The sequence below is a fragment of the Chaetodon trifascialis genome, chromosome 16 (assembly GCF_039877785.1).
Source record: "Chaetodon trifascialis isolate fChaTrf1 chromosome 16, fChaTrf1.hap1, whole genome shotgun sequence".
In the NCBI taxonomy this organism is placed as follows: domain Eukaryota; kingdom Metazoa; phylum Chordata; class Actinopteri; order Chaetodontiformes; family Chaetodontidae; genus Chaetodon; species Chaetodon trifascialis.
This window is the reverse complement of record NC_092071.1, coordinates 5985466-6129229: the sequence shown is the minus strand read 5'-3', so window position 1 is coordinate 6129229 and position 143764 is coordinate 5985466. Positions and strand designations below refer to the sequence as shown.

Sequence of the window (143764 nt, the reverse complement as noted above, 5' to 3'; positions counted from 1 at the left end):
TCGGTCACCAAATATCAGCTCTTTCTCTCCTTTCTTTTCACCTTCAGTCGAGAGCTGCAGCTAACGATTATTTTCATTAACGATTAATCTATTTTCTCCAATAAACAATGAATCACACAAGCTCCCAGAGGCTGATATGACATTTAAACTCAAAGATATTCAGTTTGAAATGACAGAAGCAAAGAAAACCAGAAAAGGTTTTTTATTCTAATTATTTCAGGAGCTTATAAAATGACTTCATCTGTTATCAAAACAATTAATTTTCTGCTTATAAAGTTATCAACCAATAGCTTGAGCTCTACATCAGTCATATCTTAATTATGTTTATATCAGTAAAGTGTCGTTATCTTCACTAACGTCACAGATCTGACAAATCTGGCCCCTCAGAGGCAAATGAAGTCATCAGCAGGTGATTCTCCTGAAAGCTTTTAGCTCGTAGGCCAGTTGACACTTCCTCTCATCCTGCGCTCCACGCCTGGTTGACACAAGCAGTCGCTGACAGTGGTGCGTTTCCTCCACGTTAACATGCAGATCAGATAAGGACAACATTCCCGCCCTCGCTAAGACTCTGGAAAACAGTAACTCACAAATCCATCCACTCAGACAGTGACAGCAGCGGGAAGCCGCTGCGTTGCACAATGTCAACCAGCTCGTCTTCGCCTCGTCATGCTTCGCTGCGACACTGCAGCCGAAAAGGCTTCTTTAAGCGCAGATGAGGCCAGACATTTTGTTTCATGAAAGTTAAGAAAATTAGCTTTTAATGACCATTAAATTCTATTTTTAGAAGCCTAACTGACTTTAGGGATTGACTCCTGCAGTGTGAATAACCATCTTTCGCTCTGATCCACTTTAATCTCACAGAGTAGCTGGTTGATAATCTGAAACTTGGTGTGTGCTGTCACTCTCTTAACACTAAGATAGTTTAATTTATTCAAAGGGTGGCTTTAGCATCCCGTTATCCTACATGCTAACAAACAGCAGTGGAGGAAAAACTTGTGCAAAACTTAAAAATACCAGAAATTTCAACACAACAGTTAATAATTAGCAAAGCATCTCTGTGTGTAAGTCTAAAAATATGACCTGAAAAAATCCATTGTCAGTGTCTCAGGGTAAATTTTGCGCCTCTAGCTTGAAATGACATGAGAAAACACACCTCACAGTGACATTATCTCTGAGACAGTGAAAGGAACATCTCACAGATCATTAAACACACAGATCTCAGATCAGATCTTCAAGCCTGACACAGTGGCTTCAGGGCGGTAAATACTCATTAAACAATGCTAACATTTTTCTGCACAGTATGGACACACTCACACACACACACACACACACACACACACACACACACACACACACACCACACACACACACACACACACACACACACACATTACAACACCCCGCCTGTCATGGCAGAACAATAAGACACAACTCCAGCTCCTGTCTGGAGGGTTTGAGACGGTGCAGCAGCCGGACGCCCCGGAGCGGTGTCTCCCCCTGACGCCACGCATGTCATACTAACATGTCACCCGTGTCAGCTCCATTTTAACACCTCGGGGTGGATGCGGACAGAAAAGCTGCAGCCCAGCTGACAGACAGCCTCCTCTGACCCGACCTTCACCGCTAACCTTCCCGTAAAGGCTGTGATGCACCAGCAAAATATTGAGACAACGCCGCCCTCAGAGATTTGTTAACATGACGTACGCACAGTAGCTGCAGGCAGTGATGCTGAATATTAAGAGTCAATTCATTGATTAGTTAAGACAGCAAATAGAGAACATGACCTTTGTGACATTTGATTCCGATTAATCGATTAAATAAATCAGCAGATGAATCAACAGCAAAACTTTCAGGAGGTGCAGCAAATATTTGAGTGAGTTGACAATTTGGTTATTCAGATTTAACTCTGCTGTATAAACGACCACATTTGATATGACCCTTTCTCCTAGAAATAGATTTTAAATTCCCCTCATTTGCACCAGAGATCCAGAGTATTCACAGCCCAAGTTTGCATTCAAACAGTGGAGTAGACCTGCCGGCCTACCGTGTCATTGTCATGTTTTACCTGTGGTGTGAAAAAACACCTCGATCTGCGTAATATTAAATATGCAACATCCGGTTAGACTTTCAAAATAAAGCTTGCTAAGAAACATTTAAGGTTACGGTCAGTTTGGTTAATGTTAGGCATGAAAACAACTTGGTTAGGTTTCAGAAAAGATCACGGCTTGGGTTAAAATAAACCTGTTAGTTCAGTAATTTGGATATGTTACGTACATACGGGACATTACGTGACCTACGTTACGTAAGTTAACGTACGTTTAAAAACAGTCAGAGTTGGTTTCTCAAATCCTGGTCTCCAGTGTTTGATCCGTCCATCCGTCCCGACCTCCTCCAATCGTGGACTGTGTCACTGTTTATACTACGCTTATCGTCTGCTCCATCATTATAACCCCCTGCTGGTACTGCAAAACATGAAACCGACATGCTTTCCTGTAGTGGGTCAGTGGGCATGATTCTGGGCTGATGGTCGAGACAAAAAGAGCACTTTGGTTCAGGTTGGGGAAACACTGCGGTTTTCATTAAATGTTAATCCACCACAACAACCACAACCAGGCCACAACCTGTGAACGCCTGAGCAAAACCGTGGAAACGTGACTGGATGTGAAACGAGCGGACACTGTAGGAAAACACACACAGCGCGTTGTCAGTGAATATTTTTAGTTTATCAGAAATGTCTCCATTTTTAGCAGAGAGCCGCCGAGCCTCCGTCCTCTCTGCAGGAAGAGTGCGGGATTGTTGGTTTAGAAAATGCAGGGTTTGTTGTATCTTTCATGACAAGAAAACACACTGAATTTCATCACCGTCCAAACACGAGAGCGGGCTCCACGCTGCACTGTGATGAGAGAAAACATCATCATCTGCCAACAGGGATCCACACACACACACACACACACCCACACGTTCATTTCTGCTCTCACAAATATAGTACAAACATCTCCAAACAGAAACACCTTTTTCATGAGGGATTAATGATTAAAGACCTCCGTCTTTGACTTGAAGGTCATTAAATTGATCAATAACCAGCACTTGTAACCTCTAGTCGCAGCTCGTCAGTAATGATCCCCCCGAATCGACAGCTGAGGTGTTTGTGGTGATGCTTTTCTCTCTGATAAGCGCTCAGCTTCGGGATCGGGCCATCGCAGTTCCTGTCGCAACACAACGCCGGCAGGTAACCATTCACCAAGAGTCAACAACACCCGAGACCCCTCGACAAACACAACACGCACAGGTATGCATGTAACACTACATGCTGGAATGTCCTCAGCGAGCAGGTGAGTGCAGGTCGACAGATGAGGCAACGGAGAGGAGGGTTTCAAGACAAGCCAGACACCAAATGTGCAAAAAGGAACAGCAACACTTCATTAATAATGTTTTAACGAACCCTGACTGAACTCCACTTAGGTTAGTGCTTATGGCATGTGTGTAAAAAAGAGTTTATAGTCCTAATTAATGGCTTCATCAGCGGTTTAAAAACTATGTATTCATGCTCTGGATTCAATAATAAGCAGGTGGATTTCCAGGAAAACAAATAGTGTGTAAACTTTAATTAATTGAAAAATTGTCTGATTCATTACCGCAGACTAGATGACTAATTATACAGTATGTGCAATTTAAATTTTTCTTTTTTGGGGGGGATTTTTCAAATGAAGGCAGGGATTATATTAAACTGGAGGAGATGTGGTTTTCACCCAGTGTGGCATCAAGTGCTTTCACTATTTAAATCTGTCCTTTCCCTTATGTCAATTGTACTGTATTTGAAATTAAATTTTCCTCCTTTTTCCTCTTGAGAATTTGCATTTGAAGTGATAGATGTTGAGTTTTGTGATCAAGCAATGTTACTAAATGTGTATCTGTCAAATCTGTTTTAAAAAAAAGAAATAAGATTAAAGGAAGGAGGTGGATAATTAATCAAAGGTGATGCATTTCTCTGCATAATAAACCATCAGCTCTGCAGCCATAAATGTTATTAAGTTGTTAATAGATGGATTTTCCTCAAAAGGAGGTCAAACCGTGCATTAAAAGCTCCTTCCTGATGAATAAAAGAGTAACTTCACTTGTGAAAAGCAGTGTTTCACTGCCCTCTGGTTGAAAGCTTCAGGTCTGTTTCACATGTGTGGCCCTGTAACCACACCCAGCAGTGATGCTGCATGTGCCGACACACCCTGCACTACAGTGATTTTTACAGCCTGGCAGCCCAAAAGTCATTAGATTAGACGTAGAAGTAGGTCATTAGATAATACAGCATTAATATGTGATTTTAGCTTTTTGTGTTTATTTAGGTTTGGTTTTTTTGGCAGCTAATGAGGAAAGTGTCATTATCTGGTGATCTCATCAAAAGACACGCTGGACTCTGTAAGGGAAAATCTTATCTTGTCTATTTTAATATGGAAAATAATGTTTTTGAACCAGCTGCCACTGAAAGGAGGAACGAGGAGACGGTTTCCATTTGAATGAAATAAGATGCCTAACTAGTTATGATGGAAATTCAGATTTTTCTTAACCGTAATAAATCCTATGGTGGGCGATATGGATGCATTCCTCCATCACTGCATCATTTCTTCTCACAAAATCAACCCGTTCTCACTCCCAGCTTCTCGGGCGGACGCTGAGCCTGGCCTCAATCCCAGGGCGTCAAACACAGACGCTTTGTCTCGCCTCTCTGCGTCTCATCCAGACGCACAAGGGTCCCTTCAACTCCACTGTAAACTCAACTGCAGCTATATTAGATGCTCAGGACAGGGTGTTGTAGTATATAAATAAGAAAGTCCACAAATGGAGCAAGGTGGGGCTGGTTGGATGGGTCAAACCTAAAACCTTCACCCAGACGAGTGGAGTCGAGGTTCGTGCCTCCAGAGGGTTAGGGTCTGTACATACCTTAATATATGCAAGTAATGCACATAATCAGCACATTTATTTTTTAGCCAAAATATCTTTTTCTAAATTTAAACAAGTAGTGTTGGTGCACAAGTGAACCAAAGTGCGACTAGATGTGACATATTTATTATTGCTATGCTGAAAAAAAAGCTATATGTGACGAGCTGATATGTGTTGACCATCAAAACAAGTATCAGGATGGAAATGCAAAACATTACAGCTACTTTACTGGCTGACAAATATATAACATCTCACGCTGTGTTTATAAGATGTGTGGTTTAGTTTATATTCAGTTATCTTCAGCACATTTGTGACAGTACATGCAAGCTGTTGGTGTGCAGCGCAAATGGACGAACAATATCGATCAGTTTGAGGGTGGACAAAGCCTTCACCACCTCCACACATCATTCAGCCATTGCTAACCAAATATCGCACACTCACTCTCTCTCACACACTCACACTCACACACACACACACACACACACACACACACACACACACACACACACACACACACACACACACAGAAACACAGACTCCATCAGTGCACTTCATGGTTGTGGCAGAAAATTAGCGCTCAGACATCATTTTCTCTCCTCAAACGCCATGTGTTGTCAATAAAGTTAATACACACTCAGATGAATACATCTGCAGATGGATTCCTCGGATTCTTTCCTCCTGTGTGTGTGTGTGTGTGTGTGTGTGTGTGTGTGTGTGTGTGTGTGTGTGTGTGTGTGTGTGTGTGTGTGTGTGTGTGTGTGTGTGTGTGTGTGTGTGTGTGTGTGTGTGTGTGTGTGTGTGTGTGTGTGAGCGTGCTTACAAACGGTCAGTGATTACCTCAGTGTAATCAAATGGTGAAGTGACCACAGTTTGTCTTTAAAGCTTCCCACTCCTCCCTTTCTCTCTCTCTCTCTCTCTCTCTCTCTCTCTCTCTCTCTCTCTCTCTCTCTCTCTTTCTCTCTGTCCCCCCCCCCCCCAACCTCTCTCCCTCTGTGGGTCTGTCAGAGGGATGAAACAAATCTTATAAATACTATCATTGAGGAAGGGGATGTACCTTAACAAGGTAACTCTAGAGGCCGCCTCAGCCCAGCCAATGTGGACCAGCTGTGCAGACTAATCTGTTACCTTACAGGGGATTTGGGGCGACCATGTCAAATTTAATTGAGCATTAATTACAAACAATTTCCCAACGAGATGGGTCTGGTGCATGATTAGGGGGACCCTGATTTGGATTCACTGAGTCAGAGGCTCGTCTAGTTTTCTCTCTTTGGTCCCTCACACTCTTTCTTCCTGTTGGTCTTCTGCTGGTCTCCGGTTACGTTGAGTATGCCTATGTCTCATCATTTTGCAGTTTTTATTTCAAAATCTGTGTAAAAAATGGATTAAAAAAAGCATTAAAATACTTTTTTCAGCCGTGCCAGCAGCTTGGCTCTGGAGCTGGCCATCTTTGGTCCAGACTGAAATATAATGTCAAATTTCCATGAAATTATGCATTCATGGTCCCCAGAGGATGAGTCCCACTGACTTAACTGATCCTCTGACATTTCTTCTAATGCAAGCAGAATGTTAAACCATGAATTTTGGTCCACACATTGTGGTGATCCCTCAACTTTTCATCTACCTCCATCATTACGTCAAACTCCAGTGTTACAATCAGCAGCTTTCCTTGCATTTGCTACATTGATCGGCATCGTGATCGGGGGGGTGGAGGGGGGGGGGGGGGTCCTTATAAATGGGGGCGTCATCCATTCAATCCACTATTCAACATTTATGAAACAAACGGTGGTCTGTGTTGTGTTATGACAACACTGCTGCAGAGCTATCAAATATCTACTCAATAATACATACAGCAGCCAGCAGACACACACACACACACACACACACACACACACACACACACACACACACACACACACACACACACACACTCTGATAGTCTGACTGAGCTTCATTCAGTCTTATCAGTCTGTTCTTCTCAGCTGAAGTGTTTGTTTCAAATACTGCACTTGACCCAGACCTCTGCTGTATATTGTGTGTGAGTGTGTGTGTGTGTGTGTGTGTGTGTGTGTGTGTGTGTGTGTGTGTGTGTGTGTGTGTGTGTGTGTGTGTGTGTGTGTGTGTGTGTGTGTGAGTGAGTGTGTGCACTCTTTTTCCACACATGAGTCTTAAGCATAGTGTGTGTGCACAGTATGCACATACAGGAACAGGGTGTGTGTATTGTTCGTGTCTGTATGCAGTATAGTGAGTGTGTGCATACTGTAAGTATTTCCACCTGATTGCAAGTGTGTGTGTGTGTGCGTGTGCGTGCGTGCGTGCGTGCGTGCGCGCGCGTGCGCGCGCGTGTGTGTGTGTGTGGGCCCGGCTCACTTGAGCTGTAGTAAGTCATGGACAGAGGAAGCTGTGTGTGTGCCTGTCAGCTGTAGAGAGATTCATGAGCTCTCACAGTTATTTGTATATGAGCGACAGACTGTCGTGACGTCCTCCGTGAATCCGTTAGAGTGCGTTCCTGCAGCAGCTGCGAGGCGATCTCCGTCAGGACTTTCCTCGGCAGCAGCTGCTCTTCTGTCCGCCGCCGCTTCCTGCGTAACCTGCAGATGATCCAGAACACCTTCAGACATGAGCAGCTGATCTCTGACACCTGCTGGAAGGACTTAACAAACTCTCTCTCGCTCAAACACTAGATTAAGGTTTTGTCTACACCTATACGCATATGTTTGAAAATGGATACCCTCCCACCACCACCACTGTCCACGCGGCCTTTGTTTAACAAAATATCTCTGTATGCACGAGAGCACAGAACAGTTTACAACGCTCAAACAAGCGACTGCAGATGTTGCTTCATGTCATTTGGATGAGATACTTTTAGCCTTTTTGGCAGGTACTCTATCCCTCTCATGTTTGTCCATCTTCCTCTTCTTCCTCTTGGTTTATTGGTGCTGTTTGAGGGAATGACTCTTCATCAATAGATCTTACAGCTAACATTCTGCCTACTGCCACCTGCTGTACCGGAGGGGAATTTAGCAAACACGTCACCACTTGGTGATGCCTCCTGTCCACGTTACAGCCAAGCTTTTTTCCCCTTTCAGCTGCTAAAAAAGTTGACAAAACAGGGACACTCTCGTCAAAATGTTGCCTTTAGGTGTGTCCTGATGTTACCTGAGTCTGACACAGTTGGTGCCATGAACAGAATATGGAAACAAGAAGTCTTGTTTCCACCTCAACCTTTATGATATCGGAGTTTGAGACCTATTGTTAGCTGCTTTTTCATGAGCTTCACCCCAGTGTTTCTAACCCATTTATGATATTGCATGTCATATGTTGTTAAAAAAAAAAGCTTGGGTTAAGAACAGCAATGTTCTCCCAGCATGCAACAGGAAATGTACCCACTCTTAAATTGTCTGCAAGGCATAGTGACCATAAAGGAATATAAAGACTGAATTTGAAGGTAGTTTGAAAATCCCCCTTTTTTTTTTTACTGCTTGTTTTCATTCTTCATTGTATTTGATGAGATGATTGATGATTTGAATGAGAGGAGGCTGAATGTATGGATGGAGGGCTGGAGGAAGCAGTGCGGGGAGGGCAGGGGGAGGAAGGCAGTGTTGTTTTATCTTGACCGGCTCTGAGTGGTCGCCCCCTCAGTCAAATATACACGTCTGACCCTGACGCTTTCATCTGGGCTCAGAGAAAAAGATGGAGCCGTGCTGCTGGCGGAGGATACAGAGTGAAAAACAAGCTGTCCTCAGCTAAAACAGGCGCGGATGGCCGGCTGACACGAGATGGGGGAAATGGGAGGGTGTCATAGTGTAAACACAGCTCAATCCTCTGAGGCCGTGATGTGTTCTTTGTGAAGAGGGATGTCAGATTGTGTGTAGCGTGTTAGGCTTTTCTCTGCTCTCAGCTAGGTGGGAGCTGCAGAGTGAGCTGGACGTGGCCGTCTTTGGCTCGGCGGACAGAGCGCAGCTCAAAAACTAGCGGCGCGTTCTTCGTCGCTGATTCTTGTAAACAAGCAAAAGTTATGTTTACGTTCAGTGTTACTCACCAAAATGAATTGTGTGTAGACAAGCTTGATGGATGATTTTCCTTCCTCATAAAACATTTTAATAGTCGCTTTTTCAGCATTTTAAATCCCATATTGTTTATATCCATGTTTACTCGCTTGTCATCTTCTTCATTGTTGCACCTCTTGGTGTATTTCTATATTCGGGGCCTGAAAACCAACTAGCCAAACTCAAACCTTGCTTATCTTATCCTTACTGATACTGTTGAACTGGTATCACTGGTCTCAATGGACAGCTCTCCACTCTCTCTCCTCTCTGCTGCCCTCAGCCTCACGACGCTCAGGGTTGACCAGTGATGCTGCCAAATGAATAATTTGTTTTTTTAACCATTTGGCTGTATCAGCCAAAAGGGACTTCAACCTTTGTTTGTCTATCTTGCTCACTCAAGTATTCATCCAAATGTCATCACCTGATGGGGATGGGAAAGGGCCGGACCCAGGACTGGAGGTAAAGTTGGCTGAACAAGTGAATATTGTGTTGCAAGATCAAATATTGTGGTGGAAACCAGATCAAGTACATTGTCAGTGAATATTTTCCTGGAATGATTAGTATCAACAGCTTGCCAAATATGGCCCTGATTTCCCAAAAAACACTGGCACGCTGTCTAAGACGTAAATAAAAACAGAATGCAAGCGATCCGTGTTTACCGACAATGCTTTTCCAAAGTGTCCCTGAGCCCATGCAGTAATCTCCTTTATCCAGTCATGTGTTCATAAAGTGGTGAACCTCGCTCCATCCTCGCTTGTGAGCGACTGAGCCTTTCCAGGATGCCCCTTTCATACCCAATCATCATGCTATCACCTGTTATCAATGAACCTGTTCACCTGTGGAGTGATCCAAACAGGTGTTTTTTTGGAGCGTTCCACAGTTTCCTAGTTTGAAACGTGTTGCTGCATCAAATTCAGAATAAGCAGATATTTACAAAAAGCAGTGAAGCTGATGAAGTGAAACATTAAATATACTGTCTGTGCTGTTTTCACCGTTATTGGACACCATTATTTGGAGGCAGGTTTGCACTATTACTGAACCGTAACTAAATGAACTTTTCACCTACAGTGTTTCTGTGCAGCAAAATATTGTTTAGATTAAGTGAATGAAGCAAGAGCACAATCTGTCAACATAAAGTATACATGCAGTATTGAACAAGTGGCTTTCTAAGACATGCAGACTTCAATCTGACTCACAGCAGAGAGACTGATTGCAGAGTGTCATGCAACAGCTGGAGCGTCACAGAACAGCGCTCCCATTCCTCAAACCATCAAAATAACGTCCCCAAAATGACTGCATGGAGCAGATTTTCCGTTCCTGCCGGATAGATATGAAATGATAACACTGATGAGTTAGAATAAAAAGCTGATAATATGGAAATAATGTTGAAAATGACAAGAAAACTGTCAAATCCTTAAACCTGCTGTTGTCTTCACATGTGTGACTGCAGACCTCCTGGGGTCAACAGAGGAACTAAAGCAGAATAAAATGAAAAAAAAAAAAAAAAGCAAAAAAGCATGAATAACTGCTTGAATAATTTTATTCTTAATGAATAAAAAAAAGCATGAACCGACAAGTTATTCATGCTTGTTGTTAGCTCAGAAACGTACCTGTGACACTTGAAATGTGTGCGCAGTGCGAATGAGAGAACATGTGAATCAAGCGTTGAACACTTACTCGACAGTGTACTCAGAAGTGATCCGGACAAGACCAAAATAAACAAATTCAGACAGAAACCTTCATTGTGAAACGTGAGCAGTCAAAGCTAATTAACCAGTTTACAACGAACAGAGCGTCTATTCATCAACGTATGAAAACCAAAAACTGTTTGTTTGCTTGTTTTCCATTTGTTAAAGCTTCGGGGTTAGAATGTAAATTCTTTGCTCAGTGTTTCAGAGTTGGAGTGGATCTCTGTGTATGATCTGTGATTTAGTCTCCAGACAGGCCTGCTTTGTCACAACACAAAAACATCCTCCGTCTGTCCACAGCCATCGTTTACGTTACGCCCGCTAACAAATAAACAAATCACGAACGCAAATGAGCGAGGGTCTGGATCTCATCGCGGGTGCAGTGGTGAACCATGAGGCCTGATCCTGATCAATCTGTCTTCTGGCTGATCCAGGAGATTATAGTTCCAGCTGTAGACTGATTTACTGTGTTTATTTTCTGCCCGTCTTCATGAGCGCAGACAGGTGGCCGTGTGGAAACTGCAAATTGAACGGTCGCGAGACAAATCTGAGGGCTCATAAGATGATTAATATGATGGGAAAACCTTTGCTTTTTATTGTGAAATACTGGACAGTTTTACCTCTGAAAGTGATTCAAACAACACAACGTGAGAGGGGAACGTCTCTTGCATTTTTAAGATTGGTGAATCTTGTGATAAGGGGTCTCTGGCAGGCTGTCAGGGCCTTTGATAGGTCAACAAAATGTCACTTCCCGTTTCCCACCAACAGTCAACAGTGGTTTCTTGTAACCATGACTGTGATTGTTCGACCAAGAATTATAATGCAAACCACAACATTTTCCCAACCGAGTCATTTTGTGCTGAAACCGAACCAAACCGTAACCATAGCGGAGCATGATTAGAAAAGTGTTTTATTTCCGCAGCGGCGATGTGTCACAGTCCTGGAAGGCCCTGACGGATGATGCTGTCCTGCTGATAGTGGCGTCAGATCAGTTTATATTTGCAGGACTTGTTGACATTGCTTTAGTGATTTGATTTAAATGGTCCCAAACAAAGTCCTCAGATTTTTTTAAAAGCTTTGATTTCACTCTTGCGTTGTTTACATCCATGTTTGCTAGCAGGCAGTCTTTTTCCTCTGAATTTGTTGGGGCATTTTTATGTGTCTTTGCACATTAACACCGGCAAATGTAGGTCGGTGGAAGAGCGTGAAATTGGTAGCAGGTATGTGTACTGAATGCAAGTTCAGACTTCACAAGAGCGAACTCAAAGGTCAGTTCACACAGATTAAAATGAACTTCTTTGCATTCATAGTTCACAACCTTGAATTTTAATCTGAGCTCGCAGTCCCAAAAAATTAACGAGCTCTCGTCCATTTCTTCCATTTTCTTAAAGAGCTGCAAAGGCTGCAGACTTCCTCCAGTGTGTCTGTGTATTGTTGTTGGCCCTTTACAAAATGAAATGGTTTTTGGAAACTTTGAGATTGAGCCTGTGGTTCACTGATGAAAGTATTACAAAATTTAGATATTTGCTGTTTTATAAACAGGATGTCTGTAGTGACATTCTCTGAAAAAACACCGTCTTAAGTTTCTGCTCACGCAAACTGAACATTTCCTGCTGCTGCTGCTTCAAATTAAAAGCATTTAACTGGTGAAACACGATTAGACGTTTATTAAGAAGAAGTTCCAGTAAACGTAATGTCTTTGTTAGATTGACACGGCCGTTATCGTTCTTCAAAAATGCATTCAGAAAATAAGACAGTGGACATTTGGGCATTTCTACCTAGCTAATCTACTCCTCAGCTAAGTCATAGACGAATGATGGAAAAAGGCCAATTATTGCCTGATTGATTGATTTATTTGCCTCTATTAATGTGAATTCTGCATTTGCTGTCACCATCAGGTGTCGCCAAATCAACCAGGACTGAAATATTCAAAATTTCCATTTTAGACTTTCATCCAACATTTGGGACATTTTTAAATACTTTAAAATACACACCGACATTTTTTAATTTTTTAATCTTCACCTTTAATCTCTTTTTTCTAGGACAGAAACATGCCTTGTTTCCGTACAGTAGCTTTTCCCTCTGTTGGGCAGCAGGTCTGCGGCCCGGCGGCTTTGGTTACAGACTAATGACCTTCCTCAGTCACAGATTCACCTTTAGACAGACTCAGAGCCGCAGCCCGCCAGAGAGGAAAACCCCAAGACAAATGACACACATGTTTCATGGCTGCGACGGAGGGTGATTTCTCCATGTCTGACCGTCATACCATCCGCTCCATTCCTGCCCTCCTCTCCTCCCATCATCCCTCAGTGTCACGTCGGAGAATGAGCCAGAACATGGACGTAAAGATGATCTGAGGTCTGTCAGACTCGCAGAAAGAAAAGCTTCACGAGGTCTCGACGTCGCTCACATTCCCTCCTCACCATATGTTTCTGCTCATCAACATTTTTAGCCTTCGATCAATTAGATTTTTTTTTTCCTCTGGACGACACATTCCAGTGCACTGATTGCGTTTCATGACTGTGTGCAAAGTGGCTGCTGCTTTGAAGCAGCACAATCAATTGTAATAAGTCGCTGACATGAGACCATCTGCTCCACACTCAGTCCTCCACCGGTAGGACATACTTTTCCCAGTGACACATTCCTCTGCCCTGTTTCAGAGGGACGCTCATGTGGACGCTGGCAGCAACGTCGAAGCTGAGATTTTAAAAAAAGGGCAACGTGGCTGTCAAGTGGTTTCATCCAAGCCACAAACCAGCTGTTAAAGTTTCTCCCAGTTTCATTGACAAATGAACTAATCAGTGTGAATTTACTGATTTTTAATTCCATAAAAGCTGCGCAAAACATCAATAAAAGAGAATGTGATAATCTGCCAATCCTTTCTGATACGGACTCCATTGAAAACAGCACAAAGACAGTATATTTAATGTTGGGATCAAAGGCTGGGAAAGATGTGCAGCGCTCCAAAAACAGGTTCATTGGTAACAGGTGATAGTGTCATGATTGGGTATGAATGAGGCGTCCTGGAAAGGCTCATAGGAGGGAACACATGACTGTTTAAAGGATGTTACTACATGAGCTCAGGAACATTTTGTCAAAACGTCGGTAAACGCAGTTTGTTTGCAAATGATTCCTTCAGGCTTCATTTACGTTTTAGACAGCGTCCCACATTTTGGGGAAATCAGGGATGTAACTTTCCAGACTTTTCATCTAGCGCCATCATCAGGTCAAAAATTCTATTTGCCAAATATTTAAATTCATGTGTAAAATCTTCCCAAAGCTCTCTTGAGTCAGTTGTGGTTTGTGTTTTCTGCTAATTAGCAAATGTTAGCATGCTAACACACTAAACTGCAACTTTTTGATGAATTGTCATAAAATATGCTGCCAACCTTCATGTTCCATCAAGATGATGTGTAATTACTTTTCATCGAGCGCCATCATCCAGTCCAATACTTTGGTTTCTGACAGAATCCCTGCAAAATGTCTGTTGAGCGCTAATTCACAAGGGTTTGCACCCTAACATGCTAAGCTAAGATGGTGCGGCCAGCAAACTTAATACCTGCCAAAAACATTACGTTAGCATCGTCAGTGTGAGCATGCAGCCAAAGCAGTGCTAAATATAGCCTCACGGAGCTGCGAGTGTGGCTGTAGCCTTCACATGGCTGCCTGTCAAAGTAGTGTTTTCATGATAGACAATACCACAGTCCCTGAATCTGAACCACAGTTTATGTGCTGTGCGACGTTAGTGTGAAACATCTTTCTAGAAAATCTAAAAACACGTCTTTTTAGCCTCAGTGGAGGAGGTCTGAAGTGGACAGTAGCACAGCTGCTGTGGCCACGGGAGCCACATGCGGCTCACAGATGGTGGCACAAGATGTGAAATGTTTGTTTGTTGGTTTAATCTTTGCTATCATCTTACATGGACTTTTGCAGCATGTGGCCATTTGCATCGTGGTATTAATGTAAGAGCCTCAGTTCAGTCATTTAACATGAACGCAGGCAGTGTCAGAAGCAGTTTATTTTCTTTTTCAGAATAGAAACAGTGATGTAACTTCAACCTGTCAGCTGTAAAATCAACACCTTCTGTCTGGCAGCAGTTCCATGTTAGGTGTCACTCTGCAGACTCTATACAAATCCAGAGGTGAATCATCTTTGAAGAGCTTGTTTCGTCTGACCAACAGTCCAAAAACGAAGATATTCACTTTACAATGATAAATGAAGCTGGACCCAGTGAATGTTTGATAAATCACACGAACAATTACTCAGTTATCACAATACTGTATGTGTTTATTCGTTTCAGAATCAGAGCAGCGGCCGGAGTGAACGTCGGTTATTTGTATGTTTGTGTTTGAGTGTCTGTGTCGTCGGGCTGCTAACGGGGGCGACGGCAGGCAGCTCTCTGGTTTCAGATTGATTCAGCTGCATGTTTCTGAGGATTAGAGCCAGTAGCCAGCCAGTCTAGACTGGTCTCCAGTTACACTGGATGCACACAATGACTGGGACGCAGACAGAGGGGACACCATGGACAATATGCTTAATGGGTGGAGGAGGTAGAGATGTGTGTGTCTGTAGCTGTGTTTGAGTGTCCACTATATACTCCATCTCTGTGTGTGCACATGTGTGGAGGGTATGTATGGGATATATACTGTCTGTGCATCACTTTATATCGATTTAACTGATATTAGTCACATAAAAATGGAGTCAGCTATTACTGAAAGGGTTAATTAATTAATCAACAGTGGGTCAGTAGCAACAATTTTGATCATGGATTAAAACATTTATCAATAAAAATACCAAATATTCACTGATTCCAGCTTCTCAAATGTGAGGACTTGCTGTTTTTTTCAATTTAATCTCACTGTTGGTAGGAAAAAATCAGCAATTTGAAGATGTCACCTTGGACTCTTATAGAAAAATCTAAAATAATTATATAGTAAAAATAATTACTTGAAGCCCTAACATCAGCGTGCATTGAGGCAGTGATAGATGGTTGCATTCATCAAAGCAGAATTTAATTTAATGAAGTTTTTCAGTGCCTGATTTTCATTGCTTTTCTCCCCATTTAATACACCCTTCAACAAACTGAGCTGTTTGAATGTATTTTATATTCACACGCTCACTCATCAAATGAACCCACTTCCTCCTGGACCACCAAGTTTTCCTAAAAGTAATCATCTTAATGGGAATCAGCGAGCGGGCCTCCTGATCCCTGCCACTCCACAGAATTACAGCACTTCCATTAACTCTGATGAGGTCTCCTCGAACAGGCATCGTTTCCTTTTTGAAAACTCCTGTCTTTGGTCGAGAGCAGGAAGAAAGAGCTGAAATGAATACAGACAAGACAGTTATGGAAACAGAATTTTACACACACACACACACACACACACAAAGATTTTGCACACACACCTCCATCACTATCTGTTAACCCGGCAGCGAAAGGCCCGGATCCCCTCTGTAAGCCCCTAATTATGTCTCATTGTTCTGCTGGACTTTGAACTCAGAGGAGGAATAGATGACACTCAGGCCTGCTGTCTGAGCTCTGCACACACTCTGTCGACTGTGTGTGCGCGTGTGTGTGTGTGTGTGTGTGTGTGTGTGTGTGTGTGTGTGTGTGTGTGTGTGTGTGTGTGTGTGAGAGAGAGAGTGTGTGAGGCCTCAGGTCCTGTCTTCCTGAGGGTATAAAGGGAAAAGGCTTAAAGCGTCAAGACCCTGACACCCCAAACACACGAACAAAGACGTACATGTGTGGCCTGAGCAAGCACAAAAAAGACGACGTGACACAGACACGCCGACTCAACCGTGTGCTGAAACGCACACACAAATACACACGGGAGCATGTTTATATGCAGAAACACAATTTCCACCCCCAGACCAAAGTCTTTGTGGTTCAGCCTCTCTCAGCTTCCGTCCCAGCTGAAGACCACCAGGTTGGCTCCACCTGTCCATTTTCCAGGCTCGATTTTCTCAGACGTAATCCGTCTTCAGGGGTGTTTTCTTACCTCACTCTGTCTGACTGCGCTGAGATATCTGTGACACGTTTGCATCAAGAAACGAGTGTTTTCTCATCATTTCTTGAGGTGCTGATTTGATTGAAAAATGTAAGGAAGTTAAAAGGACAATATTCTACAGAAAAAAAAAATAAAGTTCCTCAAAATTTTAATACTTCAGCACCGTACTTAAAGATGTTTTAATCAGTATTTTTGAATCAAAAATGAGTCAGATGAGTGTGTGATGTCAAAGGGATTGAACCCACAGACACATTTTCACCACATTCTGCAATTCCCCTCAGCTCCTCGTCACCGTTTGGTGTCTTTCAGCTCACTGTTTTGGTTTTCCATCCCGCAGTTTAGAGTAACACTACATGCACACGTCATGCTTCTTGTGAAATAATTTCTCCGCATTTGACGTCGTCCTGGTAAGTCCTTCCTCCGCAGCAGACCAGGAGCGGTGGGCTGCCAGCCGACAGCGGCGCCTGGGGACCCAGTTCCTTCTGTCACCATTCGGTCAGGTGGTGATCTTCTTGCATGTTTTTAGTGGGGGGTTTTATGGAGGATACCCCAGGTGAACATGGGGAGAGCATGGAAACTCCACACAGAAAGGCCCCTTTCCTCGAGCAGCAGGCACCGAAGGCATGGTGGAGGACACGCCCACAGTGCCCCACACGGAATCGAACCCGAAGCAAAATTAGCATACAACATTAATTATACACAGTCAGTGGTGTGAGAGGTTGAGAAGGATGTGAGTGCAGGTGTTGCCATAAAGGTAAATGTGTGGTGTGCCTGTGGAGGAGAGCAGAGGTGCACTGAGTTACTGCCATCAGTCACCTGCAGGGGAGACAAATGTCCAGTCTGCACATAGACACACAGATATTTCTTAAAATGTCTTTTTCCTCCTTCGTTCTTAAAAAACAATCCTGTCAACGCGAGCACTGTCCAGATCTCAGTCTATGTGAAAACACACTGAAACGCTGTCGAGTGCGTCAAACCAACAGGTGGTGATATAACCTCAACCCTCCAGCCATGCTGGCCAATCAGAAGCCTGAAGAAGCTATTACTGGTAAGCTACCTGCAAATGTGTGAACGAAAGGCCAAACGAGATAGAAAGAAAGAAATAGTTTTGAAGAAATCTGACGTTGCAGCAGGTTTAAGTAAATGTTCTTTGTGGTGTTCCACCTCTGTGCTAAACTCACGCATTGTTACTTCTAAACATGCACGCATACATCAGTGACAGCTTGTGCAAAACTGGATGAAGAATTAAACTTCTTTTGCGATGGAACGCAGACTAATTTCCGAACGTGAAGACACCATTGGAGGATATCTCTTGAGGAGGGGTTATTCCTCCCTGCTGGTGGGCGTCGTCAGTTTGTGTGCGGCCCGACACGTCTCAGGATGTCTGAGGATCAATGAGCTGACAGGTCATGACTTACACGCAAAGCCGGGCTGAGATGTTCTGCATTGTGAAAGTCTTCTTTACCCACGGGGTTGGATTCATTTTTACACACCGGTGTGCAGATCCGGAAAAAACAGAGTTCCGTCTTTGTGTAAACGTCATCTGTGAGTGTGACAGTGAAGTCATCTGTGGAGAAAATCCTCATGGGTGTCTTGGTTACGGTTTATGTTTGAGTCCGATCAGGCCGCTCACCGTACCTTTTGTAAGAACGCTGCGCGTTTAATTATGCACAGTGAGTTATGTTCACGCTCTGCTCAATAAAAGAACTCATCGAGTCATTAAAGTGAAAAATAATTCAAGTGTTACTGACAAATATATTTAGAGAGAATAAAACAAGTAAAGATCAAATGCAGAGACGTTACTGTTCTGATGGCCAACTGCGGGATGATCGTCTAAGCTAGCATGTCTACACATGATCGCTTTCCCATCAGTACATGCGCTGGTGTCTGTTACTGCCAGTAGACTTGGGATGTGAAGGTGCCAGATTTAACAGCTTTGGATCCAGATGAAGCCCATTACAGTTCTGGTTGACTCTCTCATTTGGTCCATGTGGAGATAAATCCAACACTGCTTTCACGCCAGCAATATTTTTTCCATGGTGCTCACGCCGTTTAGTGGCCTTAACGATGGTGTAAGGCCATAAACACTGAGCACAGGCAGGCTGAGATGATTACACATCACCCGCTGTTTGATCACAAGCAGTTGTTGTTTGCTTTTAAAACAGGTGTTGTTTACCCACAAAGATGGTTGATGGATGACATAATATAATGATAAAAACTCTGTTATGTAATGCTGGTGGAATATTTTCACCTTTAAGCTCACACACCTTGATCGGATCTTAACCCTCCAGCATTAGCCGCTCTGGAAATCTGCTGTTATCAGCTGTTTGGATACCAAACCTCATCTGTCACTTTCATTACTTTACCTGCCGCACGAACCACAAAATAAAGGGTTACACTTTGAAGGAAACAGTAGGAAACATTAATATAAATGTAATCACAGCTCTTGTATTTTCCCCTGAGGAATAATAAATGTTTTCATCTCTCAAAACCACGATATAATCTCCCAATAAATACCTCTCCTTCTGTATGTAAACCACAGAACAAGAAAGGGTAAATGTTTAGCTAGAAAGAACAAGACGAAAACCTGCTCATAACCTCCTCCAGGCAACTGGACCGGAAACTACGGATTAAGTCAAGAAATCACAATGATTTGTTGGAGGTGTTGATACAAATAATAAAATCTTTTTGACAGTTCGGGTTAAGACAAGTTAATTATCTCATGGAGTGATTAGACACGTTTAACAATGGCAACTCCACTCAATTCAAAACTCATATTTACATGGCATTGTTCCTAAATGCATGTGAAAATGTGTAACACCTGGTTCTTTCTGGACTTTCTGAAATGTTTTCTTCCTGGTTTGAGCCAATGGGATTCAAATTTATCGACCATGGAACCAAAACTTAAGACTGAAGCCGCTAAAAGCTGCAGGTGGTGCATTGATTCTGGTGATCGGCAGCAACTCTTTCACATCGCAGTGAGTCAGTTGGTTTAGTGAGAAATAATGATTAGTGTAGCGTGACGCTGCCATGGTCAATGTTTTATATCAACATTGGATCAGATGGCTGTGTATGTGGAAGGGTAGTAACGAACCCACAGTGAATGATTCAGCTCTGCAGTGAGTTTCAGCTCATTAGTTTGGTTTTACGTCATGTTTAACTGTTTTGGTTCGCTCTCTCCTCTAAATATCACGCTACCTGCCCAGCACCAAAGCTTTATTCATCCAGGGAAATGCAGATGCATTCATGCAGACAGCTGACTCAACAATTGAATGGCTGCATTTATGCAGCACTTTTTGCTAAAGCGCTTTAAAGTTTGCCTCTCATTCACGCCGACGGCTGCCAGCCACCATGCAATGTGCTGACATGTTTGATTTTTACAGTTATATCAGTATATTTCACAATTTCTGCGCTGATTTGGCAAAATAATCTCTGTTACACTGATAAATGTGATTAAATTTGTGTTAAATGTTATCTAGCTGATTAAACCCACAGCCATTTCACTAATGGATCTCTATGATGCTGACACGGTTGCCAGGGAGACCGGTGATGCAACAGCAAAGCCCCTGTGCTGTTGTCCACATTTATCTCCATCTCCCCATCTGGTGCCATCTGACTCCTGGCCTCTGATGTTTCAGGAAATCAGCTGGCTGAGGACGGTGGCGTCAGAGGGGCTGCGTGGCTCAGACCGGCCCGAGTGGATTTAGGGTCACACCCAGCGTTTGAAATGAACACCAGCCTAACACCAACCAAATGCTGATAGATGTAATCTGCAAATGGTCTCCAGCTTTTTGACAGTATTTTACTTGGAAGAGGTAAAACTTTAATATTGTCTGTCCTCTGTCATAAAAATGGTTTTAAGGCACGGGAACAAGACTGAATAAATAAGAAGAAGAAAAAATCCCTTTTGTATGAGAATGAAATGTAATATGAAAACACTGTTTATGTAATATATTTCTTTCATGTTGTCACACATCACACATTCAGATCAAGTGAAACTTCAGTCTCACGTGATTGAGCTCATTGATTCTAACATATTTCTAGTGCGGTGTTACCTTACAGTATTTTTAGATTTTAGATGGTGAACAGAGACTTTATTCAAATTAAATACGCATTGCTATGCCGCTAGGCCTGAAAGCTCCATGCATGTAGCATACCGTCGAGTGTGCATTCGTGCAGAATTTGCAGCGTCATCCTCCGCCTGAGCTCCACCCTTCACTGACCAGTGATGGTGTGTTATCTAATGTGTGGAAGTCATGATGTTGATGCTCCCCTCCAGACCGTCGAAGACTAAAAAGTCACTGCATGTTAGTGGAGACAATCTTTTTGTGTGGTTTGTCTGCTCTTTGTAAGTTTCCATTAGTGTTCAGGTGTGTCCTGAGCTTAAGTATTCATAGATGTGTCAATGACATTTTGTGATTTCACCAAACCATATTTAGAAGGAATTATAATTGACCTCTAAGACATTCTGAAAACAGGTTGTCATTGTTGTCAGTGTTTCATGCAGCGGTCACACCCTGTTACACACCCTGCTGAATAGCTGGGATGAGCAACAGGCAGTCGGAAACAGAGAACACACACTCACCTCCCTGTGTGCGGAGTGTGCAGGCTTCCACACGTATATGCATGAATACAGACTGACAGACACACACACACACACACACACACACACACACACACACACACACACACACACACATCGAAACACAGGTAAAGCAGCATTCATGCAAACACAGAGGTGAACCTGAGTCACGCTGCCAAAGCTCGCCCTGAGGTGCACCTTCATCCTACCTCCACCCTTCTTCTTCTTCCCCTCTTCCCCCCCAGTCCTCTCTTCTCAGGTGGAGGGAAGCTTGGCGTCACCTGTCTCCTCTAAAGGTGTCAGAGCTCTGAGGTGAGAGCCCTCCCACTCTGAAAAAGGTTGGGATCCCAATTAGCCGGAGGCCGACCTCCCCCACCGCACACGGTGTCACAGTGATGAAGAAACACGCCAACAGGGAACTGAGAGGCTGCAGCGGCGGGTCCTCTTTCAAAACGCAATAATGGAAACTTTACATTTTTTCGCCGTGTTTGCTGAAAGGCCGCCCAGCTGCTGGTGCCTCTCAGATGTGCCTTCTTCTTTTCTCTTTTCTTCAGTCTGTGCTCCTTTCTTTTTTATGCTCTTATCTCTCCTACGCTTCTCCTTCTGCCTCTTTCTTCTCTCCTCTCCCTCATTCTGACCCTTCCTTCATGCCAAACCTCCATGCTTTGATACCCTTCATTTAGCATGTCAGGAGCGATGACACATGTACCCATTCATCCGCCCCTGTCGACATTGTTAGAAGTGTATTCCAAATCAAGCAGGAACAAGCAGAGTCTTTCGCTTGCCATTGAAAATTTTCTGCTTAATAAACCCTCCAGACATTCAACCAGCTGAATATTTTGCCTTTTCAAAAGGATTCCTTCGTGGAGATCCCTCATACAAAGCAGGCAGAGAGTATAATTTGCATGGCGTGTTTTCAGCAAGATCCCATCCTGTCAGGGGTGAAGGGTCTTTTATCTCTAGGGGTGTCTTGAGTGGCTCTCATGTCTGGTTCAGAGCATGCAGAGGCTCAAAGCCGAGCGACAGAGTAACGTCAGCGTGAGTGGCAGCAGGGTCGACAGCAACGGCTCGGACAAATCCCCCTCTATCTGGCCCAGAATCCTCTGGGGCTACTCGGTGAGCTGCCGTGAATCACCTTGAGCTTAATGATTTGCAGATATACAGAGAGAAGGGGGCTGGAACCTCCAGGGCCGGAGTTTATCTCCTGGACCTGACCCTTTGATCTGGCCCTCAGATTAACCCTGCAGACAAAGAGATAGAGCGTGTGTGTGTGTGTGTGTGTGTGTGTGTGTGTGTGTGTGTGTGTGTGTGTGTGTGTGTGTGTGTGTGTGTGTGTGTGTGTGTGTGTGTGTGTGTGTGTGTGTGTGTGTGTGTGTGTGTGTGTGTGCGCGTGCGTGCGCGCGCGCGCGCGCGCGCGTGCGTGTGCGCGTGCGTGCGTGTGTGTGTGGAATAAGTGACAAAGATCTTGTGCGCATATATCTGGTGTGTGAATATGAGTGTGTCTGGAGGTGTTTGGGCCTTGAATAACCTCAGTCTAACCCGGAGTCCCTGGCAAGACCAATAAAAGCAATTTACAACTGTCCAGTGATGCATTACCTGACCTGCTGTCCTGTTCCCACGAGGAGAAACTCACCGATCATTGTTGTTGTCCATCATTTAAACACCCAATCAGTAATTTGGCAGTATTGCTTCAAAATAAAAAAGGGTAATATAGCTGAACTCAATATTACAGGAACTGAGAATATTATTCTGATGAAGACTTAATTCACAATATGGTAGCTATATTCAAATCTCAGTAAAATAAATAAATGTATGTTTAACACAATCAGCTAGATCCCACTAGCAAGCATTAGATTGGTTAAAACTCTTAACTCTCTTAACTCTTAATTTTTATTTTCTTTTGTTGAAGTGAAAGCAATCCAGTGTGTCTCAGTTAGTTTGTCAGGATGAGTTTGTATTGATCAAAAAGGCTAATTTCAAGACTCATTACAGCCACATGCTAAATTTGATGAATTGCACGGACAAACGTGCTTGTTATATAAAGTGATAAAGTTAACGCTGTACTGCAGAGTCTGGGTGCACAACAAGCAGCTTTCACAGACGACCACCACATTCTGACTGAGTGAGCGTTTGCAGGCAAGTTTTGTGGTGAGCGAGCTAACAGCTAAAAAGCTGAAACCTCATTCTGAAGCAGAATTTGCTGCTGCTGACAACCTACAACATGAAATCACTAACAAGCCTAAAGCTAGTTTTAGCAACCTCCTCGAGGATTTTCCCACTCTGAGGAGACGCTTGTTGAAGTTTGCATCCCCATTCGGGACAACCTGCTGCTGAGAGCAGCTTTTTTCAAAACTGACTCTTGTAAAGACTTTTTTCTGCTCAAGACAGACTGACCCAAACTTGGAGAACCAGCTGCGAGTAGCATCATCATCATCACTACATCTGACATCAGACGCCTCACCAGAGAGCGCAGCTCCGGCCATGGCAGAGATGAATGTGATCAGTAATTGAACGAGGCCCTGAAAGGATGTTATATAATTGAAATGGCCCTTGACTGGAAAAAGGTTCCCACCCCCGCTGTCACGTCAAATGTAACCTCGACCAACACCTTCCATGACAAAGCTGAATTTCAGTGGAATTTTCCATTGAGATTTGAAACGTTATCCAGACGATGAATCTCCATGTTTTTAGTGACCCCCTGACCGTTGACCATCAGACCAAAACTTCCAACTGTGTTAATGAGCACATGCACACATTCCACAAGAACAGCAATAATTTACCATTTCTCATATCTACATTCATTACTAAGATCATAATATCTTTGTTTCATGCATTCATGTGTTTATTTAAAGATACATAGGCCGACCAATCACAACACAGGGTGGCATCCCACGAACAAGACGTAAAGCTTCCATATTTTATTCTTTAAGAAAGAAATTTTACCTCCCAAAGTAGAAACTAGTAAAGAAAACAATGCACATTCAAAAATTCTCAAAAACAGCTGGTTCGAACTGAGGTCCCGCCTCAGACTTGGCAAGTAGCCAGTCATACTTTAGAATAATGGGGTGGTACTTGGGGCAGCCAATCAGATTTTAGCGGGCCAGTGCCACCCACTGGACACTCCCCTGCCAAGATGTGAACTTTGTACACTAAATATGTCATGATCGGATGATGATGAAATTTGATCTATGCCTCCAAAGAGTTAAACCTTTATGATTCTAATGACCCCACAGCCTTTCCTGTAGCGCCACCCTCAGGACAAGCTCGACAGCTCTGGTCCCAGCACTAAAAGCCTCTACAAATAGCATAAATGTCAGTATGTTTGTTCCAAGCAGAATGTGAGGGTGTAACTGGATATCGGTCAGACTGTTGGTCTTGTTAAAATACAGTCGGTTACTCAAGTCTTTGGTTGCAAAATCCTGGAGTGTTTAAAACCTTTTCAAAAATCTGCCGCAATTTCAAAACCAGCTGGGTGTCAAGAAAAAAGCATTTGTTCATCACCACATGAAAAACTTCCATATATAAGGTTTTCGGTATGTGAATGCGCTTCTGGATTACATCCAGTCATTAGTGTAACCTGCTCAAACAAGCTAAAACTGAAAGGTTAAGCTAATTTGCCAGACAGTCCCTCAATGACGATGCCAGATTTGTCTTAACCGTGTGTTAACGTTTAAGACGGTGTTAAAGTTTATGGTCGTCAGATTGTTATCAAATGGGAATGTGAAGTAAAGTTTATTTTGGAAGATCCAACATCAACTGCTCGCGGTCTCTTCTCACATGTATTGAGAGAAAAGATGGAACTACCAACAGACTGAAAAATAGACTCACATTAATCACTCTTTGTTTCTTTTAAGTCATTCAGTATATTTTAAAAGCAATTTATTGAGCCTGCGGTTATTAAACTGTACCCATAAAGAACAGTGGAAGTACAGGAAAAAACAGAACGAGACTAAAACTGGATATAAAAGGTCGGCATTCTTTGCCCTTTAGTCAAACCCAAAGGCTCAATGTCCTCAGTGGACAAAACTGGTTTTGCTTTATTCCACTGTAATGAAACTCGGTTCCGGTTTGACTGCTCACCAAACTGTGGATGAAGACATTGCGTGGACCACCCACCGCTGCTCATGTATCACACAGCAGCAGCACGCAGGCCATGTTTGTCTGCTGATGACAGATGAAAGAAAGAAGGAAAGAAAGAGGGAAAGACGGAAAGAAGGAAAGAAAGATGCAGCCCTTCGTATCCATCCACAGATATTAGATTGACGTTTGATGACTCATTGAAATTCATAATTGAACGTGTCTGGCTTGGACTATATTGTAAATTCCCCTCCTGAAAGCCACATTAAGCAACAGTTTTTGATACACCCGTCTTACCACAAAGACGAGCTGCATTACAGAACGGCCTCTCGTTCCAGCCAAAGATTCACTCTGCTTACCGAAATAACATCCTGGTGTCTGATATGGCTGCTGATGGGAAATCACACAGGAAGCGGTTGATGGAGACAGCCAAACACAATGTGAGAAACCCCCTCTGTTTTGGTATCAAAGATTACAGACTTACTGTAATGGTTGCTGAGCCTTGTGCTGACGTTTTGTATTGATGACTTCAGGATATTAAAGCTGCAGCAAGTAGCTGTCTTGAAGTTTCGGCAGTGAAATTAATCAAAGATTGTCAAGATGTTGAGGAAGATCGTTGCTGCTGTCAGCGAGTATAAAACTTTTCATACCATTGAGCTGTTATTGCAATTAATTTCTATTTTAGGCATGTTCACCAAGACAGGTGCAACGTGACAAGAAGGTCAACAGCCAGCTCCAAAAGGGCTGGATCCTACTGTACGTTTCCCATAATGCAACTGAATAGCATCTTTTGTTGGACTCCCCCTGCCTGGTGAAAGCTCATAGAGATAATTGTTGCTTTAAATGTGAATTTTGGTATGAGCTTAAGATATGTTTGACTTTTTTTATTTATTCATTTATTTTTTGGGTGCACTTTGTAACAGTTTTCCCAATGTTTGCCCAATATTTCATTTTGTTTCTTCTGACGTATATCTATATTTTTATGCTATCTATATTGGATTTCTTGATTTCCTGTATCAATTTATCCTCAGTTTTTGTAATGTTTTAATCTGGCCCTTGAGACATACAATGAGCTGTATTTTCCCACATGTACTTAAATAACAAAGCACTTGCAGGTGTGCGCCACTATAACAAGATGAAGGTCTGGTGATTTGTTAACTATCAGTTAAACCCATGACTGAATCTAGAGTCTGTTTCAGTCTCGGTTGCAGGGCTACACCAGTGGCATTATGTATAACACCTACTTAACAATAGGGATGCGTTCCTGTTTCATCATCCCACAAAACCCCCGACACAGCTCTGCATCTCTGAGACACAGGCGACTCTCAGATCAGTAGTTTGAACACATATTACAGGCTTGTCATCGCCCCGTTCCCATAAGACTGGTGGCTCTACTAAAGCCTCTCACGCAGTGACAGGGCATTGGGGATCAGAGCTAAATATTCTGAATCTCAGACTCCTGAGCCATTAGGTGACACATCCCTTTCCACAGGAGCGGCAGTCAAACCCGTCTTCAGCTTCTCTGACCCCTTGCAGTGACTGACAGCTTCATTATGGCCAAAGAAAAGCCATATTTTAAACCATATTCACCATTTCCTTGGTGGGGCAGGGGTGGTGGCGGGTGGATTGAGGGAGGGTTGTGGAAGAGGCGAGCAGGAAGGGAGGGAAAAGCTCCCCAGATGAAAATCCTAAATCAGCATGCCCTGCCGCTGCAGCTGAGGCCTAGGCGGGGATTGCATTTAATTTATTCTCCTAAGCCTGGGAATCAGGCCATCAAAAGGAACCAAACTATCAGGTTTCCTGCACTAAATGGCCCAACAGTGTGATGTGGCCGGCCTGGGATCCAACTTAACCCTTTCGAGGTGGCAAGCAAGCGTCACAGGCAGCGGCCTTCCTTGTCCGGGCCAATTTATCTCCTGACACTCGGAGGCTGCAGGCACAGTGGCTCAGGCTCAGTAAGGACTAAAGGTGACACAGTGGGGACGGGTGGCACTGCCTCCCAGTGTTTGGTAGATGTTGAATATCCCGTCTTTAGCCTTGTTTAATGGTTGTGGATCATGGGATTAAGGGACACAGGCTCATGGTAGGCCACAGAAGTACAGCCCAGCTTCCTTTTTAGTAACCTGTTGAAATGCCAGCCCAGGCTCTCTGGGAAATACGTTCACATTGGATCATCCTGCAGCACATTCTTTATGTCCGGTGCCAGCATACAGCACCAATGCAAAAAAGCAAGGACGCTGAGGTCGGGCTGGTTGGAATTCTGTTCATATTGGACAATTACATACCTCATGATTTATGTTCAGTCGGTGCCAGTGCAGGAAGCAGTCTGTGGGATTTACAGGGGTGTAATCACTTGAAACTAGAATCACTGTGTTTTTGTTACCTTAGAATGAGTCCACCATGTTGCACCACCATATTTCTACAATAGCCCAGAAGGGACAAACCAAACACTGGCTCTAGAGAGCGCCTTTCATGGTCTCCACCGTAGATTCACTACATACTTGGAAGGGGAGGATGAGCAGATGGATTCAGTTGACTGTAGTCTGCAACGTCAGCTGTAGATGCCACTAAATCCTTTAACTTTCACCTTTTTTATTAACCATAACCATCCAAACCTTCCAGTAATGTTGAGTTGCCTGAAACAAACCATATCCTGACCAGAGTTTCTAGTCTTTTCCTAACTGTAACCATATTTGGCCATATTGTAGAGTTGCACAAAGCAAGAATTTTATAAAATGTCATACTGAACCCAAACCTGGGTTTTCTAGATTCCTCCAATATGGATGCCCTCATCTTTTATTCCAGAGACCAAATATCTTGTCCTCTCATAGATCAGCATTTTATGTTTAAGAAAACATAACCACCATGCCTCCAAATTTAATTGCCATATCCTCAATTTCCTCTTAACTATGACCAGTAGTTGCCTTGTGCAGATACTAGAAAAGCTTAATAGTAATACTGAAAATAATGGATTTTATTTAAACAGTGCTTGTGTAGATATTCAAAGAGGCCTCACATGAAGAGCCATGTAAAGAAATGCCCAAAGTAGTTTCAGTAGAATATAAGATCAAACATTGGAAGCAGCTTCAATAAAATGAGTTTGAACAGACTTTGTACATGTTGAGAGGTTGTTGCAGTCATACATGTGTTTAAGGTATTTTTAGAGTTAAACAGTGAGAAACAGCTTAATCAGGACTGCGTGGGTTCATCGGATTTGACTGACAGTGGCATTCCTGGCAACATAAGCAACAACTGCCATCAGACTCTGATTCATATGTGACTAAGATCTGAGTCTTTCCAGCAAAGCTCTGCCCACTTCAAACCAGTGAGAAGAGCGAAGTCAGGAAACAAACAGAAATCTCTCTCTTGTGAATTGGTCCAGCTTTGGCAGAGTGTGTTGGTGTCAAACCCCATCGCTTGGAGTCAAAATCTGATTGAGAAAATGGGTTTTTAAAGGTCTTTTAGAAAAGGTTGGCAGTGAAAGTTAAAAAACATACTCGAGCGTGATTGTGGTTTTCCAAAATCAGCCAAAATCAACGTTCTGTGCAGAAATATAGTTGCAGAATACAGAAGAAAAAGCAAACATGGGCCAAGAACCACAACTGCATTCACCTTTTAGAAACTCAGCCGACACATTCTCACAACCTGACACTGAGACACATTTACTTTCGCTGTTGCGCTCATGCCTGCATGTTGTGGAATCTTTTTAATGTTAGAAAAACGCCTCATGTCAGGTCCTGAGGCGAAGAGAGGCAACTTTTTTTTCTTTTTTTTTACCACCAATAACTGCTTCGGGAAACCCAAGGTAAAGTGCTGCAGCTTTAGTTTTGATTGAGATTAGATTCACCCATGATGCCGTGTTGGCAGGCGGCTGCAGACCAGAGCAAAGTGAAATATGTGAGAGAGAGGAGATGAAAAGAAAAAGATTTAGCCTGCGGGGTTCGCAGTTTTTGTCTGTTTGACACAATCTGAACTGTCCTCGTTTGTTGAACCTGGGTTCATCCGGAACTTTACAGCCATCCAAACTAACGTTACGCTGTAAGTGACTCATTCCAGTTGAGTCAGATCTAATTTGAGCACAGATTCCACGGTTTCTCAAAATAACCAATTTGGGTCACATGAGGTCAAATCCAATATTTTTTTGCTCATGTGTAAATCCATCTCTCGAGTTCTTGGAAATTATCGAGTTTCTCGTCGCGACTTTGTCCTCGACCACATGAAACTCGGCCTTGACCAAAAGCAACCAAAGGCTACTGTTTAACCATCGCTGAGGAGCACAAAACGCCAACCGCGCTCACAAATATACTTCACAGAGGCTTTATTTCCTGCTCGACTTGAAAACCAGTTCCACCACAGAGGGGTTTAGGAGGTTTTTATTAACTTATTCTAACATAAGGAGTAGTTTGGTGCAATGGTTTCCCAAGGAGATCCAAGGACCCTCAGGGGTCACCGTGGAGGTCATAAGCTGTGTCCCAGATCCACACAACACCCTGATTCTAAGCAGGACTCGAGTATTTAACGTGTTCACGCTTAAAAAGTGGCAAAAACTTCAGTGTGCACACAAGAAATACCTGAATTTCTAACTTTGTGTTGATTTAGACTGCTGTCCCACACACTGCAGCGCACAAAGGAAAGCAAGGAGCCACTCACAGCTGGAAAATATTACATCAATCTGTAGACGGTGTTGAAACAGCAGATCTTGGAAAACATAAAAATAAATACTGGTATCTTTGAGAAAACATTTTGCTTTCTTTTTGTAACAGTTTGACTGTCTGCGTCATTTCATGTCAGCACAAAACAACCAAATATGAATTTCTCAGGTAGTAACCGCAAAACAGCATATTGTGAAAATCAATATTGTATATGTATATATAGTATATATTGTATTTGTAAAACAGATTTTTAGCAAAATACATTAGACACATGTAACTAAAACAAAGGCTTTTGCAGTGTTGAGCAAATGAAGTAAATGTTTTTCTCCTTTTCAAAAATGTTGTTCTGACTTTTTTATGCCAGTTTTCTTGAGTACTGAACGTGGTAGAGTTTTAAAATAACATAAAGATCGTCAGCCTTTTCTTCATCCTGCATAATCTACTACAACCCACGTCCCTCGTGTTTAACGGCGAGCTAAATGCTAACGCTTAACGAGTAAATGTCCGATATCAGTAGCAGTTGCGAGCGGACTGTTGTTGTTATCCAGTCAGGACTCTCAGCCATAAAGAACATAATATTACTTTCCTCTTATGAACACAGTGGAAAGCAGGGCAGATCTCTGATGACCAGCTCCTTACCCCTCATCTCCTCTCCTCCTTGATCTTCCCCCACTGTTTGCTTTACTTTATTTTTTGTTTTTTCTCCCCCTCCCCCTGTAACTTTTTCGTGCAAAGAATAAAATTTCATCTGCGCGGGCTCTGGGAAAGGCGGCCCTCGGATTGGCCCTTGCCCGTACAGATGCTTTGAATTTACGGGGCTTTTCTGCCTTCGAGGAGAAGCAGGGCGGGATGGAGGGATGGATGGTGGGGTGGAGGGATAGAGATGGGAGGGGTTGGGGGGGGTGAAACCTGCCTGTATTTCCTGGGGATTAGGCGTCAGATGGGCGCCCTCAGAGGAGGTCTCAGGTCCCGGCCTCCCTGGATGGCTGGGAAACTGACCCCCATCTGACTCCGCCGTCTTGTTTGTGCCCTGCCAGCATGTAGCCCCAGGACGGGACCAAGGCCTGGGTTCTGTCCCACACGAGGCCGGCCCACCACCACCTGCATGGCGGACTGAACCTGCAACATGTGCACCTCATATACATTAAACCCTACATTTGATCTTCAAAGGACAACTCCAGAGTAGTTCAACTTCGGTCTGTTTTTTGGAGTTTTGGTTGTCATTTCTATCAATAATAACGACTTTGCGATCACTTGCGTTGTTACTGAGATCTGGAAGCATCATCACATCAAGGTGTCCAACAAGCCAAGAAACATGAGCAGTCAGACAGTCACACGGGTTGTGAAAAAAGTTGTGGGTTAGCAAAGCTGACTTGTAGTTTACTGGACCTACTGGATTGTTACCATTTCACGAGGTTGGTCGCACCTTCAGAGAAAGTGGTTTAGATCATCTGAGCTCTGCTGGCTGGTCCGCTGATTGATGTCGCCCTGTTCCCAGACCTCTGTGTCAACTTTGATGAGTAAAGAGTTAAATGAACAAGAATTAAACAACCAACTGACAACCCCAGCTTTAAAGGGCCAATCCATGATCTAAACATAAACAAAAGGGCCACCTGAACACCAACATTGAAAACACACTCTGACGCTGACTGACGTCTTTAATACAGTGATTAAATTAAACATCATCATCAAGGCTTGTTTACCTCAGTGATGAGTAAACTCGGCTGATACTTTCATTGATGATTGAGAGGTAACTCACAAGCATACGGTCCAAAAACTGTGGATTCGTCCTTAAACGAGTAACCTGCCATTTGTATGTATCTGTGGCTAAAGCACAGCAGCAAACTGGGGCCTTTCTATACGCAGTCCTGATTTTGTTTGTATGACACACATTGGCAGCAATTTTCTGATTGTTCACAAATGATGTTTCTAAACATGGCTGATACTCCTTCCTTCCTCCAACCAAAACAAAAGGCTTCTTTGTGATTGCCCCCCAACATTTAGGCAACCAAAACTCAACTAAAGCAGCTATAACCTATATTTTTGTATTAACATCGGATCACATTCATTCTTGTATATCAAATGGGTCGCTTGTGGTGGTGAACCCAGAGGACCATGAGTGGACTCAGCTCTTCAAAGCTTAGCGTCCTTTAGCGTGTTGTTTTGGTTTTACAGCCCTCAGTATCAACATGGTTTTAAGATAAAAAGCTCTGATAAACTTCCTGTGTGTTTCCTACCCAACACCAAATGACAGACGGACGAAGTTAGCAGCTAACTGGTGAACACACACGAGCAGCTGACGGGACAGATATTTGCTTCAGGAGTTGGTGGAGCCAACCAAAAGTTTGCCTTACATTCGCCAAGCCACCACAAACACAACCCCAAATAAAATGCTGCTGTTGCTCAGTGTCTGTTTGCTAACACGTTTGCCATATTTACACTTGAAAAGGGATAATATGGCAGCTTATTTCACTGTTACCAAGTGGCCAAAAATCAGTCGTTGAGAGAAAGATGGTCTTCATGTTTGAAAGAGGCCAGCACGGACTGTTAATAGAAGGGATGTGAGCCACGTCTCCGCTCTCTTTCCACAAGAACAGTCATTATCGCATGACCACAAGAGCCCACAGTGTCAGGATGAATATGTTTTAACACAAGCCTTCTTCTTCTTCTTCTGCAGTTCACCAACATGGAAGAAAAGCGATATTCTTCACCATTTTCAGAAAGAGGAAGTGGACTCTTACAACCAGGTACAGTCATGCTTCACTTGAATATCGAAGCATGTTGCGTATTAGTGCGCTTAACTTCTGATATAAAAGCACAGACTCATTAGCGTCATTACAAAATTGTCATGTTTACATCAGGTCACATCTGGAAACAAGTGGCTGAAAGTTGTGGATGAGAGTGAAAACTTGTTCTGCTTAGTGTGGACACTTCTGTTTTTGCTGTCACAGGTCTTGCTTCCAGTTTTTTCTGGTCCAATTATACATGCTGAAGTTTGCACATTGGTCTGTTCATTGTGTCTTTAAAAAGGGGATCAGGTTTAGGGAAGTTGTGTGTAAAAAGAGGCCAGAAAATGGTGGGTATCAGAACTGTCATGGACAGGAAATGAGCAACAACAGTGCACTCATACTCATCTTTAACCGATCCTTCAGCTGTGATCCCAGAATTGATCACGTCCATGAGAATGTCTTCACACTGATAATCTCCCCTTTTCTCACTGGAGGCCATTCGGTCCTCGTAAGTACAGCACAGAAACACACACGCTTGCAGAGCCAGAGGTTGAACTGGGATCCTGAGGCTTTGACTGTGGCTTTCAGTCAAATCAAATAAATGTAGCATGTCATCCTTCTGCCATTTGTTCTGCAACACTTAAATTGTGCTCACTTTAATATATTGGAGATGGATTTATTATTACATTCGAGACACGCATGCTTGTTTCCATGGGAGACAATGAAGTTTGCTCTTATAATTAAACTTTCCGCTCACTCTTTTCTAATTTTACGAGCCCCACAGTTCCTGGCAGCATCTTCAAGGTCGGCATGAAACGTAAAATGATCTCGTAATTTCAAGAGGAACAAAATGAGGTTTTTAAAGGTATTTTATTACCGGAGTGTGTACAGACCTTTTGTAGAATCATCAATTGTAGCAACTCTTTAGAAAGCATTTTACATTTTTTCATAAGAAAGTTAAGCTTTTTGAAAAGTCCAAATGCAGCAGAGCAGTCGGGTTTCTCCTGTACGTCCGTCAATCCCAATTCAAACCGACCAGCGTCTGTGTGAAGAGGCCTGCAGCCGCACAGAAAATGGCTGAGATGGGAAAAACCAATTCTTGATTACAGGGAGCCATCTAGTGGCAGCTGAGTGAAAGAGCAAACCAAAAGCAACTGCAGAGAGCCTCTACTTCCAGCAAAAGTTAGTACATTTGTTTTATGGCTTAACAAAGACAAAACACACAAAAGAAACCATCTCTTCCGATGTTTTTTTTTTTTTTTTTTGCTTCCAAATCACCTGCACCTTTTTGAATCAGTGTGAAAATTAAAATAGAAAATAAAAATCTATGTTACAGTCCAATATTTTACTATAACATCTCACAAATACTCCATCTATATAAACACTCATAGGAACACACAATATAAACCCATTAGTGCCCTGCAAAAACCTCCAATTCTACCATGTTATGTCATAAACTGATTCATTTGTACTGTGAATGACAGGTTTTCAGTTTGCTGTATGAGCTCATGACATCAGTACCAGGATGAGGATTTAATATACGGGCATTACATGAGTATTAAAAGCTCCAGTGTGCAGATTTTAGTGGCATCTAGAGGTGAGATTACAGACTGCAACCATCTGAAAACCTCTCACGCCCCCCTTTTCTACAGCAGACGCTTAAAACGCAAAAAAGGCCTCCCTAGGTTTGGTTTGTCCGTTCAGGGCTACCGTAGAAACAGGTAATGAGAACGTTTTCTGGTGATTGTACACTGATGAAAACATGCACACTAAATCCTGCACACTGGACCCTCAACGTAATTCTTTCCAACTGATTATTATTTAACTTTCTTTTTTTTTTTAATTCGAGGTCTCTGCAGCACACGGGGAAACAAATTATTTTGCCTGTGTGAACAAAGGCAAACACAGGAATTTGCAACACACGACACAAAAACGAAAACTCATTCCATAGTTCTTACTTTAGTCTCCTGAAGACCAAAGCAGAGCAAACTGAACTTTTCATGATACAGTACTATTAACAACAGAGATGTTCCAAAACAACTGATACCAAAAATACACTGAATTAAGTGTCTCGTGTTTTTGAGATTAAAAGAAAAGACAATAGCTGTTTCTCTCTCTTTTTTTTTTTAAACTATCTTTACTGCCATCACTTGCATTAACCCGTATTCATCAGACTTCTCTGGAAGCCTGGATAATTGAGGTGAAGCTATGTCTCATAACATCTTTGACCGTATGGACCATGAAAATGAAACCTTACAGTGAGTCTTTTCACTTGCTGAATCTGTTTCGTGTGCCACTGTTTGTATTAAAAGACCGCAGAATGGACAGTGCACTTTTACATTTGAACGCCAGAGCTGAAAATAAGAAATTAAAAACAATATAAGAAAAATACAAACATAATGCAAAAACAAGTTCCCGGCCTATAGAAAGATTCTTCTTTTTCTTCTTCTCTTCATAATTAACAAATCGCTAATAAACACCTTCCTATTTCCTTGCAGGAAAAAACAGAGTGGGGGGGAGAAAAAGAGGAGAAATAATCCAAACTCTTAGCTCGTCTCCAGCTTCGCCATTTCCTGCACGTAGATCCCGATGCTCTCGCTGTCGAACAGCACAAAGTAGACGGTCTTGATGGTGGAAGACATGGTGGCCACGAAGTAGCTGGAGATGGCCTTAAGGATCAGCTGGGCCGCCGTCTGCTTCGGGAAACCATTCCTGACCGGAGAGAGCACACGGTTAGTGAAATGTGGAGAGACCTGACTTCATCATGTTAGACGTCCACATACTGTAGTTATTAATGTGCAGTATCATACATAGTTTGGAGTTTGGAGGATGGGCTAGGTTAACTTTGATCCTTTTAAGTTTTTTCCCTGTAGTCTAGAGCCAACAAGGGTCCACAAGTCTAATCTGAGGGGTCACAGTATGATGAAAAAAAGATCGGAAACGAGAAAACAAGAAGAGAAGTTTAAAGCCGTACAGACAGCTCTGTGAGGCTACACTGAGGCACAGCTAAATGCTACCATCAGCATGCTAGCATGCTCACAATGACAACGTGAACATGCTGATGGTGAAGCAGGAGTGATGTTGACCAGGTTCACCATCATGCTAATGTTCGCTCAGTATCACAAAACACAAAGTGCAGCTGAGGCTGATGGGAATATGTTATTCATTAGTTCTGCAGGTTAAATTGAATAAAACAAAGTATTGGTCAAAAGCACAAATGCCAACCTCATGGTGGCGCTCGAGGAAAAATCAGAAGATCAGTAGAGTCAGTAGGATCCAGTAGATCCTCCTGTGAGGACCATGATTATCTGTGCCCATTTTCATCTGAATCCATCCTAAAGTTGTTGAGATATTTCAGTCTGGAGTGATGATACACAGCATACAGTACTGCGTATATGCTACGATGCTGCTAAACATATTTTTAGTTAATCTTTGTTTTTTTGGTTAATTCCTGCACAGTTTTACCTCCTCAGGCCTGTAAAACTATCTAAATGACAGTATCTGAGAAGGCCCCGTCACTCTTTCATTGAACAGCTCGTAGACATGCGGCATTGAACCGTTCACGTTTCTTTGTTTTACAGGATCACGAGCTGAAGGCTGCTTTCACACTCCGACTGTTGGTCCAACACATGGCATGTTTGTTAAATCTTTCCAGATCAAAGTGGAGGTGTTTACCACAGTTGCCAGGAGACCATGTCAACTCGCGGATTGACTTACACAGAGGAAAAAAATGTACCAGCGGGCAGAGACACACGGACGCAACTTTTATGTGCTGGCGATGCAAGAACGCCGCTCAGGATGTTAAGAAGAGAGGAGACATTTCTTCCACTCAGGTACAGTTTCCTGGTCTGGAACCAGACATGCAAAGTGTTCATACTACCACACTTTCTGGCAAACGACTTCCAGTTTTACACTAAAAGCCAGAGTGAAAACCTCTAAAGTTAATGTACTGCAGTATCTGTGTTTCCTCCAGTGTTTTCTTACCTCCCGCTGCCGATGGAGGGGAAAGCCACAGACTTGAGTTTCTTCTCATCAGCCAGAGCCAGGCAGTTCTTCACCGTCTTGTCCAGCATCTCCTCACACTTGTCGGAGCCCCAGCCCGGACTGTTACAGTGGATGACGTACTTAGCGGGCAGACCGAAGCCGGCGGTCAACACGGCTGAGGGATGGAGAGGAGAGAGGACGAAGAACGGTTAGTAAGGCGAGAGGGGAACAGGAAATAAGCTTATACATTAAATAGGAGAGATTCTTAGGTTAAAGTGTGATAGTATCCAATTTCCCACAATTCCCCACAGTCAAAGAAGATGTCTTTAAGTAGATTTTATAGCTTCTGTTTGACCAACAGTCCAAAATCATAAGATACTCACTTTACAAACATGTAAAGCAAAGAAATATCACCACATCATGATCAACAACAAACAAGCCTGAATCAACTAAAAGCTCGAGTCCTGAATTAAATCACAGCAGCGGTCAAAGGTTCACCCTCACCACGCCTGACATTTTAAATATACTAAAACAGAGACGAGAAGAAATGCGGTGTAATGTACTTCCAATACACATTTTGCTTGCACAACATTGAAAACATACTGAAACATAAGGAAAGAAGAAGGTCTGCAGACACCCACAGCTGCCACCTGCATCATTTAGTAAATCCTTAAACCTGCTTTTCTGAGACGACCTGTTACTGTGCTGCTGCATCACATTTTGAAATATCTGTGGTCGTCTTGTTTCGTCAGGCAGGGAGTGAACTTGTTCATCTGGATTTCCTCACGTCATGTCCATTGTCTACAGTCAAAATCAGCTTCATTAACCAGTTTTGTCAGAAGTCGAAGGAAAAAAAGCTGTTTGATGGCTCGAGATGCTAAAATAACACTTTGCCTTGTGGAAAATGTACGTAGCAAATCTCCCAGAACGTAAAATGGTCTGGCCGCGGTGTTACAGCGAGGTGGGCCAGAGAAATCACTTCTCCAGACAGCTAGAGAGGAGAAACAAAGAGGAGACGAGGAAGAGCAGGGACGAGAAGAGGAGAGGAGGGAACAGAGGAGTCGAAGCAGCAGCTGTAGACGGTGCAGCTCAGCCAAAGCCCCCGACTCTGTGAAGTGAGAAAGCCTCCAGTCAGATTTTATTAGCACGCAGCGAACGTGTGACTGGACCGGAGTCAACGCTGAGGACGAGCTGATTTCCAGATGGCACGCAGAGGACGGAGAGACTTCACACAGCAGAGCGAGAGACGGTCACGCTGCTGCGCGATCGGGTTTTGAGGTGAAGTGTGCGGACCGCGATGATTACGGCCTTCATGGCTGCCTGGAAAGTTCAAACTTGTCTTACAGTTGTGTTGTTTGTGCGCTGCACATCTGGAAATCACCTGTCAATCAAACCACCCAGGCTGCACTGCAATGCTTCTGTTGATGCAGGCTGAGCTGCTGTGGGTGGTGGTCTTTACAGCAGCTAATGTCACCAACTTCAAGCTAAAGAAAAGAGTCTATGCTGCTGCCAGACGCTTGAATCAGATTACTTCCTGTTCTGCAAAAAACCCACCAGGTGTCCTTCTATATTTTTCTTACTTTCATAAGAGAAAAAAGCAAAATCAACAATGCTTTACTAAATAAACAACAAACAGTACATTTGTTGGGGACTATTTTCAGCTGTGGATGAATACACGTTGGGCGCTCTAGTAAGTACAGCCCAGCCAATACTAGATTTCTGACCCATAATATAACCAACTATCATTTTATTACATAAACACAGAGGCACATTTCTGACAGGGATCCATTAAGTAAGTGAAACGAAGAACCGAGAACACTTACAGAAGAAAAATGAGCCTGTCAGTGTTCCTCTGTGGAGCAGCTCGGTTCATTTATCTGTCTGCGTCTACCAGGGAGTATTTTGTGGCATCAGAATAATATATGTGGGATTAAGTCTACATGAAGCACAGAGTGTGTGTGTGTGCGTGTGTGTGTGTGTGTGTGTGTGTGTTATCTATCAGCACAAACATTTTCTGGACTGTTCAAAGTTTACTTGATCTGCTGCCCATCTCAACCTCTTCACTGCCTGTTAATGAAAGCACACATCAAGGCCAAAGTCCCGAATCAGTCCGCTTGCAAAGCAACAGGTAAATAAATTTGTCAGGCAGGTTAACGGACGAAGAATTCGCACCAGCATTTCTAACAAACAAAGTAGAGGATCCGTTCTTGTAGGGAAAGTAAATCTGCGCTGAGCTTTCATGTCAAGATCGACTTCAGAGAGTCCAGACCGTAGCGACAGTGCTGTGTTCGCTCTGCAACATCATTCATCATTATATAACCTCATGGAAAGTCACTTATCAGTTAATGTTTGGTCTTAAAACGCCAAAAAGGAGAAAAAATGTCTGTCACAGCGACCCAAAGCCCAAATCGATGTCATGAAATCTCGTCTTCTGTTCAACCGAAGATACTGAATTTACTCTCATGGAACAGCAGCAAATCCTCACAAATGACAAGCCAGAGCTGGGAAATGTTTGGCACTTCTGCTTTAAAATGACATAAAAGAACAACTGATTAATCCCTCTGGTGCAGCTGGACACTAAAACAAATGAAATGTTTGGTAAGTATTCAGTAAAGTCATTCACCTTCTCATTTTAATTTGCATGCTTGAGTCACTATGGGAGCACTTCATTTAATCATCTAACACTCATTTTCATTATGATACTGTAAATATATCTATGCAGCAGGTCACTGAATGAATGAATGAACCACGCATCACAAAATAAGTTAACTTAATTTCTCAATTTTTGGAAAATGAAACTCCTGCTTTTGGCCTTGAAATTGGGAAGCTTGCAAATTCCAGGCGAGCAAATACTTTTTAAGTATTTTAAACAGGATGAAGAACTTGTCTGACGGCTCTGCTGAACCAGGTCCGGTCAGGATGACCGTTTGGCCGATCCAGATCCCCAGAATCCCTGACAGGCTCCGCTGGCTCGGTGTTCAGTCACCTGGTAATCTATTTATGAGCTCCACGCAGAGACCGGGATTATGATGCTGAGCTAACTTGGCTGAATGTGACAGAGAGAGCAGTGGTGAAGGTGGGGAGCGCTTGAAAAAGTGAGTGTGAGTGATGAATAATGAGAGAGAGACAGATGGAGAAAGAATAAGAGAGGGGCGGAAAGAGGGAGACAAATGGACTGAAAGATAAAACAATCTGTAAGGGCTCAAACAATATGGCTCTCTGAAGACTGAAGACGCCAGGAGCAGATATGACGTGCCAATACTGAACGTCTTTGATCATTTTCATGACAAAAATATCCGAGTGTTCAAAGTTTCTCTTAAAACTTCAATAATGAAGGAAACTCTGGCAACATCAAGCCTAAAAGAGACGAATGAATTAGTCAAATGTGACCGTTCGTGTCCAGAGGGCTAATCCTCGCAGCAGTGTCCTGACATCATTTACTGAATGTGGAAGCAGACGCCAGGAGGACCCGGCCCTGTTCGGCTCGGCGTGTGAGAAGAGAGATTTACTGGACGTGCTGACATCACTGTCATAGGAGCTGGGTGGTGCTGGAGCAGATCAATATGCACTTTCTAAGTCCTCCAGCGGCGACATCGCAAGAAAGTCAGTGTTGCCGAGGCGAAAACACATGCGAGTCAGCGCGAACGCAAAACAGAGCGAGGTTGGACAGGTTTAACAGCGGCAGCAAAGCCATAACACTGGTCAGGGTGGCTTCATCAGCACAGATTTTAGCTGTAACCACACAGAATGAAAGGTAAAGTGAGCCCGAGTCATCCCGCTGTGATAAAGTCACACGATCTGCTACTATCTCGATCGCTCTCAGGTATTCATCCTTGGACGACTTCAACCTGAGATTTATGCTCCCTTCAGGATAAACTCTGTGTTGCAGCTGCCTGGAATAGCACCGAGGTACCTGCAGTCGGTCTTTGTAACCGCTTAGCCTTGAAAAACAAACTCATCGTATTTATTATCGTGAAAGTCGCCAATTAAGAGGTTTGCAAAGTACTTGAATGAATGCTGTGATGTGTGAACACAATGTAATATTATTCAGCCTAACAGCTCCATTCAGGGTTTCTTTTCTATCAGTAAGAGACAGCAGGAAGTCAACGGTCAGCGTGTCCAAAACACGACTCACAAACATGTCTGCTGCCTATCATTTAAATAGTTACTAAGTTAGAGATTTTGAGACTTTTAATACTTTAATCCTGTCAATATTTGGGCCTTCTGTTGCATTGACAACAGCCAGAAACGCACAACCAACAGCAGCTAAAAGTCAGAGTCTGACCTGAGTGAGGTCCAACCCAAACTTTGCACGGGATTTAAAAAAAAAAAAAAAAAGGTACTAATGGGCAAATCCTGACAGGATGTGCTCTGCACTTACCGCCAGCCACCTCCAGAGGGCCGTTCTTCTTCTTCAGCTCCTGCAGCGCATCAGTGAACTCCTTCCCTCCTTTCTTTTCCAGAGCAGAGCCTGCAAATGAAAGAGAGGCCTGGAGTGATTGCATCCTTACATAACGCTGACAGACAGAGACGGACAGCAGGAAAGAGGAGAGGTGATGTCATGCGGACAGACAGGCGAGCAGGCAGACATGGAGACAGACAGACAGACAGGCAGACAGACAGGTAGGCAGGCAAGACAATGATGCTGTCAATCATTTCACCTGGCTTTTCTCTGGATCTCTAAGCTGTCAGGCAGCACACTGAGCCTCTGTTACTTTATTTGTGAGACTCAGGGAAAAGTCTCAGAAATGAAGTTTCAGCACTGCTATTTTCCAAATGACTCATCCTGAGTCAGTTAAACTAATGTATTAAAGCCCCAGTCCCTAATTACTTCCCTCTGTCCTCACATACTGGCTTATACGCAGTGCGCTGAGGGTATTTTCTTTCACTCGCAAATTACAGTTAAGAGTTTGTTTAAAAAGGAAAAACAGCGAGCAGCATGTCATAGATGAGCTCTGCCATGTTTGCACACACATTTCAAGTGACACAGTCCAGGAAGCAATCTAAGTTTAACTGTGGAGAGGAGGAATATACATCAGGAGGCTGTGAGACCGCTGGGAAAGCAAATTCAACTGTTTGTTTCCCGCTTATTTCGATGGCTAAAGGAAGTCAATCCACATCGATCCCACTATTTCAGATGTACTCAGAGCTAAAGAGAGAAGCCACATAGGAAACCAGAGAGGAAAGAGGTGATTCAAATCTACCAAAGCCGGAGAAATTAACGTTCCGGCTGCAATTTCATTCAAAACAGGCAGGAGAGAAAAATACGATAATGTTAACGTCAGCCTCTTGAAGTGAAGTTAGTGGAAAAAAGCGCTTCAGATGATTTGACAGCCAATACGAGCAGGCAGATAAAAAAAAAAAACTCTTCTGTTTCAACAGCCTGTTCTACGATCATTAATGGTTAATTAGTTCATTCACTCAGTGATCAACTCTCAGCTTTAATTCGAGGCTTCAGGAAAATGTCTTTCTGGATTCTCTTTCTAACCAGCTGAACTGACAGCACAGCCGAGGGGTCGGAGGTCACAGGATATGAAGTGAGTCGCAGATTGTCCGCATTTCAGCCACGTGGAACAAAGCAGCAGCAGCAGCAGCATGATATCAGCATTACACTGACAGAAATATGAAGTCGTCACATGAAGCCCTCATCTGCTCTGTCCACGTTTCTGTTAACACGATGGTATCTGATGAGTATCAAAGGTTACATGCTGAGGTCAGCTGTAAAGCTGGAGACACATGGATCAGCCATGTAAAAGGCTTGTCCACATCCTGCAGGCTGGCTGCAGCCTGAGCCCGTATCACATGAAAATAAACCTGCAAAGACGGTGGACGTTTGATGTTTTTGGGAAAGTCATGAGGATCGCGTAACTAAAGCACAGGTCTGTCTCATGAAGCAGGGTTACCAAGTCACTGGGCATTCAGGCTGAGGGTGTGTGTTTCAGGCACAGGTGTGTCAACAATGACATTACCACCCAGGAGGACCGGTTTTAGAAGTAGATCCATCAGTCTGGAGGCTTTTCAAACACAGAAACAATGCCAGGCTTCTTACACTACTATGAAACAGGATTTTACATCTTTTGCTGACTGCAAGTAAACAGCTGAAACACTTTTGCCTTGTCGGTTGATGTCAGGTCCGCAGCCTTCCCCGTCACATGAATGAGACCAAGCCCTGCTGTGGTCTGTTCTTTCTGCTTCAGCCCGTGATGTAGGTTATCCAGCTAACTTGATTAATCCTGCTTGGAGAGACGGACCCCTGGAATGGAAAATTCTTGTTTTTGGTGCATAAAAATGCAGACATCTGAGAAGAGTCAGCTGCCAACCAGCAGCCTTTTTTTCACTGTGGTAAAACTACCAGATTCAAATGATCCTTCTCACTATGTCCACATTGAGTTTGTCTTCGGGGTGAGGTTTACTGAAAACACAGCGTGTGATGACAATGCTCTTTGGCAGCTGACTTTCTATTCTTGGAAACTGGAGTTTCCTGCAAGCACTTAATTGCGTATATAAAATAGTAAACGCAGCTGATGTTTCACAAAACTACACAAATGCTACAATGAAGCATTTACAGTAAGAACAGCAGGGAGTTGGGCTGTGGGTTGAAGAGGTTTTCTCCAGTGCAGAGAGCGAACAGAGCAGAAGAAAAGCTGCTGCTGCTGCTGCTGCTGCTGTGGTGTTTGTCCACAGACTGCCGTGCAGACTATCTGCAATATGCACAGAGAGAGACAGCAGACAGGCACTCGAGGTCTCCGTGGGGTCAATGGTTCCTTTACCTACTTCACCACCTGTATAGAAGGAGGAGTTGGTCGGGTGAACGACAACGTCGCTCTCCACGGAGGAAATGTCGGCTTGTACAACTTGCAACTACAGATGACAACAACGACAAACAACAGGCAAACAACATGGTGGTAAAAACACAGCGAGTGACCAGGAGCAACAAGATGGGAGAAACGATGTGGAAAAACAAAGGATGAAAGAGAAGAGCAGAGAGAAAGGAGACAGAGAAGTGAGCGCGCTCCTTATTGGCTGAGGACGTCGCAGGAAAGAAGGAAGCAACTGTGACGCGGTGGGTCACATGACGTATTCACAGCGCTGGTAACTAAAGTTAGGACGCTGTGTGAAGCTTAAATAAAACAGGATGTGATCATTTGCTAATCCTTTCTGATGGAAAGATGTGGAATGCTCCAAAAACACCTGTTTGGATCATTCCACAGGTAAACAGGTTCATTGGTAACAGGTGAGCTTATCATTGGGTATGAAAGGGGCATCCTGGACACATGATTGGATAGAGGATTACTGCATGGGCTCAGGATCACTTCACTGTTTGTAATTTATCATGTCCTGTTTTTTTCACTTTTGTCACAGCGTTCCGACTTTCCTGGAATCAGAGTTGTCAGAATCAGGACGGCACAGTTCTCCAAATTTACATAAAAAAAACACAGAAGTACAGTAAATCAACCTAATTTCTTCTGGCTTGCACTCATCGACACACCAGATTACGCGCTTGAGTGCATTTCAAAACACTGTAATTTTGAATTTTGCAGTTTTAAATTGGGGACACGAAGAAAGCAAACGCTTCCTGAATCTGACCAACTGCATCGTCCTGATTTCTGATTCGTCTTTATGATCCCACTCCAGGCCACCGCTCTCACGGTCCGGCTGCAGCAAGCAACTAACAGACGAGTTCATGTCAGTCAGTCTTCTGAAAATTGGTCATCTGGTTTGTTCCAATAATTCCTGAAATGACTGATTATCAAGGTTTGCAGCCATCGGAAAGGAGGACAACCTGGAGGGAACCTCAACAACGATGGGAAGAGCAAGCAGGATCACTGCTCTGAGGAGCTTTGATAAAATCCTTGAATGTATCCACGTAAATTCACGTCTGACTACAAGAAATCATATTTTTGTATGATTTCGCGCTTGATCTACAAGAGAAAAGTCCTTCTACTCTTCATTTAAAAGCAGGGTCAGTTCCTCTCAGTTAAAGTTAAGACCTCCACCAGGTTTTCCCACTGATGACCCACCCGGAGTCACAGACAAACACCTCTGCTGAGGACAGCCTGGATTTCAATAATTCAAATAAAGTGATTCATTTGGGATTTTGAACTGAAAATAATGACCTCCAGTTCAGCCATACATGATGTATGTTTGATCAACATCTGCCCATCGAGCAAGCTGCCCACAGTGTGGACCTGGTGGAGGAAGACCCTTCAGACCAGTCCAGCAGTCTGAACCCTTATTCTGAGAGTTCTTCATTCAAAGATGATGTAATTTAAGGAAAAGGTGTTGAACATTCAAGGATTTTAAATCTCAAACCTTGCTGGGGCCAGAGAGGATGGGGGAGCTCACCTAGATCATCTTTAAGTTCAAGTTCAGCATTGGTGGGGTTGATGACCCCCTCCACGTCAAAGCCAGCCAAGTTACTGACCTCGCTGTGGATAAGGTTGAGCTGCGGAGGGGGAGGCAGGGTGAGGGCGAGGGGGAGGCATGCCGAGGAGGAGGGAGAGCAAGAAGGAAGCAAAGCCATTAAAACCAGATTCACACCGCTGCTCGAAGGGATACCTTGACTTTTTGGTGATGTGCAGAACGGCGGGTCAAAGATACATGTTTGTGTGCGGCGACGCAAACGTACAACAGCCGACTCACAACAGGCAGAGTCATGTGCACGGGGGTGTAACGTAATCAACTGCTGGACAAAAACGCAGCTACAAACTGCTGATATATCAGATCAAAAGCCATAAAAACAGCATTCAACCAGACCTCTGGATGATCGCTGCCACATCTACGATTTCAAGGCAAACTGTGACAAAGGATTTGAAAGAGGACAGCAGTCCAGCCAGCGCATTGACTGAGAAATGCTGAATTATTTAAAACGTCAATGGAAACAAACAGTCTGGATAATTAGGACCATGTTTGTGAGACACAGACAACGAGGGTCAGATACAATACGCAAAAGCCTGCAAAATACTGTGAAATAGCATCAACAAGGGCTCAGGTCTGTTTGAGTGTCCCAGCAAGCCATGACAGTGTGACGCTAAATGGAATTCAGCCATCACTTCTTTTATTATTTATTTCTACTGTGAAATGTCAAAAAGTGAAAAAAGGTGCTGGGACACGGCCTGATTTGACCCACCGTTGAAGCTGTGTTTGTACTTACGATGAGGCCACTTCAGAGTGTGCAGAACGCTCCAGTTTTTATGACGTTTCGTCTGCATCTTAATATAACACCATTCAAAAGTTAGGAATCACCTGCCACAAAAGCCTGATTCAGTAGTCAGATGGCCAAAAGGACATAAAAAGTCATGTTTTGTACTGCACAGGGCCCACAGAAAACCGGATTCCCGAATTATTAAAGACACCAATTTTCACAGTTCAGTAATGATCTCAGGTCAATTACGCCAAAATCAAAGGTGTTATTATCCTCTCCTTCACGCAACACGGTGGAGACATCGACTTCACTGAAGCTTAAATCATTTAATTCTTCTTCTTTTGAGGCAATTTCAAATGTAAGGATACTGTTGATCCATGTTAAAGTAGCCATTACTGAAGGAAAGAGGAAAGCATTAATAGCTGGTAATAAGGTGACTCCAAACCTTTGAAGGGTAAACTCGATCTATGCGTTCCTATGAAATGTCAGTTTGAATTCTTACTATCTCCTGTAGACTTGACTGTGAGACGGCACAACCGAGAATAATTCCATGTTGTTTCTACTGATTGTACAATGATTTTTCTAATGTTTGTGTGTTTGTGAGGGCTCGCTGTGTCACAGTTTTAAAGCCAGCGATTTCACCACGACTGAAGGAATATTCTACAACAAACAGCCAAAACGTCAAGGTATCCTTCTAAATGCTGAGAGATTTCAATGCATAGGCCACATCAGTTAGTATGTCAGAGTCTAACACTCGTCAGTCATCTCTCAAACGAACACGTTTCAACTCCAAGGATTTGAAATGTATAATTAAAAGTCCAAATCATCCCAAAGTAAAGCAGTGACAACAGAGCAGTGGAGTGCATGAGGCTGAACACTCGGGCAGGAAAAGTAGTTACGATAATTAAGTCTATAAAACAGGAACAGACTAGGTTCTCTGTTCAAGGGCTCATTATCTTAATCAGTGGGAGGCTAACTGCATTCATTTTGATTAATTATCATCCACTGATTTCAACAGCTGCTGTAATCTGTGGTCAGCTACACAACCGAGCCCTGAGGCCTTCTGCTAATGAAGACGGTGAAACCACAGCAGACAAACACTGCTGCTACTGTCACGTACACGTCCACAAATGTGCCAAAATACTGCTTTTAAAGTGACATTTCAGCCTCAAGGCACAGAGGAAAAGATTTCCTACATTTTCAATGTATTTAACGCATTTTCTGACACTACAGCCTGTGGTGTTCAGAAAAAATCTACTGAAACAGGAAATCTGCTTTAGATGACTGAAAAAACACAAGCAGAGGGAGAGTGTGTCAAGCTTTAAAAACAGAGTCTGTAGCCAAATGATTTGGGCAGAATCAGAGTGTGTGTGTGTGTGTGTGTGTGTGTGTGTGTGTGTGTGTGTGTGTGTGTGTGTGTGTGTGTGTGTGTGTGTGTGTGTGTGTGTTACTGAGTTCAGCTTCATCAGTCAGTATTAAATAATATCAGCATATGCACAGTGAACCAAAGCATGCAGCACCTTTAGCAGCAATTTAAGTCATAACTGAGCTGAAACGTTGAGCTATGGAAGTAAATTTACCACCTCTGCTCCCCTGTGGAGTGCATTTCACTTAATTGTTCAATTTAAACAGCGTAATAAAGAGTTTTCATGACTCAGCAGTTTGTAAAACTACTGCAAATAACAACCCTGTTTCCAAAAAAGTACATTCCTGCAGACACTAACAAAAAAAGAATCAGATTACGCTGCTGACATGAGTGAATCCTGAACGCAGCACAAAGAGTGTGCACAAGAGCCGAAATCAGCGTTGACTATCACTTATTATCACTGTTTAAAAGCAGGAGCAGGGAGTCTGTGACACTCCTTGCATCACTCTTGAGTCATTCATTCTCTGAGTCGCGATGTTGTCTCGCTGCCTTTCATGTGTTTCAAACGCATTTGTTTCTATAAGTATCTGATCTTCCTGATCTTGAAACTTGATCATTAAAAAAAAAAAAAAACTGTGACAGGGCTTAGAAGAGACATCAGGCAAATTTACTTCCATGTTTCAGTTCAATAAAAAGGTTTAACAGTTTTTTTTTATGCTCAGCGGGAACAAAGCGAGGGGAGCTAACAGACGTGGCAGATCTGAGTAGGGAAGCAGTTAACACAGCATATAACACTTTAAACTTAAAGCACTGCTCTGTTGTGTAGCAGAAAAGCCTCAATATGAAGTCTGCTGAATTACATCAAACCTGTGAGGAAGTGCAGCGTGATGGAAACTTATATTTACAGAACAAAACATCACAAACAGCCTTCTTTGCATGAGACAGATCAGTAAGAAAACATCATCAGATCGTCACTCGCTGACTTCACCTGGTTCACTGATGATAAAAGCCAAACATGAATGTTTACAGAGGCAGATCTAGCAGCTCGTAGTCTTAAGTCTGCAGAAGTCTCAGCAAAATACAGAACATATCTTTGGTTTTACAGTTTTCTGGAGCACTAATCCAAATAATCTGAGACGGGATGAAAAAGACATAAAACTGTCTTCTGGAATATCAAATATTGGCATTTTAGAGCAAGAAAGCCCTTTGATGTCCAATTTTATGTATGTCAGCATATTCTCTTACCATCCTTCTTTTAGCCTAGCATGAGTTCAGTATCTGCTCATCCAAAACTTCACTGTAGTTTACTGTATGTTCAGCAGCGACCTGTCTGCAGGCAGAAAACTGACCTTCTGGCCCAGGAAGAGGCTCTTGGTGGAGAGCACGGTGAAGCTGTCAACTGGAGATCCCTCTGTGGTGCTGTCCGCCGACGCCGCCTTGCTCACCTCACCCTGCTTCTGTGGAGGGCACAGAATACACGATGATGCTGCGTGAGGTTTTCTCTACAGGGCAGATGTAAGAGGCCAGAGTCCGACACAGCTGCAGGAGCCTTTTTACCAGAGCAACATCTGCGCTGTTAGTTAGACTCCCTGCCTGTCCATACCAGAAGACATATAAACCATTTAACCTGCAACATCCTGTATACGTGCAGTTTACAGAGGAGGAACCCTGAGACATACTGCATGCAGACAGGATAACCAGTCCCAAAATAAATCTGATTCTAGCCCCATCACCACTCTTTGCCATACTTCACATGCTCTGGTGTTAGCGTCAGTTAACAGGAAACAGCTGAACATGAGCACCAGTCCACATCTCGTCTTGTAAAATTTCTATCGCTTATTCTCTCTCGTCTTTCTCACGTTCTCATTCCTCACACCGCACTCTGCTTGGAAAACGACAGATTTTGCACAAAGCTTCACCATTAATCCAAATATTAACTCAACAAGGCTGAGAGCAGTATCCAAATCACAGAGGCTGCAGACGTTTGATGAAGGTACAATTTGTGACAAAACGGCATCACAGTGACGTACTGCGGGGACGCTCTGGCCCACAAGTCTTAAGGAAACATGCCTCTTTGGTGCAGACCCAAACAAATGTCACGCATCATCCATGAGTGACTGAGTTATTTGCTGTTGCTTCGTGAGTTTGAATGACGCTGCTCTCCTTTACACAAACTACAGGACTGAAGACTCAAAAGATGCTCCAGACATGACGTGTGTGGAGGTATGCTTTCAATAGTAAACTAATGCTTGTCTTGTAATGTAACATCTGTCTGCCTTTAAAAACTACCGGTCTGATTTGAACTTAACGTGACAGGCCAATAGACCAATCAGCATACCAAGATGACAACATGAAGTGGTTAAACAGGTGCAACAGGCATTAAATGTCTGTGGTGTTCTTCAGGAACAACTACTCGATCACAGCTGCTCAGAATCAAACTTTCTCCACTTTCAACTTCCCACATTCGACCACAAACACACTCAGCGCCGATCACAATCACCACGCTTGTGGCCTGGTCACATGACGCGGTACCTTAGCCTTCCCTCCGCCCTTTTTCCCACTCAGTTTCTTGGCCGCTGTTTTCTTGACCGGCTTGGGTTTCTTCTCGGGGGCGGGCGAGACGGGTGTCTCCAGTTTTCCCTTCGCTCCTCTCTTCTTGGCCAGCAGCTCTGGGTGGATGTTGGGCAGGACTCCACCTGCTGCGATAGTCACACCTTTCAGCAACTGAGACAGGAAGACAAAAGTTCAAAACTGGAGTTCATGTGGTCGCACGCTGCCTGGAAGGAAACAAATCAATCTGATGATAACACACGTCTTAACTCTTAACTGGTCTTAGAAATCAAGTTTACCTAAAAGCAACATGTCTAAAAAAAAAATTTTTTCAGATATGTGCATCAGCTGACCTGGTTCAACTCCTCATCGTTGGCGATGGCCAGCAGGATGTGTCGCGGCGTGACACGACCCTTCTTGTTGTCTCTGGCTGCATTACCTGCCAACTCCAAGATCTCCGCTAGACGGGTGAGTGAAAAACATCAGAGGAGTTCGTGCATGAATATTGGAGAGCACAAGAGGTTTAGAAAGTCACTTTATGTCTCTGGATGTTGAAGCAAACTCAATGAACAATGATGGGATGACTTTCACGTGTTTCAAACGTCCATGACTGGACTCAAAGAACAAAAAACAGTATCCACAAACTGTCATGTCTCTATTTTGTGGGACAAGTTCCTCTTTAATAGCAGCTGTCTCTTTTGTTTGCGATACTTCCTGCCTGAGTTCTGAGTAAATATCAGGACATAAAGACTTTTGAAACATTAAGTCAACAGGAAAACATCTCTTGTCAGCAGATTATGTGTTCCTTATAATAAATCTCACCGGTAAGGTACTCGAGGACAGCAGCCAGGTAGACGGGCGCTCCCACCCCGATGCGATATTTGGGCAGGCCCCTCTTTATGTAGCGCAGCATGCGTCCCACAGGGAAGATGACCCCGGCCTTGGTGGACCGGGACGTCTTGGTCGACTTCTTCTTTCCTCCTCGGCTGGACATGGCGCTGAGACCGCTACCAGTGTCGGGCTCTGCAGGGACACGTCAGGCAGGATGCATTAACAGATCAGGGTACGACTTTAGCAGGAAAACAGTGCATCTAGTGTGAAAACATACACTCGCCTTACTGGTCTGAAATAACAAACTGAGGCTGCAGGAGAGGAAAGTTTTCCCAAAGTGGAAAGCTGCAGGCTTGCCCAGTTTGCCCCTGTGAAATCGCAGTGTTGGGTTAGGACACTTCTCCCACAGGAAGTGATGAATCAAAATAAAAGAGCGAAATAAATAAACTGTCTGCTGCAGACAATGGGCTCTATCTAAGAGAAAACGCTAAGCGTCCACAGCCGCTCAATCCTGACACTGAAAACTGAGGCTAAAATTGTATTTTCATACTTTTGAATAAGAGAAAAATACATTACAAGAAAAACCTCAAGTTACTGAACATTTTATACTTTTTGACTCATTAAAACTGAGCTGATACAGACCTGAATGTTTTACATCCCATCACTCAGCCATACACCATTACTATACATTAAACATAAATTAAAATAACTACTACTAACTATGCTATAACTATTGTTATGATGCATTCAGGGTCAATAATAACCACGTGTCTACATCTATCTGCTGTCATCCCCTAAACATGACATTTTCTAAGTTTCAAAACATTTACTTAAGCAGACTTTAACTATATAAAATACTAAACTATTGACCCCAAATCCCCATTAGGCTTTTTGTGTGTTTAGTTTAACTCATCCTAAATGTCACACTGGCTGAAGGAACATGTGGATGATCATTAAGAGAGACGCGGCTGTCTGATCACCGCTGCAAACTGATATTTTATTAATAACACATGCTATTAGCATCCTGGGAATTATCAATTATTTAGTATAAATATGCATGTGGCTGTGAGTATTTCAGGATTAAACCCTGCTAAAAAGTCTGATATTCCGAGTTACAGCCGGGGATAATTTCACGGCATGTAAAAATGATGGAGGTCTTTTTTCTTCTTCTTCTTCTTCTTTCTTTTTTGTACCAATTAGCTCCCTGTTCCTGGATCAATTAGCCCCACCAAAGGCCAGGCTGGTGCCTAAACCCGCTTCCACACACACGATTTATCACAACAAACACAGCGCGGACAGTTACGACGTTATTCAGCCGCGAAAGGCAGAAACAGCATCTGCGGCATGTCTCCGCTCCGGTCAGGTGTAGGTTCGGTAGGTGGGTTTCGCCGACACGCTGAGCATTTCTTCCCCGCTGACAAGGCGACGATTTCCGCATGCCAACAGCCCGCCGGATGCCGCGCGCCGTCAATGTCTCTTATCAGCGGACCGAGAAGCTAAACTAACGGCTAAAACCGAGCTGTCAGTCGACCTGAGGACGTTTATTGCTGTTCAGGTCAACGAAGTTTCGGATGGAAATAACCCCGCTGAGCAGCAGCGGCGGCGGCGGCGGCTGCCCGCTCCTCCTTCCCTCCCCTCCCCGACCGTCAGCTCCAGCGGCACTGTCCCCGCTGTCGGCCTCCACGCCAGAAACGCACGAAATGGCAACGTTAGCGGCTGAGGACGGCGAGCGGAGACAGGCTCGGCCGACAAGACGCGACCGCACACGACCGGGCGATACGGCGTGCAAGCTCGGTCAATTACTTACAAAACGGTGTACGGCGAAAAATGTCTCCGGTTGTCCGGTAACAAGCCTGGGCAGAGTCCTCGACTCCCAGAATCCACAGCGAGCTGAAATATCGGTGCGAGCCAGCGTTGCCCGCGGAGCGATGCAACTGTCGGAGAGCAGAGAGCAAACCTGGCGAATGTGCTCCGCTGATCTTTAACCCTTTACACCTTCACCTTGCGCAGGAAAACACGTGGTTTGAGCCGAAATGCTGACTGTTACCCGGGCGGATCGATGCTAACTCTCCCGTCTGAGCTCTCCTGCTGTCATAATATAAATATTAGGCCTTGCGTAGTTACTGTTGGCTACGTCCTACTGTGTGAGCAGGGGTGTCACTAATTCTGGGCACCTTGTTAAAATAGTCCCCTGCCCCCACCCCAACTCAAATCCCCACCTTTAATTAACCCTCTTCTACATTTTGTGAGACCGGACGCTTTTTATCAATAAAATAACTGATAATTGATCAGCATCAGGGCAACAATCTGACATATTTGTATAAGAACTGTGTGTTCAGAAAGCTTAATTTCAAGGGAAATTCACTCAGGATGAACTCATGTGAAGACACGAGTCGCAAAACTGGGACTTTGTGCGTCTGCTTCGTAAACGTACAGAGACGAGAGATTAAATGAGAGAGAGTGGAGGAAAGTGACGTAAAGAATTGGGATCATCAGTGTATTCACAGTTCCTCCTGCAGGGGGCGTCAATGTCAGTATTTGTCAAGACATTATTGGACAAATTGAAATTTTCACCCAATGATGGTTCTAGAGGAAAAGTCAAGAGATCAGCAAAGTCGTTATAAGATTTGAAAATTTTGCAGATTAGGCGTCGTGTAGGCCTGATGAAATATTTCAGTCTGGACCAACAAGGTTGACCCATGTCTAAATGTGCCATCTTTGTTTTCTCCACCATCCAGTTTGACAGAAGAATGATGCGTTAATAAAACATTTTGGCTTAAAACAACACGTCAGGGGGCTTTAGTCGAGGACCCTCCGTAGATACCTGCTGCAGTTAGCTTGTCGCCACACAGCTGTAGCCTAATGGAAACTTAATGGGCTTTGTGGGAGAGAAGACATGCTGTTAGAAAACAATGATGTTAGAAGACATAAAATAACACAGCTTGAGCTAAACGTGTGCAGCCCCGAGCATGAATGAGGTGATGTTTGAATTGTAACTGACTTTAAAAGAAGCCAAAACACGTCGGATCAGCTTCCGCAGGGCGAACCTGCTGACGTGCATTTGCTGTATACAGTCTTGTCAGCTATGTGTTTATTAGATAATAGTGCAGTGGTCAGCGCAGTGTTGCAGGATGGTTCAGTCATTGTGGAGATAGTCTGAGCTTCTGTCTGTTTCCAATTTAATGATTATACAGAGAGCAAAGATTGAGGCGGTCTGTGGTCCACTTCATTGTCAGACATGTAGTCAGGAACGCTGCAGCGGCAGTTCAGATCATCAATCCTGGGACAGGGCTGCGAGGGGATTTAATTTGATTATTGTGGCTGTGATTGAATTGTACCTCACATGGGAAAACCTTTTCAGTTTGATCTGTCAGACCTGTACCTGGCCCTACTTTGCAGGGACTGGTCTCTCTAATAGGGTCACAGCAGCTGTAAGGTTTTCTTCCACTTGTTTCCGTTTCGTGACGCGTGGCAACCAGTATTAAGACGTGTACCACCACCTGCTGTGCTGGAGTGTGGACTAAATCAATATTATACTGATATGTTGATTATAATAAAAACATAAAACAAGCTTATCCTTTGACTCGCATGATGACTCACACGTTCAGTGGCACCAGATTGACACCAGAGGTCACACCTGAGCTGGGCATTAAAACACCGCTGTATGCAGGAGGCCTCACCTGCCTGCTGATTCATGGTCAAAGTCAATGAACTCTTTTACTCTGGAGCTGAAGTTTACAAGGACAAGATAAATTCATCATTTCAGTTGTCAAATAATATGTAACTACGCCAAGTCTACGTTTTACTAGTCAATATGAAAGTTATAGTAATGTCTGGTACTGAGTATGTAAAAGCTTTCAAAGGCACATCTCAAATTGCAATATATGCTGGAATCTACAGTATGTTTTTTTTTTTTCCCTTATGGCATCTTGAACAATATTGCCATTGACTTCAAGGCAAAAGCTTTGTTTTCACAGTATATAGACAGAAAAACCATTTGCATTGTACATCAAAATCCCTGCTTTGCTGTCCTCTCTCACTGCTAACCATACAAAAATAACAGAAACATATATGTAATAACAGAATAAATTAAACTAATTGATATAAAATTATTACAAAATTGTACAGTAAACTTTAAAATATAATTGATTTTTTACACTCTTTGGCGCCCCCTCATGGACCATCTGAGAATAGGTCTGAAAGTCAGACCCTAACAAGTAGAAATCTGTCGTGATTAAACAATAAATAAATAAAATAGCATCTAGTCAGGAACATTCTGTCACAGCAGATTATAACTGACTTGCTAATGAATAGAGTACAGACTTGTATGACATAACACAACCAGCCTTTCATAATGTACCATCCAAAGGTACAGCGATATGAATTGCGCAAGCAGACTCCATTTCCTGTGCCGCATGTGTCATAAAATGTGTCATAAATCTACTAATTATGGCAACAATTTAGAGTTTCAGACAATAAAGGAAGAAGATAAACGTCAGTGGATAAGAGAGGGTCCTGAGTGAAGTGACAGATCCTTCAGTTCTGTGTTTTAAAGGGGATTTCTGGCTGTGAGGCACACACCAGTGTTCTAAACCACACTAATTTTGCATAATAAAGAAGGTGAACTGAGCCCCTGCATGATAATAATGAGCGATAGTGGAGCCACATGTTGCAGCAGCAGACAGGCCTGGAGGTTATCTGGGTCAGGGAGTGTTACAGTGAGTGATAGCTGAAGGACATTATGAGAGGGCGGAGGACAGCGTGTGTGTGCAGCCTGTAGTCATCAATTTTCTCATTGTGTAAAGCTGCAGTGGTCATTCGGTGTAATGTAAATACGACCAAAGAGCATGAGGGACTTATATTTAAACATGTCTTGGAGGAAGAGCTGCTCTGGTGACAGAAATAATGAATTAAACCTCAGTGGGTCAACTAACCTAAACACACCCAAGACGTTCAGAAAGGGTATGAGGAGGCTGAACATATGAAAACTATAAAAGATGATAAAGTGATCTTCTTTTGTTACTAGCCAATTGTAAGTGCTTGATTACCCCTTAAGACCCAGTTTTCCCCTTTAATTTCCCCTTATGTGGCTTTAAAGGATAAGTCTGGGAATATTCTTCCCCATAAAAAGACCAAAACCAGTGAATCGACTCTACTAACAATGATTATCTGTGCAAAACAGAAACTGTATCTTATTCTGTGATGCTGTTTTGTTTTACAAAAACTATTAAGCTGAGCCAGACTGTTACTGGATGACATGTTCCTTCATTACCATAAACACACACTGCAGTTTATTTTGGATCAGTCCTGCACACACCTCCTGCTGTTGTAATATTCACTACAGAGCCACATGTGTATTAATCCACTGCTGAAAATAGTCCCCAACGGATGTTTATTAAAACTACTTTGTGCAGCTGTAATCTTTATTTATACAGGGAAAACTCACTAAGAGCAAGTTCTGCATGAGCGCCCCATTGACAGCGATATACAACTAGTGTCTGTGAAAAATAGCAGAATAACATGACATTGCCAACACTAAAAAGAATTAAAACAATAAACCACGAGAGACAAAAATATCTATTAAAAACATTTCTATTAGAAATAAGACAAAAATGATTAATGTACAATTGACAGAAAATAAACGATAGATTGACTGAGCGAACAATTACCATTTGTACCCAACATGTCCAATATATGGTGTAAGAACAGCAGAGAGGAAGATTAGGGCTGCAACTAACGATTATTATTAATTATGAATCATTATTAATTAATTAATAATTTGGCGTATACCTTCAAAAAATAGTGGAAATGCCCGTAGCAGTTTCCTTTAGAGCAAGGTGACATCCTGTAAATGGCTTGTTTTGTACAATACAATCTTATATTTAAGGGATTAATTGATTATCAGAATAGCTGAAGAGTAGGTCTGAGTCAATCAACTTATTGACTAACTGACCTGTAGTTCCAGTTCTAGTTAAGACTGGTAGATGTTGCTAAAAGTACTGTAATACCAGGGGTGGAAGAAGTATTCAGATCCTTTACATAAATGAAAACACCACACTTTGAATACACTCCTCTACAAGTTAAAGTCATGTAGTACATAAGTATTATCAGCAAAACTACTTAAAGTATGAAAGTTAAAGGACTCACATTGCTGAAAAATGATGATAAAATATTTATTGTTTAATTGGATTTTTACTGATGCATTCACGTGTAATTAGCATTTTACAGCGTTAACCTATTTGATATGTGATACTGTAGTTTGGTATATTTTACTGACAAAACATGTGGTGAATTTATAAAATGTGATGCCTTTGGTAACTAGCAACTAAAAATGTCAGATAAATGTTGCGCAGTAAAAAGTATAATGTAGGATAAAGAGAAGACTTTAGTATGCCTACCTCAAATTTGTACTTAAATACATTAAGATATTGTTTTCTTTTCTGAGAATAAACTCTCAATATCGTACCACTAATCATAAATAATATGATATTATTTAAGTGTAACGGCCACCCTCCACGCTGAGCTTCAACTTTCACCTGAATACATGTTTTACATGTTGGCGGGGGGAAAAACACATCCTCACATCAGAAAACAATCACCGCCACTTCCGCGTATGGCTTGAGTCAGCTGACCGAGAATTAACCAATCAGAAGTCGCTCGCTGTTGTAAATACACGGCTCGTTTGGATGCACGCTGAAAGACGACAGAAGCGACGCAGACGAGAAACCGGAGAGACATGACGGTGGAGACAAGAGTCAGCGGTAAGACAGAGGTTTATCTGACCGAGAACATGTCGAGGGAGGCCGGGTGTGTTTCAAGCTGCGTGGCTGTCATGATCCAAAACTAGATGTACTCTGTCTTTATGTGCAGTTTATAATCAGCATATAAACAACTTACCGCTTTGTCGTCTTTCAGTAGAGCATCAGTTCTCTGTAATATTTATATATGTGTCATAAATGTGTCTGCTTACAGTTATTTTTAGACCAGGCCTATGGATCATTTGACTATCCTGAGATGATTAAATGTCAAACGTAAATGATTTTGTCAAGTTACCAGAGACCAAACTCTGATCTTAATCTAACCAGCAGCAATAATAAATAATCTTTTGAGTTTTTAATTCTAGTGACATCAACAAAAATCAGCAGAGTTTTGAATATCTGAAGTTTGAAGTTTGCTCATCACTCTCTCTCTGTCTCTCTCTGTCTCTCTCTGTCTCTGTCTGTCTCTCTCTCTCTCTCTCTCTCTCTCTTTTAAATAAATTGCATACTGGACCACAGTTGGCCTCAAAACTAGTTGTGATCAGGTTATTTTCAATGAATCTGTCAATCATTACTCTCCAGAATTATTCTTGTTTTTGTTTTGCCCGGCATGGGATCAATACAGTTTTATCTTATCTGTCTTACTTTCATAATTAATCGATCAGGTGTTTGGTCTACAGGTGTCAAAAAATGGTGAAAATGTCCAAAGATGTTTGGGTTACACACATAAGAAGCTAGAATATGAGAATTTTACTCAAACCAAAAAATTTATTATCAAAATAGTCGGCCATTAATTTGATAGCTGACAGCTGATGGATTAATTGTTACAACTTTAGACAAAATCATCTTCCAAACGTCTTCAGCTCAGATTTAAAGTGATCGCAGAGGAACTTTTAGAGTCAAACACACACATCATCCTGTGCAAACATCGAAGTAAAGAAACAGCAGGAAAACATGTTTTTCAGTGGAGGAGCGCTTTAGTATAATTTGGGTGTCACACTTGTAGGCTTCCTCTGGACGATTGTTTTTCTTTTCTGTCCCCAAACGCTCCATTTCATGCTGAACCACACAGAGTGATGTAGGGCAGGCCGTTATCCCCAAGAATTTAACTGAAAAAGTGCCCACTGTAAGAAGGATGGATTGTAATAGGATTACCCTGCAGTGTAATCCTCCAGCTGTAAATTTTGCACCAGAGTACACAGCACTCAGATGATTACTGTACCACAGAAAGATAAAAAGCAGTCTGAGATGCTGAGCGTGTTCAATAAATTCACATTTTTAAGGTAAAATGGCCCTTAAGGTTCAGTGTATGAGTTTTATTAGTGCACTGTATTCGATATGAAGGTATTCTTAATGGGAAAAAATGTATGTGTAAGCACTTGTGTGCACTTTTGAAAAGATGAAACTTTTATTTTGAAAAGCCATCTTAAATCTTAAATCTTCCACTCTCAGTCGTTCTGGGACCGGACAGATTTCCCTTTTGCTTCTCAAATCATCCATTTAAGTGTCATTTTAGAGGATCTTTGCATTTATTTTCCTGGAATTCAATTCAAGTCACAACATATGATGTGGTTAAATATCTTCTAGTTATGAATATGCTCAGTTTCTACTTGGAAAATAAAAATAAACTGCTCTCAGTGTATTATATTATTATTATTGTTGTTTTTACAGGCACGAGGGGAGCTGCCTCAACAAGCAGCAGCAGACAGGTAAGAACACGACACCTTTACGGCCGAGCACTCTGCTATTCCTATAATTAAACCGTGCAGATGGATGATCAACACAGGAAAAACCCTTTTCAGTGATTTATCATGTTGTTTGTTTTCTTTGGAGCCTGGTTTGATCTGCTCCTCTCTCTTTTTTTAGTTTGCAAAATGGAAAGAAAGTTTGTCCCAGTCCGTTAACCTTTGTGGCGTCCGTTAACTACTTCCTGACCGCTGCTAGCTACTGTATATTTTACAGTCGTATGTATTTATGTTGAATATTCCTCCACCTGCAATGAAACCTGACACCTGATGCTTTAAGGAGCCACAAATCCTCAGATAAATCTCATTGGTTAGTTTCAGGGCCTGAAGATCCCTTTAAATCGCAGCATCGGAGGCTTGAAGTCCTCCAGGAAACACATGAGCTCTGCATGTTTTTTGGGCGTGAAAATGATGAAATTTCAAATTATTCTGGAGGCACAAATTTGGAAAACAAAGTCACATTTAGATGACGATCTGTGTTTCTGTGTCGTTTGTCTGCAAGGTCAAGTGGATGATAGTTTTTCGTGACTCAATACGTTCTGACCACCACTTTCATCTCAGCCTTTTGTCTTTACTGATGTGCATTACTGCAGTTTTTACCTTAGCATTAGTCTCAGTGACTCAAAGAAGAGGAGCGGCTCCTTCGTCCTGCATCCTTGTTTGTTACAGAGATAAACTTGAAGTGATGTTTGCTTACAAACATCAAAATCAGCGAATATGCCTCGAAAAAAGCTTTTCAATCCTGTCCAAGTTCTCTGGGTTTGCTTATATAACACCTGTAACACACCACTGATCTGACTTGACTTGTCGAGCCAATAAAGTTTCCATCTGAGTGCTTGTGTTTTCACTGGTGGTTCCATGAGATCACTTCTGTTTGTCATGTTGTTCTTTGGGACAGGCTTGACCTGACAAGTGACATTTTTCCCCCGTGCACAGATTAGTGGAGCCTGCAGGGAGCAAAGAGGATTTCAAATAATGGATCACATTATGCACATGATCATGAGAAATGTTAAGGGGTGCTGTGGTCAGGTGGCTGTCATTGCTATGACTTAATTTCACAGAGATTAGATTGGAGGTGATAACAGTGCTAAATTAAACGCTGCTGATAGTGGAATGATATCAAAAGTGATGCATCAGTGTATTTGTATCTGCAAGATGTGATTGTTTAATTGCCTGGATGTGTCTGCGGCTCTATAAACCGAGCAGGCCGCTGAGTACAGAGAGCAGCAGGACATTTGTGGAACATTGTTCCCACTGCTGCCATCGTGGCTGGGCCAAGGGGCAGCCGGGGTAAAAGCTGGCATTTTCAAAGGTCTGCCGAATGTGACATCAATCCCTGGACTTAATTCCCGCTGAGTGAACTGATCCAGTTTTCTCTCAGTGTGGCCGGCAGCAGACTTTTACGAAATGTGCTGTGTTATATGCGTAGTGTTCAAGATAAAAGAAAAATGCTTGTATCTGGATCATCTGCAGCAGAAGATTTAATTCATCTCTGAACAAAATGTGCACCTTAAATGCATCATTTTCTTCACATTTCATTTAAAGAAGCAGTACTTTGGAAACCTTAACCTGAGACTCATTCACTGTCTTTGTAGCACTGTCTGCAGTCAGATCTCAAACATAAAGTCCTACAATCACAACACAGACTGTGTATGAAACAGCTTTGATGCTTTGAACTGCTTTTGATAGATGCAGACCAAAAGCACTTCTTGCAAATATCTAAAGCAAATTTGCACTTTTATTCTCCCTCTGCTGTGCATAAACCTCATCATTTCCATGCAGCTTACATGTATATTTATAGTTAAACAAGTGTATTATTTAGGTTGTTATGGAAGCAAACATGTGAAAGATAAAAGCACTCTCTCCATTGTGATGTGTTATCCCTCTGCAGCCCCCCGATGCTAAATGCCCCACCTTTATGAAAACATAAGTCATTCAAAGTGTTCTTTGTCTGTGTGGATTAGCGTTTCACCCACAGCTGACGAGACGGAAGACGCCGCGGCGCTGTCGTCCTCTCCCCTGGGTTCAGTCCCGTTGTTGTTTTAGAGACGTCTCTGCACCAGAAGACATTTCTGTGGGAAACACTGATATGGCTCAACATCATGAGATCGCACAGCATCATCAGAGTAACGGAGAGCTCGTTCACACACAGTTGTTGCTTTTTCTCTGTGCAGGAGGCCTCTGGAGGACTGTGGGACTCTGTGAAGAAAGCTGCGTTTGTCATCGGATCTGGAATCTTGTTCCTGGCTGCTTTCGGCAACTCGCTGACATGGTAGGGTTTGATTACAAATTACTGTATTACAGGGCAAGAAGCCAAGCTGAGGTGAACCTGTGTACAACCCAGCACACTCCAACAGTTTGGGATCATTTGCTGATCCTTTTTGAGATAAACTCGACTGTTTTCCTTCATCAGTTTCATTGATTTTTGTAAATATCTTTTTATTCTGGATTTGATGCAGCAACACATTTCAAGTTGCTCCAAAAAACACCGGTTTGGATCATTCCACAGGTAAACAGGTTGATTGGTAACAGGTGATAGTGTCATGATTGGGTATGAAAGGGGCATCCTGGAAAGGCTCAGTCGTTCACAAGCGGGGATGAAGCGATGTTCACCACTTTGTGAACACATGATTGGATAAAGGATGTTACCGCATGAGCTCAGAAACACCTTCTTCTTTGCGTTTTACACAGTGTCCAACCTTGTTTGGAATCGGGGTTGTAAATGTAGAATTTGGATTAATCGTAGAATATTAGTGTGCATGTAAACGTAGTCAATGTGTGACACAACCTAACAGGACACGAGGTAACGACATCGCAGGACAGGGTGTGACATGTCTTTATATGACATTATATAAGACGGGACGGGCATGACGGGTCGAGACCTGTTCAAGCACATATCTAAGGTGTCACTAGGTTTTTGTTTCTATTATTCTGGGTGTTTATTTGTTTGGATGTTGCTGTGTATTTGCTGGGTTGTTTAGTATGATTCCTAGGTTCTTGTTGGTGGTTCCTTCAGCGTTTCGGGACCGTCAGTAGGCATCATCAGGTGGTTCTTGGGTGGCTCTGAGGCCTGTTGGGAGTCAAAGCCTGACAGTCTGTGAGAGAGTGGACATGAGGCCTGGGCTGAGAAAGACACACACCTGAGAATGATTATCCTTCTCAGCCATGTAAGAAAACACTCCTGTGAACTTGACCCTGAACACGACTCCTCCTGCAGGCATCTTCAGAGATTCTGGGGAGCTTCAGGAGATTTCTGGCAGAACTTGTGGATGAAGCTGCTCGTGACGTTTGAGGGCCATGAAACTGTTTTGTTCTACTTGGGTAAGGAACAACAACGGGTCTGACTGTCCTGTAGACGAACATGTTGCAGCGGCTGGAATGGTCTGCCTGTTATCAGCACACACTTTGTATTCTTGTGAAACACTCGTTCTTTAACCTACTTTTCACAGAAATATTTTTAAACGTAGTTTTAGATTAGATTGCACACACACGACTTGATTCACAGATAGGACTTTGTTTTCAGAATATACCTCAGTTGGTTCCACATTTGTGCAGCACATCAAGTCGTGACCTCTGCTGTCGACTCATTTTTACGATGCAGACATCGTGTTGTTGCGTTGGCTGATCAGATACTGTGTAGAACGTAATGTGCTGCAGGTAAGGCCTTTTTTCCAGTTGTTATGTATTATGCTTTCAGGTAAATCGATGAAGCACACGGTGTAATCCTGTTGATATCTGGAATCATGTTGTGGAAAATGTCCGGGCTCGTTTGAGACGCTGTGTCCCTCTCTGACCGTGGCCTCGTCTTTCTCCACAGGGACGATGTTGGTGCCCACGCTGGTGTTCTGGCTGGCGAATGCTCTGCTGCTGCTGGTGGACACCACCGGTAAACCCTCCTTCATCACCCGCTACCGCATCCAGGTGGACAAGAACAACCCGGTACGTCCAGGGTTAGAACTGTCTCAGTGTCTCCTCCAGTTTCACTTCATGAGGATTTGAAGTCTCAGTTATTTCTTTCTCACCAAGTTAACAAGTTAGTATCTGCAATTGTTTCGTTTTCTGGACATTTTCCACCTCGATGACTGCTGTTACTGCGCCAAGTAATCCGAAAAAAATACATTTATGGCAATTTATGGATGATACGTCCATCTAATCTAAGTCTCCTCACTCTGTCGGCCCCTAAGCATCCGCGTGAAACATAGCATCGATTAATGGATAAATAAACTAATAGAATATCGGTCATTCAATAGAGAATAAGCTTTTAGACATAATTGGACAATATGGTATTAAAGGCATCACTGACATTACAATACTATCATGATTTATGAAAGTGACTTGGATTAGATCAATAAAACAGTATGATAAATTGAAAATAAAATTTAATTATTAAATGAAAAAATATCAGTATATCATATATTTTTCTATGTTTATTGGTTTATACATGAATTTCTTATTTATCGCTGCACATTAATTTATTAGTTTAGATGTTGCTTTATTTTCCCATTTATTTCAATTTATGTCCTGTGTCACTTTTTACCGTAACAGTCATATTACAGGTTTTGAGAAATCCTGCATGAATGCAAAGTAGAAGCAGCTTGATGAGAGATGTACTACTGTACTGGATAAAAAATGAAGATGGAGCTGTTCTTATTTTAATGAAAATCTGAACATTTTGTCGTGTACATGAGTGAACACATGAACACACACACGACCCTCGGTGCTGCTGAACTGACGTGTCCGCCTGTCCGTCTGAGCAAAGTCCTCTGGCTGTGTTTGATTAACAGATTGTTGATGGACACTGGGGAGATAAAGCCTGACACCACTGATAAACAGGGCTGGAAGATTTTTTATTTCTGTTCGAAGATTAGGACCAGATCACAGGAAGCTCGTGTTCACTGATGGAAAAAATGTCCTCAGTCAATTTCAGGTTGCTTTTATATCTATAATCCACATCCTGCAGCTAACTAACTTCCCACACGTTTCCTATGAATATACAGTCAGTGATGAGGCGTGAATGTACATTACATGTGGGTTTATCAGCTCTATAGGATGACATACCTTGTTTATGTCTTTATTAACTTGATATCGCCTACAAGGAGCTGAGTCGTCACGAGTGTCCTGGAGGTTCTCTGTCAGCGAGACTGTCTGTGGTCATAAACAAAGTCGGGACATGCTGCTGTGCGGCAACAGTGCAGCTCAGGCAACGGTGGCTGTGCAGCGCATCGAGCAATGCAGCTGCTGGCGAGTCTTCACATCGTCTCCAAAGAGGGAAAGTCTGAGCAGGCTTAAATCACCGTGCACTGGTGTCTGCTGGTGTAAGCCAACCAAACATGGAGTAGCACACTGCCCACGTCGTGTGTGTATGCAATTCCACTACATCTCATTGTACTTTTTACTCCATTTGCCTGACCGCTTTAGTTACTTGCAGGCAGGCTGTTGTGCCATTGTTAAAGTCGTTAGTAACACCTGTATTTTTGCCGCTATGGCGAGTCGACGTGTCCGCTGTGAGAACGCCTCTCTTCCCCCCGGTTGTTGTGTTTGTACTTTGGTAAACACGTATAATTACAAAACATCACTGGAACCGTGCAAAAGTTCATTTAAGTGCACTTCAGACACATACATGTTCTCACACAAACACAAAAGTTCATCACGATATGTCCATGTGTTTGTAATTAGGGTCCAAAGTTTAACAGTGAAAAGTCAAGTTGCCTGCAGCAGAAACTGGAGACATTTCTTATCTTTTGCATTTTAGTGAAGGTGATGATTTAGAAGCTGCTGCTTGTCGAGTTTCAGTGTCGAGTCTTTCTCTGGCAGTCATATGTAAATTAAAAACATGCGTCTCTCTGGCTCCTCGTCCTGCAGGTGGATCCAGCTAAACTTCGCCACGCGCTCAAGGTTGTCATCTTCAACCATGTGTGCATCTCTGGGCCCATGGTGGTGGCAGCGTACTACCTGATGAGCATGAGAGGGAACCCCTGTGGCCCTGAGCTGCCCACCTTCCACTGGGCGCTGACCGAGCTGGCTGCCTTCACCATCGTGGAGGAACTTATGTTTTACTATTCCCACAGGTGAGATCATGAATTCTGCTGTTTACACATTTCAGCATGTTAAAAAGGCCTAAACAGTTGGTGGGAAGTGGAGATAAATTCAGAAAAGTCAACCACCCAATAGACAGTTAACACGTCTTCCTCATTCGAGATTCAGTTGCCACCTGAACACTGAATGTTACACATTACTGCCACCTAGTGGTAAGAGTGAAAAGTGTAAATGTAAATAAAATGACATTTTACTGTTGCTACATTCTGTATTTGTTTAATCAGTTTCAGAAAATTAATGCTGAAAGTAATAAATCATGAATAATAATAGTAACAATAAACTTTATTTGTATAGCAGTTTTCTGAACATTATGACAAAGTGCTTTACAAAATAAAACCAAAGCAGATAAAGACAATAAAATGTGAATAAGATCAAATAAATAGGAATAAACAGTCTAAATAAAACATGTCAAACAAGAAAGTATTAATTGAAAGTAAACATCAGCACGTTAGCACGCTGACGTTAGCATTCAGCTAAAGCACCACTAGCGTGGCTGTGGATAAGCTGGATGATGACTGTTCATCGTCTTTTCTCTCAGGCTGTTCCACCATCCCAGCCTCTACAAGCATTTCCACAAAAAGCACCACGAGTGGACCGCTCCCATCGGCATCGTCTGCATCTACGCCCATCCTCTGGAGCATGTGGTGAATGACCCCCTCCACCCTCCATTTCATTTTCTCAGCCTGCTCTCAGAACAGCCTGATCGTGATCCTAAAAACTCACGCCGGCTTCCTCTTTGCCTTCTTTCCTCTGGTAGATCTCCAACATGCTGCCGGTGGCCATCGGGCCGGTGATCCTGGGCTCCCACCTGACCACCACCATGCTGTGGTACTGCCTGGCTCTGGTCAGCACCACCATCTCCCACTGTGGATACCACCTCCCCTTCCTGCCCTCCCCTGAGTTCCACGACTTCCACCACCTCAAGTGAGTTCACCTATCCACCGATTTCTTCAAATTTGGCACAAATGTTCACTTCGACTCCAGGATGAACTGATTAGATTTTGGTGGTCAAAGGTCACTGTGACCTCAACTGATGACTTGGCTGCTTGGCGTAGGAATAGTAACTGTGAGGCGGTAATGCTAGCTTTGTCTATTGTTAAAAATTGAGGAATTCATCAGTGTTGAATGTTAGAAAACTTGATGAAAATGAGGTAAAAGCATCAGCAATTCCAAATTTATTACCTAAAGAGACATTTTCTTTGCATTTTTCTCTAAACTTTCTTTAATTTGATGATCTGAGAAGGACCTGGTTTACAGTAAACTGTGGTGATCGGCATCGTCTTACAACATGAAACACACCAGGACATAAAATTGATGAAAAACTGTTTAATCTGCTCCTTTTAATTTGATATTCTATATATTTGTCATTGTCAACAAATCCCACGGAAAGACCCAAACCAACAATGTGTTAGCCTGTCTCAACACTGTTACGCCTCCCCATCAGTGGCTCTCAGTCTCTGCTGAAAATCTTTAAAAACAGCACATGAATGTATGTACCTTTATTTTTTTTTACATGCTAAATTATGTCCTGAGACAGCTGAGCACTGTAGAATTTAGCAAATGTTACTGAAACAGGAGGAAATTGCGTGTTTGTTTGGGACTATTTTCAGCTGCGGATTAATACACATTTGGTGCACTAGTGAGTATTTACAGTTTAAGGGTAATCTGTTGCTGTTTTAAGTTATTAGTTTAGGTTTCTTCCTTGTGAGTCAGATTCTTGTTTGTAGAAAACTGGAGCAGCTGTACTCACACGTCCTTCGTGCTTCCAGGTTCAACCAGTGTTTCGGGGTCCTCGGCGTGCTGGATCGTCTCCACGGCACCGACACCAAATTCAGGCAGACCAAGCAGTACGAGCGCCACACCCTGCTCACCAGCCTCACCCCTCTGAACGACAGCATCCCCGACACACCCAAGAAGGGCCAGTGATGAGCCGCGACCTCTGACTTTTAACCTCAGGCCCGCGCCTCACCACGTTCGGGATCCCAATCGATCTCAAGTGACTGAAACACTTTGATTCTTTTAATCGAGTAAACCTGTTGATCAGTTTCAGGCTGTGAAAGTCTCCCCGCACTCTGCAGTAACCAGCTTTGTAAGAATGTTGCACTTTATCAGACATGCAGTTTTTTAGGCTCGACCTCTGTGCTCACTGTGGACGTGGAGTCGCCTGCCGCTGTGATTATTTTTAACCTGTTTCCTCCCACTGTATCATCCTCCTGTGACCTGGGAAGGATGTTATCGTAGCTCTTAATTTGGCTCATGGATGTACGGGAGCAGTCAGGCTTATTGTCCTATCAAAGTGTAAAGGTAACCATGATAAACACATTAATAATGAAGCTAATTTATGAGCTACAGAGTCAAATTTATGAGACGTTAAAAGTTTGACTTGCTGTGAATATTTCTTTACATTTTTTTAAAATTTGCATCGTTTTGCCTTCATAATTTCATGACTTTAATTTCCAGGATTTTATTATGAATATTAGAAGCAAATCAAAATAATCAGGCGAAGGAGCCACATTCAGCCCTCAGCCTGGTTGCCTTCACTGAACGCAGTTTTTCTCAGCATCACTTCACTCAGCTGAGCCTCTACCCATGATCCTTGTGTTTTAGGGCTGTTTGCTGGCAATAATCCAGATTATAGTTTCACTTGTACTGAAGCACACTGCAGCTCTTATTCAAAAAAAACTTTGAGGAAACTCCAGTTATATTCGCTGAGAAGCAGCCGACACACGGACGTGTTTCATGCTGCATTCAAGATAACACATTATTTTCATATCATTTCAGTATGAAGATTGTTTCCTTGGACCTGAAATTTCATGGCGGTGATGTTGATCATCTCCCAGTTTCCAGAATGAACATCGCTAAATGACGTGTTTATTTTCCTTAAATCTGTCAGATGAGTCTATTTAATCTTGAGTTTTTGTAGTAATTCTTACAAACACATTTAGTATTTTGAGTAATGTTTAGTAACAGCACTTCAAACTCACCAGTCCAGACTCTTCTGCTGCGTTCACTTGCTGCTCAGACAGAAGATACATTTGCACTTTCCGTGGCGCTCAGACGTCCTTGAATGTTAATGTTTGTGTTCCAGGAGGCCTCGGTCACGGTTGTATAATAAGAGATGAACGCTGACAGACAGATTTCCTGCTGGGATTGATATCATGTTAATGTTTCAACTGGACAATTTAATATTAAAACATTTTAAGAAAAGATGTGCAGAGTTTCATTTGTCCTGCTGCATGCTGGGAAGTTTCGTCCGTTCATTCTCTCACACGACACAAATGATCAGACATGAGTCGGCGTTTGAGGTTTTTTTGTCCGTTTTGTGTTTTTTTTTCTTTATTAAGGAAAAGCATAATTACTACAAATTACAAATAACACTAATAGCGAATCACATCAGCCTACAAAGCAGATATTATGAATATTAAATGTTATAATACAAGATCTCATTCAAGTATTTTACATTTTTCCATTTTATATATTTTTTTTGTTCCTTTTTTCCTTGTTTTCATCTTTTTTTCCTCATGACAAGCCTAGGATATTGTAATGTAATGAACTATTTTAATGGTTCATATACAGTTATATCTTATTCATATGGCTTTATGGAATTTTGTCCTTTTTTTTCAGTCTCCAGACATCATAACCAGCGATAATCCTCTGAGCGACATCACAAACCCCACCTGGGCTCTTTCTCGCCTTCTTTTCTCATTTTCTGCTCCTCCCTCCATTTCCACGTCCATCACTCATCTGTCCAGTGTCCGGCCAGCTGGCCAAGTCCGTGTAAATCTGACGAGCGGAGGGCGCGGCGCCCCCTGTAGTTTGTTTGTTTGGACAGCTAGCAGCAGTTCTATGCGGATAGAGAAGGCTGAAAACTCCCAAAACACCTGAAAACCCCCAATTGTCCGGTGACAGGTGATGATCACATTAGAGGGAGGGATCATGTGACTGTCCCAGGAAGAACGCCCCCTAGCGGCAGTCCGCCATGTCTTCAGCCACACACGCCAGCCCGCCCGGTCAAAGGCGTCGCTGGTTTTGGGAAATGCGTGAATTTTTCTTGTCTCAATATTCTCCTGCTCTCATTCTTTAAACCTCCAGTAAACACTTTGATGCATCAACTGTTTGCCTCTGAAACTGATCCAAATCTCCCTGAAGATAAACCAACAAACTGGGGGGGGGAGAAAAAGTACAGCTTTGCTTTGCATTTTCCAACAATTGTTGATTTAGAGGAAGAAAGTGAGGAACAGAAACGCTCACAATGTGAAACCCCAATCTGCTGGAACATCAACCAAAAGGCTGAAGGATAATGACGGAAAAGGGCTTTAAAAAGAAAAAAGACAAGTGTCCAAAATGGCCTCATCCAAAAAAATGTCCGGCTTCCTCAGACTCATCTGACTCTGTGACGCAGAAGCAAAAACATGTAGTAAGACTCGAGCTTTTCTTCCAGAACTTTAGGAACTTCTTGTTCAATTTGAACCTCAAAATCAAATCGTTTTTCAGACATTGAACAACTGGTTTGAGTCACGTTAACAAATGCTGCTCCGTCATCTTGGCAAAAACATCCTCACTACAAGAACAAAAGAGCAAAAGAACTGATTTCAACATGAAATACTATAAGCTGAACAGATTTAGTTGTTGCACTGAATATCCGTTGACGCCCTGATGTCAACTTTCCCTTTTGTGTTGTGAATCGTGTTCCCGTTTCTGAAATCCACAGATGTTTTAACAGCCCGACACAAACCTGCATCCACCTCCATCGTAACAACAACGCTGACGCGCTGCAAAAACGAAATTAAAACGCATTAAAAGATAATAATGAGACCATAAAAAAAAAAAAAAGTTAGAGTACATACACATGTAAGGCAAATATATCATCTGTTCTATAAACAAAACAAGTAGCAGGGAGATGTGATCATGTCTCTTCTGTCAAATTCACATTTACATTAGTGGAGGAAAAAGGGATCACTCGTCCGTTTGATATCATCAGCACTCGAGTTGGATGAAGACGATCCAGGCGGGAAGTGTGTCAACGAACAATCCCATCTTCAATGTTTCTCCACAGCGAGGCAAGACGTCGAGCTGTGTGAGTGCGTGCGTGTGTGTGTGTGTATTCAGCTTGCTCGTGCTGCTACATCTGTACCTGCGTCAGGGTTCGTGCCTGTAGCTCGTGTGTGTACGTGTGTGTGCGAAAACAGGAAGAGGTGGCGAGCGCCCGAGGCCCCGAGCGGACTTCGGTTTAGCGGTGAAGTCGGAGGTCAAACGTCTGGGCCTCGTGAGCGTCTCCACCCAGAGCACCTGCGACAGAGCACGACGGCCCTCCTCCAAACCATCGCTTCTTCAAGTAATCCGGATCGATGATTCCAGTCCTGATCGTCACTATCGATGGATGGATGTCGAACGGATGGATGAACGGATGGATGCAGCCCATCTGATGGTGGAGGCGCAAAGGGAGGTCGTCCCCTCCCGAGCCTCCACCCCACTGAAGTGTTTTTCATCTTTTTTTTTTTTTTTTTTTTTTTTTAAGGAAGGGGCGGCGGAGGGGGACAAACTTCCACTGGGTGTTTCAGCACAAAAAGCCACGACTTGCAAACACAGGGAAGGATTACAGGACTTGTAACAGACTGAGTGACAATTGGAAGACAGTTCAGAAAAGGCGACAGAGGGGAGTGAGGAGGGGGGAGGTGGAGAACAGAGCACCACCTGGTGGCCTCTGCTGGAAATGGTGACCGGATATATGGGTGATTTCAATGCTGTACAATCGACAATAAGGTGGCGGGCACAAGTTAGAAGCAGTAAAACCATTAAAATAAGGCAACTTTCAATGATCGTGTCCACACTGAGGGATCGGTACAAGTCTTTTTTTCTTCTATTTTTTTGCTTTTGGTTCTTTCGTATTTTCCCCTCAATGTCCAGCCATGAAGCAAATCAAATAATCTGAATTTTCAGCCCCTCCTCAGAGAGCACTGGGGGCTCGGCGGATGGAAAAATGTCAGTCGCTCGGTTCAAACCACTTTGGTCCGGTCGGATGTAGGAGCAGCGTGGCCTCCTCGAGATGCTCAGTGTTGTTCAAACTATTTCCAAGTCTCCAATCTCACCACATGCCGAAGAAATAATAATCATGAATCTGAGATCCGGGTGAGGAATCGAATGTCTTTTCAGCCAGCAGGACAGTGACGATCAAAGAGGGGTCCCAGCGACAGCGAGGGGGGTCAACATGAAACGTGTTAAAAAAAAAAACTCCAGGAGAGTAACTCATCACAGCCGTCCACCGTGTGGACAGCCAATGACGTGAAAGAAGAAGTGTTTGACACTTTGTCCATTTCTTGCCTCATTAAGACAAAAAAGGTCTTTTTTTGTTTTTTCAAAAACTTTAAACTAATCAAAAACCATATCGATTATTTGTCTTATGTCTCAAACAAAAGTCATCGTAGGGGGGAAAAAAATTATTGCCATGCTTGAATGAAGAGCTGGACGCCCCCCCTCCCCCTCCTGTGGCGCAGAGAGAACCAGCGGCTTGCAGACGTGGTTGAGTTGATCCGTGTTGGCCGGCGTGTTTGTGGAGTTACTTCAGTGTCTTGGCATCTGGTGCGGGGTCGGCGGCCAGGGCGGGGGCTTTCTGGCTGGTGGGTTTGGCATCATCCTTGGCTGCGGGGCCCTGGGTGGCGGGGGCGGGGCTGGGGCCCGAGCCTGCCTGGCTGTGGGGCCGGCTGGAGGGCAGAGAGGGGTGCCGGCGACGACCGTCCCCGCTGGACGAGTGTCTTCTGCGGCCTCCTTCCTCCATAGGCGGCTGGAAGCAGAGGTGGAGATTAGACACACACACCTGTAATTCATTCAGTCAGAGCTCATAAATACATTCAGGCCAATGACGTTTGATTTCTTCTGGAAAGGGGTCACATGACAGCACCGTGGCGAATCAGACCCAATCAGGAATTAAAAGTCAATCCTGGGGTCAGCAGCATTTGCTGAAGTCTCAGTTTCAGGGCCTCTAACATGCCAGAGCAGCAAAAGTTCTGCGTTTTAAAAGAAATCGTATTCGTGTGGATGTAGCTGCTCTTTGGGTGGAGTTATTCTAAATACTTACATCAATTCTGAAATCCTCCAGACGTTTAAACTTGCTCAGGTACTCCTGCAGCTTGGGGTCGATCTCCAAGTTCTTGGCTTTGGAGTACTTGAGGAAGGCCCAGAACTTCTCCAGTCCGTAAAGCTGGCCTGAGGTCAGGAAGCAGAAAAAGGAGAGTCAGTCTCAAAGCTCCCAGCTGAGACGGCGTTTGTTTTCACGGCCGCTCCGGCTCGTCTCCTCTGGTCTGTACATTAAGTGTTTGAGGATTTCTCACCAGCCTCGTAGTCTTTCATGGTCTCCTCCTGGAAGTCCTTGAAGATGTCCGGCCTGAACTTCCTCTCGAGACCGTAGCTGTAGTATCTGAACAGGCACTCCAAACCGTACCTGCAACACGCGCACACACACACATTGAGGAAGGCTGTTACAGAGAAGTGAACAATGGAGAATAAAAGCCCCCCCGTCGCCACTCGGGGCTCTTACCTGTATCCTTCTTTGCCGTCTTCGACCACCAGCTGTCTGAACTCCTCGTACATCTTCCTGTTGAAGTGATCTCGCAGGAAGAATGACCAGAAGCGAAAGAGTGTGTTCATCTCTTGTGATTGGCCGATTCCCAGCCGCTTTCGCTCTGTGTTTGGTAAAGAGGAGACACGTGAACAGAGGGTTCTGCGGTATTTCCTGATGTTTGACGACATAAAACGACAAAGCAGCAGAAGAAGAAAACGCTGCGTACCGTTTAGGCAGCGCCGGCGGTACTTGTGGTAAACGTGTTGCGTGAAGCCGTTCTCCTTGAGCAGCTCGTGCGATGGGTGCTGGAACTTGGGGAGGGACTGAGGCGTGCAGCCGACGTTACCCAGGACAGGGGTGCCCTCTGACGGGCTGGCGTTAGAGCTGAGAGGGAGAGAGGTGGAGGTGCACGAGACGTTACACACAAAACAGATTTTCCACCAAAAAAAGGAGAAATCAAACAGTTCTGTCTGTACTTTGTGCGTAAACTTAAATCCATTGAAATGAAATTACAAAGTTTTGAACATTTCTATTGGCTGAATATGAAAGTAAACATCTTGTAATGCTTCAGTTTCAGTCTCACCTGACAGACGCGGTGCGGGAGCGATGCTCTCTGGAGTCCATCACCCAGCCGACGTGACACTCCATGGGCGGGTTGGAGCTGTGTCGGGTCTTCCTCTTCCTGGGCGTCTGCGGCGTCACAAGCAAAATATAAATGGCAGCAGATAACAACAATCAAAGCAGGTATTGATACGCTCCCACCAAAGCAAGCCCGGTGTCACCCTCAAAACGGCGGCCATCTTACCTTGGCATCCACGGGCCGGCTTTCCTTCACCACGGGGTAGAAGCGCGGCGTCATGGTCTGGTCCTTCCGGTGAGGCGTGCGAGGCGTGCGGGGCGTCCGGGCACTGCGGTAGTTGGGCGAGTCAGGCACGGTAGTGGGGAGCGAGCGAGCTATCGAGGAGGGCTCGGGGGCACCGAAGAGTTTGTTCGCCAAAGCGTCTGTGGGGACTGAGGACAGGAGCGACGCTCACCTCAACTTCTGCGTTTGCCTCGTGTTTATGCACCATTGATGTATTTTACTTCAGTTCATGCATTCTTCATTTTACTACTATGATTCTGTGGCTTTATATTCCGTCTCTTTCCTTATGCATCATTACAAGGACGGCTGTGTTTAACTAGCAAAGATTAGAAAGAAGTCAGAAAAAAAAAGTTATTCTGTGCAGCGTTTTAGCTCAACGCCATCTTACTACAGAATGAAAGAGGCAGCGATACCACAGTTTTAACTTGGCTGTAAAGAGATCACACGAGTCTCTTTGATGTGTCTCTGTATGTTTTCCTGTTCTTACTCTGCTGGGGTCGAGGGGGGCCTGGAGGGACTTCCTGGTTGGGGTCGACAGGGGGTTCAGGGGTCAGGCAGTCGAACTGCTCGCGGCTGATCAGGTGGACCTTCTTGAAGTTCTCCACCTCTTGCTGCAAAAGGAGAAAAACGCGTTAATGTGGCGACAACTCTGGCAGGAAAGGATTATCGGTTTATTTTGACTAAATGATAAAAAAGACTTCTGAGGATAAAACGGGTTTGTTGGTTTTTAAAGATACACACGGCGACCCAGCACTCATCAAATAAAGACTCATTTTACAGAGACAAAAAGAAACATGACTGAACGCCGTACAGGAAGAAAACGCCGGAACATTAAGGAAGCGCCTGATTCACCCACAGACCTTATCTGCATTAATCTGGAGATTGAGATGTAGCAGCAAAACATGGCAGCCAAAAACACTCTTTTCACCCTCATGCTGACGTCTCTTACTGACGCTAAACCCTGAGCTTTCCACGTGCGGACGCCTCCTGACTACGACAGCAGCAGCTCAGTTTCACATCTGACTGCAAACCCACAACAAGCACGAGCGTCCGACCTCTTCACCGAGAGCATCATGTGCGACTCACACTCGCCACTTCATTCCACCCAGTGTCCTCGGATCGTCGAGCGTCCATCTTTGTCTCCCCCCGCAGCCTGTCGGCGCGACCCCTCAGGCCCGGGCCTCGCGTGCGGGGGTGTATTTATAAACAAGCGTCCTCTGTTCCACACGCAGCTGGACGCGTGCTGGCGGGCGAGCACGTGAAGGTCCCACAGTGAGCTCAACAATGCTTCAATGGGCAGCAAAACAAAACAAACTGTCGGGGTTCCACATCCAGAAACAGCTCCGACTGAAGGGGAATAAATCCACCCGCCGCCTGGTTTTGGGCAGAAACGCCTCCAATATGACAATGACGCAACGTGGAAGCTGTCAGAAGAGGCGGCCTCGAGTTCTGGAGCGCCGCAGGGGGTTTTTTGTGACCCTCAAACTCTCCTCTCGCAGACCTTCTGGTCAAGTCCTTAACACTGAGGACTGCGTGTGAAAATCAGATTTTAAACATAAAAATTCTGCACAAACAGACTCATTTAAAAGAGATAACAGAGCTGAATTTAGTCCATTTGTACTATTTTCAGTCTTAACTTCGATTACCGGAGACTTCAGCCGCTGTGAATGTGGCGATCAATTGACTTGAAGTAAAGTAAATTAGATATTCGTGTGCAAGGTGACATAAAACCTAGTTGAAAACAGGTTGCACTTTTTGATAGAATATTGGTTTCATTACATATATTAGGTTTTCAGCTGTTTAAAGAAAAACCGGCAAGTGAAATTTGTTTGCATTTGAGTAAACCAAAACTTTAAAGTACATTTCCCTCAAGGTTAACACAACTCTGTTTTATCTTAGAGGATTTAACCAGAACTGAGTTTCGTACTGACGATGTAAACTTTAATCTAAAAGGAAGAGCTGAGATGTGGTTTGAAAACAGGACGTTAAAACAGGATCTGCTTTTTGTTCCGAATCGTAACTTCAAAAAGAGTTTATTACAGTATTCTGACAAAGCCAAAACAGACAATGTTTTGTTTTGGTGGCTGTCATACAACAACGTTTTCCCTCTTTGATTCAGCAGCTTCACACAGGAAGTGGTCTGCAGAATGATTTTGTTTTTCTGTAAAACACGACTGACGGTCATCTATACGTCTTATTACTGGGTGTCATGTTATCATGTTGGATGTTAAAGGTGCGACGCGAGAACAAAAAGCCACGCTGGCGTCTCCTCAGCTGTTGACATGCTCAGCCGAGCCGCCACTGACTCACTTCAGGATTACAAAACCTTTAGAAAGTGAAAGCGTTGATGATTTCTTATTTAAGAGTTCAAACAGAAGCTGCACGAGCGGCCAAACGATCTGCGTTTAACGTTTATTTCATACTGTGACCAAAGTGGCAGCCATGACAGCTGCACTGAAGCAGCAAAGAAAAACCCAGAATTCATCTCTCTCACGTCTTCTGCAAATGTTTACCTGCAATCTCTCAGCCAATCACACAGTGACAGTCGTATCAAACAGGAGACCCTCACCTTTGTCATCAGTCAAATGTGACAAATGAGCTCACCTTGATGGTGGCGTACTCGGGCTCGTACGTGTCGTCCCACAGGTCCTGCTCGTAGTAGAAGAGCCCGTCGTTGATCACCTTGACCAGCTCGCTGGACAGCTTGGCGCGCGACGTGTGGTGTCCCGTGCGGTCGCCCCCCGGGTGCTTCCTCAGGTAGGGCGGCGTCTGCGTCACGATCAAGATCTTGTTGACGTCGTGGTCGTCGATCTCGCCGTCCGTCTCCTCGTCCGACCAGTCGGTGAAGGTGTTGCGTCGCCCGTCCATCTGCTCCATCTCCTCGTCGAACATGAAGTCAAGCTCCTCCGGTTCGTCCTGCTCCGCTCCCTCCTGAGAAATCAGTTATTAGAAGGTGTTTCTGATCACCGTGATTGACCAGTCGCTGTTACTGGATTCAATCAGGGAAGTTCAGAAGCCGCAAAAACATGCCTGCACATCGCAAAGTGCACGAAATAACAGTTTATCAGTGAACGGATTGTTTGATGTTGACTGTTTTGTTCTTAGAAGAATAAAAAGTGAGAAACACATCGTCTTCCTCACCTTGAGTCCTGAGGTAGCAGGGGAGGGCGAGAGGCCCAGCTGGGACACCGGGGAGCGAATCGACTCGTCTTTTTCCTTCTGCTGCTGCAACGTTGGAGCCTTCATCAGTCAACCAACACCGACCACACAGCAGGAGGAGGAGGAGGAGGAGGAGGAGATGGATGCATGGACGGACACAGAAATGAAAAGTTAAGATGATTACCTGATGGCCACTTTCCAGCATGACTTCTGGTTTGAAAATGGTTTTCATAATTCATCAATACTTTTTCTGATATTGGTATTTGTATATTGATATTGGAGATATTAAGTTGACATTAACATAAAATAGAAAACTGTCTGGCATGAAAACTTTGACATGTTTTATGATGAAGAAAATCATGACGAAATGTTTCCACAATGACTCATTTTTAAATTAAAAGTAAGAAAGAATTGATTTAGTAATTAGTTTTGTGGTATTTTTCCTGCATTTACAGCAAAAAGCATCATGGTTCATGTAAAATGACTGAATGTCCTGAACGTCACCTTCTCTGCGCTGACCTTTGGTCTGGCCGGGGAGGGTCTGGGCCTCTTCTTCACCTCGATCCAGGACTCAGAGTCCAGGTCGGGGAGGCTGGCGGAGAGGCCCTTGGGCATCGTCTTGAGGTTGGAGGAGTCTGATTCAGTCCTGGTCTTCTGCTTCATCGCTGTGGCGCCTGTGGGAGACCCTGCAGACACATTTTATATGACCTCTCGTAGCACAGATTTAGGTTTCTCGTGAGTGTCAGCTGAAAAAAAAACAAATGATTTAGACTTGAGCACAGCAGAGCGGAGAAAAGCTCACCTCTGGGCTCCTCGGTCAGCTGTCTTGGGACGAACTCGGGGCAGTTGATGAGCTGAGAGAAGTCGGTGTGGGTTTGGTTGGGCATGGTCAGGCCCGGCAGAGGCCACTTCTCCGGGTCCACCTTCCGACGGATCTTCATGTCGATCACTTCCACTTCCTTACTGTCCTTCAAAGCCTGACAGGAGAGATGAGGGTCAGTTAGTCAGCGCGATAACAGAAACGAAGTCTATAAAGGACGAGTGATATGAATCATTAGAGCTTAAAGAAAATGTGACTTCAGCCGTCCTCTGCTCGAGCTTAAAGGAGCGTGCGGCTACATTTTAAACACTAATATCAGCAGACATACAGTCCAATGTTTAAAACACCACGAACAGCTGATTATTAATAACGTCAGGCCAATCTCACACGTCAAAAACAATCCTCTGCTGCGTTTCAGTTCAGCTCTCACTGACTTTTAAACAAGCTGTAAACAGGAAGCCATGCAGACTGACAGCTGATTCACTCATTGGTCTGTTTTAGTGATGTCACCCTGCATCATTGGCACTATACTGACCCACATGGGGGAAATCAGACTCTGCTGACTAACAGCAGGTCATGCTGCACTTTGCTGAACCTGATGTGTTTATCTTCTCTGGAGGCATGAAGTGAAATCCCTGCCACTCATGTTGCCATGTTTACAACGTGATCTGGCATTGTTGTATAGACAGCTCTGCAGCTCTCATGATGAGCAGGGCAAGTTTGATCAGAAGTGACTTTCACGTTATTGGAAATTACCCATAATGAAAGGAAGAGCTTTTGTGCAACATGTTTATTTGCAGTCTTGTTGAGATTTAGATGAGAAGATTGATTCCACTGTCGTGTCTGTCCAGAACAAACGAAGCTAAGGTTAGCTGGTTAGCTTAGCACAAAGACTGGAGACAGGGAGAAACAGCTAGCCTCACCAGTTTACATGTTACATCTTCTTAGTTTAATCTGAACTATTTCAGCATTGTGTCATTTCCCAAAATGTGGAATCACTCCTTTAAATTGAACCTTTCAGAGCTGTTTCCTCAGGTTTTTTCTGCTTTGTCAGCAGCTCTTTTACTTTGTGTTGGATTCGCTTCTATCAGACCCTTTAAAATTCTCCCGTTTTACCTTTTGACAGCATTCGAGGGTTTCTGTTCACACAATTTCTGTGTTTTTAATACATGTTCTGACTGGAGCTGCGGCTTAAATTCAATTATCTTTGGGTAGAGAACTCTGCTAACCACATTACCATCTCAGATTATCTTTCGCCAACTGCGCCGGGCACCTTCAAAGACAAATCAGCGAGTCAAAGAAATGTGCTTACATCCAGAATGATGTTGACGTCGGTGGTGAGGGCCTGCACTCTGTGGAAACTGGCAATGAGTCCGATGGGCAGGAAGCCCTCCTGATCCATCTTCCTCCGCAGGAAGAAGTCCCGCTCCAGGTTGTCCAGGCTGAAGTAGTACTCACTGCAGGGGGCAGAGACACGCAGGGTCAACATCATCCAGAATACACTGACAAATCAGCTGTTGTCTCCTTTGTGGCTAAACCATGAAACAAGTGAGGGAAACAAAAAAGCTGACCAAGACCAATAAGAAGCAGCTAGTCCGATAACGAGGACAGAGAACAGGAGGAGACCACACAGGGCTGCAATCATGAGGTGAAAACACTGGAAACAGACTTTGGTTTTCACGTGTGTCACGTGTAACCGAACCCCCTCCAAGGATCCTCCCATCAAACAGAACATTTGACAGGATTTCAAAGCCTCTGAGTAACTTGATGCACATTTGAAGTGAAGGGGGCGCTGGGTGCACACAAGGAAACCGTTAAGCTCCTTCAGTTAGCTGCCAAAACACTACTATCTGAACACAGTGTCTGCATCTGCTGAATAAGGGCCAGAGCGGAGAGGAGACGCAAAATTCTGCTTCTCACTTCGTGTCAATGCAACGATATTAAAATACACCAATGTCAAAACTTATTGTGTTATGTAATTATTTAGCATGTCTGCAGTGTTCTGCAAAATCCCTCACAGAAAAACATTTTATACCGAACATCACTGCCTACTGCAGGCCACAAAAAATATTCAAGACCTTTGGAAAGTTAAGACTCTTTAATACCTCCTAAAGGCTTTTTTGGGTGCTGAATTCAACGTTTTTCAAGACTTTTCCAGACCCTCAGATACCCTGATCTAAACAAACTGGCAGTCTGAACTGTGATCAGGTGAGATGTTCATCTTCGGTCAGATTATTTCATCTCACACTGGAGGTGCCGACAGAGCAAACATCTGAATAAAACTTTGTGCTCCAGTGGGACGAAACGATGTGTAACAGTGAGGAAGAGTTTTATAATTTTCTGTTTAAATGCTGAGATCAGAGTTGTGAAAGTCCTCTTCATTGATGTTTAGTCAGAGAAGAGACATGAAGAGCTCATCACTTCTACAGCACGTCTGCACCAGCCGGTTAAATTTATCTTATCAACATTTAATTTACAGGATGACGTGCAATGTTCACAATGCACGGCGCAAAGTGCGACACACTTTTAATACATGCATATATTGTACAATAAATGCACGTTCAGTGTCTCTAAACTCACATCTGCCTCTTAATGTAGTCCTTCAGCAGGTCCTGGTCGACGGAGTAAAGGTCGTTGCTGCTCATGTTGTCGTAGTAGTAGGTCACCGTGTTGCTGAACTTCTGGCCGTAGGGTCCGTCTTTCATGTCGTAGGACTTGTAGCTGTACTGGTAGTCAAAGTGGCCTTGACGGGACAGAGACAGACGGACAGTTAGATCAGGTATTACTAGACTTAACTGTGGATCCTGTTTTCAGAATACTTTTCTCCACTTGTGGATCTTTGTCTGCTTGTCCAAACACACGTGTTTAGTTTTCCATCTGGTCACACCATTACACCATTACATTAGTTATTATTTGATGGTTGAGTTAACATCGCGCTCTTAAATCATACCTCATTTTGGTTAAATATAGCCAGAGACAGTTCCATTTTGGATTACTAGCTAATAAATTACCCAAATTTATTGCCAAAAATGGCTTGAATTCAAATTCAAGGCAGAGTTTTGGGATGTGGAGAAGCGACAGAATTAATGGTCATGTTGTTCTTTTAGTAGAATTTAAGAAGAATACTGAAATATAAAAACTCTGAAACACCTATGACCAAGAGAGAGGTCTCCTGTAGCTCCTGTGCTTGTGTTTTCATTCTATTCCACACATGAATGAGAAAATACTTAAAAATACCATCATGCAAATGTTAGAAAGAGCTTAAAGAGTGCATGTAATCACTGACAAACACGCACACGCAAGAGCCGAGTAAACACGCAAAGACAAAGTTCATCTGCTCAGCATTAACTCTGACCGTTTCCGCATGCTGCTGACGGTCAACAACGTGTCCTCAAGGAGACGCAAAACCGGACGATTCTTTCTTATTGCTTCCTCTGAATTTGTCTCTTAGAAATTTCAAAAAGTGCTTTCTCGACCTCCGTCTGGGGAGGGGGGCGAGGAAGACAAACAGAGGGAGTGTGTGTGAGAGGAGGGGGGACGGTGAGGGAAGACAATGTGCAGGAAAAGAGCGAACAACAGGGAGGAGGAGGAGGAGGAGGAGAGGGCCAGTCCTGCCAAAACCAACAGGCCTTCAGGGAAACCTGCTTCTCCTGCTGGATCCGAGGCCTTTCCTCATTCCAGCCCTCTCTGGTTGTTATTGCACTTTTTTGTTTTCACTGTAGCCTCTGTGGGGCCGGTTTAGGGCCCCCAACCACCCAGTTTGACAGCGTATTCAGCCTAAACACAACCAAAACTACACTTTTACAGACTGGACAGTGTTCTGTTTAACAGGCTTGACTTTGCCTCAAAGTCTTTCTGCCTTTTAAGAGCAGGATGAAGAGTATTTAAAGGAGCAGTTTCAGATACAGGCTCACTTGTGCCAGATGAGAGGATTGATAGCAGTCTCATGTTTGTGGGCTAAATACGAAGCTACAGCCAGCAGCTGATCAGCTTAAATAATCATAAAGACTGAGAGCTAGCCTGGATCAGTCTAAAGAGCAGAAAAACACGCCTGCCAGCACCTTTAAATATTACTAATGAACACATCTTGTTTGTTTAAACCAGGGAAAGATGTGCAGTAGTTGTAGGGGCCGGCGATTCGGCCTTAAAATAATATATTTCAAGGTATTTCTGCCATAATAGTCTCGACAATAAGACAAAATGCTGAGAAATATTTTGGGTTTAGAGCTCAGAGTAGCTGCTGAGCTCTCCTCGTACTCAGCCGGGTGCTTCTGCTTGAGGGGGTGAAGTAAGTTTACTGTACTGCCCCGTTTGTTGTAACCAAACCACTTCCACAGTAATGAAGTCGCTCCTCTTTCTGGAACCAGCTCCTCCACCGTGGAGCTGGTAGCGATGTTACTGTCAGACGTGCTTTGCCTGCTTCACTGAAAGATGGTGCTTCAGCTGATGAGCTCCCTTCGTGGTATTTCCCATCTTTACTGGCATGTTTTAAGCAGCTTATCGTATCTTCAGTAAGTAGCCCAGCCCGGTTTGGCTCGTCCACCGAGGGTCCAAACGAGGCTTTAACTTTTAACTTAACTGTTAGTGTTTGTATCGTTTCTGGTGCCCAGAACTAACCCAGCGTGAAGGGCTGAGTGAGCGTTAGCTTTTTAGCTGCAATGCTGAGATCAGAGTTGTGAAAGCTCTCTTCATTGATTTTTAGTCAGAGAAGAGACATGAAGAGCTCATCACTTCTACAGCACGTCCGCAGGTTACAGCTGACTGACACGTCCACAGCACATATATGACCTTTCCATCCTGTTTCAGCCTGTATTTACTGACAGCCACTGTGAACTGTTACTGTGACACATTCGTGCACATCTGTTAGATCTGTCAGTTCATCTCCAGTTAAGTGGGATTTTACAGCATTTACATTCATTTCTAAGCGTGGCCGTCTGTGCACATACCTCTGGCAGCACCTCTCCCTCGTCCCCTGCCTCGTCCTCTTCCACGGCCGCGACCTCTGAACCCTCCGCGGAACGGCGTTCCCTCGCTCTTCACGCTGGACACCTCGTCGTGGTCGTCGCGCCACTCCCGCTCGTACTTTTGACTGTGCCAGTCTGCAGGCAAACCAACAACCTTCACGTCAGCACACGAGCAGGAACAAGACTAATATCAGGTGGAGTTTGATGCAAACACAGTTGTGAAATTGTGAAAGCCAAAGGGAACTTTGAGTAACTGCAAACAGACCAGCAGAATTATTGCCATTACTGATTTTATCAACAGAAAGTTACGTTGAACCTCTTATCTTATCCACGCCAACAGTTCATGTGCCCTCTTTGCTGCTTTTCACTTCCTCAGAGAATATAAGAAGTTATTTGTACTGTGCATTTAAAGAGCAGAGCCATCAAAGCAGAAGTAGCAGGAGCGCACAGATCTCTCCACATCCTGCTGCTGAGTCATGCGTGCTGTCTCAACCAATGTGCATCAACAGCTACACATGCTGCCACACACACACAACCAGTACAAATTCAAATCTGCTGTCATGTGTTATCAAAAGTGAAACGGCACAAACTCCCGGCACGTGAAGCTGGAAAACCTCATTTTCAGAGGACGCCGTCTCTGCGACATACACCACGTGTCACCTACAGTCAGTAACCTAATCACATGCTGCCTCTGTGTGACGCCAACGCAGCGTGATGACATCGCAGACTGACCTCTGAGGTCGTTCCTGGCGTTGGGAGGCAGGCGGGGGTTCTCGTTCTGCCTGCTGTTGTTCCTGGAGGCCGAGCGCTCCCTGGGACCCTCGGACTTCACCTCGATCATCAGGGGAACCCACTTCTGCTTGTTTCCTGTTTGTAACCACATGGACAGAGTTAGACAAGGAAAGCATGGATTCATTTTACTCATTCAGTCATTTAATTTATTACAAAATGTCTTTTATTGCTCCTTCAAGGGTAAAGTGTGTATGGGAAATATGTCTGCAGGATACGGTGAGCCTTGACAAAAACATACTGTATTTTCTGCCAAAACGACCTTTAAGCTTTGTGTATTTTGACTATTTTTCTTGACAACAATCTCATATTTATCAAAAGCCACCAAACACATACACCATAATATATAACACTAATATGGACCTTTAAGGCTTTTTTGTAATTGGTAAACCCTTTAAGACTTCCTGCAAATACCCAGTGTATTAATGCGGGACATTAAATGAATTAAATTACATGTTTAACTTCATTCTCCACAAAACATACCATCATAGTACTTAATTCAGTAAAACTGATACTAGCTCATTCACACTTGTATTGAACAGTCAACAGGATAGTCTTTCAAGTAGAAAGGCTTATTGTTCGACTGTTTGGCTAGAAAGGAATAAATACCAAAAATAAATGTGTAAAACCTTTCTAATCACTGCAATGAAGGACAGGAGGCCAGTTGGCCTTCAGGATACAGTAGGATACTGGGCCTCTTCTTCACCTCAAAAATTAAATTTTTAAATAAAATTTCATTATGCAAATCCGTATCATCATTGCTGTGTTTCATCAGGGAAGCAGCACGCAGCAGTACCTCAGCTGGCCAGCAGGGCGCATCAGTCATCTGCTGTTAAAAACAACATCTGGCTGCGGGGGTGCTGTGTGTGTGTGTGGATGAGTGTGTGACAGATACCACACACAACGGGAGGGAGGAAATGACGGCCAGTTTTAAGTGACGTGGCTCTGTGTCTATCTGCTGGCTGAGGAGGTGAGGGAGAGACGGAGAGATCATCCCTGAGACGTTCAGGAACGTTTCCTGGACGGGGTCACGAGTGAATGAGAGCAGCGTTCGGTATTCAGAGAAACACACGCAGTAACACTTCAGGAAAACACCAGTACGACTGTGTTGTGAGTGAAAGCGTAACGCTGCAGGGTCTAACATGTGGAGGGTTTCATCTGCCTGACGAAAGAGCGAGCCAATCACAAGACCGCTGATGACGTCTTTGAATGTGCAACTTGTTTATGGTTAGTGGATCGTGAAAAAGCATTCCTTGTCTTGCAAAACATGAGTGTTACATTACAACCACCTGCTGGACCGTCTCTTTGTCCATCTCTTCGGGCTTTGTCACGAGCGGTGTCTGAAAAGACATCCCAGAAACTTACCAAGACTTATATGTCAAAGAGGCTTCTGATGGGAACAATGTGTCAGACCAAACGGAAAAAGTCCAAGGAAGAACATTAAAAAACATCCTGATTTTAAAGGTAGTCGGGGTCAAACAATTAAAGGTCTGATTTTTGGTTTTTGCTTCGATGCTGAGATCAGAGTTGTGAAAGTTCTCCTCATTGATGTTTAGTCAGAGAAGAGACATGAAGAGCTCATCACTTCCACAGCACGTCTGCAGGTTACAGCTAAAGCAAGAAAAGTTTTAAACTAAACAGACTTAAACTTGACATTAAAATACAAAGAACAGAATTTGCTGTATTCTCTAATGTCCATCCTCTCCAGTTCACAGTTTCCAGACCTCCATATGGAGCCGGAAAGCATTCATGTTTCATCAGCTTAACAGCTATTTGTGTCCATACAAACACTGACTGTCACATCCTTTATTTCACTGTTTCCAGGAGCAATTCATGATTTTTTTCCAGCTTAGCTTAACCGACTTCACGACAACTTGTTCATTCTCAGTTCCACTTTGCTGCTTTAAGTCAGCGGTGCCACTGCTAACAAACTTTGGGCTTTTTGTGTGACCAATTAAGCGAACTCTTAAGAACAGACACAGACAGACGAGGAGGGAAACAACAGTGCGGAAATCACCCAAAGTCATGACTGGAGTATTTTTATAAAAAGTGAAAGTGTCTGAGGAGCCAGCAAGAATAAAGACTAAACGGTTTCCAACAGCCTCTTCAGCAAGTGCTATAAAATACTTTAAGAGGCAAGAAGTTAAATTCAATAAACAAATACAGATGTGGTGCACAAGAACTGAACAAGGCTGAGAGTTTACTCTGGTTGAGGCTGCGCTGCTCACACGTTCATTACCTCGGTCAGAAAGCCCATTTTATGACGTCTCAAAGGTGTGCTTGAGATCAGCTGTGTCATAAGCTAAATGTGAGCTAACATGGCAACAGTTAGCGTGCTAACATGCTGAGGGTTAGCGTCAGATCCATATTCACCTTTCTTCTTTGGTCCGTTCTTCTGGGAGTCGTCGTCGCCGTTCTTCTCCTCTCCGGAGTCGTCTGACTTGGCCTTCAGGTTCTCCTTGCTCTCCTCGATGATCTCCCTCTTCTCCTTCGACTCCTTCTTGGTCATTGTCGTCGTCTTCTTGGGACCCTGGAGAGGAAACGGGTCGAGACAGACATTTAGATGAGAGCTGCAGCAGAGACTTGAGACCTCTTCAGATAAGAGAGGAATTACAGACAGACACACAGGAAACATGAAACCAACTGACATTAGTGCTGCAGATTTAACGTTTTATGCTGGCAAACATTGTTATTTTCTGATTCAGCAAAGTGGAATCTGATCTCAAGACAAATTTTAGTTTCGGTTAAAACATGCACAAGATCACAGTCAGGCAACAGACCGTTAGCTTGAGCCCTCCCAACCAGTGCTTGTCCAACCGTATCTTAGCAAAGTAGCTAGCATGCACTGCAGCGCTATGCTAGTTACTGTCTGTCACGCTTTGGATTTCCCAGCATGCTGAAGACGTGTGCGTGGAGCTCTGGTACGAGAGTGAAGTGTCTGAAGGCTGCTAAGTTATCAATCAACCATCGAACTCAGCTGAACTAGGTAGCTAGTTTTAGCTAATAAAAGCTGCTAACAATAGGTCGCTGAGGGAGGGGCGGAGCTCAGCGAAGAGTCGGCTGCTGCTGATTGCTTCATCAGAGCATACACTAGAAAATCTAACAGGCAGATACTGAGCTCATTTATCTATTCTACACGCATACAACCAACCCTGTGAGTGTGGCATTCATTATCTGTAATGAACGAAGGTTTTTACAGTCACATCAAAGTGTCTGAGAGAAGTATTTTATCCATTCATTGAAAGTGCAAACACCTCCTCTGGGCCATGATAAAAGCGACTTTGCATGCGGTTTACAATTTTCATGATCTCGCCTTTTGTTTGGCCTCTTTCTAATGATTGAGCGCAGCAGAGCAACACGAGCGCAACAGGCGTCCTCCAGCCAGGCCTAACGAGCACAGCGCAGAACGTGAATCGCCTTCGCTGGTTATCTTTGCTCACAGAGCGGATATCTGACTTCATTCAAATCAAGCCGAGTTCAGCCGGTCATCCCCGCTACTGCAGCTCAGCTATCAGCCACACACACATCTGCACAGTCTGACACTCCTGAGGGGTTTGCATAGGAGTCATGCAAAGTGTTTCAGTCAAGTCGAGTTAAGTAACAAAGACGTTTGACACACTTCAAGGCCAGAAAACCGTTCTGTCCGCGTGCACGTCATGTGATCAGCCTTCAAGGTGTCATGGACTAATCTAATCACGCTGAACTCCATTCAAACATGCACTGCAGGTCTAAACACCGTCAACGGTGAGTCTCACCAAACAGCAAAGGGAGGCACAAGCCATTCTCGCAAACCCTGCACATGTGCAAATGACAGCCTTTATAAATCTTTGACATGGTGTGATTAGACTAATGGAGAGGTTGTTTTAAAAAAACTCTAACTAAAGGAGGCATTTGTACTCAGGCTGCAGAGCGGCTGATCCTTGACCTCCTGACTTTTGGTTACGACCACTAAACAGTGTAACAAGTTAGAGCCAAGTCTCTGTAATCCTTCACACCTGAGATACGAAGGAGGATCCAATCAGATTCGGTCAAAAACAACCTTTTTGGATCCTACAATTTCATTTTATCTACACACTCCCAGCTCTGTTTCTGCAAAGCTTGAGCACTGTTAAGACCTTTTCACACATGGAATACACAACACTGCTGCCTCCATCTGTATGTTAAAGTCACGGCAATGGCAATAAAAGGGCCGTTATGAAAGAGCCACAAAGCCAGTGCGATACTTGCATATGTCTGGTTGCAGCTGGAGAACTTTGTTTTCTGCTCTCTCACAGGCTGCATCAGTGGTGAAGATTAAAACGACAACATTTCTCATCAGTTTCATCATTTATCAGCTCATGTTTATACTGTCTGACGGTGCACACACACATGCTGTACTTGATGTGTTTCGCTGGACTTTCATTTAATGACATGAATGAAAATCAGACAAAAATGGAGGAAATGTGAGGAAATTTGATTCTTGAATGGGTCACACAAGGATTCCTTCGTTTTTACCTCTTTTGCCCCAAACTGTGAGGGACAAAAATACCTTAGTTTGACCGCAGAGTAGATCCTCCTCATGTCAAATCAATTTAAAACGGGCACATTCACAGCATTTCCTATTTTATCAGACTGGTGTAACATTGCAATTATATTTACATAATGAGGTGCGTGTCTAACAGAGGCTGCAGAGGAGCAGGAGAGAGCTGCTGTTCCTCAAAGAGGCGCGCAGAAATCAGGAAACAATTTTTATTTTCTCAAAACCTTCATGAGGTGTTTTCTGAAACCTTAAATTTAAAAGGGAGGTGAAGGAGGAGGCAACTCAGTCCTTTTGGAGCTTTAAACATTGAGCCCAAATCTTGATCAACTGGTCCATATTCAGCCAAGAGCAGAATATGGAAATGCTGACAGACACCAGACTTAACTGCACTGAGTGTGCAGGAGATAACTAGCAGAGCTAATGCTAGCGAGCTAAGCTAACCAGCCCGTTGACTGCTGTAAAGGGACAAAGTTTTACCTTTCCTCACACAAAAAAACGTGAGGAGAATTCAACTTTCAGTTTCACCTCTCGTACGTTTTAACTGGCTGTGACATTGTTTGGGATTTCTTTGTGTGGTGCTGAGTTTTTAGGTATCAGGCTGCAGGTTTCATGGCTGCAGGTTGCACTTACAGTGAATCTCCATGAGTCTCTGACCTGCCTGACAGTCGGCGGGCAGGACACGGTCCGTGTCACCGCCTCAATCTGAACAGAGGGAGGGAAGAGCAGTTTAGAGAGGACAATGAGGTGGACCATGAAGCATGCACACACACATTCACACTGTATGTAGGACATGTACACACTGGTGTACAAAGATTAAGCTTGTATGAAAAATCTACTGCTACACAGCTGAAATGGATGTGAGTAGAGTCTTAAATCTTCAGCGTTTGGTCACTTTTTCAGGCTTTAAAGTGAATTTACAGTCATCAGTGAGTCCTTCCATGCAGTTATAATCCGGTCACTTTTTGTTACGGGGGAGTGAAGAAACGCGTTGCCTCTTTCGAAGCTCTTTTGAAGGCATGAGGGCATTACGCTTCTTCCTTTTGCCATCAAGCACACTGAAAACGCCAAGTGGCTGCTGCACAAGCTGAGGATAATCAGAAGCGTCTGATGTCTGCCGAGCTCCCTCTGGGTTTCATAAAGTACATCCCATGTCATCTCGATGGCTAAGTGGCTAATGCTGTGCCATTACATCAAGACAGGCGTACAGTTCTTTGCTCTGCGTTCTGCACAGATGGGAATAAGAGGCGATTATTTTTAGCGAGGACGGCGAGGTGTGAGATGACAGACATGAACCATTACAGCAGACGACAGCGTTTAAGGCTCAGGTGTGAGAGGTGGAGTGTGCTTCCTGAATCAGAGAAGACATGCGGTGTAACGGATGAGAAAATGTCGACAGCAGTGCTGCGATCAGAGGGATGCTGATTCATTCGTCTTCCACCACAGGAAGGTACTGATGAGGCTTCTGTTAGAGGCACTTTCACAACCAAGCGGATCCTGAACGTGGCTGCAGGAACGCAACTGCCAACGGACACCAGAACTCTGCACACTGCACGGACAGCCTGCCCACTCCAGACAGCAGACGACGACATGGGTGATAACTGATGTGATGAACAGACAAATGGTTTGATTTTGCGTGTCCTGCACCACATACAGAGGTCTGAACACAACCCTGTGCTGGGATGTGACGAGGACTGTAGGGGAAGAGGGGAAAGGTGGCTTTGCCTGCTTAAACCCTCTAAATACCTGTTTGATGATGGTGATTGTAAAGACAGAAAATGTGATGACATGTCCCGAACATCTGGTTCCAAAGAGGTTTTGTAAAATATGAATCAAACAGAAGATAATCTGCTAATCCCTTTTAATGAATCATTTAATCCAGGGTGGCAACGAACAACTGTTTTCATTATCGATTGATCCTCCATTAATTCATCTGAAAAATCAATTAATTGTTTTGTCTGTAAAATTGCAAAAAAGACACCCCCCCCCCATGTTGCATCTTGTTTAGTCCGATCAGCCGTCTAAAACCCGAAGAGATCACATTCATTATCATGGACGACAGAAAAACATCAAATGTGAGAAGACGATTGATGGTTGATCAATAGAGTGAGTGATTGTCGCAGCTCTTATTCGATCTAAACAAAGAAAATCAACACGCCCTGAAGCCAGTGTGACGGATGATAAACCGCTTCTGAAAGCCATTGTCTGTAGATCAATTCGATTGGTCAACTGGACGTTTCCTGGCATGAAACCTCAGGTTTAACTTTAACACGGCACCAAACTCCGGAGACCCTCCTTCCTCACTTTTCGCCGTCTATTTCCCGGCGTGTGCAATCTGTGGAATCGATTTACAGCTCTAAACGTTACGTGATGGACCCGTGAACTCCAGCCCTCTAAGAATAGCAGCAGCGCCCATCCAGGGGTGCTTTAATGAAGGGGATCCCTAAAAGGACATCCCTTCCCAGGCCTTGGCCACCGTCCCAATACTCCACCCCACCCCGACGACGATTTCTGCCACCCGAGCCGCCGGTTATTCCTGGCGCCGATGGTGTGACCCACATTTTCCTGCTCGGGGACACGCGCCCTCCCCCATGTTCACGTAGACCCGGCTGCCTAAAATAGCAGAGGTCAGCGGGGTCGCTCTCCCAGTGACACCGTACCACCCTGAGATCAGAAATAGCAAACGTCTCTGAGGCGTGATTGACTGCTGCTGTTACTGTAAGGCGTCACAAATTAGACTCATCCCTGCTGGACGAACAGCTGGGCGGGACGGGAGATCTGAGGGAGGGGGTCTGTGCGCTGGATATATAGAGCTGAGCAGGTCGAGACTGGAGCAAGAGATTTCTCCCTATTTCTGTTCAAGTTTGTCCTCGTCTGAACCGAGGGGCTAAAACTTGACCACCATGGGGAGCAGACAGTCTGCCATTAACTGGTTTATCGTTTGTCGGCGCTTTTCCATTAATCTACTAACTGTTCAGTCTATAAATTGTCTAAAAGTGAAAAAAGGCCATGAGAGAAAGAAAGGCCAAAAATCCTCAGAAATGAGAGGACGGGAAAAATAATTTCTGCTGCTGCTTTCTCGCTTGAAAAATGATTTTAACGATTAAACAATTAGAAAATAGCTGCTGGTCATTGTTCCGTTAATCACATTAACCTTTCAGTTTGGTCACTAAAATGTCAAACAAATGGAGAAAAATGGCCGTCACACTTTACCAGAGAGCAGTCCTAAACACAAACATACTCAGTTAACAATATCAAATACAGAAAAGCTGCAGATCTTTACATTTGAGAAGCTGGATCCAGCAAACGGCTGCTTTTTCTGACTCATTAGTGCTTTTATTCTCATTATTTCAGCACTAGGTTAACGGTTCAATGAGCTGCCGAATGGTCGAAAGTGAAGTTTGGAGAAGTGCATTTATAATTATGCAACATATGACAAGTATCTGATGACTGGTGTTGAACTCATGATTTCCTCCATCTAACTTTTATGATGTTTAATTAACCACTGACACGTTTCCTAATTCTTTGACCTTTGGACAGTTTGGTGATATGCAGATATTGTTGTAATTCTCCATGTTAAAACTCAACTTTATCATGAATAACGGCACTTTTACCCTTATATGCCTCCAATCGTTGCATTTTGGGCTTTAGAAAAATGACAACTACATCTTTTTGACTGGATGCCATTGTGTGTGTGTGTGTGTGTGTGTGTGTGTGTGTGTGTGTGTGTGTGTGTGTGTGTGTGTGTGTGTGTGTGTGTGTGTGTATGTGCGTTTCATTCAACAGCTGAACTAATTTCTAATATTACACAGATTTTACATATTTCTACATTTCTGAAGTCTTTTTCCAAATTGCACAGTGACATCAGCTCGATTCCAGAGCTGGAGCCGTTTGCCTGATCCCTGCTTTGAGGTCAGCCATCTTTGTTTTGTTTCCAAACGCTCCGAGAGGTCCTGCCATGGCGGTGAGCCTGGACTAACTCTATCCTTTAAAAAAAGAAAGAGGCAGTCCTGAGGACACGAAGTCGGGCCAGCAGCAGCAGACTGCACTGTCTGGACGTGATGTTTAGCTGCTGTGTAATTACAGCCACAACCACTAAAATACCTATTGTAGAAAACTGAACACATCCACTACAGCAAAGCGAAGCAGGACGAGCTGAGCCGCTCGATCTGATTGGTTGGTGATTATTATAATTTGTGACTTCAAACTACTACGATACTCTTTTTATAAACACCGTCCTCTGTTTCTCGCCCTGTGTCGTCCCCTGAGTTAAATTAGCCTTTTAAATCTGTCTGTTCTGACGTTACAACCGAGACAACGAAGGCACCGTCCGTTCTGCCTCTACCTGCTGTCAATAATAAGGAAGTTTTTGTGAGCACAGCTCTCATTTAAACTTATGTGCGCGTGAGAGCACAGAGTCATGCATCCAATACTGTCACATTATTACTGCTGAGGTATCAAACGTATGACATTTGACTCCCAGCTCCAACTCAGGTGTTCAGATCCTACAACCTCCTGACAGATCTGCTACACTTACTATACACCGATGTGTCTGTCTTATAGTAGTTGTTCAGTTATCTCTTAAATGCCAGATATATGACGTTTTCAGGTATTTCTATATCAATCAAATGTGATTTGGAGCAACAGGCTAACCATCCTATAAAGCTGCACGTTATTGTTATATTACTCTGATGGCTACTATAACCCACCAGCTGTGTGTTTGGATGTCGGCTGGTAAAAATCGAACCCCTCCCTGATCCCCCCCGTGATCGAACAACACACGCGGGGGAGGTGTGCATGCAAACAAACGGTCCTCTTCAGCTCAGTCGCACCCACTTCTGAACCCACATCCAGACAAATCTAAAACTATCTTGCTCAAGTCACTCTTATAACTAAAAGCTCACCCACAGCTCTTCTGTCGCTGGCAAATTCGTAAGATTACCGAAGATAAAGACGCTCCGACGTCTGTTTCGTTGTGGCTTTTGGAGAATTTTTACTGATTAAGTCACTTATAGTAAATCCACAGGACATCTCCTCTAACTCGATTACAAGCAAAACAATGAATCCCAGCCAGGTCCAGAGCCACCATTAAGGTGCCAATGTGGTCATCTCTCACTTATGGACGTGTTTACTGCAAGAAAAGGATGTTCTGTAGCCACTTAGTGCAACTGTTCCGGTTAAAAGTATTGATCTTAAAAGATGAAGGTTTCTGGTTAGAATGACATCACTGCTTCGTCTTTCTGCAGCTAAAAATCTGTAAAACTTCAAAGATTCTGCTCTGACCAGCTGACAGAAAGACTAAAAAACAAGTCTGATAGCGGCGCACACGTGGAATAAAATGTCATTATATGGACGATTTCCTCACTTTCACTGCAGCCTGCTGAACATGTATGCACAGGCACATGTATGGGGATCACGTTCCACTGCAGCAGCTATGCAATCGCTCAGCTTTCCGAATCGCTAACAGCGTTTTGGATGACGTCTCATCAGCGTGTCCTCTGCACATCTACCTGCCTGCCACTCAACAAACATCAGCACCTACCTGCATGTCTTTAGTCGCGATCTCTCCTGGAGTCGGCCAGCTGTTGGCGTCGCCAAAATCTCCGACCTGAGCAACAGATTAAAACAAAACAAAACAAAAAAACAGTCAGAGTGTCACAGGTATCTGGAAACTGTCTCAGCAGGTTATCAGTGGAGTATCACACACCTTCAATGTGCATGTCACAGGATCAAAAGTGAGGATTTTACAGCGTTATTGCGTACTGCTACCACAGAACAAAAAGAGTGTAAACACGGGATTATCGTCTGAGGAGAGGCTGCTGGCACTGCGGCACGTTCAAATTCTCACTGCTTTTGCACATTTCTCTGCTGTTTGCACCGCATATTAAACAACAAAGCGAATGGCAGGTAAATGTCAGCTAAAACTTTTTATTTCACCACATTTTTCTCTGCATATGCAAACAAACAGCTGAGCACGTTTGCACAGGCAGAACCACTTTCATGAGGCCTCTGGTCCTGACATATCGACCTCATGCCTCCGCTGTGAAGTCCTGTGCAATAAACCGACCCGCTCCTGCACTCGCCTCCTCTTTTATTATCTTTAAGCATATGTTTCCTGCGATTTTGCCCATTTCTGTCTTTTGTTTCTGCGGTTTACACAAAGGCGTCGTAAAAGTTGTAGTCAAGGTACGGTTAATGACTCTGGAGTACAACAGCGGCGTGTCTGCTATTAAAAGCTGGGACGTTGTGAATGAAACGCTTTGGGGAAGAGCCTCTCTGCTTTATCTGGCCCGCCATTGGCTCACCAGGAACTCACATTTGCATTCCAGGAAGTGTGAATGGAGGTTGCTACACAGCTTGAGGCATGTCAAATAAATACCAGCACCCCAACCACACATACCTTCACTGAGCTCTGAAGAAGCTCTGACCTAATAAAGACACCGTGTTTAACTTCTTGCATGTGATTACATGAACTAAAAGGTTGTTTTCTGCATTTATAATCACATTATGTTCGCATTTAGAGCATTAAAACAACATGCTCCGGTTAGAGCGTCTATCGTTATCAAAACAGTGCAATAAAGGACAGAAACTGAATGTTATTTTACAACCTACAGACCGAAATGAACAGATTTCACACACATTATATATACAGACAGACAGTGTAATGTCAGTATTGTGACTGTAAATGCGTATTTTGTCATACAGACAGACAGAATATTACCTTTCCTCCACGTCTGGCTTTGGGGGGGTTCCCTGCTCGCACCACCTTGGCGGGGCCGGTAGACTCTGTGGGAGCACATTAAGATGGTCGACATTAATGACAGTGAATGGAGAGGGAAGCAGGGAAACAACAGATTCACATCTGACGTTAGTTGGGATTTTGTCAAATAAAAAAATGATTGTGATAAAAAACAGCTTAACAGACAAAAGAGGCACGAGATCGAACACAGACGAGGTTTTTTTTTTCTGTTTCTCTGGCTCCCTTTGGCCCATGTGTACTGACTCGCTTGTCTCAGGTTAATTAGTTTTCACTGATGTTTCCAGTACTTGTCTTATCTACCTGTGGCAAGCAGGCTCTGAACAAGTGATCAGCCTGTATTTAGCTTTTGCCCGCTCTCTTTGCGTCTTATGCAGCATCATTTCAGATGAAATGAACTAAAACAGCAACAGCAACACATCACCTTTTTCCTGTCCTGTCCAAGCAGCAGCCTCCAGGGCTGAAGATAAAGCCAACGTGAAGAGCCAAAACTGCACTTCCTCAAATGACGAGTCAATCCCCATAGACCTCCACCTTAAGCTGTCCAACCTTATAGCAAAAATAAACACCTTTACAGCTAATTTTGCCGCTCACGACAACTGTATGAGGGACACATTTTTATAAAAATCACTTGTTTAAGTTATATTACGACTCAAAGTTGGGCCTAACTATGGGCTACGGCCACTTTGAGTGACAGTTAGCTGCTTGGTTTCAGCAACCACACTTCACTCGGCCTGCCTCAACTCCACCCATACGCGTTTAGAGGAGCCAGCGATCTTCACAAAGCTCATTACTACGAAAACTCGGAATTGCCTGATTTAGCTTTAGGATTATTTAGTCTAAAGCCCAAAGTGACATTTCAATTAAATTCATTTAACAGTCATATAAAAGCAAGTAAAGCATCACAGAAGCTGGAAACAGCAAATGTTTCTCATGTTTCCTTTAAATATAACAAACGAGGAAACTATTAGCAAAATTGCAGCTTTTAACTCTCTGAATTGACTAATTGATTATTCGACTAATCATCTCAGTGCAAAAATGATCCAATAAGCTGAAATGACTTCGCCTGTCTGCTTCCAGCATTCCTATGTTTATGTATGATTGGCCTACTGTTTATTTTAGTGGATCCCCATTAGCTTTCAGCATAGCGTTTGCTAATCTCCCTTGGCCAAATAAAACATTAGTACAACAATGAGAGCAAGAGAGCCGAAAGATTAAAAAAAAGAGAGAAATTGATGAAACAAAAGCGGCTGATCCTAAAACAAATCAATAACAACAACAGACCAGACAAGGACGAGGAATAATTACAACAACAATGCTTCGTTTAGGGACACAACCCTTTCACAGAACTCATGAAATGGACATTTAGATTCAGTCATACAGTTTGGCTGCATTTGTAACTCATTCAGCTCCACATGAGCCCTGAACATAACGCTGTGTTTTCAAAGGTTAGCCTACGGATCACCCATTATCGAGTGATTCACACATTTGGTTAATTGACCTGCCTCTGTGTTCCCACTCATGAATCGTCACAGACCAGATCTGAAGTCAGAGATCTTGCCTCTTGCCCTCTCTGGCTGAAGCGTCACCACAGTCTGACTACGAGGAAGTCTAAGCGGCTCACGGGAACTTCGCCGAGCCGTTTACGCCAAAAACAAATCTCAGTAAGCTCCTTAAGGACGGCCACGCCGAGGGACGAGGCCAGAAAGAGAAAGACAGAGGGGAATTAAATCCTTTGGTGGACTGCATCACTAACAACAGCCCAGCGCCAGGGTTTCATTACATGAATGTATTCATGAGTGTGAAATACGAGCAGCAAACCAGGAACGCCTACAGCTGGAAAACCGACCAAATGGATCCAGTGATAGACAATATGAATCTCTTAGAAACCAACTTCTACTCATATTTAAATTATCAGGATTTAGACTGAGAAAAGCTGCAACCAGAAGGCCAAAATTCAACCAACTGCAGCTGAAACAATTACTCCATTACTACAATTAGACTCAAATCGGTGTTTCCATTATTAAATCTAATGGTTATTTTCTTGTTTTAATTTATCTTTTTGTCAATAAAAGGTCAGAACGTTGTTATAATGTCTCACAGTCTCAGGTGACGTCTTCAGATGTCTTCGTCTGTCTGACCAACAGCCCAAAACCTGAAGAGTTTAATATCATTTAAGACAAGAAAAAGCAACATATCCTGACATTTGTGCGGCTGGAACCAGGTAATATTTAAAAAACAATTATTCAATGGTCTAAAATTGTTACTGATTAACAATTACTGATTATTCGACTAATCGATGAAGACAGAGACTGAAATTTATCTGCAGCAGTTTTCAGGTCATCTATCAAGCAAACACTCACAGTATTGTCATTTTCCAGGCTCTCAAACATGAAGATTTGCAGCTTTTCTCTGTTTTACATCACTGTAAATCTAATTTCTTTGTGTTTTGGACTGCTGCTCGGACAACACACATCTACTTAAATGAATATTATGCTTGTGCAGCAGTTCAGGGACACACTGCCGGCTGCTGAGCTCCTCCTTCTACCAGCAACGTGTCTTTATTGTGTGTTTTTCTATATCTGGTGCAACGTGTTCACATGTCAGAGTTTCTTCATCAGCTTATGTTGAGGCGCAGCAATTCTTCACATTCCTGAGACTAGAAACTGAGAAAGAAAATCATGAATAACAACAGTTCAGGCCGAGGAAAGACGCTGCAACGGCTCGACAGAAACTGACCAAGAACCCTAATTTCTTGACTGGATTTGACAACTACTTTGAATCTCTGAAGGCAGCCAAACCAGCGTAATATCAACTCACATCACACTGCTAAATCAAGCCAGAGGTGTGCTGGGATTGAAAGTTCAGAAACTTTTTCTGGTCCCACAGAAATAAATAAATCACTGCCTTCATTATTCAGAGCCGCTGAGAAGTCCAATGAGGGAGATTAGTGCGAAAGCTCCATCTACACTGTGTGTTTTCTTAGGTACAGTCATACAATCCTATGGGTAAAAACTGTGACCAACTGGAGGTCACGTTCGCAGAGAGCATGACTGCACAACCACACAGAGAGGCGGAAAGAAGCACCGTAAGGAGGAAAATAAGGCTCGACATGGCAGCAGTCAGGGTTTGCTTGACAGAGACGTTCTCCATGCACAAAGAGTAAAACAGTCACAACTTAGAAGAGACAAAACACTGTCATTACATTCACATCTACCGTCTCTGGTAAAGTTTGGCCAAACTTTTCAGCGCTGGCTCTTCAGCCACACACACACACATGTACAAACACCGGCATCGACAGGAGCACAGCAGGTCCAGACTTCAGCTTCAGGAATGAATCTTTAAAGAAAACTCCACCAATTTAGTGTCACACTCCCCTCAAAGTATCAAAATTAATGCAGTAGATCCAGTGTTTTTTATCCCACACACCCTCCCTCCTTGTTAAACCTGCCTACACTACCCACAATGCAACTTGGCAGCTGAGAGGTGAGAGATTTAGGTGTGTTAGCCTAGCAGCAGCTAACATAGCCTCCAGCTGTTAGCCTCAAGCTGAGATGCTCTCTTCTTTCTGACTCCTCAAATGGTTTTCCATTTACAAACTTGTAGTCCTTCAGATCAGACCAACTAACGCTGACTCGAGTGACATCACATGAGGCAATTAATCAGCTTTCCCACAGCTCCCTCTGAAGCCACAAAGGGCTTTACATACAACTCCCCAAGAACTGCAAACAGACTTAAAATCAAAGGAGTTCCCCATTAAATTTAGAGCAGGTTTTAAATTGATGCTGAACGCTGCAAAGCTGAATCGTGAGCCTCTCATGTCTATATGTGTCCTTAGGTATCTCAGAGATGTGACTTATGTCATCTGCTCACATCACTTTACATGGCCTCTGCACTTTGAACAGCGTGTTTAGTTTTCAGTCATGCTGTTGAGAAATGGTTTAGCAGAGATTTACCTCCAGCTTCCTGACGCTGCAGCTTTGACCTTTGCTTCGTTTTGTTTGCTCGACTGTGTCACAGTCGACTTCTCCAGGGATTTTCAACACGAGTTTAGAGGAAGCTAACAGAGCTGACAGATTCTGACACTGCCAAACGAATTCAAACAACAGTGTGACAAGCAAAGACAGACAGCAACACTCCTGCTTTGAATGTGTACTTGTTCATTAAGAGCAGCTATCAGCAGATTCTCTCTCTTTTGCGCATCTTGTCCCATTACCTTCCACAGGTGCAGCTGTCTCAGTTCCTGGTCCTCTGCTCTTTTAATTTGGTGAATCAGCGTTTGTAGAAGGAGGCCGTGTGAACTAATTCAACACTAAAATGTTTGCTTTGTAAAACTGGCAGCTCAACTTCTTAACCCACCGACATTTTACTGTTAAATAAAAGCTTCTTATCACCTTGTGCTGTGTCCAGTGGTTTAAACTCACACTAAATGCTGCACGTAGCACTGCTTCAACAGCATGGACCCAATATTCAGCCCCCCAGAAAAACACTGATGATGGATGGGAACAGAAGGATTTCTCAAACTGAGACACCAAAGATGCTGTGTTTCTCAGTCTAGTTCAACCCAGAATGAGGATTTTGTCTCCCGGGATCTTATGAGCAATAACCTCTGAGCATTAGCTGACCTCGACCTCCGACCACAACCAGGGTTAAGAGGTCTTCCTCCTGGCTGGACGATTACAAACGCCCGCTGTTCATGTGACTGTTTCACCAGCTAGATGAAGACAAACCATAACACTGTGAGGTAACCGCTAAATGTGTCATTTTAATCTGCAGATGTGCATCAAAATACACACGATGGTGGAGAATCACAGGATACATATGCCAGCTTTTTTTTTTTTTTTAATCCAAATAGTCGTCCAACAGAAAACTGCACAGGAAAGTCAATCTTTGACCAATAGGAAGCTGTCTTGACTGACACCATTGGACCACCCTCTTTGATTTAACTTACTCTTTCGTAGTGTAAACTGCTCCAGTGAAGAAGAATGGCTGACTCACTCATTTTTCTATTCCTTTTCGTCCCGCATGTCCTGTCTGGCTAGCTTGTTAGCAGTTAGCTCACCACGTAAAGGAGCCTAGAGCCAAATATTTGGTGAGGACACATTGATTCATTCCACTGTGCCAAAAAGCAGACAACATAACCTCCTTAGTGGAGCTAAATATCCTATAAATCACAAATATTCTTCAGCTTCCTCTTTAGATTCTCTCTTTACAAGGAGTTTCCAACGTTAGCCGGAGCATTCAGCCACATTTATCACACATTTTATAGACCAGAAACTCCCGGTCGCCTCTCAGCAGCCTGACGTAGAAACCTTGGCCAGGGTCACTTTGCACAACTCTGTGCTAAATTAAGTGAAGGAATCAGCGTGAATTCCTCAAGTGTTTATCCGCTTTTATCTGCTTAGTTTGAGCAAAAAAGTGTCAGCAGCGGCAGCGTGAACATTTCAAAGATGAAAATCACACTGGTGCTTACAGTGCATGACAGAGCATGTTTAACACACACACACACACACACACACGCTGGGTGTCAGATTTACAGCGCGACCAGATCTTTCCAGCGAGGCATTGAAATGCCCCAGTGTTCACTGGATTGATTTCCTCTGAAACAGATTATGAATACCTGTCACAGGAAGTGGGACAACTGCTGAAAAGCTTACTCAGGAGGCTTTCTGCCTCGTCATGGTGACACAGGACTCACACAGGCTCTACAACACACCACTGGGAGGATAATACTCACTCTATAGCATTTAGTAAAGTAAGTAAAGACACCAAATCTCTGACCTGAAATTACATTCACCGAAAGTCAACTTGCACACATTTTCATTGTGATATCTGCAATAACTTTGTTGATTCTCTACTTCTCTTCTAGCAACAACGTCACTCCGAATACCTGCAAAGCTAATGAAGTTTCCATCATTGTCAGATGTGTTTTTGTGCTAATCAGCAAATGTTAGCATGCTAGCAGACTAAACGTGATAAGCATTACATCAGCATGTTAGCATTGTGAGCATGTTAGCATCACCATTTGGTTCCAAGTACCACTACGGCTATGTACAGGCTAACAGAGCCGCTAGCATGGCTGTTTTTTGTTTGGTGCTCAAAGACGAACATGACAATCGGCTGCCTTCACCTGGAGGTAAAGTGTGTGAACACCACACCTGAGGAGATGGCAGCGACATTTTACACAGTTTGTAATTGCAGCAAAGCAAATGTCTTTGGTAGGGCCATGCGGTCAAGTTTGCATCAGATCCTTTGAAATCACTTCTGAGAAACTAGCTGAGAGCCACCGGCCCTGCATCAAACACGACTGGTTTCTCCTTCCTGAAAAGATCAGACACGTAATGGAATCATGAAGTCCTTCAGCGAGGGCACAAACAGTGGTTGTTCAAAGACAAACAGCAGGTTTGTTGAGCGCTGCTGCTGATCGGCTGAGTCGTATGTTACGATTCCCCCAATAAGAGCATGTAAGCATCAGTCACAGGGCGGCTCAGCGCATATCAGATGATATCAGAAGATAGTTTAATGTCAGAGCAGAGTCTGTTGGAGGCCGTGACGCCTGCTGCTCCTCAGGCAGTCACACAGTTAGCGGTGCATTCATGCCGAGTCCACATGTACTGTGCATGGGCGTTTCTTAAAACAGGGCTTTCGCTCCATCATTCACACAAGCATTGTTTTTTTTTTTTATCATCCAGGAGCATGTCAAACCAACAGGTGGCATACTAAACCTTAAGCCATGCTGGCCAATCAGAAGCCTGAAAAACAGCTATTACCAGTTAGCTAACCACAAGCAGGGGTCCAATCCTAGCATAACACCACACAAAGAAGCATTTTAATCGCAGAATTTGACCCTAAAATTCAAATATCACAATCACACATCAGTAAGCTACAAAGTAAATCAACCAAACTGTGGCTTATTAATCAGTTCCGAAGCTAATTGGTCAAAGCTTGAAAGGCACTAAAAAAAAAAACTCTCATTCGCTGAATTTCTAAAAATGGTGCAAAAAGCATGAAAGCACCTTCAGATCAGTGTGAGTGGATGGGTAGGAGAGAGGGCTGGGTGTTATCTAGGCGTCATGTGGTCAACTGTACAAGAGCGCTGATAAGAGCGTTTCATTCGCTAAAACTCAAGGTCAGGTCAGGTGTGTGTGCGTCTGTGTTACATATCACTGAAACATGTGGAGCAGAGTGGAGGAGGAGGAGGAGGAGGAGGAGGAGGAGGGAACGACTGATGATTTCGCTGTATTTGCATTGGAAGGGAGATCAGTTTCATCAAGCCAAGTGCTCCTAATTTATCCTCAAGGTGCATCAGCAAATGAGAACAAACTGAGTGAGAATCAAGGACGGGGAACGCATGAATCCACCTGACAGGACAACGTGCTTCTTTGGAAACAGTTTATCTATGTTTGAAACTGTTCAAGTCAAGACAATGAGGTGAAACTGTTGTCTGACCACATAACATCCACCCATCCGACTGTCAGGAGAGGAAGGCAAAATATTTTCATCATAAACAGTTTCCCCCAGCCCGCAAGAACGACGAGAGAAAGCCAAAACATCAAATCTGAGACAGGACACGATTCTCGTTTTCTCGGCACTAAATGAAACCGTTTCAATGCGGCTTCCAGAGAAAAACACACATAACCTGCCCGCACACCTACTGAAGTGTACCAATCACCAGCAAATCTGACCGCCCTGTTTGACCTGTAACTGTATCAGTGCAGTTCTGAATAAACAAAACAAAGAGCAGGAGGAAGCTGGATCAGTTGGACCTGAAACACGACCTGACGCACAAAGACACACATCAGCCACAAACAGCGCCAACGCACCCGGCGCCCGCTCAGTCCAGCAACTTTAATGTCAACCCAATCCGAACGATTTAAGGCGGTCAAACACTGAACATGTGTTTGTGTGCTTCACTTGATCATAATCAAATTATATGATTTTATTTCTGGTCTGCGCGATGTTTTGAAGTGATTCATATGTGACTGTCGGTTGTATTTGCTTCACCAAAGAAGCAATGATGATACTAAACTCATTAAAGCAGCATTTTCTAAACACATTTCAGGAAATCTACTTCTTTGTGTTCTCAAGTCTGAAGAGAAGATTTCATTAATTTCCTCTGTGTATTCAGTGGAGAGCAAAGTGCAGGATGTGTTTAGCTTAGCTTAGCCAAAAGACTGGAAGGAAGGGGAAACTGCTAGCCTACAACATTCAGGAAAAATACCCTGCAACAGCTCAAAAACTGTTTTTTTACAGTGTTTTTTTAATTAGCAAAAAGGCTAACTAGCAACATAAGAATCTGATTACATTTAATCTGATTAAACCATGATGTCACATTTTTATGTTTATACCCACTTTGTTTTTAGAGGCCACGTTTGATGAAGCTAGGCTAACAGTTTTCATTATGCTAACCAAAGCTGAACCCATTTTCATTCTCATTGCTAAACGCACAAGTATTTAGCTATTTTATGTTAAAACATCCATAAAGACAATCATTGTAAACTTAAATGATTAACTCCATGATTATGGCACTGCCTTAAAAACCGAAACAATGAGCTGACAGATGCTATAAAAGAGTCTGGAAACGCATCACTGTGGGTTCATCGCCAGCGACTTTCATGCTGTGGCTGTTGGTGTGCAGCGACTCCTCTTACTCCTCAGTCCATCATCACTCTCTCCTCGCTGTCAGTTCCTCCCTCTGCTCACAGCTCATCTCATTTCACTGTCTCCTGTGTTTATTCCCTACGTCTTTCTTCACAGCACTCACAGCCAGTTGTTGCAGCCTGCTGTGCACGCCCGACTGCCAGAGGCTACCATTAACATTAGCCACAGCCAACCCCCGCCACTCCACGTTAACCATTACCTCTCCCTGTCTCTGCGTTCAAGCCCTTCAGCTGCGAAGGCTCCGCGACGTGATCATTTTGCACTTTCAGAAAGCTTTACTGCTTCCTTCTAATTTAGATTAAGACAGGAGGACATCAGATGTCCTCTTTCTTTCCGTCTACTGTTATCTCCAATGTCACCGCCCTCAACAGACACAGTCCCAACTCTCTTTTTCCCCCCCACCAGAGTACACACCTCAGGTGCAGTCCAAAGACAAATTCCCACGGGTGCAGCGGCACACATCAGTGACAATACCTGCTCCGAAGCCCACAGGGTATCGCTGGCGAGTCCTATAAATAAACCTTGTGCCACGTCGCCTCTGCAGTGTTAGATAAACACAGCGGCAGTGTTGGGAAACAGGCCCAGTCCACAGCCAGATGCTGGGACTTTTTATTGGCTACGGTAGGGTTTTTTTTGCTGCTCCCACATGTATTGTACCATCATTCTGAGGTCATACTGTATTTGAAAGATTTACATATTTGGGGTGAGTGTTGCATTCTGGGATTTCCCACTCACTGTGGAAAGTTATGGGGGGGGAAGCAGCAGTAGTGTCTTCCTCACAGGACACAGAAGCAAGCGCTAACCCTTGTGCTAACACACATTTCAATTTCAAGACTCATTTATATTTCTCACCGAATGACTTAAAATGACAAGAATGCTCATTTGAGATGCACATGGAAACAGAAATTGGATGAGGTAAGTGTCTCACACCCAAAACTAACATTTAATCAGCACAAACTTAATCAGTTAATAGTTTTGTCAACAAGCCGCTGGCAGTCTGGTGGCTGTACCTGCCCACAGAGCAGTGACGACAGAGGAGGGAAGCCTGTCTGCAAGAACCAAATATGGAGGAAACGGCCGTCAGAGCGTACGCCGGCAGCCCGGCTGTCACACACACAAACACACGCGTCACAGACTCTCACATGGTCAGTGTGGTGACATCACCTCCTGCGGTGTCAACGCTCAGACAGCACAGGGCTGAGAGGCGTCTCCCTGCGCTTGCTGAGCCGCGGTGACCATCCACACAGAAACAAACGTTACGTCCAGGTCGTGTAACAAGAGAGCGGCCTGGACTCCACAAACCCAGCCCGACATCAGATCTCACCGGACATCAGCTGTTGGTTTTGCATCCAGATCCCTGGATGAATCCAAACAACTATTCTGGGATGCTTTTCTGCAGCTTGTTTCAAACACACCGCAGCTCCAGTGTGTTGCTGTGAGTTTTGACTAAACAGCTGCTTCCTGTTCTGTTGGGAGCGAAAACATCATGGCAGCACTGTCTGATGTCTGAAGGTTTTAACTACCACACAAAACTGACAGAAAAACAGTCAATTTCTCTGGATATGAATTTGTAAAATGTGTCTTAATGCCTCAGATTGCTGTTTTTGTGATATGGATGGGCAGCTGTTAGCATCTGGAGTCCCTCAAGCCGTGCTAGCACCAAGCAAAGGACAGCACAGGGAGGTAAACATGATTGTTTACCTGTGAAAAGTACATTTCCTTTAGCTTCTTCACAATAAAAGTCTTGCTCTGAGAGTAAAAGCCAACAGTGAAGAGTACAAACGGGAAAGCAGGAGTGAAACTGAACACCAAAGGAAAGATATCCAGTTACGAAGTGAGAGCTGAACACAATAACTCTCTAGTTGCAGCAACGTTGAGCAAGACAGTTTGTCTAAAATGTAGTTACATATACAGACAAAATACACAGGTTGGATTAAGTTGAGCCCTGAGGATCCTGGGATGATCACTGAGCTTTGCATCGTCTAACCAGTCGCAGGTGGTGCAATCGCTCCAGGAGGAGAGCCTGGATGAGAGCTAAGCTAGCCCAGCTCGGAGCTGAGGCTGCTCCACGACGCGGCCTCGTCCTGCCTGATGAATCTGGCAAGACGAGGGAAGGCGGATTCTGTGTTTACATCAATGTTACTTGGTGCTCAAACTCAGTCAAAGTTGATAGGAAATGTTTTCCAGACGTCAAATTTAGAATTTTTCATGTTTAGATGCCAACCACACTACCTGCCAGCAATCTGCAAATCGAGACTCGACAGTTTAACGACGGCTTAGTGATGAAAAAAACTTTCCTAATCGGAAGTCGACTGGAATCACGGATCTGGAGAATCCTCACACCCCTAATTTGCTGTTCACACCAAAACATCTCATCATGGCAGGAACGACTGGTTTGCAGTGAACGCATAAACTCAAGAGCACAAAAGGAATATTATTATGGGTTTTTTTTTGTTTTGCTGTGCTGTCCTGTCTGGCTTGCTTCACTACATGTGAGATGATTTTTTAGATTTCCTCGAATCTTAAGTTCACTTCATTCTCAGATATCCTCTTTAATAAGAACACATAGCTACCGCTATGTGGCCAACAAGCTGCAGCTGCTTTATTCCTGGTTAATGATGATGCCCACTAAGCAGGTTAGTGTGCAGGTCATTAAACCAACAAACACCATCAGTAGTTTAGCTCGGAGTAGTAGTAGTGGTAGTAGTACTAGTAGTAGCAGTACACACTAATCACATTAAATTTGTGACATGTGTTTCTTCCTCATGACCCATCCCGATCAGAAAGTGTTTTAAAAGTAAACCCACTGTCTTCATTACTGACTCAAGGCATTTGGCTGCAGGAGCTTTTTCACAAACCACTAACTGGGCACATCCCTGATGCAAACAGTCCACACCCTGAGCAACTGTGCACAGCTGAGCCTCCACAGCAGGGATGTACCGCTATCATCGAGTCCAGACACGAGATAAAGCAGCTCAGCTCGGGTGACTGGAAACTGACACTGCGCTTCAGTTTCAGAAAATTGACCCATATTGATGCTTAATTAATGTGTATTCTGATTTATCCTTAAATCGATGAATTGTTCTAAGTATTTGGAAGGTATTAATGCAGCTTGAGATGTGTGAAAACTTAAACTGTTCAAGAAGCAAAATCGCAGGCTCAGAGCAAACTGATGCCAAAATAAATGTCATGGAAAACAGACAAAAACACTACAGATCGGTTACATAGCTTACACAGTGCACAATAACATTACACACGAACCCTCTAAGTTTGGAAATCTACTCATCTAATTCTGCTCTGACAGCATCGCCTCGCTTGTTTACCACCTTGCTCCAGCTCTCCACTGAAGCTGTATGATGTTTACACTGAGTTAAATGTTCAATCAAATGGAAATGTTCGACATAATTTCAGACACATTTCCTCAAACTTCTGCCTGACAGATTTAGTATCTTTGGAAACATTTGGACCTTGACTACCATCTTAAAGGGCCAGTGTGTCGGATTCAGGGCGATCTATTGGCAGAAATGTAATATTGACAGTTATGTTTTCATTAAAGTCGTGCTTAAGAATGAGCTCTTTGTGTCTACTGTGTTTTTAGGAGCCTCCATAGGGGACAACCTGTTCTCATTCTCAACTCATCTCATACGGACGCTTGGTCAGGACCCCTTGGCGTCATTTTTTAAGGCACTGGGTTCATTTTAGCATCATTTTTCAACTGACTTCTATAGACAACCCATTCTCACTCCCAATGCGTCAAATGATGGAGCATAAAGAGTGAGAAAAGTCCACATGGAGGAGGTTGGGGTGATTGGATGGACTTTGATCCAGGTGTCCAAGTTCATGTCCAGTGAGAAACCAAATGGAAAAACCAAACACTGGCTCCGGCATGGGTTTTGGCATGGGTCATGGTTTTTAAAAGCCACCGTAGAGGAGGGTGAGGCGGGGGGTATCCAGATGGTTGCAATCTGCAACGTCACTGCAAGATACCACTAAATCCTACACACTGGACCTTTAAGATAAAGCTAAGACATAAAGACACTTAAGACGTGCCCAATCAGCTGAGCTCGCATGAACGCCATACACACCCATTCAGACACAGCAGTAGTAGTTCCTGTTTTACCCCTTCACGTGTCAGCACTCCTTTCAGGTTCATGACCTTCGCCAGGTCCTAACACCTCGTAAAACCTGGCTACAAACAGCCCCCTGGGTGTCTGATGACGGGAGGTGGGGGTCTGCCTCTTCATGGCCGCAACAATGAGGACAGGATTCTCAGAGCAGGGACAAATGTGGGAGACAAGTGAGGCGTCCATGCTAATTTTGAAACAGCGACTCCACCCCCCTCCCCTCTTCTGTAGTAGAGACCGCTGCAGGAATGCCAAGCAGCTCGGAAACATCACACACTTCAGAGTCTTTCATTTTCACAAGTTCATTTAGAGCCGCGAAGAGAGAAACGTGCACAGGGTGGAGGCTTTCATGTAAAAAAAAACAAAACAAGGAAATCATGGCAACACCTTACTTCAATCCCCCCATGTGCTCAGATATATGGTTGTTATGAGGTGTTAATTAATGTACTCTATTTCTCGACAAATTTAACTTCTATGAACATGTATTTTATATTATTAAAACTTCAGTATTTTAGTATAATGTCATTTGTTTATACACCAGCCACCCACAGAAAGAGCCACGACTGTTTCCAAATAATTTAAAAGTACAACAAAAGTGCTTATGTCTGCTTAAAACTACATTAAAGTGGGTTATAAACCATGTTTATATCCGGCTTTTAAATGCTTAATACATGGGGTAAATGCAAAGTGTTGCCACAATCACAGTTACAACGTAAAAAATTCACACCTCCTGTCCGACGCTGATACGGCTCTTCACAGACCAAACGCTTTGTAAACCAGCTAAAAGTCACAAACAGACAGAGCTTCATTTGCAAGTGTTGATCGAGGTTCCTGCACATGCTCACCCAAATATCCTCACAAAAATACTGTGCTATGCTTTAAAATGATACCAAAGGCAAAACGCTGAATGCGTAAGGCTACCTGATGACAAAATGTTCCAATACTGGCCACAGAAATCCATAATTTCTTAGCAAAGTTATCAAGGATGCCCTCAAGAATAAAGAGATCTGTGCTTCATGTGCCATGTCTTCTTCTGCACAGCTTACAGGAGCTCCATTACACGCTGCTGTGGCTTCAGTCCCACATAAAGGAAACACCACACGCACTCATTCATTCAGCAGGCATTACGGTAAAGCCATACAAACATCAACAAACTGGAAGCCTGTGTGCTCAGCATCCACACAGCAAGAAGCAGCTGCACTGTGCTGCCAGACTAGTTTGGTGCTAAAAAGAATGAATTCTGGGTATTTTCATTCACACTGTCGCTGCCACATACAGCATATTATTACTGCTACTTGAACATGACAGGGCCAGACAAACTGTCCTGTGGGGTTGGCTTTCAATTTGGTTATTTTAAAATGTAATTTGCTGTGATGTTTCTCTCTCTGACTCTGACAATAGTTCATGTGTGTCATGCGCTGTAAGTCGAGGCAGGAGGGAAAGCCAGCGCTCAGCAATTTATTAAATAAAGCAAAAATACAGTCTAGCTTTGACTTCGGGTTGAGGTTGGCGCCCATATTTGGCAGCATCTCCCACGTTAAGTTGGGTTGGATCTTACAGAGCCGGGGACAGACTGCTTTCGGGTCTCAGCTTTAGGTCCAAATGAAAACTGCCTGGTTAAAAAAAAGCTGATCCAGGATTTAATTTGGCCACAACTCATTTAAATCCATTTGACTAATTCTACTGTCTGCAGTTTGTTTTGGCATGTGTGAAGCCCTCAAAGCTCACTTCCTGGTTCATGTTTCATCCTCTCACCTGTACCTGTAGCAACACACCATCCATTACATTTTTTTGCAGCAAATTGGATTTTGCTACCAACAAAACTGCTGCGGGAATCAGCTGAAAACTGACCTTTGCATTGCTTTTCTCGGCAGTCAGGATATTACACCATCTGACTGAATGAATTAAATGTTTAAGCAAAAAAAAAAAAAAATCAGCATAAAGAGTCTGCTTATAAAAGACAGAGGTACTCTTGTTCTGTGGTGACCCATCAGAAGAAGGCAGGCAACACCAATGCTAGCATTTATCACTAATTCACCATGAACTCCCTCGAGGCCAAAATGCACTGGAGAATCGAGACATTTAAACCAATCAGAGGAACTGAGCCTCCTTGTTAGGGAAATCAACTCAACATTAAAAATTCTGAACCGTCAACCTTTAAAATACACTGAAAGGTTGTGCTGAACCCGATCAACTTTACTCCATCCCATGAACAAGACAGTCAGAAGACTGCGTTGCGTCAGTGTGATGAATCCGTTCATCTCTGCCCGACTCGCCTGACTGGCAATTTCTGTTTTTGTTGCAAAGATGCCAGTAAAGGCGACATACAGCAGTCGAACAAATCCCAACATTCAGGAAAATGTACAACAACAACATACTGTAGACGAGGTGGACACAAAACATCTTCACCTCTGCACAGACAGTGTCACATGACCCATCGCAAACAGAGCAGTGATTCAGCTAAATGGCAAAAATGTGGATGTCAGACCAGCTTCTACACTTGAGTCTGAGCTGCTCCAGTAATGGTGTGGTCAGACCGGATTTAACTGGATGAAATTAAGTCATGTGGTGTGGCCAAATGCAGGCAGGACAGGAAGTAGTGTGGGAAGGTTGTGAGCATACGCTGTGGTAGCTAGCGGGGCAAGCAGGGCTAACAACAGCAAACCTTAAATTATACAGCTTCTTATTAAACATTTTACTGTTACCTCCCTTGCACTCACTGCAGACAAACAGCATCCCTCCTGCTCTGCCGCTTGCATTATTTTGACATGCAGTTATGTACACAAGGATACAAACAATCAATACCTCCAGAACGAGAGGTCACACATGGAGGTCAACTCAACCAGTAGCCAACACGTCTCAGGAAGTCCCTCGTAGAAATCACTGAGGAGTGAAATCCAAAGAGAGCGCAACTTCAAGGCGCCCTGTGGAGCTTTTGACCAGAAACAGCACCATGGAGCAATGTTTTTACAAGTGGGTCCCACATTGGTTTGTATTGTGCACCGGCAGACAGGTGACTCCATGCCGATTCAGCCCGTTTCACTCTGCGCCATTGTTCAACAGTCGCTGCCGGTAATGCACCGACAAAGTCTGTGAAGAAGAAGACTGCGACCAAGCAAGCACGAATGTGTTCATTTTTGCTATGTGAGACACTTTGGGCTGTACGTTTGATGAGTTGAAATGAGTTGTTGCAGACCGGTCTCAGTGGTGGTTTTTGGTGACAGCATGAAGGATGCAGCCACACACCCTGAAAACGAGACAGTCACAGTCATGTCTACCACTAATATCACCACCAGCCACACATTAGCAAGTCTACCCTGAAGCTAAAACAATCATTTTAGCTGTATTGACAAGTGACGAGATCATGCTGCATCACATGACTTTTCAAGATCACTGGCTTTAAACTGCCCTTTTCACATTTTCACGAACAGAGCGATGTCAGGGGCTCAAGTAACTTCCAATAGGAGTGTCCTCTCTGACCTCTATACGGAGAGTTTGAGGCTCTGGAGGGAGATTCAGTATCAAAAGGTCAGGCTCAACAGGGTGAGGATTTGTTTCATCTCTCATGCCATCAAAGTGTTAAAGGCTTACGATGAGTCGGCTGATGATCAGTCTTTCATATAAGGATTGCTGGGTGATAATGGTGTTTTAACCATTTATGACCAATTTTATCACCGTAACACACACCGCCTTGGTTCGTCGTTGCACCGTTCCAACAATCACCAACTCTGGTTTGGTTGAAATTGAGTTTGATGTGAAAACATCAGGAGAGGAACGAGACAGAGGTCCGAGCATCAGAGACTAATTATTGAACATACATTAATGCTGTTTTTTTTTATATATACACATCATGTTTCAAGGCTGTGTGTTCATCCAGGTTTCTTGTGGCTGCACGAGGAATCTCTCATTGGGGAAAAATAAAGTTAAAGTTCAGCAATCCAGTTTTACAACATAAAGCCATCTCTGCAGTGGCAGAGCAGAAAGCTGGTCATGTGCCTGCCGTCGTATCCTTTAGGCTAAAAGATCTCCCAAACAATCAAACTGTAAACTGACAGTAAACCCAGTCGGAGGAGCATATCGGAGTAGTTTGTGAAAATGTGCTGCTAATTGGATTCTCTTTCTGCAAATTACAGTCACATACAGTAACGTACTCCCAGTGTGACCCTACAACAAGCTGCCTGGGTCGTGGAAACACATTTCCAGCCTTTCAGCTGGTGTTCTAATCCAGGACAGGAGCCCAGTATGTTGTTCAAGGACACACAGAGTACACATGACTGATTAGAGAGCGTTCGACCTGTTAGAAAGCCTCAACTTCTGAGCTTTTCGTTCGTGAAGATTCATCCGACTAAAACGAAACCTTGCAGAAATATTATAGGACAAGAACTTTGCAGAGGCTGTCGCCATCTTCAGAAATTAACTTTGGCACACTGCTACAACTTCGGCAATACCCGCAGGAAAAGATCAAGCAGATATCCTCATGATACAGTCACACGTGGTTACCCTATGTTTTATTATCATCCACATTAAATAATCTTAAAAGCAAGATTCAGTCTTTGATTAAACTGCTCATGAGTCATAAACACACACCATGAGACACCAGCTCTTAAGAAGACAAGGCTTTGACTACTGGGGTCACAAGGAGGAAAAAGGGGGTTTGAAGCCAGTGCTCCAAATGTGCAAATCGACAGTACGGCTATTGGCCTTTGAATGCAACATAAAATAGGGGGGCACCACTGCCTGGTTATCTCAACCTCTGGCTCCAAGCCAGGTTTACTTGCTGATGTGACAGCTTTTGGAGCACATCCATGCAGTCCACCCTGGCAGCTCCAGATTCAGGGTACAGGCTGTACTCTGAAGTCTACATCAGTTACACATGTATCACACAGCAAACAAACCAGCTGGCAAACAAACAGACAACACAAATCGCTGACAGGATGACCCGACTGTGCAACTCCAAAGCAGCCAGTGTCCAGGAAAGCGCACACATGGCTGTGAGGCAAGACACCACGTTGCCTTCACACAGAGCAGAGGGGGGGAGCTGCCTGCATGTGCATCACCACAAATCACTTCAGATTAATGTAGCTTTCACTTTGCCAATCCGTCCCTAATTGGAGAATATTCACATGTGTATTTATTTATGACAAAACATACTGAGTTGCGATTTTTGTATCTCGGACCAGTGTGAGATCATCAGCAGAAGCCATGATGACTCTCACCAGCGTTAGCTTCCATGCTAACGATAACTAGCTGGGTGGACAGGCAGACAGAAGCGGAGTTTGCACTGACAACAGATACAGTACACGACAAACGGATTATTAAGCACGAAACAGCCAGTCTGCCTCACACATGGCAACCTGAAATCACATATGACCTACGAGTTTGCGCCGACCCGACGCACCTAGCCAGCTAACTCGCTAGCTAGCAGCGCCCATGCCTTTCTCTAGATGAACACGTGGAGTGAACACGTGACGTCTCATAACAAACCTGCTCCTTTTTAGAGCTTTAACGAGCACGTTTCGTGCTGGGTCGTGTTTCACGGTCGAGAAACGATATCGGAAAATATCCGAAGCTCACGAGTTTTACACAGGGCGACTGGAAAAGGACAGTAGTGCCCAGGAGGCTAAGCTAACATCTGAGTGGGAAGGGCTCGACGACGCGCTAGGCCAAAGAAACCCGTGTGTGCTATTGTTAGCCTGCTAAGCTGCTACACAGCCGGCCAAGCTCGTGGCTTTTCTTCTGATTGATGCAATACGAGACATGGGCGGATGTCTCATTAATGTCTGGCGTGGCTGTACGACGAAACCTGCCCTACAACAAACGCGTAAACAGTAGTAACCACCGGTTTAAATATTTGGCAAGCACAGGGAGTGTGTGAGCTAACGACTGAGTGGCTGGGTGGCAGAGGATGAGGCGCACAGGGGAGGAAGAACACGGTCACGGTGCAGGCTAAACATAGGGACAGCTCAGCTACTCTGGCTACTGTCTCCTGCTGGGTTAAAGTTTACGCATGCACGGTGACACTGCCGAAATTAAGACGCTTTCCTCCCTGAAATGCCACAAAAATACACCCGCCGACATGAAAACTTGTGAAATCAATAGTTTGCCTAGCGAGGCGACACAGGCAACTTTAAAACCACCGCACAACACAACGTGTCCGTAAACGTGCAGCACAAGCGAGCAAAGGGCCAGAATCCATTAATTTCACCTGAAACTCTTCAAATCGTGATTACGAAGGAGAAACATGATGATTTCATTTTAAATAGATCGAAATATCCCTCAGCCTGTGATTATAGGGGCATATGGAGAGCTTAAAAAAAGTTAATTCAAAAGGGTTAGGGGACACATTTTCGAGAAGTTTTTAAAGGGTGTGAGCCATTGTGCAATCCGCCAACCATGGGTCTACTCTACCCCCCTGAACTCCAAGAATAGCCTTCCCTTGGAGGAGGGGTGAGGGACTTTACTCCAAATATAACCAGCCTGCAGGGGAGCAACAAGAGGGCGACCACAAACTGGGCTGGTTTTGGTTCAATAAATGATATCTGAGCCCCGTGACAGCTGCTTGGTCGCCCCGTGAGACCACACCTGGACGGACGGACACCAACACAAGACTGACAGCCAGTAAATCAACATGAAGGGAGGGTACGCACCGTGGTGTGCTTGTCCATTCACGCTGACCACGGTCACCGCATTCATTTTCCTAGTCCACGGGTTCACCTTGGGCGGGGGAGCTTCAGTAAACTCCTTTCTGTTGCAGCCTTTATCACCCTCCACGGTTTGCTTGTCGTCGCTGTCACAACCCCCTTTGCCCTCCTGCGTCGCCTGTTTGGAGGCTTGCTCCTCCGTATCGGGGGTCCCTCCCTGCCCGGGGCTGCTGCCGCTGCTGCTGCTCCCCTGGTCGGCGACACCCGTCTGCCGCTTGGCCCCGTCTCCCCGGCCGTCCTCCTGTTCCTCCGGCTCACCGCGGATCACCTTACCGTGCTCCTCCGCTTTGGCAAGCGGGTTGCCGGGCAGGAGAGTCTCCACCTGAGTGGCCATTTCCCACCACCGTCTTTCTTCCCCCCTCAGGATTACCAGTCCTCCCCCCGGCCCGAATTCGCCTTCAATTTCAAGGAAATGTGAAGTTGTTCCGCGGAGTCTGCCGCTCCTCTGTCGCTCCTAGACCAAAACGGCTTCAGTCTAAGACGCAGAGCAGTCGGCGTTGGATTAAAACATGTATAAAAATAAAGAAACGTGTCCGAGGGCCTCTCAGGATTACAACCTTAACTCCACCACTAGCAGCAATATGGATGATCCCCACCACGCGATAAAGGGGGGCGCGCACGTACGCCGTAGAGGGGGAGTAGCCACGTAAAGCCGGGATCGCGCTTATGGTTCGGGTTGAGATGCTGCGTTCAAGTGCTTCCCCGTCGTAAAAGCAACCTTGTCATTTCCAGTTTAGGATGTCATAAAGTGGCACTTTTTCGAGCGCACTGAAGTGCTTTAAGAAACTACACGCATGTGTCATCTATAGGACGTCATATATACTGCAGCAATAGATTTGGGCAAAAATTGCGACTGCCTTCGGAAGAAGTTTCAATTGAAATACAAAACCTCATCAAAATGTTAACTACAACCCCTATAAACATATACAAATAACATATAGAGAATAAATAAATGAATGTGTTCCTCGTGCACCTTTACTTCTCACTGTCCTTTAAATTACAAAAAAACCCACACTTTACCAGATCAACTGTATCATGCCCTTAATGTGTGATTTGATTAGATTACAGCTTTCTTAGTCCTCCATTGAGGAGGTAAGAATTTCTACAATCAGTCAGATATAAAAAGGTCTACACAACATGGCCATCAGCCTATCACTGTAACACATGACAGGGAAGACTGTTCATCACTCATGATATCAAACCTTAATACTTCGTTACACATTCATCATACTTAGTGTCTGTTTGTTCAACGTGTGTTACATTTAATTTTACACCAGTCAACAATTGTTGAGGTATTCAAATCCTTCATTAAAAGCTGTAAAACCACAATGGAAAAATACTCCATTATAAGTGAAAGTCTTGAATTCAAAATCTTAATTCGGTAAATGCACAGAAGAGTTTACAGCAAAACATATTTCAAGTATCAAAATTAAAGTTACTCAGAATTGTTTATCATATAAATAATACTGCTGGGTTATCATTATTGATGCACTGACAGCATTTTAATGTTGTAGGTATAGTTGACATGGACCTAGTTTTATCATGAATGTTTTTTACATTATTTTTAAAAACTGATGTGTAGTTTAATCTATAATAGTGCATCATATCCATAGATTGATCATATGTTTTATTTGAAATAAATCTGCAAGGTAGCTGGTTAAAGTATAAAGTATCATGAAATGGAAATACAAATGCGACAAGTACAAACCTATACCTATACCTATAAAATGTACTTCTGTGCAGTACTTGAGTACATGTCCTTTTTATCAGTCACCAGTAAGTGTGTGACTTGTTTAACTTAGTGTAGTTTTGAAGATAGAAGACAGCACCTTTTGGATTAAGTTAAATGTAATTTAATATCAACACTATTTATGTATTTGTGAGGGCCAATGCGTGTAATACATGAACCATAAATGTAATTTAGTATTCGTTTAAATTTTTCCGACAAATTTGAACGTAGCGCGAGGCCTTCGATGACGTCGGTCTCGCCCTCTGGAGGCGTCCGTAAACCACCTCATTAACTATCAACCCAAAACACAATGTTTCTCTGTAACTGCCAGTTTGTAAAACCTTGTGTTGATTTTTTACCCTTTTTGTCCCTCTCTCGGCTATGTTTGTGTCTCTGTGTTTTGTATAATCGGTCAATGAAGGAGGGAAAATGCACCCAAACAAACCTTCCTTCGGTGTGTTCACGGTACACACGTGTCCACACCGGAGCTGCACGTGTGTGCTCACGCTCTGACTCCTGTTTTTTAGGGAATGTCGTCGTTTTTTTCCCTCAAGATTTATCATTTCCCCATAACAAACTGGGAATGTTTGTGTACGTGTGTGTGAGTTGTTGAGTGACATCCAACGTATGGCTCAACGTTAAAGGGTCTTTTTTTAGTCTGTGTGGTTGATTATATAATGGCCATTCTGTCGGACTTAACGTGCGGCGTTTAATACTGTGTGTGTGTGTGTGTGTGTGTGTGTGTGTGTGTGTGTTAGAGAGAGAGAGAGAGAGAGAGAGAGAGAGTGAGTGTGTACAGGAAAGAGTGAAAGTGTATTTAAAGTTATGGTTCCTGATGAGTGAAAGAGCAATGAAGCGTTAATTGTGCCTGTACAGCAACTTTTAGTTTTTGTCATTGGTGCAAGAAATACTCAGAACCTTTGCTGAAGTAAAAGTAGAAATATCACCTGCAAAAATACACTTTTTACAAGTAAGCCTGGCACCCAAAATCTTACATAAGCATTAGCATCAAAATATACTTAAAGTTGTAGAGATTTAGCTAATAGGACCGCTAGCTGCAAGGCTAACTGAGCTAACAGCAGCTACAGGATGCTGGTGGATGAGCCAACAAGCACTGTGTTTGAAGCATTTGAAGCATACAGAGGCCTTTAAAGGACCTGATAGATAGATAGATAGATAGATAGATAGATAGATAGATAGATAGATAGATAGATAGATAGATAGATAGATAGATAGATAGATAGATAGATAGATAGAAAAGAAGACAAACAATAATATATGAAATGTATAAAACAGTGCAAACATGGGTATTGCAGTATCACAGGTCAAGATGCTACACAAGAAAACTCCACGTTCTCTGCACATTTAATTTACTCTGTTGTTTGAGATGCAAGGCCAAAGCATCATAATGATGGTGAGTATGTTAAGCTTTTCACATCGGCAGCGGCCCTAGAAAAAGCTGTTTTCTGTTAGTGTGAATGGAGCAGTATGTGCTGGCTCTGCTCCTGACCCACGCTTATCCTACACTGTTCAGCTAAGGTATGAGAGGATAACACCGGTTAATGTACATATTACTGTACAGCTAACTGAAAAGAAAACAGAAGAAAATGATGTTTTATATTATGATCAGATTCACGAAACAAAAAGAAAGAGCAGCGCAAAAGTCACACCTGATAAGTGCCTTTTAACTGAATAATACAATCAGAAACAGTGTAAAGACATTAAATATAATAAGTGAGAATAAAAAAGTAACAATAAATAACAAAATGATCGCACATTATTAAGGGCTGCCAGATCAAACTCCAGATAGTCCTCAACATTAACAACATTTAAAAACATGCAGCAACAGCCTGTGATCAGTATTCTGGTATTAAACAGTTAAACATCTTTTAAACCTGTGACTCTCCCGTGTCAAATATGAGGCCTGACACTTCAAAAAAAGACCACGTGTGACTTGAAGCACCCTGACCAACAGCTCAGGAGCTTCTCTGCAGTGTGTGAGGACTCCAGCTGCTGTACGCAGCCTGCAGGATTCCTCAAATGTTTATGACTAAAGCCTGAAATATGCCGTCAGTCAGTACCGATCATGGCACGTACATAGTTTCTCACTGCATGCTCTCAACGGTGCCATCATTGTGAAGGGTGTAGCATTGCTCGCTATTTCTCTGTGTTTGAATGACGGGCGTGTCAGCGGGTGAAGAGAAAACAGTTTCGTAAATCAAATGAGAAGCTTCAGGCCAGGAAAGAAAGAAGGAGTTAACATTAAACCTTCCTTAAATTCACATCCATCACATCCTCACACACACACACACACACACACACACACACACACACACACACACACACACACACACACACACACACACACCTTTCACACATACCTGTGCTACTACCAATTCATGAGTACAATAAGAAACAAGGCCAGCATGCATTAGCACTGGCGCTCTGCCTATACGACTGATTTTATTGTATATGACTACGACATCTTATTATTTAAGTGACTGGCAGAGAGGCCTCATCATCAGAGAAACTTGTCATTAAATGTTAATATTACAAATCTCCTTTGAAAATGAGGTTATGCAACCTGCAGCAACACCAACCCCCCCAAATCCCACAGGTAGAAACCACAATCCCCCACCTGAACGGGGTGTGGTGGGCAAGACTGAACCAGCTGCCGTCCTCTGGCTGTTCCTCCCATTTTAGTCACGTGACCTTCAGTCCTCCAGGTGAGAAAAGTTAACAGTCAAATGTGAGATTCCTGCCTGAATACACAGCAAGGAAAATGAAAGTATGGCTGTGGAAAGCAGTGGCGAATAAAAGCTGGTAGATTTCAGCCTTTATGAGAGGGAATATTAGCAGAAACAGGTGATTAAAACAACCAAAATACATCCACAACATTTATGACACCCTTGTTTAAAGGTGCATCTGCATAATATTCTGTTTTCTAATCACCCCATTTCATACAAAAGCTCAGGTTATAACAGCAGATATTCTTATATCCACTAAATCCACAAAAGCTTTTCAGCACTGAGCATCTGTTTCACCCCAGACTTCACTGGGTGTAGACAGAAAAGTGCTTTATGGCACCTGTAATCACAACCAGCAACAGCGAGACTGCTGGAGGTCAGCAAGAACAAGACTTTCAGGCAGAGTTGTTACTCTTTAAACAGGAGACGCAACCGAGCGACAGATGCACAACACCAACAATTATGTCCTGCACCTTAGCTTGTTGAACGAGCCATCAAACAAACACTCACCATGAAAAAAGTGCACTGCTAATGTCAGTTTGCAGGCTAGCTAGCTAATCACCGGCTCAGCTGACATTAAACAGCATGTAAACGTACCAGGAAATGTCACTTCTGTGCGGTTACATGCTGGTACTCTTCAGTACCACTAACAACACACTGTCTGCACATGACATGCAGGCTACAGCACAAGCTTGTTTGCTGTGTCCCTCATTTCGGACAAGCTAACACTGGTGCTCTGCCGGCTGCTGCCAATCACACACAGACACAAGAAGGAATGTTTCTTGATGTTTTCCCAAAACCTCTTTCTTCCCTGTAACACAAAACTACTATCAATGCGTTTGAAAGCATGTTGACGTTATTTTTGAGTAAAAAAAAAGGATGAAAAAAAAGGCATCAGTTGGACTGACGTCAGGATCATGAAAAAGAAAGAAAACACCATCGGGACCTGGAGCCCTCTGACCCCTTTGTGCCCTTGTGCCCAGTAGGCCAGTTCAGTAACCCATCCATGGATCGAGCTGTGTGTCATCACTGGAACAAGAAGAGCTCATGGGCAGATTATTGAACAAAGGGAGGTGGTGTTTACTGAGAAGAGAAGGAGACCAAGCACAGACCCCTGAGGTACCCCAGTGGAATGGAAATGACACTTGAGAACATCCTCTTGCAAATTCCCTTTGACTAATAGCCCTGTGAGGCAGGAACTCAAGCAGAGTAGAACCAAAATGTTAGTTTCATGCATCTGTTTTAACGCAGGTGATTGGAAATGATTCTAACAATTATGCAAAATGATCGCGGTCACCTCATTTAATTGCGATCAGGTCGTTATGCAATAATTATGACAGTCTAGTTAGGAGACCTGCACTCACACCCACACACACACACACACACACACACACACACACACACACACACACACACACACACACACACACACACACACACACACACACACACAAACACACTCTGGTTTCCTCATTAAGGGATAAGTCTGACTAATTCTGACTCACAAGCTGCTGCTAGAGCTGTTTCTGTGTTCAGCATAAAGCAGTGGAGGATGAAATATACATATGAACATACATGTTTTTTCACGTTGGCCTCCCCGCCTAGTTTTATTCATTTTCAGGCTTTTTATTTGATTTATTCTTCAGGCTTCTACATGTAACTGTACATTTATTGTAATTTGTGAAATGTATGTATAATATGTAATATGATGTAGTTATTTCCTGGAGTCTTGTCGTCACTGTGAGAAGAAAGAAAGAGTCAAGAAACCAAAATGTCGTTTTCACACCTCAGTTTTTGTATAGATCAAACCAGTAACATGTGTCTTAATTAGAGAGCTTTAGAGTTGCTGTCAGGCAGAGTTTTACCTTTGGACACAGCCAGGCTAGCTGTTTCTGCTCTTTATGCTAAATTTAGCTCACTGGCTGCTAATTGCAGCTCCATATATGACAGTCGTATCGACCATCTCATGTAACTCTCGACAAGAAAGCGAATAGGCTGAACTGTTCCTGTAAATTTATAGATCAATGGCAAAAACGTTCCCAATTAAAATTTGGAAAACACATCAAAATGGTGAACAAGGTTGCAACTTAAGACACACCAGGGAGAAACTACGTATGATTGATCACCTCATTAAACTTGACATCCTCTTTCGTGCCTCACTCCCGCTTTCAATACCTGATATAAAGAACCTGAAATCAATATAAAAACTCACTGTGTGCCTGTGACAAAGTGCACAAAGTGGAAGTCTAGACAGACAACACCTCCTGTTTGGGGAACAACATGTGGGACTCATCACTCGTCAAAGGTTACAGGTGCTGGGTGATGCAGCTGGCAGCAGGGAGCATTTTTGTTGGTGCCTTTAAGAGCTTGAGGTTTGAGAGACAGCCACCAAACAAGTTTGTTTTTATCAGATGTGTGACAAATAATGAAGCTGTGAAAAGAATGATGCGCATGTGGTTACTGAAGGCATTAAAAAAACACTAGGTGGGAAGGTGAACAGCCCTACACTTGAGCCACATGTTTGACGTCTGTTATTAGCTGTATTCGAAGCACTCCAGTAGCAGGCTACAGTCGTGGTTGTGGACGACAGATCGCACATTGTCTGTCGTGCATCTGTGAATTGACTTGTCGTCTTGCGTGCTGTTCATACCACATTTTGTTGTGGTGTAACTGAATGAAACTCACACAAACATGCCTGACTGTGTGAGCCGTGAGGTGGATCTCCGTCACTGATGGCGAGCCAACAAACACCCTGTTCTGAGTGAGTCTTTCACACACCCTCAGACCACATAATCTCTGCACATAGACACACCAAAGCCTTCGCATTCACAGTCACAGTCTCCTGGAGGTATTGACATGTAGACACACACATCCTCACACACACACACACACACACACACACACACACACACACACACACACGCTCGCCCTCCCCCTGCCCGCCCATCGTGGCCCCTCACTGTAAACAGGCTGATATTTCGTTCAATGGCGTCGTCCTATTCTTTGAAGGCGATGACACTGGTGACATGTAAAGCTCTCTGGCATTGTCCAGCTCTCTGGAGCTCTTTAGCAGTGTAATCACCAGTGAAATGGCAAAGGGCCACTGGGATGAAAACACAAGTCAGCAGCTGGTCAGCAAATCACAGTTGAAAGCCATTAAATGGTGGATTTGCCCCGTAAGCAAGACGAGCTCGGGGGGCCTTTGTGAACCCGGTTTGTGGGCGCACAGGGCTGGAAGGAGAGAGCTTTTTCATTATATCCGTTAGGTTCAGAAGGCCTCTGAGTTATGGATGCTGTTCTTTTACATCTCGTGGAGCGGAGGAACTGGATTTCACTAAAAAACCTTAAAGTTTGTAACTGATCTCACACCCGCCCACTGATTCAGAGTGGGTCTAAGACGAATCTAAAATCTCAAACATTGAAATTTCCTATGGGTAAAAGTTTTTAAAGTATATTTCAGATTAAATGATGCTGACAATCCACCAAACTGAACACGTTTAATACAGTTTCAAGATGTGATTTCCTCATTTTATGCTGGAATTGATTAGAAGATGCTGACTAGACGTTTTTGAAAAACACTTCTGCCATTGGACTCTTGGTCAGCTCTGCTCTAACAGCACTCAGCCTATGATAACATGATAATAACAATATTTGATCATTTTAAATATTATATTTAGTTTCATGTAGTTATTGTTGCCCTTGTAACTTCACCTTTTAATTCTATTTATTTCAACAGCAGCTCTTGTGATACTGCAATTTCCCTTTTGGATTAATAAAGGACTCTCTCTCTTTCTCTCATTCTTTGGGGAGTTTTTACATGATGGAAGAAAAATTATTAGAGGCAAAAGCATACATTTATTTTTAAAAACAATGCAAGATTCAGGAAAACAAAGAGTGCAAATTTTAAAAACCAAAACTATTTAAAGGAAATATTGGTTGATAATTTGGAAACTTGAAAATTCAATGTTTGTTTACATCACTTGCTGCTTTAACAATAATAATAATACTTGTTACTTTTATTATTATTATTTAATTGCAAATAGCTTATTGGCTGTATAATGGCATCATCAATGGGAACAACATGGAGGCAACAAACACATATAAGTGGTCAAATCATGTCTTTCACGCAGACGTAATCATCAAAAATGGTAGAAAGTAAACACAGAGAATAGGAGTAAAGAGTAAACACAATTTGGCTTCAGTTAAAATGTACAACATGATGGACCGAAATCTCTCTGTGTTCACCTGTTTAAACTTTCTGTATCTGACAAACTATGATGTAATGGACTCACACAGGCAGCATGGCACCATGTGGCAGCTCTACGCGCCACCTAGTGGCACTTTAGGACACAGACGTCTGTGCACATCTCCACAGCAGAAGGCGAAGACAGCAGCAGAATAAGAACAATCTCCCATAGTTATTTGCTTTATTGTGTCACACACTTGCAAATTTAAGCCTACATGGACTTGTAAGACACCAAAAAGCTGCTGCAGTGTTGAAAAATGAATATATTTTCTTTCATATAACAATACTTTGCAGACAAAGATCTGTGTCATCTGTACCAAGCTCTCTAAATAAAATCTGTCAAAAGTTTTCTAGAGTTTTTACAATCATCCATCTGGAGAAATACACGACTTTTCACTGAAAGTGAAGTCACGTTAAATTCATTTTGTATCTAAAAGTATAACCTGAGAGTAGCTGCACACACAGATCATTGACTTTTAGTTCAATTCTGCTTCACAAACAGTAAGACTGGTTGTTTTCAAGAAGATAAACAACAATTTGAGCTGAGCCTCATGAATATTAAACTGTGAGCTGATACGAAAAAAATAAAAAATAAGAAAACACTACAAAACGAAGACTTTCTCTCACTAATCCAGATTAGTTCTTCTCGTTCTGATGCAAACATCATTTGGAATAATACACCACACTTGGTGATTGGTCATTGGTATCTTTCACAAAGTCACTAAAAACAAAAATGGATAAACCTCACATGGAGGTTACGTTCAATTACTACTTTTAAATGTTTTTTGTTGTTATTTATCTGCAGTTTTGCCTCATTTATTTTCAGATTTTTAGTTTTTTTATTGTTGCTGTTGTTGTGTAGACTCCAGCAAGATGTGTGCCGACTTTGTGGAAGCTAACCCAAGTCCTTGACCTCCAATAAGGCTGAACAGACTCATCTCTGATTTGTGTCACTTCCGTTGCAACACATTTCTTGTGCCTCTGACTGAACTCTCCGGGCAGACTCTCACAGAATATCTCCTTGAGCAAACTCTACAGTTACAGGAGCATGTACAGTCTTGCTAAGTATGCTTTTCAAAACCCTTTAGGCAACAGGCACACACACACACACACACACACACACACACACACACACTCATCGATTCCCCTTAACAGTGACTCATACACTGCATGTGAACTATGAATGCATTTTACTGTTTGTGCACTGACAGAAAGAGATTTTTCATGAAAACTACAAAATGTAAAAAATTCCCATCTGCAGCAAGACATCGACATAGAAGACACAAATTCAATCATCTTTGAAATAAAAAACTAAGTCATGTGTTCATTAAAGCATAGAAATCCAACTCATATTACCTGCCGACTATTAGTTAATTAATATTGCTAGTAGCATGTGCTAGCTACAATTAGCATTCTGATAAAATTATTGAATCACCATTTAGTCATAACTTATTTATTTTGTTTTGTTGCTGGCTGAGCCTCATTAAATTTCAGTTGCAATTTCAATACTCAGTGTAAATGAGAAGTCAATACAAAAACAAATGCTCTTCAATAGATAGTATTTAGTATGTTGTTTATAAATCTGTAAAATCTAAATGACCACTGGGAGCATCTTATCTGTAACTTTCACAGGCTGTGCCAGAAGTGTGAAGACTGTAATGACTTTAAAGCTGCTATAGTATATTTTTTTTAATTTTGCAACATGTCCACAGTTATAAGAAATAGGTCTCTACTGACAGGCAGCAACTGAGTCTATGGCTTGTTTCTGCTGCCACAAAGTGGTTATTGAAGATTTAAAATCAAATCAGCAATACTGTGATTTCATTGCTCAGTGAAACTGCTGTGGCACAATTACAAATTCAAAATACATTCAAAATTCTGCTACACTGCACTTTAATACCCTGGTTTTATAAATAAAGTTTTCTTACTTATCTTCAACTACCTATGGAAGCCCTAAAATACGGAAGCCCTAAAAGGCCATGGATCAACATAATTTTTTCGCTCCATTTTAACGTGATAACGAGATAATATTCCACCGTTTTGTCGTTATAACGAGTTAATTTTCTGGTGAGGTAGGATGTCAAACCAACCCGCCAAAAGTACAAACCAACACATGAACATGCTTAACTTATGGAGTGTGCAGCTGCAGGAGAGCACGTCCAGGCCTGGCTTCAGGCGGTGGTGTTCAGGGCAGCAGAGCACCGTCCGGTTTGGCGGGTTAATTTGACATCCTACCTCACTGGAAAATTAACTCGTTACAACGATAAAACGGTGGAATATTATCTCGTTATCACGTTAAAACGGAGCGAAAAAATATGTTGATCCATGGCCTTTCAGGGCTTCCGTAAACTATAACTGTAACCCGCCTTCAGTATTTCAGCTCCCACAACTCTGAAACTGACGAAGTGGTCTATGTGTGAAACTGACTTCCCAGAAAAATGACTAAAAGGGAAGAAATTAGTTATGGGTTGAGCAGCAAAATCAGGAGGAATTGAAATTCTCAATGCCTTATTGATTAGTAACTGTCCTATTGATGAGAGAACATCTTAATGAATATGAATCCTGACAGCACTGTGCCTCCATCTAGTGGCCACACATACAACATGGACCTCTAAACACCACGTGTTAGCGCTCAGGAAACGTTTCCCTCGGTAGTCATTCCAAACTCCATTACAAAAAGCGTCAGTTCTATGCTGCCTTATTTAAACACAGACACGAAATATTAATTACGATGAAATAGTCATCAGAGATGTGAAGAGACACTCGTCAATTCGGCATTAATGGAATCCACCTGTAGGCTCACCAACGGCCCACGCGGCGAGTTTTGGTGCTTTTAAAAAGAACATTAAATATTTGACGAAATACGCATATGCCGAATTGAAGAGGGAGTCTAAGCAAAGCAGCAAATATTTTCAGTCATTTTTACAGCATACATCTACACGCGATGTCGGGAAAAACATTAAATCGCAAAGTTTTTCAGTGTAAATTTGTGTCATTTCATGCAGGACTTCGTTCCTGTGACATCGAATGAACTCACCCAAGTCACGTTAACAATAAATCTAAGCAACTGACTGACGTTTATTGATCACGTTTAATATAACAAAATGTTAGGGGATTTCGTTTCGAGCAGGATTGTCGCAACCAACAATGCTCTCAGTACGACCTTAAAAAAAAAAGTGGCACCTGAACGCAGTTTACCTGTACATTCCCCGCATGTTTTGGCGCGTCCTGTCGGTGGGCGGTGTCATATTAAAGCTCACCAACTTCTCTCATTTTATTACTTTTCTATATCCTGCGGTTTTGGGGCACTTCACAGCTTCCTCTCCTCTGAACAGCAGAAATGGCTTTAAACGGCAAAGTCGCGGTCGTGACCGGAGCAGCAATGGGAATAGGGAAAGCGATTACGGAGATGCTCCTGCAGAACGGTGCCAAGGTAAAGTTTGCCTCAGTTATGTCGAAAAGCTTCGTGACTTTTTTGTGGGTGTTCACTGTGCAGCCTTGCAGCATGCAAGTAGACTGTGTATGTTTACTCAAGTCCTGTGTCAAAATCACCTTTGAAGTACTTGCAAGCTACTGTACCTGAGTATTTCCATTTTATGTTGCTCTTTACCTCCACAAAACCTTTAGAGGAAAATACTGCATTTTTAGACAGTATTAGTCTGTTCGACAGCTGTTCTTACCAGTTGTTATGCATATTATTTTCCAACATCCAAACTGCACTGTTCAGAGGGAAAAAGGTAATTTTGCTCTGGGGACCTTACATTTCTGTTTTTCATTAAAAAATAATGCTGCAGAAATATTTCAACTCGTATATCACAAGAATTTTCTAAAAAAAAGTTTTTCCCAATCTAGTTCTGCAACGTTTTTTATTCGTTATTGTTTCAAGATACAGGTACTCACTTCTAGAAGATTTTTTTAAACAAGCTGATTTAGCTTTTAAGAAGGTTGAATCAGTGTATGAACCCGAGCACACATTCATTATAAGGTATCTGAGACATGGTGTAGATCGGCAGATATGCTCTGAAAGGGAAACACCTCCAGGGCTGCTGCATTTGGCTGCATTAGGGAGCTGTACCCGGTCATCTGAGTGTCCATGTCTGTGTGCAGGTCGCCCTCCTGGATGTGAATGAAACTGCAGGGAAGGATTTCATGGAAGCCCTGGAGAAACAGTACGGGCAAGAGAGAACTCTGTTCATGATTTGTAATGTTGAATCAGAGGAGCAGTTAAAAGGTGACACACACACACACACACACACACACACACACAGCAGAAAACAGCTGGACACGTATTTACTGATATAAACAAGCCTAAACACACATGAAACTAATCATGTGATTTTGTTTTGCAACCAGAAGTTCCGGTCAGCAGATGTTTGTCAGATGCCAGGAAGCTCTCAAACTCAAGGACATTTTGTCTTGAATTAAGACAATCGAATGGCATTTAATCCCAGGCGGAGAACTACACCCCAGATCAGTTTGAAGTTTACAGCTCTGTTAAATATTGTTTAAGTGTGAGAAAATCCTTTGCTGAGATTTACGTACTCTGAAGGAAGGTAAAGTAAAGTTCAAGGTTTGTTGCTGCAAGAGACCACAACAGTTAGCCTTAAATAACCTGAGCAGATATGAACTGATTACAAGTCCTGGAGGGACAGACAAACATACAGTGAGTCAGGGCTGCAACCACAGATTTATTTTCTGATAATTATTTGGTCTATAAAATGTCTGAAAATAGTGAAATTCCCATCATCAAGTTCCCACAGTCAGAAGGTCTGCAAATGTCAGATGTTCAGTTTACTGTCAGAAGAGTGTAAAGAACAGAAAAAAAAATCACATTCGAGTTGTTGCGGATTAAATTTCTGGTGTTTGAGTGATTCTGGTGAATGATGCCACACTAAATAGTTCTAAGTAGGCCAAATACTTTGAGAGAAAGAGCTCCATAAGTACTGTTTTTCTCCTTTGCTCAAGCTGCATTTCAGAAAACCGCAGAAACATTTGGAGGAATAGACATCCTGTGCAACAACGCCGGCATCCTGAACGAGAGTGCGTGGGAGAAAACTGTCTCCATAAACCTCGTAAGGAACAGCAAACTGCATCTGGTTGGGATTATACACATTATACACACTCAGCCGCACCACACCCGCAAGGGAAATTACACCACAACAGGTTACACTTTCAGTGTTTCGTGTTGCACCACAGCAAGCACAAACATTAAGATTTCTTTCTTTTCAGCAGTTAGATTGTGAAGAAACGATGTGGCAGCATTTAACAATCCTGTGTTGTAGATGGGCACTATAAGAGGAACTTACCTGGCTCTGGAGCACATGAGCAAGCTGAGCGGAGGCCGGGGAGGGGTCATCGTCAACACGGCATCCCTGGCAGGTAAAGCCCAGGATTTACTGCACAAAAGACAAAAGCATCCTTTGGATTCCTTAAGAAAAAACTGCTTTGTGACTTTTTCTGTTGCGTATTCACTAACAATGACCGTGGCGATAAGATAGATTGGTAATGGTTTAATGCGTTTTATGGGTGGAGGAGAGCGTGGGTGGTGAATGATAATACATCAGGATGAGGGTCGAGGGATGAAGGGAAGGCAGGGTGTAGGGAGAGAGGGATGAATGGGTGAGGGATGAAGGATGAAGGGAAGGCGGGATGAGCGAGGGATGGAGGGATGAAGGAATGAAGGGTGACGGGATGAAGGGAAGGAAGGATGAGGATGGAGGGAAGAAGGGAAGAGGAGTGAGGGATGAAGGAATGAGAGTCGAGGAATGAAGGGATGAGGGTCGAGGAATGAAGGGAAGGCAGGATGAGGATGGAGGGATGAAGGAATGAGGGGTGAGGGATGAAGAGATGAGGGTCAAGGAATGAAGGGATGACAGGAAAGCAGGATGAGGATAGAGGGATGAAGGGAAGAGGAGCGAGGGATGAAGGAATGTTGGGTGAAGGGATGAAGGGATGAGGGTCGAGGAATGAAGGGATGAAGGGAAGGCAGGATGAGGATGGAGGGATGAAGGGAAGAGGAGCGAGGGATGAAGGAATGTGGGGTGAAGGGATGAGGAATGAAGGTAGGACGGTCAAGGATGAAGGTGTTAGGGAGAGGGAGGACTGAGTAGGGAAGGAGGATGAGGGATGAGAGAATGAAGAGAGGGATCCGGGCCGTGTGAGCCACCATCAAGTATTACTCAAGTGGTACTGAAGGACTACTTGAGTACACTTAAGTGCACTTGAAGGCGACAGGAATAGCACAGTGTATGTACCACACTCTTCAAAAAGTATCATTTAAGTAGAATATTTTTCCACCTGGGTGTGTTTGATGAGGCTGCCTTTAATACTTATTGCTGTATTTGCGCCTTGGCACTTTCTGTCTAAATTGACCTGAAACTCCACTTCATTCCCCTCACCTCTCCACCGTCTGACATGTATGGATCCAAAATTCACAGCGGGAAAGCCAAATGAATCCTCATTGGGCGCAACCACATTTCATAAAGCCTGGAAAGAGTCTGGAAAGAGAGAGGAGACATTATTGGCTTGTTGATATCAATGAGCATTTATAATGCATTATCTGGAGGGCTGTGTAGGAAGATCTATTTATATCTTTTATATCCTTGTTTGTAGAACAGTAAAACCAGCAGCTGTTATCATTGACAGTACTTTATATCCAGTCTTATGAGATACAGCTGTGCCATGTTTGTGTCTCTGTCATTAACTGCTGGTCTGCACACAGCCAATAGCATAAATAAATGACTTCAGGATTAGAAGAATAAACTTTACTTAAGATGCTTCAGTGGTGCAAAGAAGCCAAAAGCCAATCCAATGCAGATAAAGGTAACACGAGTCGATAAAGCATTTAATCATTTAATGTGGCGTTAATGATCTCTGTGTTTGCCTTTGGGGAATATCTTGGCCTCACCTCCGCAAAGCTATGGTTAGATTTAAACAGCATACTCATGAGAAAAAAAAAAAACATAGACAGGAAGTTTGTGCTAATACTGACTGGTCCAACTCGCGTCCTACAGGTGTCGGTCCTCTAATGAGCTGCCCTGTCTACACAGCCACAAAGCACGGAGTGGTCGGCTTCACTCGAACCATGGCGGTAAGGAAGCTTTTCTTACGATGAAGTCCGGACAGATGAAGATGTGCGTACAAGAATTTGCAGCAGAAACCAGAAACCGTGTACAGAGAAAGTGTTGAATGCACGTCGTAGGGGTGGAAGTCATTGCAAAGTCCTGACATGGATCACAAGCTAGCTAACTTGTGCTAGTCCAGGAATTAGACAGATACGCACAGCTTTTTCCTTTCATTGCTTGTACTACAAACTGTGCCTTGTGTGTATGTGTGTCTTTCACCAGGCTATCTCTGTGGCATCAGGCTATGGTATACGAGTCAACGCCCTTTGCCCAGGTTTCGTCCAGACTGAGCTTTTTTCCTGCATTACAGCCAAACTGGGGCAGTACTGCCAGCTGGTTGATGCAACCCAACAATTAGTAGAAAAGATTGGGATATCAACGTGAGTCTTAACTTGTCAAAAACCTACATTTAGTTCTGTGCCTCTGTTAAACCTCCATTCAGTACATTGAGTATAAGTACAAAAATAATCCTATAAAAGTACACCATTGAGACTGTATATGATGCTGTGTACATGCATATTGCCTGACGTCATGGTGCCGTTTCATTTCAGTGTGGATGAGGTAGCAGAGTCCCTCCTCGAGCTGCTGACGGATGAGACGAAGAATGGAGAGGCGCTGCTGGTGTTCCAGCAAAAAAGACAATATGCAACATTTCCTTCATTGATTTAGTGGCTTTGTGCTTTGTGTTGTGTCATTTCAACCAAAATACCCTCATGGGTTTCCAATGCAATATGCATGGAAGGTCTAAGCTGTGAGGTTTTTGCATTTTCTGTTGCTTTTCATTCACTTTGCTATTAGTGTAATGCCACATTATAACCATTGCTTTGCTAACTACAAAAAAAGTTTGTACTCAAACATTTCAATATGCAACAGACCACCAGATCAACACCTGTCTGAGCTGAACTGGAATATATGAAATATCACTGTCATGTGTTTTAAAATCCAGTAAATCTAGAATGTAATTCTGTGAAATGATCGAGTGTGACTATTTAACTGTATTTTATTGTGAAGGGTCAGTTACCCCAAAACATTTTATCTATGGTTCGCCTGGTCGTTTCTTTTCAGAATTGCAGATCATTCAGCTAATAATGTCAAGTAATTCTAGTTTGGAGATAGTAAGTGTATTTATACATAATGCTGTGGTTTGTCCAAATATTTCTTTCTATGGCAAAAAGTTATTCTTAAGTATACTCAGCTTATACTGAAAAATACACAGAAAAGTCAAAGTATATTTGGCTTATGCTTGTTCTTTTTTATTAAAACATCTTTCCCATACATATTGGCTTCTTTGAAGTACGTTGCAGTATGTTTTATATACTACCTCATGAACTTACATATTCCACAAGTAAATTTGTAGTAACAGCTTTTGGGTGGAATAGTTTAGAATCAACAGTACGTGGGTGGAGCTGAACTTCATCTTTTATGCAGTGTTATTAACCCACACAGAAACAGATAAACATTGACATTTCTTCCAAGGTCTCAGTGTGACAGACTTGATACATACTGGCTGCTATTGTGAGCCATTACATATTAAGTATACCTAAATAGTAATCTAGTCGTATATTTTAAAGTGTAAAAATAATATAGAAATAGTAAACTTTAAATACTATAAAGGCCAAAAAAACAAAACAAAAACCAATTGTGTACTCAAAGTTTACTTCTCTTACACTTAAAGTATACTTTTAATAAACTGAAATCGTTCCAACTTAGTCCCAATAAGTATTGAAAAAGTACATTTAGAAGTACAGTTGTGGAAAAAAGTTTTCGGACACCCTTTTAAATTTTACACAATCTCAAATATCATCATGAAATATTTGTGGAAAAATCTTTTTTGTGTTTCAAAAGGTGTGGCTGCATTAGACAGACACAGACAAATACAAATGATATTTTTTGTGTATTGTTTACAAGGAAAACTAACAGAACTAAATCCTTGACAGTTTCAATATGTCAGTTCTTAACATTGTCAGTATCAAAGTCAACAAATAACAGAGAATGCGTTCAAAACTGAACAAAAAATAAATAAACCATCACATCATCAAATTAATGTTTAGTAGTCTTGCCATCAGCACGCAGTAGAGCTCTCATCCTGGCATGTTCTTCTTGAATTACTGTTTTTAATTCTTCTAAATTCTTTGGCTTACGCTTTGAAACTGAACTTTTGATAATCCACCACAGATTTTCAATGGGGCTCATGTCAGGTGATTGAGCTGGCCACTTTAAGACCTGGATACTGTGCTCCTGCAGCCAAGTTCTACTGGCCCTGGATGTGTGGCAAGGGGCATTATCTTGTTGAAACATCCAGTTTTGACCTCGACGGAACAGTGCATGCGCAGAAGGGACCATGTGTCTTTCGAGAATGGCACAATACTTGGCAGAGTTCAATGTGCCATCACAGACAGTGAGATGACCAACACCAGCAGCACTCATGCATCCCCAAACCATGATACTGCCTCCCCCATGCTTGACAGTAGGTTCTGTACATGCTGGAGAAATTGCTTCGCTTGGCCTTCTGCGTATCCTCACATTAGCAGGAGGAAGATAAAGCTGGAAACTGGACTCATCTGACCACAGAATCTTCTTCCAGTTCCTGGCTGTCCACTTCTTGTGTGCTTGGGCCCAACGACGCCGGGCTAACCTCTGTCTCTCGTTGATCAGGGGCTTCTTGACAGCCTTGTAGGACCTTAAGCCTTGATCTAAAAGTCGGCCATGAACGGTGTCCCAACCAGTTTGGTTTGACCACTGCTGCTGAAGCTCCTGTGATGTCATTTGGCGGTTTTCCGCCAAAGAAACCCTTGGATGCCCAGATCTTGGTTTGTCTTCCAAGCTGTTGGTTTGTCTGTATTTCTGCAGAGTGTATCCAACTGCTGAAGGACTGCATCTGCACTTCCGGGCTATCTGGTGGCAGCTGTACCCTTCCTGGCTGAGAATCTGTATCTTCAGGTGTGTTTCCTATGTTAGGTTCCCTGTTTTAGCCATTTTTGTCTCTAAAGAACTTTCAAATGTGCTGGCTTTATATAGACATGCAGCACGGCAACAAAAATTGTGTTTTTTAATAAAAAGCACGACCTTCATTAGTGGATCACTGGTACCAAAATGACCCAATACTCAAAATTTCTTTTGTATTTTTATGGAACCAATCAATTTTTAGTTTTTAATTGCTTTTTTTAGGATTTGTTTAGTATTTTGGCTGTGCCTGTACTAAAAGAAATTTTACTTGAATACCTAAGAGTGATTCTTAATGCAACATTTCACAAATGCAAGGGGTGTCCGAAAACTTTTTTCCACCACTGTATACTACTAGTACATTGATATTAGTATACTTGCTGCATAAAGTATACTTGTAAAAAATATCCATCCATCCATTTTCTATACCGCCTATCCCTTTCGGGGTTGTGGGGGGGCTGTCGACGGGCGAGAGGCGGGGTACACCCTGGACCGGTCGCCAGTCGATCGCAGGGCAACACACAAGACAGACAGACAACCATTCATACTCACACTCACGCCTAGGGGCAATTTTAGAGTCACCAATCAACCTAATGAGCATGTTTTTGGTCTGTGGGAGGAAGCCGGGGAACCCGGGGAGAACCCACGCATGAAGAACATGCAAGCTTCGCGCGGAAGGGCTGCCCCCGGGGATCGAACTGGCAACCTTCCTGCTGTGAGGCATGCACACTACCTGCTGCACCACCGTGCAGTCTACTTGGTTACTTGGTTGCATTTTGAATTATTAATCTAAATCTGCTAAGTAACCAAAAACTAAAGATTTATTAGAACATGTTGCCTTTTACTGATATTCACACTGTCATAGTCGTAAGAATTCTTGTCCAGTCTGAGTCCATGTGAGAGTATGTTTCTAAGTGTATCTGTACGTGTGTTTACACAGTACCTATCTGGAACAAGGGTTGTTCTGCACCAGCTGAAATGTCCTTTTCATGTTTTTGAACCATGCACCGCGGAGGAGATTTAGCCAGAAATCAGCAATTACCCCGGGAGCTGAGTACGTCAAAGGCTTCCTGGATTTGTTTGTGGACAAAGGACAAACACATCAACAGGATGCCAAAGGTTTGGTGCCAGTGATGCTGAAAAAACACGGATATTGAACCTGACATGATGTGTCTTCACATGCAGCCTCTGCAGGTGTAGCATTGACACGACTCTATTCTAAAAGGTCAGAAGCCTAAATGGATAAAACTACTGGTCTGGCTTGTTGAACCTGCACTACATTACATATTCATTTAATTTGCTGTCAGTTCCCAGTTTTTTAGCTCCACTTCACTAAAACTAATGCAGTTGAATCCAACAGTCCCGAAGCAACGCCTGCAGTCATGAAAGTTATAATCAAGTGACGTTAAAGCAGTTTTAGAGAGGAGTCAACTGGACTGTACGATTGTTTTGGAGGATGTAGTTTGCTGTGCTGTTGAACTGTATTGCTTTAAACTGTAACTCACCGTCTGTCTCTTCTTTTTTAAACATATTTATTACATTTTGATTTAGATAAAGTGTACGTAAACATACAATATAAACTTTAACAACAACACCACTCCAACCCATCCACCAAGCATCTCATCAATCAAAGTTTACAGAGAAGAAAGAGCATTCCTGGCATTTTGGGGTTGTTTGTGTAGCACACATTTTTGTAGCTGCAAATTACTGAAAACAAACAGATGAACGAATGAAGTTTTCATTTGTTTATTAACGTGTGTTGTCATGTCTGATACTTTAAATGTCAGTTATTCATTTCACAAGCCATAAAGACCACGATAACACATAATCACATCGTTTAAGTGTTTGATGATTAAATGCATTAGTTATGATCATGGCTGCACGGTGGCGCAGCAGGTAGAGCGCGTGCCTCACAGCAAGAAGGTTGATGGGTCGATTCCCAGGTCTGGCCTTTCTGTCTGAAGTTTGCATGTTCTTCCCGTGCATGCGTGGGTTCTCTCTGGGTACTCCGGCTTCCTCCCACAGACCAAAAACATGCTCATTAGGTTAATTGGTGACTCTAAATTGTCCTTATGTGTGAATCATTTTGTGTCTTGCCCTGCGATCGACTGGCAACCGGTCCAGGGTGTACCCCGCCTCTCGCCCGCTGACAGCTGGGTTGACAGCTCCAGCCCCCCCCGCGACCCTGAAAGGGATAGGCGGTATAGAAAATGGATGGATGGAATATAATCATTTTGTAAAACAAATTGGTGATTTCTGGTGGTGATTAAAGGACTCAGTCGGAGGGCTTGGTTCTCTATGACGGCTAGTAGTTTATAGCAGGAAATATCATGTATTTTTTTCCATTAGGTTTCACCCTGAGGGCGTCCCCGTTCTTCAACTCATCAGTCACCAACTCGAGGACGCACTCGGCGACCTTAGACGCGCTGAAATAGAAAATACTGATTTAGCAGAACAGGCATGTAAGCATTATCACACACAGTCATGGTAATGTGCTTTAACGTGTGAAACATAATGTGACTGAGCAAAACGTCCTGTGTTCTTTTTATTTACTGTTTCTAAACGAACTGATATGGAGCATGTGAGAGGAAACACAGCAGACATGGCGGGAACAACAGGCCCACACAGTGCCTTGAAAAGTATACCACTGTGTTCAAACATGCAAAGACTCACTTTATGACCCCTGAGGCGTCTGACAGTTTTTGGGTTGCATCAGCCAGGTGGGAAAATTGTCCCAAGCTGTCTAAAATGTTGGAGAAGAGGTCAGTTTGGACACAACCGGGGCAAACCATGTTGAACCGTATACCATAACCTGAGGCGGCAGAGGCAGCCTAGTATAAGACACACACATGCACACGATCAGGCTTCAATGTAAATTACAGGCAGTAAAATGAAAAGAAAGTCAAGCTGTTATTCATCAATAAACGTCCTTACCGCCATGGCTCGAGTGAAGCCGACCACGCCATGCTTGGTGGCTGTGTAGACAGGGCAGCTCACTAGAGGACCGAGACCTGCAGAATGTGGGTTTTCAAAATCCAGACTGGCACAGACATACAAAAACCCCTTCTAAGATTTGCTGATCTGATGGCACTTGTTAAATCTCCCATCTGTGTGCTCTGACTGTGAGAGTTCATTCTCACTGCATTGGAGGAAACTGAGGAGACTTAATGCAAGCAAAGACATTTTAACAGTCGTTTGCAGATCACTCATCGAGTCAGTCCTCACTTACATCATCTCATCCTGGTACACCTCTCTGTCTGTTGAAGACAAATCCGCACTGTCACTTGTGACTTGTGTTATTTTATGCACACGTGTGAGCACGTCAAAGAGGAATTTCCATGACTTTTGTAGAGGACAATAGAGTTTTCTTTATCTGTATCTATTGTCGCAGATTAAACACTGGTGGAGTTTTGACCTAACAACTCCAACCTCAGGTTCTCGTTCAGGAACAACCTTTGCAATGCTTTTTTAAAACAATAACATGCAGTGTAAGCATATGCACATCATATGAGAGGTGGAACAGAGATGAAAGCTGTCAAGCTGCTGCAGAGACCTCTGTTCAAACAACAAAATGTATAACATTTTAATGTGGAAATATCTCTATTGGTGAATTAAACTGATTGTTTTTGGCTGCCTTTAAATATTTGAATTCTAATGTAATCATAAACAAAAGAGTGAGGGAAATTCACAAACCTTAAAACGCACTGTCTCTGTGCTTAGCACTAGAGGAGATACAAAGAAATGACTTGCTGCCGTACCTGCCATGGATGCTATGTTCACGACGACTCCTCCACGACCTCTGGTCAGCTTGTTCATGTGCTCCAGAGCCAGAAAGGTTACCCTGACGAGACCCACCTACATCATAGCCGGTAATGAGTTAGCCTGCACATGGTCAAACGTTAGGGCTGTGGAGTTCTTGCAGATGCTAACCGATGAAGAGTTTTGTAGTTAATAAGCAGACAGTCTGACCTGGATCAGGTCACAGTATAAACTCTTACAAGGTTTATGGAGAGAGTTTTCTCCCACTCTGCCTCATTCAAAATGCCGGCGTTGTTGCACAGGATGTCTATTCCACCGAAGGTTTCTACGGTTTTTTGTAAGGCAGCTCGAAAGAAGACAAAGACACAGTTATTAGTTATTAAGTTTTCATTTGGCACAAAGCACAATAAAAGTCCATATTTGCAGCTTTCTGTTACGCTGCTCATTCTACTTTCTACAACACGACATTATAGTTTTCGTTTATAAATGTAAGGACATTAAGACTTGAAAGTCTCATGCCATTGAACGAATTAAACTTTAAATTTGAGACCTCTTAAGAGATTAATCTCTGTTCTATTCCCTCTGCTGCCATCAGGTCTCTCTTGAAAAAGAGATCTTGACGTCAACGAGTTTTCCTGATTAAATAAATTTAAAAAATTAAGAAATGTAGAGTCTATATGCACAGTACCGTGTGTGTTTCCAGGTCTAAAAATAAAAACTTGATATAAGACTTGGCCTTCAGAGTGTGTGCTGTGTGTGTGTGTGTGTGTGTGTGTGTGTGTGTGTGTGTGTGTGTGTGTGTGTGTGTGTGTGTGTGTGTGTGTGTATGTGTGGTTACCAAATGTGAATGTACTTGAAGGACATGCCCCATGGTGCACTGACTGTTGTATTTACATAATATATGTTGGGTTCTCTGTTAAATAATAATATGTAGTTGAGATGCCTGATCCTCACCCTTGTCTAACTCTGCCAATGAATCACAATACATTTACTAATTAACATGGACTGCATACCTTTGTCTTACCTTTGATCTGTTCCTCTGACTCAACATCACAGATCAGGAACAACGTTCTGTCCTGTCTGTACTGTCTGTCGAAGGCTGCCTTCAAACTTTTCCCTGCAGTTTCATTCACATCCAGGAGTACCACCTGTTCACATGAAGGTGCATCAGAGAGCAAGACAGGACCTTGCATGGCTGAGCCTGCGTCCCCTGACTTTTACGGCTGGACTTTGCTTCCACACAGTTCCAAATGGATGCAGAGCTGTAGAAACTATACTATTTTAAAAAACAAGTACCCTAACGCATATCTAAGCTACAATAAACTGCCAGACATACAGCCTGTAATGCTTTAAAAGCACACGAGGCAAAATATACAAAAGGATGAACTAATAAACAATTTACAATTGCATGCAACTGTGAATCAAACAGTGGCTCATTCTTAAATAACTCTGCTTCACCCTGGTTTTCAAGTCTACACGTTCATTACAAAACTGCTGGCTCTTTGATTCTTACTTATCTGTAATGCTGCGATGATGCACAATAAACAAATACAGGTGCCCCACAAAACTGTATAAATGTGCATAAATGAGGCTAAACTTTACCTTGGCACCATTTTGTAGGAATATTTCTGCCACTGCATTCCCTATCCCACGCGCTGCTCCAGTCACCACTGCGATTTTATCACTTAATGACATTTCAGCTGCTTAATAAAAAGAGACAAGGTGGTCAGTTCTAGGATCACTGGTGGTCAGTTCTAGGATCACTGTAGGAAATACTAAAATATCACTGGCTAAAATCTGATGGCAGGAGGATGGGCACGAGTCAAACATCAACTTAACCAGGCATTTACCTTTTGACCAGCCTTCTTCTGACGGAGAGCAAAAACATTCTTTCTGTGGCAACATCAGAAGTCTAGAAAAATTATACAGTATGTTTCTTTTACTTTATGTGCATTAATTATCTAAATCCTGATCTTACATGTCCAAAACTGGTTCTGAATAAGCAAATACATTTAGATTACTGCACATCTGTGGACTGAACGCTTACTAATTTTATCACTATTATACACCAGTCTACCACTGTATTATATGTATCGTGTATTTTATTTTATTCTGTTTTATGCATGTGATATTTTATTTCTATGTTCTAATTTCTGCATTATTTTATATCGTATGTCTTAGATTTTCTTTTTCTCGTTTACTTTCATTGCCAACATTTGTTTCATTGTAATTCTTTTGCATATGACACATAGGATTATGTGTATTTGTCATCTCATAACTTAAGTGTATTTGCTGTCTCTTGGCCAATGAATATGAGAATACCGCGGTGTGGTTGTGCGGTTATGATACTTAATTTGTTAAGCCATCGCATAATGTGATACAGTAACTAAGAAAATTAAAACAATGTTTCCGCCCGGTTTCGAACCGGGGACCTTTCGCGTGTTAGGCGAACGTGATAACCACTACACTACGGAAACTTCTGACAGCCGAAGCTACAATAATCTTTCTTAACGAGTATATAAACCGCTGTTGTGACAACGTTCTGCGATAGAATATGTCTTGACCGTTTTAGCTTTCACTGTCGGAAGCTACAACAAGGTGACAATAACAACCAAATTAACAACGTGGAATCAACCTACATCCGGTTTAGATGACTAAACTTCGACTTCAAATTAAAAGCGCAAAACACGAGCACGAGCATGGGCTGTTTCAAAATGACACAAACACATAATACATTGTACAGGATTCAAACCAAAATGCTTTATATTTAATAACAGTAATATTTACATTGTATAATATTGAAGATGAGTTGGCTTACCCAGATTTGAAAGCAAAATGACTAATGCCAGTAAGCTGCAGCAGGGGCAGAGGTGAAATGTTTTCTTTATCCATAAGGGGGCGCTCCAGGGTTACTCCAGGGCCACATGCTTTTTTTTAGGCACAAAACCACATCAGCGAGGTTATGCTACTGCTTCTACTACTACTACTACTACTACTACTACTACTACTACTATAACTCAACGTATATATCAGCATGAATTCAAATTCTGACATGGAAGACAAAGACAACATGAGTTAGTTAATTACCAGTTTTCTCAGTTGCTCAAAGCCATTTTGGGCTTTATCAGTTAAGAACAATCTAGAAATTCTTACAAAAATGTTAAATATACACTAGCTAAAATATTTATTCAAATGTGTGTTTTTATTGTATAAGAAATTACTCTTTCGTACCTGTCTGGAATGGTGTTTGTAAAAATTTCCAGACGTCCGGATTACCATGAGCCCTCAAGGTAAACTGGACACCAGGCCTCCCAACCAGTCAGTCAGAACTGATCAAGCCTCTTGGATGAGAGGCATAAACCTTTCTCAACTTTCTCAACTTTCTCAACCAGCTTCCTTGATTCCTCCTTGGATTCACACACAGATATCTGCATTTTGATTGATTTTTATTCAGCTTGTTTTGACAAAGTTCAGGCAGGTTACAACCACAAGAAACACCAATAAAACACAAAGTACAACAGCAGCAGCAGCAGCAGCAGCAGCAGCAGCAGCAGCAGCAGCCGCATCCTGCTCAGAAAACATCTCAACAGACAACAGTTGCATGCAGAATTAAGTCAGTGTGCGAAATGCAAGGGGTCTCAGGGCTCATAGACACCCTAATTAATACCTTTAAGGGCAGGGGTCTCAAACTAATTTTATTTTTTCAAAGAGATGGAAACCAGTACTAGCTGTAAACTCTGCGGTTCTGCAAACCAGAATAATAAACATGAGATTTGGAGAGCTGCTGCTGATCTACAAGTGATTTCAGTGTAAAAACTGTTGATCTTTCAGAACAGCACAGTCTGTTAACAGTCAAATCCCAGTGTCATGGAAGATTTAAATAGCTGATGAAGGTATACAGTGGTGGTTTAGAGAGGTGTCTACTGGCCATGTTGCAGACAGGACAGACATAAGAATTTATTCACAGATAATTGTGACTTGTCGGTTGTCATGCAGAGAACTGCAGCTGTGAAGCAGGTTTGCAAATTTGGAAATGTGCAGGACTCTGGACAGAAGATCATTTTAATATTAATTTTTAATATTTTTTTTCCTGCATACAGAATAAAAATTGTGTTGTTACTGTAGCATGTGGCTGATTTTACTGCACAAGTACTGCCCACGACATGGGATCCCCTGATTGCCATCTTATTATTTTGCACACTGAACGAAATGTACTGTAAACCAGCACCCACTCGGCCAAACACATGTAGCTTCATATAAGAATGTGCGTGTGTGGATGTTTGATTTATTTAATCTTGCTGTAAGGAAAATCAGTTTATCTGTGGTCCAGGTGTGAATGAGGCTAGTCTCTCTAGTCCAGAGTGTAGATGTTCTCCTGCACTGGTCTTCTCATCCGGATCTCATAGATGATGTGAGGAGGTTCCTCAGAGGAGAAACTGGAGCAGAAAAGAAAAGCCAACAGACACTCGTCAAACAACAGCTCTGATAGATTCTTACAATATATTGTACAGGCGAGTTTAGCATTTAATAACTTTAAAGAGAGAATTTGAGAAACAATCTGTGTTGAACTCACCAGCCGGTCTTCAAGGCTCTTCTGTATATTCCACCTGGAGAAAGAGATAAAATTTGACAAATTAAATCTGCAGCCTGTCAGCTTAAAAAATCATATTTTGTTTGCAAAGTTAACAAACAATATTTTCTTCATATCATGTGACCAAACTCTGGTATGGAGACACGAAGGATAAAAAAGAGAAAACGTACGTTTGAAGGCCAGAAAGAGAAAAACTGCCGCCAAGATCAGCAACACACTAAGGGAGAGCGAGAGGATGGGAACATTGATCTGAAGTGAGAGAGCAGGTAGAGAGTCCTCCACCTGACACACAGAGAGAGAGAGAGAGAGAGAGAGAGAGAGAGAGAAAGAGAGAGAGAGAGGGGTTTGAATTTAAAGCTAATAACGTCAAGATGTTATTAATACCAAACTCTAGGGGAGGATTTTTTTTTTACATCATCTGCTGTGGTCAGTAAGATACGATATGATACGATTCGATGCAAAATGGTATATGGTCCAATATGGTATGATTGATACTGAAGAAAATATGATGATTTTCACGCAAGTTCTGAAGCTTCTTTTTCTATGGTTTCTAAGCATATTATGAGTATGTGCTGACTCATGGTTCATGGTTACTCACGGTGATGGTGTCGGAGCGCAGTAGAGTGGAGTTCTTCATCAGCAGATCTAGCTGAGATGACAGCAGGGATTTCCAGTTTACTACACGGAGACAGACAACACAGAACTTCAATAAACCAGTTAACAGTACCAGTTGATAACTCGCTTCATAATACCAGTTATTAGCCAGGACCACCCGGGTGAAGTTGAATTTGGTCCAGGACTTTTATCACACATTTAGGTTTTTATTTGTGTCAGTGACTCATGTGACCTGTCTGATCAACCAGCCGGTGGATCTTCGTCTCACCTGTGGACGTCCACGGCTCAGTGAGTCGACTGGCTGTCGCTGTCATGGTTGTTGTTGGAGGAGTTCTGGTGACCAAACCTGAGAAGAACAAACCAGATGGAAATGAAGTCAGATTAACAACAGTGACAACATGTTCCAAATTTGACCTGAAGGATAATTGTGAAAATGTCTTTTAATTGTGCATGTGATGCTAAAGTGCTGCTCACCTTTGACCACCCTCAGGTTCATGATAACCTTCTTGTCGTTGAAGATCCCGTCGATGTCCACCCTGCAGCAATACGGCCCGCTGTCTGTCCTCCTCACATTCAGGATGTCCAGGTCCATCTGTCCATCCAGGACGTCCCCCGTCAGCCGGTACCTGTCAGCCACCTGCAACACCAGAGTCGGGATAGATCACCGTCACTTTGATTTGAAGGCAGAATCATTTTATTTATTGGTTCAGTTCATTTCAGTAAGGAGTTAAACCAAGAGGCTGTTTTTCATCTGAAATTCTGGACTGATGTTAAGTTATTGAGATAATTTATAGCATACAGAACCATAGTAAATCAGAATATTAATGTTAGTAAAAGACATCACACAGGACACCTTCAAGGATTTGTTAAACCGGGCACGAAGAACGAGGCCCTGAGCTGCACTTTGTCCTCTTGTTGTCTAAGTGTTTTGTGACTTAACCTGACCTTGGAGATGACGCCGTTCTCGTCCGTCTGCACCAGGATGTTGTTGCACCAGAAGGTCCCGCAGCCACGGCCCCAGCAGACCCGGCTCAGACCGAAACGCTTCACAGAGTACTGACAGGACAGAGAGGCCACGCCCCCCTCTGGCACTTTAAAACAGGAAACAGACGAGAAGTGTCCACCTGCAGCACACAGACACACCTGAAACACCTCCATTGCTGTACTTTGGGCTAACATCCATCCAGGGGAGTAGTTGTGTGGTTGGTGGGTCCACTGTGGCTTATACACCCCCACCCCTCTTATTCCTCCCTGCCAGTAACTACATGAGCTATGTGTTTAGCATGAAAGCAAACAGTTTCCATCTTCATACATCAAAACACAACAGGAGACACAACAGTCATCTCAGAGTCAGAATCAGATCAGTGCACATACAAGGATACATGCAGCTCAACAAGGACAAAAAGAGAGAAAAAAAACAAAAGGCTGAACAATAATTTTTTCTGTGCAAAAAAATATAAAATAAACAATATATGGTATTAAAATTTACAGTGTGCAGTATCAAGTAACTAACTACAGTTACTGCAGTACTGCACTGATACTTGTACTTCACTCCACTTGCTACTTTCTCAGTCTACTCCACCACACCTCAGAGGGAAGTATTGTCCTTTTTACTCCATTGCATTTATCTGACAGCTAAAGTTACTCGTTACTTGACAAATTAAGATTTTTACGCACGAAACACACAAAGAGTTTAAAAAATATGATGTTTTGTTCTAAATTAAACCACCCCAAAGTTTACAGGATACAAGCACAGCTGAAATGATTAGTAGGCATTTTTCTGCAGTGAGTACTTTTGATACTTTCAGTACATTTTCCTGATCATACTTTTACTGAAGTAACATTGTCAGTGCAGGACTTCTAGTATTTTTACAGTGTGGCATTAGTTCTTTTACTCTAGCAAAGGA

At 43.2% G+C, this 143764-nt stretch overlaps 6 protein-coding genes and 1 non-coding gene across 14 annotated transcripts in view; 2 read left to right on the top strand and 5 right to left on the bottom strand.

Annotated features, from left to right (window-relative positions):
• Positions 1-33570: 33570 nt before the first annotated feature.
• macroh2a1 (macroH2A.1 histone) lies at positions 33571-52770 on the bottom strand. Of its 4 annotated transcripts, XR_011603171.1 has the most exons (10): positions 52401-52702; positions 50585-50785; positions 50116-50222; positions 49745-49936; positions 48562-48669; positions 45048-45147; positions 43472-43562; positions 41083-41172; positions 36702-36876; positions 33571-35429 (listed from the first exon to the last, which is right to left on the bottom strand). XR_011603171.1 is itself a non-coding variant. In XM_070982664.1 (9 exons), exons 2-9 carry the CDS (start codon positions 50754-50756, stop codon positions 35264-35266), a joined length of 1110 nt encoding a protein of 369 aa, XP_070838765.1. In that variant the 5' UTR covers positions 50757-50785; positions 52401-52770; the 3' UTR covers positions 33571-35263. The 4 variants fall into 4 exon arrangements, 3 of the variants coding, with proteins under 3 accessions (XP_070838765.1, XP_070838766.1, XP_070838767.1); XM_070982664.1 differs by lacking the exon at positions 43472-43562 and having other exon boundaries at positions 52401-52770; XM_070982665.1 differs by lacking the exon at positions 43472-43562 and having other exon boundaries at positions 50585-50961; positions 52401-52737.
• Positions 52771-57294: 4524 nt separating this feature from the next.
• On the top strand, positions 57295-68399 carry faxdc2 (fatty acid hydroxylase domain containing 2). The gene is made up of 9 exons (XM_070982934.1): positions 57295-57354; positions 59023-59060; positions 61271-61368; positions 62314-62417; positions 62914-63035; positions 64959-65164; positions 65731-65836; positions 65950-66116; positions 66962-68399. Exons 1-9 carry the CDS (start codon positions 57330-57332, stop codon positions 67116-67118), a joined length of 1023 nt encoding a protein of 340 aa, XP_070839035.1. The 5' UTR covers positions 57295-57329; the 3' UTR covers positions 67119-68399.
• A 2313-nt stretch (positions 68400-70712) lies between these two features.
• larp1 (La ribonucleoprotein 1, translational regulator) lies at positions 70713-114707 on the bottom strand. Of its 3 annotated transcripts, none has more exons than XM_070982868.1 (21): positions 114050-114570; positions 94582-94646; positions 93403-93468; positions 88494-88565; positions 85718-85874; positions 83288-83422; positions 82538-82690; positions 80172-80334; positions 78904-79048; positions 77574-77748; positions 77276-77457; positions 76754-76852; positions 76217-76543; positions 74100-74223; positions 73556-73761; positions 73334-73440; positions 72977-73134; positions 72727-72871; positions 72521-72630; positions 72268-72395; positions 70713-71973 (listed from the first exon to the last, which is right to left on the bottom strand). In XM_070982868.1, the coding sequence occupies exons 1-21, from the start codon at positions 114435-114437 to the stop codon at positions 71749-71751; spliced, it is 3330 nt and encodes a 1109-aa protein (XP_070838969.1). In that variant the 5' UTR covers positions 114438-114570; the 3' UTR covers positions 70713-71748. The 3 variants fall into 3 exon arrangements, with proteins under 3 accessions (XP_070838969.1, XP_070838970.1, XP_070838971.1); XM_070982869.1 differs by having other exon boundaries at positions 77291-77457; XM_070982870.1 differs by lacking the exon at positions 88494-88565 and having other exon boundaries at positions 114050-114707.
• Positions 114708-126130: 11423 nt separating this feature from the next.
• Positions 126131-130769, top strand: LOC139344861 (15-hydroxyprostaglandin dehydrogenase [NAD(+)]-like). Of its 3 annotated transcripts, XM_070983274.1 has the most exons (7): positions 126131-126258; positions 126933-127056; positions 127791-127897; positions 128108-128204; positions 129839-129915; positions 130172-130329; positions 130501-130769. In XM_070983274.1, the coding sequence occupies exons 1-7, from the start codon at positions 126166-126168 to the stop codon at positions 130616-130618; spliced, it is 774 nt and encodes a 257-aa protein (XP_070839375.1). In that variant the 5' UTR covers positions 126131-126165; the 3' UTR covers positions 130619-130769. The 3 variants fall into 3 exon arrangements, 2 of the variants coding, with proteins under 2 accessions (XP_070839375.1, XP_070839376.1); XR_011603181.1 differs by lacking the exon at positions 129839-129915 and having other exon boundaries at positions 130501-130521; XM_070983275.1 differs by lacking the exon at positions 129839-129915 and having other exon boundaries at positions 130260-130329.
• Positions 130770-135173: 4404 nt separating this feature from the next.
• LOC139344881 (15-hydroxyprostaglandin dehydrogenase [NAD(+)]-like) lies at positions 135174-138347 on the bottom strand. Its single transcript, XM_070983307.1, has 7 exons — positions 138254-138347; positions 137676-137799; positions 136891-136997; positions 136651-136747; positions 135827-135903; positions 135566-135723; positions 135174-135318 (listed from the first exon to the last, which is right to left on the bottom strand). Exons 1-7 carry the CDS (start codon positions 138344-138346, stop codon positions 135198-135200), a joined length of 777 nt encoding a protein of 258 aa, XP_070839408.1. The 5' UTR covers position 138347; the 3' UTR covers positions 135174-135197.
• Positions 138348-139055: 708 nt separating this feature from the next.
• trnav-aac (transfer RNA valine (anticodon AAC)) lies at positions 139056-139128 on the bottom strand. Its single transcript has one exon. It is a non-coding gene; the product is annotated as a tRNA-Val (tRNA).
• A 952-nt stretch (positions 139129-140080) lies between these two features.
• timd4 (T cell immunoglobulin and mucin domain containing 4) overlaps positions 140081-143764 on the bottom strand; it is a 3926-nt gene continuing 242 nt past the window's right edge. The window contains exons 2-8 of the mRNA XM_070983002.1: positions 142803-142981; positions 142332-142494; positions 142126-142203; positions 141841-141920; positions 141413-141524; positions 141225-141258; positions 140081-141087 (exon numbers count right to left, since the gene is read on the bottom strand). Coding sequence (XP_070839103.1) covers positions 141003-141087; positions 141225-141258; positions 141413-141524; positions 141841-141920; positions 142126-142203; positions 142332-142494; positions 142803-142981 — 731 coding nt within the window. The 3' untranslated portion in view covers positions 140081-141002. The remainder of the gene's footprint in view (positions 141088-141224; positions 141259-141412; positions 141525-141840; positions 141921-142125; positions 142204-142331; positions 142495-142802; positions 142982-143764) is intronic.

Bases quoted from the DNA above. Each gene is read 5' to 3' on its own strand.
- macroh2a1 (XM_070982664.1), bottom strand. From the start codon at position 50,756: ATGTCCAGCCGAGGAGGAAAGAAGAAGTCGACCAAGACGTCCCGGTCC. The intron at 50,223-50,584 runs GTGAGATTTATT...TCACCCGTCTAG, and splicing joins TGTCCTCGAGTACCTTACCG to CGGAGATCTTGGAGTTGGCA. The intron at 36,877-41,082 runs GTAAGTGCAGAG...TCCATCCCTCAG, and splicing joins CCCTCTGGAGGTGGCTGGCG to CCGTGTTGACCGCCGGCTTC.
- faxdc2 (XM_070982934.1), top strand. From the start codon at position 57,330: ATGACGGTGGAGACAAGAGTCAGCG. The intron at 57,355-59,022 runs GTAAGACAGAGG...TTGTTTTTACAG, and splicing joins GGTGGAGACAAGAGTCAGCG to GCACGAGGGGAGCTGCCTCA. The intron at 65,837-65,949 runs GTGAATGACCCC...TTCCTCTGGTAG, and splicing joins CCCATCCTCTGGAGCATGTG to ATCTCCAACATGCTGCCGGT.
- larp1 (XM_070982868.1), bottom strand. From the start codon at position 114,437: ATGGCCACTCAGGTGGAGACTCTCCTGCCCGGCAACCCGCTTGCCAAA. The intron at 80,335-82,537 runs GTATGTGCACAG...TGTCCCGTCAAG, and splicing joins AGGGAGAGGTGCTGCCAGAG to GCCACTTTGACTACCAGTAC. The intron at 72,631-72,726 runs GTAAGAGCCCCG...CGCGTGTTGCAG, and splicing joins GACGGCAAAGAAGGATACAG to GTACGGTTTGGAGTGCCTGT.
- LOC139344861 (XM_070983274.1), top strand. From the start codon at position 126,166: ATGGCTTTAAACGGCAAAGTCGCGGTCGTGACCGGAGCAGCAATGGGA. The intron at 127,057-127,790 runs GTGACACACACA...CCTTTGCTCAAG, and splicing joins ATCAGAGGAGCAGTTAAAAG to CTGCATTTCAGAAAACCGCA. The intron at 127,898-128,107 runs GTAAGGAACAGC...CCTGTGTTGTAG, and splicing joins AAACTGTCTCCATAAACCTC to ATGGGCACTATAAGAGGAAC.
- LOC139344881 (XM_070983307.1), bottom strand. From the start codon at position 138,346: ATGTCATTAAGTGATAAAATCGCAGTGGTGACTGGAGCAGCGCGTGGG. The intron at 136,998-137,675 runs GTAAGACAAAGG...TCTTCTTTCGAG, and splicing joins GTCAGAGGAACAGATCAAAG to CTGCCTTACAAAAAACCGTA. The intron at 135,319-135,565 runs GTGAGTCTTTGC...TTTCTATTTCAG, and splicing joins GACGCCTCAGGGGTCATAAA to CGCGTCTAAGGTCGCCGAGT.